Genomic DNA, 144,179 nt, shown 5'->3' on the forward strand with positions numbered 1-144,179 from the left:
CCAATCCAAATCCAATCCAAATCCAATCCAAATCCAATCCAAATCCAATCCAAATCCAGTCCAAATCTAATCCAAATCCAATCCAAATCCAATCCAAATCCAATCCAAATCCAATCCAAATCCAATCCAAATCCAATCCAAATCCAAATCCAATCCAAATCCAATCTAAATCCAATCCAAATCCAATCCAAATCCAATCCAAATCCAATCCAAATCCAATCCAAATCCAATCCAAATCCAATCCAAATCCAATCCAAATCCAATCCAAATCCAATCCAAATCCAATCCAAATCCAAATCCAATCCAAATCCAATCCAAATCCAATCCAAATCCAATCCAAATCCAATCCAAATCAAATCCAAATCCAATCCAAATCCAATCCAAATCCAATCCAAATCCAATCCAAATCCAATCCAAATCCAATCCAAATCCAATCCAAATCCAATCCAAATCCAAATCCAAATCCAATCCAAATCAAATCCAATCCAAATCCAATCCAAATCCAATACAAATCAAATCCAATCCAAATCCAATCCAAATCCAATCCAAATCCAATCCAAATCCAATCCAAATCCAATCCAAATCCAATCCGAATCCAATCCAAATCCAATCCAAATCCAATCCAAATCCAATCCAAATCCAATCCAAATCCAATCCAAATCCAATCCAAATCCAATCCAAATCCAATCCAAATCCAATCCAAATCCAATCCAAATCCAAATCCAAATCCAATCCAAATCAAATCCAATCCAAATCCAATCCAAATCCAATACAAATCAAATCCAATCCAAATCCAATCCAAATCCAATCCAAATCCAATCCAAATCCAATCCAAATCCAATCCAAATCCAATCCAAATCCAATCCAAATCCAATCCAAATCCAATCCAAATCCAATCCGAATCCAATCCAAATCCAATCCAAATCCAATCCAAATCCAATCCAAATCCAATCCAAATCCAATCCAAATCCAATCCAAATCCAAATCCAATCCAAATCAAATCCAATCCAAATCCAATCCAAATCCAATCCTAATCCAATCCTAATCCAATCCAAATCCAATCCAAATCCAATCCAAATCCAATCCAAATCCAATCCAAATCCAATCCAAATCCAATCCAAATCCAATCCAAATCCAATCCAAATCCAATCCAAATCCAATCCAAATCCAATCCAAATCCAATCCAAATCCAATCCAAATCCAATCCAAATCCAATCCAAATCCAATCCAAATCCAATCCAAATCCAATCCAAATCCAATCCAAATCCAATCCAAATCCAATCCAAATCCAATCCAAATCCAATCCAAATCCAATCCAAATCCAATCCAAATCCAATCCAAATCCAATCCAAATCCAGTCCAAATCTAATCCAAATCCAATCCAAATCCAATCCAAATCCAATCCAAATCCAATCCAAATCCAATCCAATCCAAATCCAATCCAAATCCAATCTAAATCCAATCCAAATCCAATCCAAATCCAATCCAAATTCAATCCAAATCCAATCCAAATCCAATCCAAATCCAATCCAAATCCAATCCAAATTCAATCCAAATCCAATCCAAATCCAATCCAAATCCAATCCAAATCCAATCCAAATCCAATCCAAATCCAATCCAAATCCAATCCAAATCCAATCAAAATCCAATCCAAATCCAATCCAAATCCAATCCAATTCCAATTCAAATTCAATCCAAATCCAATCCAAATCCAATCCAAATCCAATCCAAATCCAATCCAAATCCAATCCAAATTCAATCCAAATCCAATCCAAATCCAATCCAAATCCACATCCAAATCCAAACCCAATCAAAATCCAATTCAAATCCAATCCAAATCCAATGCAAATCCAAACCCAAATCTAATCAAAATCTAATCAAAATCTTAACAAAATCCAATATAAATTCAATCCGAATCCAACACAAATCCAATCCAAATCCTATCCAAATCCAATCCAAATCCAATCCAAATCCAATCCAAATCCAATCCAAATCCAATCCAAATCCAATCCAAATCCAATCCAAATCCAATCCAAATCCAATCCAAATCCAATCCAAATCCAATCCAAATCCAATCCAAATCCAATCCAAATCCAATCCAAATCCAATCCAAATCCAATCCAAATCCAATCCAAATCCAATCCAAATCCAATCCAAATCCAATTCAAATCCAATCCAAATCCAATCCAAATCCAAATCTAATCCAAATTCAATCCAAATCCAATCCAATCCAAATCCAATCCAAATCCAATCCAAATCCAATCCAAATCCAATCCAAATCCAATCCAAATCCAATCCAAATCCAATCCAAATCCAATCCAAATCCAATCCAAATCCAATCCAAATCCAATCCAAATCCAATCCAAATCCAATCCAAATCCAATCCAAATCCAATCCAAATCCAATCCAAATCCAAATCCAATCCAAATCCAATCCAAATCCAATCCAAATCAAATCCAATCCAAATCCAAATCCAAATCCAATCCAAATCCAATCCAATCCAAAGCCAATCCAAATTCAATCCAAATTCAATCCAAATCCAATCCAAATCCAATCCAAATCCAATCCAAATCCAATCCAAATCCAATCCAAATCCAATCCAAATCCAATCCAAATCCAATCCAAATCCAATCCAAATCCAATCCAAATCCAATCCAAATCCAATCCAAATCTAATCCAAATCTAATCCAAATCCAATCCAAATCCAATCCAAATCCAATCCAAATCCAATCCAAATCCAATCCAAATCCAATCCAAATCCAATCCAAATCCAATCCAAATCCAATCCAAATCCAATCCAAATCCAATCCAAATCCAATCCAAATCCAATCCAAATCCAATCCAAATCCAATCCAAATCCAATCCAAATCCAATCCAAATCCAATCCAAATCCAATCCAAATCCAATCCAAATCCAATCCAAATCCAATCCAAATCCAATCCAAATCCAATCCAAATCCAATCCAAATCCAATCCAAATCCAATCCAAATCCAATCCAAATCCAATCCAAATCCAATCCAAATCCAATCCAAATCCAATCCAAATCCAAATCCAAATCCAATCCAAATCCAAATCCAAATCCAATCCAAATCAAATCCAATCCAAATCCAATACAAATCCAATACAAATCAAATCCAATCCAAATCCAACTTAAATCCAATCCAAATCCAATCCAAATCCAATCCAAATCCAATCCAAATCCAATCCAAATCCAATCCAAATCCAATCCAAATCCAATCCGAATCCAATCCAAATCCAATCCAAATCCAATCCAAATCCAATCCAAATCCAATCCAAATCAAATCCAATCCAAATCCAAATCCAATCCAAATCCAATCCAATCCAAATCCAATCCAAATCCAATCCAAATCCAATCCAAATCCAATCCAAATCCAATCCAAATCCAATCCAAATCCAATCCAAATCCAATCCAAATCCAATCCAAATCCAATCCAAATCCAATCCAAATCCAATCCAAATCCAATCCAAATCCAATCCAAATCCAATCCAAATCCAATCCAAATCCAATCCAAATCCAATCCAAATCCAATCCAAATCCAATCCAAATCCAATCCAAATCCAATCCAAATCCAATCCAAATCCAATCCAAATCCAATCCAAATCCAATCCAAATCCAATCCAAATCCAATCCAAATCCAATCCAAATCCAATCCAAATCCAATCCAAATCCAATCCAAATCCAATCCAAATCCAATCCAAATCCAATCCAAATCCAATCCAAATCCAATCCAAATCCAATCCAAATCCAATCCAAATCCAATCCAAATCCAATCCAAATCCAATCCAAATCCAATCCAAATCCAATCCAAATCCAATCCAAATCCAATCCAAATCCAATCCAAATCCAATCCAAATCCAATCCAAATCCAATCCAAATCCAATCCAAATCCAATCCAAATCCAATCCAAATCCAATCCAAATCCAATCCAAATCCAATCCAAATCCAATCCAAATCCAATCCAAATCCAATCCAAATCCAATCCAAATCCAATCCAAATCCAGTCCAAATCTAATCCAAATCCAATCCAAATCCAATCCAAATCCAATCCAAATCCAATCCAAATCCAATCCAAATCCAATCCAATCCAAATCCAATCCAAATCCAATCTAAATCCAATCCAAATCCAATCCAAATCCAATCCAAATCCAATCCAAATCCAATCCAAATCCAATCCAAATCCAATCCAAATCCAATCCAAATCCAATCCAAATCCAATCCAAATCCAATCCAAATCCAATCCAAATCCAATCCAAATCCAATCCAAATCCAATCCAAATCCAATCCAAATCCAATCCAAATCCAATCCAAATCCAAATCCAAATCCAAATCCAATCCAAATCAAATCCAATCCAAATCCAATCCAAATCCAATCCTAATCCAATCCTAATCCAATCCAAATCCAATCCAAATCCAATCCAAATCCAATCCAAATCTAATCCAAATCCAATCCAAATCCAATCCAAATCCAATCCAAATCCAATCCAAATCCAATCCAATCCAAATCCAATCCAAATCCAATCTAAATCCAATCCAAATCCAATCCAAATCCAATCCAAATCCAATCCAAATCCAATCCAAATCCAATCCAAATCCAATCCAAATCCAATCCAAATCCAATCCAAATCCAATCCAAATCCAATCCAAATCCAATCCAAATCCAATCCAAATCCAATCCAAATCCAATCCAAATCCAATCCAAATCCAATCCAAATCCAATCCAAATCCAATCCAAATCCAATCCAAATCCAATCCAAATCCAATCCAAATCCAATCTAAATCCAATCCAAATCCAATCCAAATCCAATCCAAATTCAATCCAAATCCAATCCAAATCCAATCCAAATCCAATCCAAATTCAATCCAAATCCAATCCAAATCCAATCCAAATCCAATCCAAATCCAATCCAAATCCAATCCAAATCCAATCCAAATCCAATCCAAATCCAATCCAAATCCAATCCAAATCCAATCCAAATCCAATCCAAATCCAATCCAAATCCAATCCAAATCCAATCCAAATCCAATCCAAATCCAATCCAAATCCAATCTAAATCCAATCCAAATCCAATCCAAATCCAATCCAAATCCAATCCAAATCCAATCCAAATCCAATCCAAATCCAATCCAAATCCAATCCAAATCCAATCCAAATCCAATCCAAATCCAATCCAAATCCAATCCAAATCCAATCCAAATCCAATCCAAATCCAATCCAAATCCAATCCAAATCCAATCCAAATCCAATCCAAATCCAATCCAAATCCAATCCAAATCCAATCCAAATCAAATCCAATCCAAATCCAATCCAAATCCAATACAAATCAAATCCAATCCAAATCCAATCCAAATCCAATCCAAATCCAATCCAAATCCAATCCAAATCCAATCCAAATCCAATCCAAATCCAAATCCAAATCCAATCCAAATCAAATCCAATCCAAATCCAATCCAAATCCAATACAAATCAAATCCAATCCAAATCCAATCCAAATCCAATCCAAATCCAATCCAAATCCAATCCAAATCCAATCCAAATCCAATCCAAATCCAATCCAAATCCAATCCGAATCCAATCCAAATCCAATCCAAATCCAATCCAAATCCAATCCAAATCAAATCCAATCCAAATCCAATCCAAATCCAATACAAATCAAATCCAATCCAAATCCAATCCAAATCCAATCCAAATCCAATCCAAATCCAATCCAAATCCAATCCAAATCCAATCCAAATCCAATCCAAATCCAATCCAAATCCAATCCGAATCCAATCCAAATCCAATCCAAATCCAATCCAAATCCAATCCAAATCAAATCCAATCCAAATCCAATCCAAATCCAATCCTAATCCAATCCTAATCCAATCCAAATCCAATCCAAATCCAATCCAAATCCAATCCAAATCCAATCCAAATCCAATCCAAATCCAATCCAAATCCAATCCAAATCCAATCCAAATCCAATCCAAATCCAATCCAAATCCAATCCAAATCCAATCCAAATCCAATCCAAATCCAATCCAAATCCAATCCAAATCCAATCCAAATCCAATCCAAATCCAATCCAAATCCAATCCAAATCCAATCCAAATCCAATCCAAATCCAATCCAAATCCAATCCAAATCCAATCCAAATCCAATCCAAATCCAATCCAAATCCAATCCAAATCCAATCCAAATCCAATCCAAATCCAATCCAAATCCAGTCCAAATCCAGTCCAAATCTAATCCAAATCCAATCCAAATCCAATCCAAATCCAATCCAAATCCAATCCAAATCCAATCCAATCCAAATCCAATCCAAATCCAATCTAAATCCAATCCAAATCCAATCCAAATCCAATCCAAATTCAATCCAAATCCAATCCAAATCCAATCCAAATCCAATCCAAATCCAATCCAAATTCAATCCAAATCCAATCCAAATCCAATCCAAATCCAATCCAAATCCAATCCAAATCCAATCCAAATCCAATCAAAATCCAATCCAAATCCAATCCAAATCCAATCCAAATCCAATTCAAATTCAATCCAAATCCAATCCAAATCCAATCCAAATCCAATCCAAATCCAATCCAAATTCAATCCAAATCCAATCCAAATCCAATCCAAATCCACATCCAAATCCAAACCCAATCAAAATCCAATTCAAATCCAATCCAAATCCAATGCAAATCCAAACCCAAATCTAATCAAAATCTAATCAAAATCTTAACAAAATCCAATATAAATTCAATCCGAATCCAACACAAATCCAATCCAAATCCAATCCGAGGCGATTCACACACCCCTAAAATCCAACATGTCCGACAACAGTATGCAGCCATTCGGAATATATGGCATACCTTCTTTTCAAAGTTTAGACATCTAGTTGCAAATGTCAAAACATACACACACAACTACAAACACTCACACAACTAGACGATAACCGGCGGCGGGCAGTCGTCCCATCTGTCAGTGCCTTTCTATATTTTCGCAAAGTGGGATGGTATTGGGTATCATACCCCGTTCATTCACTCGATTCGTCCAGTCTGCAAAAATCGGCCGCGAGTTCGCAACGTTGTTGTCAATAACCCGCGGCGACATCTCTCCTCTGTGTGTAGTGTGAGATTTATATCTGTTTTTTTTTTATTCCGGAAAATTGTGGAATGTTCTTCTAGTTTAGATTCGCGAGTGTTTCTATTTCGAGTTGTCGTACTAGATTGAAACAAGCTGAAATTCTAAGAATTTCGGCATTCTTTGTTGTAATTGCATTCTTCAGGCGTAGCCTGCTTTGTGCGTGAATGTTTCCTTCGTTTTCTTCTTCGTTTGGAGTGCTATCAAGACGACCATCACCTTGCAACTCGAAGGGAGAGCGGGTGGTGAGCACTCTTCGGCGATGATTCTGGAAAAGGTTATGCAGCGCGTCGAAAAAGGAGTCGTCGTCGCCGTCGCCATCGGCCCTCAGCTCCTTAACCCTCTAATACCCAACCCCGCCTTTAGACGGGGTATAGTTTGAGCATTTTTGTAATTTGTGTTTTGCGGGAAATCAAAATTTTTATATTTTTGGCTGATATTTAGGACTGTTTTGTATATCTCAAAATGGTTTTTAGTGTATTTTAAAGCGTATTTACATTTTTTAAAAATCATTGAAAAATTGATGTTTTGGACACCTTTTAGAAGTCATTGTTTATTTTGTATTGAATCGCTACAATTAACATATTTGAAATTTTTCCCGAACCATTCTATCCTTGTTTAATAGTTTAAGGGGATCGAATACTCTCTAAAATTATTTGCCTTAAAATTACACGGAAAATAAAATTTTATATGAAAAAAATTTAAAAAAATAATATTTCAACAATAATCACAAAATTTCAAAATGTTTTCATCCCAAAAAATCCGTACCCCAAATAGGCTTCCAGGAAAAATATAAAAGTGTGGGGATGTTCAAAAATAAAAATTAGAAAAATCAAAAACTGAAATTCACGAAATCGAGAATTAAAAAGAATCATCTTCCAAAACATGTTTAAATCGATTTTAGATGACGAAAAGTGATATTTAGATCAAAATCAAAAATTTGGGTATTAGAGGGTTAAGTGGAGTGGGGCGCTTGCTTACCACCACCGTGTACACCGTGTTTGCGAGACACTTCCATTTTCATTAGCACCACCGTCGTCATACTCACACGGGGTTGAGCTGAAAGTGTGCTATATTGCTCCTCGCGCATATGTCTTGTCTATCTACCTTTATTCGCCCCCACTGCTGCAACAATAACAGGATCATACATATAAATCCATAGGCTTTCGTGTGGCATTCGTGCTGCCGACTTTTTCCGTTTTTGTTTCCCTGAATCTTAGCTGCTAGGGTAGGGTGAGCTATAGTAGAGCGTATGAAATTGAGCGTTAATTTTATCAATGAATAAAGTACTAAAGAAACATCTGTAATATCTCCAGGAATTCATTGGAGAATCGCCGAGGTATGATTCAACAATATTCTAGAAACCTTTACTTGAAATGCCTTCAGCAGTTATGCCAAAACATTATCAAACATTTTCAGAAAATCTTACAAAATTACTCACTTATTCCGCTTTTTAATTGCATTTCAGATTTCCATCTGAACTTATTCCAAGACATTGAGTTTTTTTTTTCAAAAATATATCCATGATTTTTTGTCAAGACAATTCCCAGAAACTCATCAGAAATTTCTGAAAAAAAAATACTGAGGAATTCCTACAAGAATTTCTCCAGAGATTCTTACAAAGAATCCTTCGGATATTCCTCTAAGGATTCCTACGTGGAATGCTTTAGGGATTCCTGCAGAAATTTGTCTGGTAATTTCTCTAGGGATTCTCAAAGGATTCTTCGAGAGTTCCTCCAGCAAATTTCCACATACAGGATATTCCCCGTCAAAAATTTCATTGGCGAACCCTTCAGGGGTTTTGCAGTTGTGAATCTAAAAAAAATCTTTTGGAAACATTCAGGAGCATTTAATATGAAATACATTCAGCAGTTGTTTAATGTCAAAGTATTCTGCGAAAAAAAACCTCATATGCTCTTTTCAGTCTGCATAATCACCTTTCAGAATTCTATTAGGTTTTTCTCCATGATATGGTTGAATTAGGATTCTGACAAACTCTTCATTCTGTTATTTTTGTTAAGACGATAGGGTAGAAATCTACTTCGTCATATGCGCTGATTCCCGTCATATTAGACGAGAAATAGCCAATAGTTACAGATATTTCAACTTTATCCAGAAATTTATCTGAAATTACCGGAGAAATGGACGCGGAATCCCACCAGGGCTCCGGAGGGGTTTCCAGGGAATTCAGGAAGAATTTAGAGGGCTTTCTAAGAAGTTTTATTAGTTTTCAGAGGGGTTTTAAGGCTATTCAGGGGTTCAGCTACACCCTTGAAACCCCATAAAAACATCTGGAACGCCCCTGAAACCGCGTGGAACGCCCCTGCGAACGCCGTGAAATCCCCTGAAACACCACACTTTTAGAACGCCCTGGTACCCCATTGAACCTCTCCGAACACCCCTGAAACACCTTGAAAACGCTTGGAACGTTCCTGCCACCCGTTGGAAAACCCCGGAACGAAGTTAACCCCCCTGTAACACCCCTGGATTGCCTCTGGGACCCCCTGAAATCTCCTGGAACACCCCTGAAACTTCATGGAATGCCTCTGAAACACCACGACGCAAAACTCTTTTCGAGCCACACAGGCTATTACAAGATAGCACACCAACCTAGAAGGAGGCGAGTACGTGCAATCGGTTGTGTTTTGCACACTTACTTTGCCGTGCGCTGGAGGTCTCCTGTCTCTCGCGCTCTGTCGTATGCACTCACTCTGTGCTTGTCTTTGTGCCTGGCACTGTGCTTGACTCTACGCTAGATTGGTGAAATTTGGAACCAAATGATGCATCACTTGTCAGTCCTTGACAAGGCCAACAACTTTGCCGAAAACTCAAACCCTCTAATTAATTTATTAAGTGTTTTCCCCTGCCTGAAACCCGCTGAAACCCCATGGAATTCAACTAAAACGCCCACTTTTTTAATTACTTTTCATTCGTGAGCTTTCACTCACTGCTGATTCTTCGCACAATGTGAAACATCTCTGAAACTCCCTGGAACGTTCCCCAAATCCCTCGAAAATCCCTAGAACGCTTCTGAAACCCCCTGAAACCCGGAACCTTGGAACACTCCAAAAACTCACTAGAACGCCCTTGTAATCCATTGAAAACTCCTGCAACGCTCCTGAAATCCCTTGAAACTCGTTGGAACACCCTGTGAAGTCCCCAAAACCCCACAAATCCTCTTGGAACACCTCTGGAATGCCATGAGACTCTCTTAAACCTCCCAGCACATCCCTGAAACGTCCCTAAAACCTCATAGGGCCCCTTTAAACCCTAGGAACATCCCTGAAACGCCCCTGGACCTTTGAAATCCTCTGGAACATCCATGAAACTCCCTTCAACGCTCCAAAAACCCCTTGAAACCCCTTGGAACGCTCCTGAAACCCCCTCGAACACCTCTAGGACGCCCAGGGCTCCCTAAAACCCTTGAAAAGCCCGGTACGCTCCCGAAACCTCCTGAAACTCGCTGAAACTCCATGGAACGTCCCCGAAACCCTCTGACGATTCAAAAGCCCAATGAAGCTTCCAGCAACACCCCTGAAATACTCTATTGAACGCCTCTGAAACCACTTGAACACTTCTGGAGCGCACCTGGGGTCCCTGAAACTCCCTGTTGCACCACGAAACCCTCTACCCGAGCAAAGTCTGATGGCAAATTGAAAACAAATTTTAATGTTGTGATATTGCAAATTTCGATAACTCAGGTTGTTGTCGTTTCAAAAATGAGAACAGAAAAATGTTCCTGTGGCAGCAAATTGAAAACAATTCCTGCTATCAATGATAGCAAATTGATAACTGTTTTTGTTATTAGCGCAAGAAAAATGAAAAATCGTTAAATGTAGAGTTTTTCGTTTCATATCAAATCATAAATGCAATAATATAATTGCACTCATGATATATCCCTAGAATTATTTCACATAGTTTACAAAAAGATTTTTTCAACACCATTGTCACGATTATCTTTATTATTATTACTCATTAACAGACTATACAAAGTCCCAAAGATGTCTAACTTAAAATTATAACAAAAACAGTACAATTTAAAACTATCAACCTTATTACAAACACTTATTACAAACACAAATCGACACGTATCTTACAAATCAAGTTTTATTTGAGAAAAAAGTTCTAAAATTGCGACGAAGCGCCTCTCTTGGTAATCAAATACAGCCGCTACTCTATTGAACAAACGCTGTAGTCCAGTCATGGCGTTGCTCAAACCATAATTGTTTCGACGAAAAGGAATCCTAAACATAGCATTATTGCGCAGCAGTCGAGGTTGAACATCGATTTCTAGTTGCTCCAGCAAAGCCTGACACTCAATTCTCCCTTGGAAAATATCTGCGACGGTCAGTGCTCTACATACGTCCCGGCGAATCCGCAGAGGGTCAAGGTCGATCAATCTGCAGCGATCTTCGTATCTCGGTAGACCAATTGGATCCCTCCAAGGCAACCTACGCAACGCGAAACGGAGAAAGCGCCGTTGTATTTTCTCAATGCGGTCGCTCCCATTTTGTAGTTTGGGCTCCAGACTGCAGAACAGTATTCTACCCAGGTAACCACCAAGCATTTAAATAAGCCGTACAGCAGCCCGTATTATGCATTTGAGATGCTTGCTGCCCTACATAAGCAGTTCGAATGCATAACTGCCTTGAAATAGCATAAGCTGTGCTGCTCAAAAGCTTTAGGCTGTAAATTAGCATTTCAACTGCTTGAGGTGTTTTTGTTCGGAAGCAATCAGAATGCTTCCCAACTGCTCTTTAAATGCTAAGAGCAAGGAGGATGGGAAATATGTTATGCGTTTCACAGCACATGTTGTCTCTCTTTTACAGGACCTATGCTTCTGTTTACAAATTTGTGCATCTGATTTGCTTCTTCGTTTTCCAAGGCAAACATTGCTGCAGGGTTTGATGGAGCTTGGCCATCAAACATGACTTATTATGATTTCGTCGGAAAATGTGCGCTGATGCTGAATAGGTGGATGGTTTGGCGGATCCTAGGGCGGATCATAAGATTATTCGAAAGGGGAAAAGAAATACATATGCTACAGATCGAAAAAGAAATGAAAATGCTCTACACACAATGGAATATCTTTTTGAAAACTAGTTTTGGGTGTTCGAACTGAAGCTGTTTTCCAAGCATTCTTTATATTGGGGATAAATTCAACGCACGACATCGACACAGCTGTAGCATCGTGGAGCAGTAGCAGCAGATTGAGAAGTAAATATATTTCAGTATCTTCGGATCCTAAGTTCGAACCCAAATCACTACTAAAACAAGCAAAAAGTACTACCTAGCACCAGCTGGAGTGTGGAAGGATGAAGAAGCGGAGAAGCAGGGGCTGAGAGACCGAGAAGCAGACGTAAATCTATTTTTGTTTTGTTTTGTTCGACGAGGCGTTACTGGCGTTACACTTCTTTGACATTTTGTCACGACGTTCCTGAAGGGGTAGCACTTAGACAGCCCGTTATTTTGCCAAAACCTGCTGTGGAGTAGCAATGAGGTACAGATAAAGGTGGCGCAGATAAACATTGCGAACCACTAGTTGTCTCTTTTATTCTACCGTTGATCTTATGCAACTCAATTAGTGACGTCACTAAATGAGTTGCATAAGATCAGCGGTAGAACAAAAGAGACAACTAGTGGTTCGCAATGTTTATCTGCGCCACCTATATCTGTACCTCATTGGTGGAGTAGCACTAAAGGCGTATATACGGCTAATTAGCATTGAAAGCCTTGTCGTAAAGGCAACTATAATGCTGAAGGAGTGCTATTTCAAATGCTTACTGGTTAGTTGGGTAGTGTTGATCGCACCAAAGCACAATACAGCGACTTGAGGCAATAGACATCGGTAAACTTCTTCGCAGCCAAAGCCGAGAGTTCGTGACGCTTTGTCAACAGCGTATGAAATATGTTGCGAGTATGACAGTTTTGCATCCAGCAGCACCCCCAAATCCTTGATACAATGTACTCGTTGTATAGGCGTTCCTAGCAAATTGTAGCTGTAGATTATTGTCCGCTTCTTTCTGGAGAAAGAAATAACCGAGCACTTCGCTGGATTCACCGATAGCCGATTAAGTATGCACCAGTTCGTGAAGGCATCGATCTGAGCTTGAAGGAATCTGCAGTCGGCAATTGAACAGACCCGCAGAAATAGCTTAAGATCGTCTGCGAACGATAATCTTGGTCCTCGAATAGTGTGATGAACATCGTTGAAGTATAGAAGAAAAAGAACGGGGCCAAGATGGCTGCCCTGCGGTATACCGGAAGTTGCACGAAAACTATCTGAGCGAATGTCACTTATAGTTACCACCAGTTGACGACCAGTAAGATGTGTACGGAACCACCGAAGGAGATTATCGCTAATCCCTAATCTATCAAGTTTTGCGATTGCGATGTCGTGATTCAGCTTATCGAATGCAGCAGTTAAATCAGTGTAAATTACGTCCGTTTGAGCCTGAGCATTCATGCCATTGGTGATGTATGATGTAAGACACAGCAGGTTCGTAGTTGTAGAACGTCCAGCAGTGAATCCGTGTGGATCAGCGCTCAAGTACTGTTTGCAGTGGGAATTTAAGGAGTCCATAACCACCAGCTCAAAAAGCTTCGAAACAGCGCTTAATGAAGTTATTCCTCGGTAGTTATTTACGTCACGCTTGCTACCCTTTTTGTGCACGGGAAACATTTCAGCTATAGGACAGATCGGCGAAGTACTAGATTTGTAGTAATGAGCTGAATTTTAGTATTATGCCTCTCAAGAAAAATCAGAATATGACGATTATCTGCCTCTGGCTTCTGATATAAGCGCGACAGTCACTAATCATAACAGCGTCACCAGATTTAAAAGTATATAATTCCACTATATGGGGTTTGACAGCAAGAACACTCATTCCACTGAGCTACTCTTGCCGTTCGTCACAAATACATTCAAAAACATCTGTCACTTCGCGAAACCCACGTGCTTTTGTTTTTGGCGGGAACACTTTTTCTTTTGTTTTGCCTTGCGACTGTCATGCGGCGGTATGCCTTGCGAGCGTACGACCGCCGCAGGACTCTAATAAAAGATAAGCGCGACAATATGGTGAGATGGTCAATTCTCTGTTTCTGCAATGAAATGGTGCAAAAAGCGTGGGCATTATGATTCCTTGCCTAATTTGATGCTGTTTGAGCAAAATTTTGGGCAACAGTGTTGTTGTTTTCTCCATTTCTTGCAACATAAACAACATAGTTATCCAAAGTTTTGCTCAAACAGCATCAAATTAGGCAAGGAACCCACGCTTTTTGTACCATTTTATTGCAGAAACGGAGAATTGACCTTCTCACCATACTAAAATTCTGCTCATTACCACAAATCTAGTACTACATCGAACGTGCCCCATTTGCAGGGCTGTTACAACAGTTGCGGATTTCGCGATTTTCGCGAAAATCGCGATTTTCGCGGATTTGTCGCGGATTTATGTGCCACGACGCGGATTTCGCGGATCCTTGAAATTTGGTCGCGATTTTCGCGAATTTGTCTGATTTAAGTCGCGCATTTCGCGGATGCCTATCTGTATGGTAGTTGTAATTTACTTTAAGACCATTTTTTATTTCTCTTAAATTTATTTCCATCGAAGCTTCTGTCAAACGGTATCTTTTGCAGCTTCGAAGTAGTTTCTGTTTTAATAAACTATTCAAAACTACGAAATATATTGAAAGTCGCAAATTTATGCAAATTTTTCCAACAAGTCAAAAGTTTTTTAATGGAATGCCAGCAGATATCACGAATGTTTGCGAAGAAAAGGTCATGCGATTTTGTTGAACTGATCTTATATCTTCATAAGAAAAACAATATGAAAAGAATTATGTCTCTACAGTTTCTCTAGATTCTGATGTTATTTCCCAAATTGGTTGAAATTCTCTACTGTGATATCGCAACTTTGAATTCAGTTTTTTGTCCTGTACCCACATAGACCTGTGCGCCGACTATATTTTGCTCGGCGGCGGCGTGAGGGCCATTTTTGGCGGCGGCGGCGTGAATCGGCGTGACCAAAATTTGACCATAATGTAAACATTGGCAAAGCAAAAAAGTTGTCATTACGCTTATGAATTTTTAGCCTGAGCTTTTTCATGACCATTGATGACATAAACTATCACGTTTAAATGAATACCTCTTTTGATTTCTGTTCGGGTCCGTCCCTGCCACGACATTACCTGCATCCTTAGTGTAGTGCATGTTGCATTACTTCATTTCAAATAAAGGGCAATAAAATATCGGTTTTGCTGCAGTTTTTGTTTTGTTTTCTTCGAACCTTCAGAAGCTATCACATTTGATAATAAGGTCGCATTATTTACACTGAGGAATCCCCGAATGATTTCAGGGAGGAATCTCAGAAGGTATTCCAGAAGGAGTCTTAAAGAAACTCCTGGAGGAATCCATGAAGAAAATTCTGGGCTTATCTCTACAGGAACTGCTGTATTTAACCCTGAAGGACCTTCTGCAGGAATCTCTGGTGGTTTAAAAATCTTTCTTGGAAAGGTCCCTGCAGAAACTTCTGGAGAAATCCTTGATTTTCGAGGAATTTCAGAAGGAAATCCAAAGAGAATCATCGAAAGAGTTCCCGAAGGATTCCCCAAAAGAATTCAAGCAGGAATTCCAGGAGAAATCCCCGAAGGAATTCTAGCGGGAATTTCTAAAGGAATCCGAGAAGGATTTTTAGGAGGAATGAACGAAAAATATGCAGGACGAATCTCTGAAGGAATTTCAAGAGAAATCCCTGAGAGAATTGTGGGAGGAACTGCCGAAAGAATTTCACGAGGAATCCTCGAAGATATTCTGGGAAGAATCCGCGAAGGAACACTAAGAAGAATTCCGGTAGGGATCCCCGAAGGAATTTCAGCAGGAATCTCCGAAGAAATTCGTAGAGGATTGACCAAAGGAATTCCAAGTCCAGTCCCGAAGGAATTCCAGAAGGAATCCCCGACGGAATATCAAGGGAAACTCTCGAAGGAATTTCAAGAGGAATCCTCGAAGGAATCCTCGAAGAACCCCCCAGGAGAAACCCCTGAAGAATTTCTAGAAGGAATTCCTGAAGGAACTGTGGGAGGAATCCACGAAAGAAACCAAGAACTTCTGGACCAGAAGAAATTTTTGAAGGAAATCAAGGCAGAACCAGGCAGGAGGAAACCCCCAAACATTTCTAGGAGGAATCCCCGAAGGAACTCCAGGAGCAGTCTCCGAAGAAAATCGAAGAAGAATCTCCAAAGGAATTCCAAGAGGGAATCCCAAAGGAATTTAAGAAGGAATCCCCGACGGAATATCAAGAGAAATCCCCAAAGGAATTTATGGAGGAATCCTCGACGGAATATCAAGAGAAATCCCCAAAGGAATTTTAGGAGGAATCCTCGAAGGAATTGTAGAAGGAATCCCCGAAAGAACTCTAGATACAATTTCAGGAAGAATATCCGAAAAAATTGGAAGAGGAATCATCAAAGGTAAAATCTCCGACGGAATATCAGAAGGAATCCCCGAAGAAATTTTAAAAGGAATCCCCTAAGGAATTCCAGCGGGAATCCACGAAGGAATTCCATAAGGAATCCCCAAAGGATTTTAAAAAGAATCTCCGAAAGAATTCTAGGAAGAACCTTCGAAAGAATTCCAGGAGAAATCCCTGAAGGAATACCAGGAGGAACCACCGAAGCAATTCTAAGAAGAATCTCCGAATGAATTCCAAGCGAAATCCTCAAAGGTTTTTTAAAAGGAAACCCTGAAGGAATTACAAGAAGAAACCCCATAGGAAGTCCTGGAGAAGAAATTCAAAAGGAATCTCCGAAGGAACTCTAAGAAGAATCCCCAAATTCCAGGAGGAATTTCCGAAGGAATTGTGAGAGAAATCCCCGAAGAAATTCAAGAAGGATATCCCGAAGCAATCCCAGGAGGAATCCACGACGGAATGTCAAGAATAATCCACGAAAGAATTTCAGGAGGAATCCACGAAGTAAGTCCTGGAAGAATCCCCAAAGGAATTAAAAAAAATAAATGAAATTTGAGAAGAAATCCCTAAAAGGTTTCTAAGAGGAGCCATCGAAAATATACAGGAAGAATCTTCGAAGGAATTCCATACGGAACACCTGGATAAATTTCATGAGGAATCCCCGAAGGAATTTTAAAAGGAATCCGTGAAGGCATTTAAGGAGGAATTCTCGAAGAAGTTCCTGGAGGAATCCTCGTATAAATTTCATGACAAACCCCTGAAATAATTCTAGGAGGTATCACCGCAGGAATTCCAAGAGGAAATCCCGAAAAAATCCAGCACGGATTCCAAAGGAGTTCCAGCTATAATACACAAAGCAATTCCAGCAAGAATCCCCAAAAGAATTCCTAGGAATTCGAGAAAGAATGCTCAAAGTGTTTCTAGGAGGAATCAACGAAAAATATCCAGATGAAATATCTGATGGATTCTCAGAAGACAACCTCGAAGGAATTCTAGGAGGAATCCTCGGAAGAATCCTCGGAGGAATTTCATAAGGAATTCCCTGAGGAATTCCATGAGGAATCCTCGGAGAAATTCCAGGAAAGAAATCTTCGAAGAAATTCTAAGAGGAATTACCAAAGCAATTCCAAGAGGAATCCCCGAAAGAATTCCAGGAGGAGTCCTCGATGAATTCCAGGAGGAATCCTTCAAGGAAATCCAGGGGGATCCCCATAGGAAGTCTAGGAGGAATCTCCGAAGGAATTCCAAGAGGAATCCCCGTAGGAACTCTAGGAGGAATCCCCGAAGGAATTTCAAGAGAAATCCAGGAGGAATCCCCTAAGAAATAGTAGGAAAAATCACCGAAGGAATTCCAGGAGGAAATCCATGAGGAATCCCTGAAGTAAATCCAGAAGGAATCTCCGAAGAAATTCTAATAGAAATCATCAATGAAATTCCAGGAGGAAACCCCGAAAAAAATTCAGGAGGAATTCCCGTAAGAATTTCATAAGAAATCCATGAAGGATGTCCAGGTGAAATCCCGAAGGAATTCCAGTAGAAACTCCGGAATGAAGTGTAGGAGGAATCTCCGGAAGAATATATAGAGGAATCCCCGAAGTTGTTCAAGAGAAATCCTCGAAGCAAGTTCAGGGGAACCCCCCAAGAAAGTCCAGTTGGAATCCCCGAAGATAATGCAGGATAAATCTCTGCATGAATTGCAGAGGAAATTCCCGAAGGAATTTCTTCGGTGTCTTTGGATTCTTCTATAAGATTCGCTGAGAGAACTCCTGTAGCAATCCCTGAAATGGAGGAGGAATCACTGAAGAAACACCCGCAAGAGCCCCTGAAACTCCTGGAGGAATCTCTGAAGGAGCTCCTGGGCTAATTTCTGTAAGAACTCCTGCTGGAATTTCTAAAAGCACTTCAGAATGAATCCCTGCAAGAACTCTAATTTCTGAAGACCTCCAGCAGGAATTCCTTTAAAAGGTTCTTACAAAATTCTTGATGGATCTCCAGGAGACATTTAAGAATCCTTCTGAAAGCCTCTGAAGGGACTTCTGGAAGGACACCTGAGCGAAGTTTTGTTGAAATAGTTCAGGGTGTTTCTGAAGGAATTCCCAATGAACACCTGATCGAACTCTTGTAAAGATCCTCGAAGGTTCTTCTGGAGCAATCCTTGAAAGAACTCCTGTAAGAATCTCTGAAAAATTACATGAGGTATTCCGAAGTAATTCCAAGAGGAATCCCTGAAGCAATTTTAGGAGGGATGCTAGAAGGAATTCCTGTAAGAACCCTTGATGAAACTCCCAGGGTGACCCCTGAAGGATCTTTTTAGGATCCCTACAGAACTTCAGTAGAAATACCTTGTTGGAATTCTAGAGAATTTTCTGATGGATCTCCTGGAGGAATCTCTGAGGAAATTCTTTGACTAGTTTCTGAAGAAACTCCTGTAGAAATCCTGAAAAAATCCTAAGTACACTTCGAAAGATATCTCTGTAACCAAACCGAGCAGAGGAAAAAAGCTCTTTAATTGCATATTTTGATATGGAGAACAAAAAGTGATATTTGTTTGTTTGAGATAAGAGGTAAAAGTACTGAAAATAATATCTCAATATTACTCCTGGAACATCATCATCATAGCACATTTAGCTCTTGGTAAGATCTAACCAATAGCAGTGAGCTATTTGATTGATCTTCAAATAGCATATTTTGCTATTGGTTAGATGGTTCAAGAACAAATTTTTGCTATTATTTTCAGTACTTTTACCTCTTATCTCAAACAAACCAATATCACATTTTGATCGTCAGTACTTGAACTCTGCCCGGGAAATGTCGAAATTTCTGTAAGCATAGAGAAAGCTTACTCATTCTGTGGGTCAAAATTTCCATAGAAATTCCTCTAGAAAATCCTTACTGCATTCCTACGGAAAATGCTCCTGAAATTCATCCAAGAATTCATAAAAAAATTCTTCACAAAAACCTCCAAAAATCCTTCCAAGAATTAATCCAAAATTTCTTGCGGAAATTTGTCAATAAATTCTGACGGGAATTCGAACAGAGATTCTTCTAGAAAATTCCTCCAGATATTCTTCGAAAAATCCTCCATAAACTCTTCCGGGAATTAATCCTGAAATTCCTTCGTGAATTTATCTAGGAATTCCCCCAAAAAAATCTCTGAGAATTCCACCAGAATTTGTTCTGGGAACGCCTCCAGAAACTCCTCCGGTAATTTCTCCAGAAATTGTTCCTGCAATTAATTCAGATTTTTTTCCAGAAAATCTTCAGGGAATCGAGAAAGTTCTTTAGGAATTCCTCCAAAAATTTCTACGGATATTTCTCCAAAAATTCCTTCGTAAATTTCTTCTGGAATTCCTCAAGAAATTCCTGTGGGAATAATTCCAGAAATTACTTCGGGAACTCCTCCAGAAGTTCCTCTGGAAATTTCTTCAGAAATATCTCTGTAAATTCCTTCAGACATTCCTCCAGAAATTTCTTCAGAAATATCTCTGTAAATTCCTTCAGACATTCCTCCAGAAATTTCTTTAGAACTTTTTTTTCGGATATTCCTCCTGATATTCTTTTGTGAATTCCTCCAGACGTTTCTTCGGGTATTCCTCCAAAGCTCCTTCAAGAATTTCTCCAGCAATTCTTTCGAAAAATTCGTCAGAAGTCCTTCAGGCATTCCAGAAATTTGTATGGGGATTTTAGGAATTCATATGGAGATCCATTTAGAAATTGCTTCGGAAATTAATCAAGTAATTACTCTGGAAATTCTTCAAGAAACATCTCCGTGAGGTCCTCCAGAAACTCCTCCAGGAATTCCTTTAAAAATTCCTCCGGGGATTTTTCAAAATTTCCTTTGAGGATTTCTCAGCAATTTCTCCAAGAATTCCTCGGACATTCCTCCTAGAGTTCCTGCACAAATTCCTCCGGTTACCGCCCAGAAATTATCCAGGAATTCTTCCAGAAGTTTGTCGGGAAATTGCACTGGAAATTAATCCAGAAATAGATTAGAGAATTCCTCAATAAATTCCTCTGGAAATTACTCAACAAATTACTCCGAGAAATTTTCCAAGAAATTACTCCACGGATTTCTCCAAAAATTTGGCTGATTTATATGATTAATTGTACGCATATTTATATGATTTAATTGCACGGTGTGCCAAAAACCGTTATTAACAAATAAAAATGTCCACCCAAGTGGCACCCGGCATTCGAAAGATATACTATTCTAGTATCTCCTCTGAAAATTTGAAAATCTTTCATCGAGGGAAACTAAAGTTTTTGTGATTTGAAGATTTTGAGCCATTTCTATAGGATTTTCTTATATGAGTATATATGCACGCACGGTGTGCCTGATACTTCTATTAACAAACAAAAATGTGCTCCAAACTCACACCCGACGTTCGAAAGATATACTATTCTAGTATCTCCTCCGAAAATTTGAAAATGTTTTAAGGACAAGGTATTTGGAGTACATAGCTCAAAACTTCTAGAGCACCGTTTTTTAGAACCGTTGAACGGATTTGGATGAAAATGCATCACGCTAATTGTTCAGTGGTTGTCAACAGCGTGATGCATTTTCATCCAAATCCGTTCAACGGTTCCAAAAAACGGTGCTCTAGAAATTTTGAGCAATGTACTCCAAATACCTTGTCCTTAACGAGGGAAACCAAAGTTTTCACTGTTTGAAGATTTCCCTATATTTTCATAGAATTAGCTCATATATGATATGCGGTGTTCTTCATATCTTAAACAAATAATAACACTGCTAAACAAAATTAAAAAAAAATCGTATTATGAGATGAGAAAAAAAAGAACAGGGTTTTGGAACCCTAGAAGTATCATAGTGAAAGAATTTTCGAAAAAATATTGGACTTCACAGTTAAAGACCGAAGTTTGAATTGAGAACTTGGGGTGTTCAACTGATATACGCATTAGAGTTTCTAGGGTCCCAAACCCCTATTTTTTTTTCTCATCCCAAGACGCGAACTAGTGTTAAACGGCGTCATGAGTTTCACAAATTCCAAAAGTACAATAAATATTCAAGCAACTTCTCTGAAAATTTGACAACATTTTGTTTTATCTGTATTAACGAGATTTTTAGCCCTAGGCTAGTTCATCTCGGGACCCACGCATTACTTCCCTTCCGAAGAAAGAACTCAAATTTTGTGAGTTTGTCGGGAGTGGGATTCGATCCCAGGTCTTCGGCGTGATAGTCAAGTGTTCTAACCATCACACCAGGTCCGCTCCACATTTGGCAACATTTGATTGAGAGGAATGTCAATTACCGTAGTTTAATATTTCATAGTTCTACCTGCTACTCGAATACAAATAAAAATGTGGCACGCCGTGAGCTTTGATTACATAAACTTTCTAAGTGTTTGGCACCGTTTTTTTTTTTTGTTTTTAAGCACGTTATAAATATATTGGTATCTTGTCGGTGAATTTGAAAACGTTTCATGGTGAAACGAGAGTTAAACATGTTGGTTAAACTGAATTAACAGCCCAATGTTTTGGTATTCCTAGGAAGCTTTGTCAATCGTTAGTATAATGTTTAAGATAGTGAAGCTTTTAGAGTAAACCTAAATGCTAATCGTTTTACTACCCAGCTTTTATGCGTCATGTTACTATCGTCTCTTCCGTGAATTTAGAAATTTTACATTTGAATGATCATCAGTAACAACAATTTTAAGCTTTCAATTTCAATTTCATTGGAGATATGCATACTACCGCTTTATCTATAAACACGTTAAAAACACTTACTGAGTTTTGTAATAGTATCACTTACAAAATATAAATTCATTACGAGGAACGATTAACACGAGAAATTGAAATAATATTCTATGAAGTTACCACATTTTCATTACACTTTATTAAGATATGATATGATATTTTCAAACCACTGTAATTTGCGAGCGTTTCAATGAAATGTTGTCAAATTTTTAGAAAAGTTGTTTGAATGTTGTATCTTCGGAATGGTGTTTGTGAAACTTATTAATATGTATTTGTTTATGATTTGAAGAGCCAATGAAACATCCTATGACAATATTACCATATATGAACTTATTCTATGAAAATAGAGGAAAATCTTCAAACAGTAAAAACTTTGGTTTCCCTCGATAAAACATTTTCAAATTTTCGGAGAAGATACTAGAATAGTATATCTTTCGAACGCCGGATGTGAGTTTGAAGTACATTTTTATTTGTTAATAGTGGTATCAGGCACACCGTGCGTGCATATACATATACTCATATAAGAAAATCCTATAGAAATGGCTCAAAATCTTCAAATCACAAAAACTTTAGTTTCCCTCGATGAAAGATTTTCAAATTTTCAGAGGAGATACTAGAATAGCATACCCAAGTAACCACGGTGGTGAAGCCTTATTGCATGCAAATATAAGGTGTATTTAGAGCAATCATTACTGTACATGAACACTTAAGGTTGATTCAAAGTGGAATTGGCAATTATGCGACTGAATTAAGATTATACCAGTATAATCTTAATTTGATTCTATAATTGCCCATTTCCACTTTAAATCAGCCTTAAGTTTGCATATAAAGTAATGATTGCCCTAAATACACCTTATATTTGCATGCAATAAGGCTTCAGCACCGTGGTTACTTGGGTATCTTTCGAATGCCGGGTGCCACTTGGGTGGACATTTTTATTTGTTAATAACGGTTTTTGGCACACCGTGAATTGTACACTGATTTATATGATTTAATTGTACGCAGTCCTGCAAAATACAGGGGATGGCCAAAATGTTTGGGATAGGCAACTTTTTTTCTCCCCACAAAAAATTCAACATGCTGTAACTTTTCATAGAGTGCATCAAAAAATCTCAAATTTTGACAGTTTATCAACCTATTATATGTGCATCATTGGTACAAATTTGGGCTCGATTGAATAATATTTCGCTAAGTTAGAACCGTTCGGGTAAAACACTATTTTATAGACAACTAGTTTTTGAACTGTCATATCTCGGAAACCAGTGAACCGAATTGAATGATTTTTTTAACGTTTATCAACAATATATTGATACTTAATACGACGTTATAAAATGTAATATTTTCTCACAGCGAATCAAGTTATAGGGTGCCTGTACCAACTATGGCACTACCTAAGGAAAACTATTTGTACAAAAATAACGAGAAGACCAACGAATGTCACCAATATGTTAAAAGATAGTTTTGTTTCCATACTTTACAGGAAAAATATAAAAACGGAGCCAAAACTACTTTTAGTATTTATTACAGCTTGTGCCAATGATAGGAACCATGTACCAGTTATGGCTACATTTTTTAACTTCGGTTCCTTTTCGCACTATTTGCATGCATTTCTTATGGGATTAGCCATAATTGGTACACTATGGCGAAAAAGGGTGCAAGGAAGCCGAAATTTTAAGGAAAATGATTTATTTCTACCATAATTTGAGCAAAATGTGGACTTTAAATGTGTGCAACCATCTTTTGTGAACGTGATCTGTTGTTCACATTTTTATTATTCTTGATATATATCGTTAAAGGGTGAAAATCATCTATGGCGAATGATTGGTACTGTAGCCATAATTGGTACACTTACCCTACTGGGTTGAAATTTTTACCCATATTGAGGAATATAAGTCAAATTTACAATACCACACAAAAATTATTAAATGTGTTCTTCCTTCAATCTAAATAGGCTCTAATACATCTGAATAGAGATAATTTAAGAACAGAAGTGGAAAATCTTTGGATATCAACACTAAAATTTATTGACATTGTTGGGAAAAAATTTATTTTTTTCTAGAAAAATCCAAAAAGTGTCAATCCATGATAACTTTTTTTAACGTTTAAATAGTGTCTATGTTTTAATAGTTTGTGAAGCATTAACATATTGTTAGTGTACGTTCAAAATTTCATTCAATTTGGTTAACTGGTTTCTGAGATATGACAGCTCAAAAATGAGTTGTCTGAAAAATAGTGTTTTACGCGAACAGTTCTAACTTTGCGAAAGATTAATCAATCGAGCCCAAATTTGTACCAATGATGCACATATAATGGGTTGACAAACAGTCAAAATTTGAGATTTTTTGATACACTCTATGAAAAGTTAAAGCATGTTGAATTTTTTTGTGGGAGAAAAAAAGTTGCCTATCCCAAACATTTTGGCCATCCCCTGTATCAGTGTCAGTGCCTGTTTTTCAGCCGAAAATGAATGACTGCGGCGGTCGTTTTCAGTTCGTCGATGTGAGAACTGACAGAGTCCGAGAGCTCCATTCGTGAGCAACCCAACAAGGTCAATTCCCAATCATCCACACACTACTCATTCTGACAGGCCATTCGTCTCAAGCGGTAGCTTGTGAGAGTGAGTGCCCTATACGCTACCACGGGTGAAAACACTCAAATACAGAAAATTGAATGGGAATTTAGCCCTGTGAGCTCTCGCTTTCAGCACGCTGCGTGCGAGTGCGAGTACCTATTTCATTCCGCTCCCGTGTTGCTGATCGGAAAGCAACATTGACAGGAAAAACAAAACGGAGAAAATGAAAAAAAGCAAAATATCGCTATCATAAAGGCCTGTCGAAAAATTGCAGCACTGATTGTACGATATGAGGCATTTTTTTTTTTTTTTGATTTTTAAGCTTCATTAAGACATTTTGTCAGATGGAGGTAATCACAATAAATAAATAAATAAAAATAAATAAAACTTTGACGAGAAACTTGACACATAAAAAATACCTCTAGATCGGTCAATTTTAAAGCTGTCTTCAGCAAAATTGATAGATTCACAACTTTCCCGAAGAATGTATATAGTTATTCTTGCAAAAATAGTTTGGTTTCATATTTCTTTGAAAATATGGACCACCCTTATTTTCATGCAAATTGGAAAGAGGGCCTTTGTAGAAGACCATGTTTGTCTAAAAACTCATTTGAAGGCGCTGAATGCATCTTTCCTCGTAAATTTGGTTCGTGGACCACTGTGCATCGTCAACGACAGGTCCACCTACCCTCGCGTCGACAGCGGCTAGTAACGACAGACAACCGTATGTTCTACATCGGTTCGCTTCTTTGCGATAGTACCTATCCAGTCCGTCAGTGCCAGTACAACAACCACAGAGCGCATACATTTCAATATCTTCTCATCCACTACTTCCATCCACTCTCTGCTGGGACCGTGTGTTATCCGTCGCGTTTCTTTCATCCTTCCTTCGGGTTGTGTTTGCCTATAGTTTAGTGTGCCTGATGATTCTCGTTTTACGTATTTCAGCATTAGTTTGCGGCGAAAAGTGAACTTGGAAGTGCCTGCTTGTTGGGGCTGGATAACTGTGTGGTCGGTGGTGCTACCCGTGATTGTCAGTAGGTCGAAGAACACGGACAAGGTCTGTGCGTTGTCTTTAGAATCATTTGGCCTGCACTGATCATCTCAGGTAGATCTACAGCTTCCCGATACCGTATCGAGGAAGTACTCGCCGCCGATAGGCCATGACTTCGACTGCTGCGGATCTACAAACTCATCGCGAATGGATCACGATGACGATGATGATTATGATGACTACATATTATCATCTTCATCGCGGTGCCAGCAATGTTTGTTTTCCATAATTTATTCAAATTGGCCTTGAAGTCGAACGTCAGATGCGCGGAGAACACGGACGGTAGATGTTCTTCATCCGCACGGTGGAGGTGGTTATTTGGATACTGTGAAGAACGAAACGAGACTTGAATCGTTTTGTTGTGAATCAAGTGTATAGACGAATTTTTTCGACGGGGAAATTGAAATCAAATCTAGGGAAGATTTGTTCTGTCATCCATTTAGTGCAATTTAGTAGTCATACAAGAACGAAAGTGCAACACTAGAGTGATCCAAAAAAAAAAGAAAATCAAGTAATTTGAAACTTTCTTTTTTGAAATGATTGGTTCACACTTAACATGATCCTATGAAAATTTGGGATCATTTGGTTTACGGGAAGTGCTGTTTTCTGTGATCTCAGAACTTGTGTGAAGAATTCAACCAACTGTTTAAATAAAGTGTTATCTATACATATGTGTGTCCCGGCGGCACTGTATTTCATGTGTTTCTCCCGTTAATCAAACGAAGAACTTCAGAACTAGGCGTGAAAAGTGACTATTTACAACTCGCAGATACAATCGGATTCATACAAATGTCTAAAAGGTTATCGTGTTTTTCAAATCCCAAAAAATCAGTTCATTACATCTAATTTAAGCTCGGATTACTCTAGTGCAACATGCAGCAGGCGTGTGGTCGTCGTCGGCCGCGGCAGATGTAGTAGTGGTGCATAAAATATTAATGTGTTTCTCCCTTTTTCCCTTGCACACAGCCAGCAGAGTCCCCAAATATGCTATGCTGCGGCCAGACCGATGATGATGGTGTGATTGTTATTATGATGTTGGTTTGACAGTGGAATTCCACCAACCAGAAAATAAGAGATCTAGTGCTTTTTCGGGGGTTTGTTTTCGTTTCGTCTGTGAATGTGAACACGAGAAAAAAAAAAATACGCAACTGGCTCTGGTGCGAATCGCTCCCGAATAGAAGACAAAAAAAAACAGTGCGATAGAAGAGGAGGTAACAGTCGGCTGCAGCGACGACTGTAGTAGTTGAAAGTGTTTTGTTTTTATCAGCGGTGGCCTCCCCAAATTAACCGGAAGTGAGCAACGAGAATTATGTCTTCCAAAAAGTGAGTATTTGTCATTTATATCATATGCTATCACAAACTTGGCTGTACTTCGCATGTAATTATTTTGTAAAAAGTTAATAACTTGTCACATAATTGGATTAACATGAATTAGAATTCAATGATTTCAAAAATCCTACATATTCGATAGTGTTTCAAAATATCGTATGCACCCTCACAGCTAAAGTAGCTCTCCGGAATCAGTACGATAGATCAATACAGTAGCGCTCAAAAGTTAAACGACAATCAAACATCAAATTTTTAAAAAATATGCTAACATATTTTTCTTCCAGTAAGGTCAGAAAATGAGTGCGAGACTAGAAATTGATTCTCCGCTAGTAGTTACTTACTACTACTTTCAGTCCTGGGCACCCACGTTGGTGCAGAGGGCCGAATTGAAAGATTCCCATCCTGGGCGATTGCCAGCCATCGCATCGCCTTGACCTGTGGCCAGGTCAAATTTCTGTCGACTTGCTTGATTTCGTTGTTGAGGCTGCGCCGCCATGAGCCCCTGGGTCTGCCTCTGCTGCGATGTCCTGCTGGATTCCAATCTAACGCTTGCTTGCAGATTTCGTTTCCGCCATTTCGCTCCCGAATTTCTGTCGCTATCGGCTTTTGATGACATCGACGATGGAGCTCCACGTTGGAGATCCAGTTGTGAGGCCACCATGCACGAATTATATACCGCAGGCATCTATTGATGAAGACCTGCAGCCGTTGAGTGTTCTCCACTGATACACACCAGGTTTCACTGGCGTATAGCAGCACAGATTTCACGTTCGAGTTGAAAATTCGGATTTTGGTGCGTCGCATTGGCGTAGCTAGGGGGGGTTCCAGGGGTGCCTGGCACACCCTAGAACAAATTTGGCACCCCTTAGAATTTTTCCTTGGCAGTCACCTAAAAGTTAAAGCTTCACACAATAATTCCAATATTTATGAATGACACATTTGTACAAAACTTAAGCACACCCGGAATTACTTATACCAGTTATACGTTTTGGCGTTTTGGATATTGGTAGGGACAATCAACAGACCTATCAATGCATTGCTCCAGCAATAACTCTATCCATTTATACAATGATTTCTCTTGGCTTCCTTTAAGGATTCATCCCGATATTCCTTCAATAAACTTCCCTTAGCTTTCTCCAGGCAGTCCTGATAGGGCTGTACATTAGGCCGTCCCTTATTTTGCAAAAATTGGAAATGTTAAAAGTTCGTTAGTGGAAAATGATCGTTTTAGCTAAAAAATGATCGTGTCAAAATTTGAAGCCGGTATCTCAAGGCTAAGTGGTCCCTCAAGGGGCCTAAAGTTGTTAAAAATTGTATGGGACCAAAAAACATGAAATTTTTTTTGACGAAAAAAATACGCTATTCTACTAAAACCGGTGATTTTAGGACCCTTAAGGGCCAAAAAAGTGCTTAGATTTGCGATATCTCTACTCGTTTTTGAGTAATTGAACAAAATAGGATAAGTTTCCTTCGGAATCTAAAAAAATTGTCAAAAATGCTGATTTTTCAGTGTTTTTTTGACAATATCTTAGAAACGAGTAGAGATATCGCAAATCTAAGCACATTTTTGGCCCTTGAGGGTCCTAAAATCACCGGTTTTAGTGGAATAGCGTATTTGTTTTGTCGAAAAAAAATTCATGTTTTTTTGGTCCCATACAATTTTTGACAACTTTAGGCCCCTTGAGGGACCACTTAGCCTTGAGATACGGATTTCAAATTTTGACACGATCATTTTTTAGCTAAAACGATCATTTTCCATTAACGAACTTATAACATTTCTAAATTTTGCAAAATAAGGGACGGCCTACTGTACATACTAGAAATTTCTGAAGAGATTTCTCCTAGGTTTTCTTTGGAAGTATCTATGGTACTATGATACTATGATACTTCTCGGAATTCTCCTAGGGATTCATCTAAAAATTTCTATATTGGGATTCCTTCATGAATTCCTGGTGGGATTATTCAAGACAATCTTCCTGGGATCCTTCCAGAAGTTCCTCCGGTGATTCTTCCAAGAATTCCTATCAAGATTTTATTCAGAGATTTTTTCCACAAATTCCTCGCTTATATTGGCCTTCCTCCGGGAATTGGTTTTTAGGGGAGGAATTATATCCCATATTCTGAATCTACACTACACGCCAAACTGAGCCGAAATCCAAATTTTCTTGAATTTTGTAGCCCGGTGACCTATTCAAAAATGCAATTGAAGTTTGTTTGGAGACGGTTTGTCGAATCACCCGTCGTTCCGTTTTGTACTGGGCGGAGTTGTCAAGCTGTTGCCCAGCTGTCAAAATGTGATATAAAAATTTTCTTAGAAATTGATCAAAGATGTCAAAATGAAGTTCCAAATTTCGGAAAAAACATAGTGGCTCAGAAAAAGGTGCTCTTTCGCCAATTAATTTTTTTGTTTGTTCTGTTTTGATGGTGACAAATGAGTTGATGTGTTCTTTGAGTGTCATTGTTGCCACACGCACTCCAGAATAGATTCCGCTGCCGGCAAAATTTTCCCCCCATACACATTATTTTACGTTATGCACTTCTCCGTACCGTTGAAGGTATGCAGCAATATCGTCATTCGTCACATTTTCGGAGAGGTCGTGTATCTTTACCTCTCTGCGTTGATCATCCATTGCCAGACAGACTTTGTAACGTATTCCGTCGACTTCCAATTCGTTACGATCGTTGTGTTGGTCAACTACTTGCAGAGCTGTAGGCAGATCTACACATTTGACATACACACAGTGATGTATGTGGCTCATCTGCAGTCGTTTCACTTGCCATTGTTGCAGTCCAACAGCTCGAAAAACAAAACTGTGAACTTCCTCAAAACTTGGACGTTTCACAAATTTAGAGAAGTCTACCTTGAAGGTATTCTCACGGTATGCAACTTGCACCATAACTTGCTTTAAACTGTAGCAAATTAAATTTGCTCAACGTGATAGGAGGTAATATTCCATACGCGGAGCTCAGTCCAATGACGTCTTAGCAGATAGAAAGCTTCGGCCAATATTTAAAAAATCGATACATTTTTCAAAATTTAAAACCCAATTGTGGCTAGGATTCCTCAAGTAACTCCTGCTGCGTTTCTTCCAGCAATTTCTCTTAGAACTCTTTCAAAAATTCTCACTGTGCTACCTTCAGGAATTCTATTAGGGAAGTTCTTCCAAAAATTCTTCCGAAAAATCTTCCTGGTATTTTTCTGAAAATCCCTTCGATGATTACTCCAGAGATTTCTTCAAGGAATTATCCAAGACTTCCTCCAGAGGTTCATCCAGAAATTCCATAGAGGATTTCTCAAAGAACTTCTATTGACCTTCCTCCATGATTTCCAGCTGGAATTCTTCAAGCAATATCCATTAAGACTCCTTTAGAAATACTTCTAGGGATTTCTCCTGGGGCATACAAACTTGCTGCAATACTGTCGGGAAGTCTTTCTGAGATTCCTCTAGAAGTTGCTTCTGCGATTCCATCAGAGATTGCTCCAGTATACTTCCACCGATTCTTTCAAGAAGAACTTTAGGTATTTCTCCAGGCATTTGTTAGAGGATCTTCTCTTAAGATACCCCCTGCATTCCTGATTCTAGGATATCTATAGAAATTACTTCTATGATATCTCCCGAAATTCTTCTTCCAGAAAATCATGTGTGGTACTTCAGAAATTATGGCACGGATTCTTCTGCTTTCACTTTTGTTCTTTGCTGGTATTTTTAGGCATACTTCCTGGAATTCTTGCAGAAATTCCTTCGGTTGTTCAACCAGGGATTTCTCCAAGGATTCATCCAGGAATTCCCCCAGAGATTTTATCCAGAGATTCCTCCAGAAATTCCTCATGGAATTCCTGCAGAACCTCCTTTTGGCCTTCCTCGAAGAATACCTCAAACAACTCCTCATGCGGTTCTTTCAACAATTCCTTCAGAAATTCGTACTATGATACGTACTGAAATTCTTCTAGTGATTCCTATACGAATTTATCCTAACATTATGGCTGAAATTCTTCCGGGAAAGCTTTCTGAGATACCTTCAGAAATTTCTTCTGCAATTCCTTCAGGACCTTCTCTATAGATTCTTCCAGAACATCTCTAGCGGTTCTTGCAGGAACTTCTCCAGATATTCCAAGGATTATTTTCTTTAGATTCCCCCAAGCATTCTTGGTGGGGTTTCTCTAGAAATTTTTGTATATGTAGTTTCTTCCAGCAACTCCTTCTAGATTTTCTGCTGTGATTTCTACAATGATGCATCCCAAATTCCTCTAAGAATACCTCCTGATATTTTTCCTGTGATTTCTTCAGAAGCTCTCCGGTAATTCCTACAGGAAATTTTATCCAAGACGTTTTATCCAAGGACTCTCTAATAATCTCATGGGATTTCTCCAGGAACTCCTCTTGGCCTTTCTCTAGGAGGTTGTGAAGAATTAGCCTAAGTTAAAACTCATGAATTTTTACTGTGATACTTGCAGCAATCCCTGTAGGGATTTCTCATGGCATTCTTGCTGGGATTCTTCTAGGCAGTTTTCCTCAGATACTTCCAGAAATGTCTTTGATTCTTTACAGGGATTCATCCAGGAAATCCTCTAGAGTTTTTATGCATGGATTGCTCTAGAAATTATTCATGGTATTACTACAGGACAGTGGTGGGCACGCTTTCCGTTAACCGTTAACGCATTTAGGACGAGCATTTTCCTCAATTTTCGCCAAGGTCACTTAAAATTTCACTTTCAATGTTCTCCAATCTGCAAGTGAGGTATATCTTTCTACTGAGGTGAAAAACGATTAATTTGAACTTGAAGTTTTGGAGTTATTGAGTGGCAAACGCAATTTAACGGGTAACGGATAGTTGTCATTAACCGTCAACCATTAAATTGCGCTCGTCTTTCAATAACTCGAAAACTTAAAGTTCGAATTGATTTTTTTCCACATCAATAGAAAGGTACACCTCACTTGCAGATTGGAGAACATTGATAGTGAACTTTTAAGTGACCTTTGCGGAAATAGAGGCAAATGTTCGTCCGAAATGTGTTAACGGTTAACAGCAAGCATGCCCAGCTCTGCTCCTGGAACGCCTCTTGGCCTTCGTCAATGAATTCCAGCTGAAGGAATCCCTATAGAAATCTCTAGAGAAACCCCTAAACAAATTTCGGGAATAGTTGGAATTTGAAACCTGTAGTTAAATCCTATCGGAATGTAAGGGAAGAGCTAGTAAATTGAGAGATGAAATTGTGAAAAAAAAGCGTTCTGGTGGGATTTGAACGATTTTGTACTCGCTAGACCACAGTACGGCCATTTCTTTAAGGGTATGACGAAAAAGTTTTGTTTTTTGAAAATTTCTACGGTAGTTTCATTAGAATTTAATCTACAATTTTTTTTTTTTGATTTTTTTTCTATAATTTCAATGGCTATTCCTCTGAAATTATTTCAGTAATTCTTTTTTCAGTTGTTTCACAATTTTTTCAGGCAATTTTATCGTGATTTTTTTTAATCTTCATGATTTTATTGTATTTATATTATTTGCTGGATGAGTACGACTGAAATATATTGATTCCGGAATGCTGGCTTTCTCAGTCTTGAGTAAATCAAAACGGCAAGTTTTTCTTTTCTGTATATTATTTGCTTCTGAAAGTAGCTGAATTTGAAATTCAGACATTCTCAATTGGGCTGGCTCAAAGAAAACTATAAAATTCACGAAAAACTTCCTAAAAAATCCCAAAGAAATAACCAGGAAAAAAAACCATCAAAATTACCTTAGAACTTTCAAAGTGGTTGCCAAAAGAATTCATATAAGAATTTCCAGAGGAACACGTGAAGAAAATAGTAAGGCTTTTTAAAGAAATAGGTGAAATCCAATCTCAAAATAAATTGTTAAAATACATTTTTTCACATTCACAAAAAAATTTTCGAAGAAGTTCTCAAAGAATTTTCCGAAATCATCAAAATTAATTGCCGTAGAATCATCGTGAAAGAATTTTAAAGAATCACCAAGATTTTTTTTAAATAAATTCCCGAAGGAAATCTCTAAGAAACATGCCGAATAAATTTCCAAGAAAATTACCGAAGAAGTACCCAAAATTTCCAAAGGAATTGCTAATGGAATTCCCAAATAAATTTTCCATGCGATGCAAGTAACATCGGGATTGCCTAAGGAATTCCGAAACCATCTGCTGCAGGGATTCCTTTCACAATTACTGAAGAAATGTAGAAGAAATTGTCTAAAGAATTTTCATTAAAATTGTAGAAACGATGTATAAAATAACTTCTAATGAAATTTTCAAAGAATGCGTGAAGGTGTTTAGTATCAAATTCCAAACATATTATCAAATAAATTCTTAAAGAAATTGCCGAAAGAGAACCAAAGATATTACCGAAGAAATTTGCCAAATCCAAAGGAATTACTGAGAGATTTACAAAAGAAGTCTTAAATGAAATAAATTGCAAAACAATTGCCAGGAATATTCCCTGAGTAATTACCAAAAAAATGTTTTGCCGAAAACACAAACTTCTTGAGTATTCCAAATTTACGAAGCTGAACTTTTGACTGATTACTACAACGTTGGTTTTAGGTAAGTCAAAATTCCAGCTTTATACAGCATTTCGTTCACCAGATGTACTATCAATCCAGTCGAAATCGAAATGTGGTGCGAGCATCAGAATCCCGAAGAAAAAAATCGAAGTTCGCTCGCATCAAATTTCGGTTTCCAACTAAATTGATAAAATGTTTGTGAAGCTTCAGAACGGAACCCAGGATAATGGAGTTCAAATTTTGTAGTTTTAAGAATCATACTCACAATTTCTCTGTAAAAGTATTTTCATGTCCACGTGGTAGTGTTCAGGTATCAGTATTATGGCTCAGACAGCACGTTCTCCTACTAATGGGAGATTTGTGCCTCGCGTGGATCCCGAGATGAACTAGCCTAGGGCTAGAAATCTCGTCAATACAGATAAAAAAACTATTTTATAAGGGTTGTTATCATGCAATAAAGCAAAGAGCATTTCACGATAAATACAAATAAAACGCAAATTTGGGGATGTTTCAAAGTTTCAGAGATTACACTTCTAATAATTGCTCTGAAAATGTATTCTTACAGACCTGATTGTTTTCAATCCACAAAACAATGGGATTGTCGCGATGATTGTTAAGTTCAAATTAAAAATACAAATTCCATGTATTATACGCAATCGAGTTTTCAAACTTCACATGGCGGGATAGTGTTAAATCAGTACAACGGTTCGAATTTTAAAAAAAAAAGCTTTCCTTTAAAATATAATGCGTTTCAATTTTCAGGTTATTTTTTCCCGCGGCGCAGTATATCATTATGCTGAGAAATTGAGGGTGGATCGGTTTCAAACACAACCCGAAAGCCACTGGAACTGGCACCCCCTAGGCACCCCCTAGGAAAAAATCCTAGATACGCCAATGGTGCGTCGACTAATCTGGTTGTTTTTCCATACATTTCTTAAACTCGCAAAAGCAGCCCTCGCCTTCTTGATCCGTGCACCTATGTGGATCTTGGTGCCGCCATCGACGCCATTTGGCTACCAAGATATTGGAAGCTTTCAACATTCTCCACTGATTGCCCAGCTACAGTAAAGCTGGAAGGGTTGACCGTGTTTACATCCAACGATTTGGTCTTGTTGACGTTGATGGTTAGACCTGCCGCTGAGGAGCCATTGACAAGATCATCGAGCTTGCTCTGCATATCAGAGCGCCGTTGAGCTAGGAGAGCAACGTCATCAGCCAATTCGAAGTCATTTGGGTGCTCCATGGTAATGGGCTGCCACAGCAATCCACGATTTGGTTCACGGTCAATCGCACCTACCAGGATCTCGTCGATTACGATGAGGAACAGTAGCGGTGATAGTATACAATACATCCTCGCCTCACTCCAGCAACGACCCGGATGGGATCGGACAAAACACCGATGTGCAGTACTCTGCATGAAAATGCCCTGTACTGTGCTTCAATGAGGCCGATGATTTTTTTCAGGGAGACCCTTGCGCCTGAGGCAGGGCTTCCCACATGTTTCCGTGATTGAGACGGTCGAAAGCTTTTTCGTAGTCAATGAACACCAGGTAGAGAGACTCTTGGAATTCATTGATTTGCTCCAGAATATTTCGGAGCGTGACAATATGGTCCACACGGGATCGTCCGGCACGGAATCCTGCTTGCTGCCGTCGGAGAGTTGCTTCAATCATCAATTCTTCTCCTGTATCCGGTTTAGGATCACTTTGCAGAGGACTTTGAGAACGATACACAGTAACATGATGCCCCGCCAATTATCGCATACAGTCAGGTCACCCTTTTTGGGTACCTTTACTAAGACGCCTTGCATCCAATCGGCCGGAAATGTCGCGGTTTCCCATATGTTGCAGAATAATTGATGCAGTAGTTGTGCGGATACTACGGGGTCAGCTTTGAGCATCTCAGCTGATATGCGATCGACCCCTGGGGCCCTGTTCGATTTCATGCTACTGATGGCTGTTTCTATCTCCAGCACTCCTGGAGCTTCGGTGTCGACACGGGTAATGCGTCGAACCCTTGGCGGATCATGCTGAGGTGCTGGTAGCGTAGCCGACACTTGCAAAAGCTTTCCAAAGTGCTCGAACCAGCGTTTCAACTGGTCAGCCGGGTCGGTCAGTAACTGTCCAGACATGTCTTTCACGGGCATCGTAGCATTGATCTTAGTTCCACTAAGGCGACGTGAAACATCGTAGAGGAGACGGAAGTCGCCGGTGTTTGCGGCTTTCTCGCCTTCGTCGGCAAGGGAGTCCGCCCACGCTCTTTTGTCCCGTCTACATGAGCGTTTCACTTCCTTTTCGAGAGCCGAATAGCGCTGACGGGCTACGGCTTTGGCTCCTCGTGTTTTCGCTCGCTCTATCACGGCTTTGGCGTTCCTTCGCTCCTCTATCTTCCTCCAGGTATCATCTGTGATCAACTGCTTTCTTCGGGTGCGTAGCTCACCCAAATTATTCTCGTCGGTGGCGATGAAGGCGTTCTTGATGGCGCTCCATTGATCTACGCTTCCACCTGCTGGAATATCCGTATTGTATATTGTATAAAGTTTATGTAAACGCACCTTAGAGTGCATTCGAACCATCATTAATAATCATTATTCGCTTGCGCGAGTTTACGCGCAAGCACAAGCGCAATAGCGCTGTCAAAAGTATATATGTAAATAAAACGAGCCTGGTAGCTCTCTTATGTGATCAACACTCGAACAAGATACACACGTATTATTATTTAGCTACCCGGAAGAACCCCCAGTGAATTAGAGTATTATAGTGATTATATCATAGTGATTCTTTGAGTCCGCTCGTTAGTGATTATCCCCTTTGCTGATTGGAATAACCCGGAACTCCGGATTGAATAATCCGCAGAACGGTTCTCTAGTGTCCCAAAATTACCAAATTAATGTTCAAAATTATATACAAGAAGCTTCCCCTAAAAAATCAGGCAAAATCCAATTTAACGAGGAACAGTTGACAGCTATTCCCTTGAAAAAGGCCCAATAAAAGAGCTGAAACGTCGGGCAAAGCAAAACATACCGTTTTGAATAATTCAAGACTGAGAAAGCCACATCTTCGGAAGAAACCTAAAGACAGTTTTATATACTCCTATACTGCATATACTCATCTCAGAGCATAACCCTATAGAAATGACAATTGACGTATTCCCGGAAGGATCCTTGGAAGAATTTTTGGAGGTATTCCCGTTAAAGCCTTGAAACTATCACTGAAGGAAACCCTCGAGTTGTTCCTGTGAGAATTCTTGAAGGGAATTCCTGGATAAATTCTTGACGAATTTCCTGCAGGTAGGGTATCGGGATGCTTCGTTGGCATAGTCCCCTCGTTCGGCCTATCTCAACGAAAACCGAAAAACTCAAACAAACACGCATGGAGATCGGAAAAGCTATGCGACAAACAACTGTAACATTTCGTTTCAATTTTAGCACTTTACAACATTGACATGGAATGGAAATGCCACTTTGTTTAGCTTTTGTAGACGCCATGATTCTTCGGCTTAGTGGGTAGTCTATACACATGATCATAAGTGGCATGATTCGGGGACATTTCTCATTGACTTTTCGATAACTGAACATTTGATGCAACGGTCAAACACGCTATTTTGAACTTGTATATTTGTTTTCAATGAATAATAACTATTTTACAAATTAAATGTGGGCCGAATATTGAGGACATTTTTTCCCTGTTTATTCGGCTTTTCGGGCCCGTATGAAGTTGATCACCAATATTAACTTCTTTTCCCGATCAGCCTAGATAGCTGTGTAGTGTCGGTAGCAGTTGGTTCAACTGGCTAAGAATAGCACTACGGTTCGCCTGTTCCAGTGGTAGGAGTCCACTAATCAGGTGACCCCTAATTCAAGGTGTTATGCGGCTTTACGCTTACCGTGCCTAGGAATGAATGGTTAGGGGGGTCTTATAAAAACCTAATCGCAAACGGAGCCTGTGGAGTACCAGGGCACCCTCCACAGTATTTTGCCCTTACTGCGCTAACCGGAGCAATAGTGCGGTGGACCTTGTGTTTCTCCGAGACAATCAGCTGCCCTTCTTCAATTTCATACTTGAGGCTGAATAAGGGCGGAATTATGAAGATGTTATTAATAAGTTTAAATTTTCACCTATATGGTTTCGCATTATGCGTTTTACACAGTGTATTCTGTGCATCCTCGCCTTTGGCGCACTCAAATCGATACCGATCTGGCTTTATTGTTGCTGTTCTTTTTTGTGCTGTGATTGTTAAGAGTTTAATCTTGCCTAGTTTGGCCTAGTGGCTACGGTTAGGATAGCTCAGATCAATCTTCAACACAAAAGAACAGCAACGATCAATCTTTGTAGACTTATGCAAAATGGTACAGCCCAAGTGGCGTTAGTCCAAGAACCTTACTTTCGTAAGGGAAATTTCTATCTAGGAAACCTTGTGAATCCGGTGTTTGCTACATTCAGCAAAAATGAAATGGCAAACTCACGTGTCATGCCTCGAGCATGTGTGCTTGTCAACAACGCAATCGTTGCTACACTCATCTCTGAACTAACTACTGGAGATATATGTGCTATCACAATCGATGTATCTGTTGGAAACCTCAACAGGAAATACGTTTATTGTTCGGTTTATTTACCGCATGATGAACCATCCCCTACGGATGCTTTCAAGCAAGTCATTGCATACTGCACTTCAAAAGGCCTTCCGCTAATTGTTGGTAGTGATGCTACCACCGACTAAACCGACGTGCCACTCGATTCCGAGACTTGACCGAAAACATTACACGGTAAATTCAAATTGCAGTGATCGCTAGTGTCAAATTGAAAGTGACGTTTAGCCCGTCATGACACTTATACAGCCGGCGTCGCGGCGTCTTGATCAAACGCTGTGTAAACAAAAACACGTGATGACCAGTATTGTCAGCTTCGCCTTGCCTCAGAATGGAGCATTACGGCAATTACGGGATACTTAAGAAATTTAGGAAGTCAATTAAGGATGTTATATTAAATATCCCAGCCTGAAAATAAATCCAAACATTGGTGGCTATTACCATCTGCACACTACATTCCCATCGGATTATGAAAGCGTCGCGACGATGATGCTGCTCCTGCTGCCGTTTTAGTGACGCTGACTAGGCTGACTGCTATTTCAACTTTTATTTGCAAAAAGAAAATCTCCCAGAAGTCAATACTTATATGAATTAGTCCTAATAATAAATTGTGCTTTCGGAAAATTAAGATATGAAATTGTGTTCTGATAAATTCAGCAGAGTGGCTGCAGTATGACGAAGGCATGACTACCGACGACGGCGACGCCGCGGAATACAAACAAACACTCTACGTTTAAACCAATCAAAGTATGAAATTCTGTAAGATTATTGAGTCCTTTACGCTCCTGAAAAGTTTTGTTTTGAACATAGTTCGTGAATCTATCTTTTCTTAGTTTATCATGAGAAATTTTGGTAATTATTATGAAATAAACAGCATTATCCAATGTTTGAAAAATCTGTTCATTCCAGCACACCTATGGGTGGCATTATTTAAGAGTGTTCGAAATATTTCGGCCAAAATAGTTCTGAACCAAAATCAACAGATGGCGCTAGTTTTCAACGGTTTTTATTTTAAAATTTTGGACGAGAATTTCATGAACCTTTGCACTAGCTGGCATGTCGGTTCGTCGGTGATGCTACTGCTCACCATAGAATCTGGGGCAGCTCAGACATCAATTTGAGAGGCTGCAGTTTGATGGAATACTTAATTAGTACAGACCTTGGATTACTTAACATAGGCAACCGCTCCCTGTTGGCAACCCGAGTTGGACAGCGATCGTTTGAAATCCTTAGAGATGGTTGGGTACAGGTATCAGTAGGTATCAGTAGGTCGGCTCCAGAGGCACGTTCTCCTCCATTTGGGAAATTTGTGCCATCGCCATGAACACGAGCCTATTCATCATTTACCTGACGGAGAAGGGAAGGAAAAAGGATAGGACAGGGGAAAGGACAGGTAAGGGAATAGGATCGTCATACACGCAAAAGCGTACCACAATGGGCTCACATAGCGTCCTGAAAAGGACACTGTAATAACGCATAAGCGTACCACATTGGTTTTAAACAGCGCCCTGAGAAGGGCACTGTGATAACGCATAAAGCGTAAAGAGAGCCTATAGCTCTTTACAACAGCGGGTCAAGAACAACAGAACGTCCTGAAGATTCAGGTTTCTGAAGTCAGTTTCACTTAATAAGTGTTTACCGAATACTCGGAAACGCAGTTGCACAAAAACTGGACAGTTACATATCAAATGATAGGAAGTTCCATAATCATTCACAGCTATCACATGCAAATGAATCAGCTTGCTGCATATTCGCCATGTGATAGCTGAGTCGGCAGTGGCCAGTCAATGCTTTGACCAGCATGCTGCAATTCTGCTTAGACAGATTAGTTAGATACTTCGCCACCCGTAGATATTTGGTTTGACGACATGACTCCAGCCTATTCCAATATTGTCTGTGTTGAGTGACAGCCCAGGTGTGAATCTGAAGCTTTACCCAACACTTCGATATCGGAATAGCTGGCTCAGGGCCAATGAAGTCATGTGATGCTCCAGAGCGAGCTAACTCATCAGCCAATTCATTTCCAGCGATGGAAGAATGGCCAGGTACCCATACAAGGTGAACAGCGTTTGCTGAATTCAGGTCCTCGATTTGAGTTCGACAAGCGATAACTATCTTCGACCTGGAGTTGGCCGAAGGAAGTGCTTTAAGGACAAGGTATTTGGAGTACATAGCTCAAAATTTCTAGAGCACCGTTTTTTAGAACCGTTGAACGGATTTGGATTAAAATGCATCACGCTATTGCCAACCACTAAACAATTAGCTTGATGCATTTTCATCCAAATCCGTTCAACGGTTCTAAAAAACGGTGCTCTAGAAATTTTGAGCAATGTACTCCAAATACCTTGTCCTTAATAGCAGCCTGGCTATCTGAACAGAAGTATATTACTTTGCCCATTACGTGCTGCTGAAGTGCTGAATGCACTCCTCACATAAGAGCAAAGATTTCGGCCTGAAAAACAGTGCTGTGTCTACCAAGTGAGTAAGACTGATACAGCCTTAGCTCACGAGAATAAACACCAGCACCTGCTCGAGAAGGGAGCCATCAGTGTAACATACGATGCCGTCTGAAATACTTCTTTCCAGATAACCAGATGTCCACTCTTCCCGGGAAGGGAATTTCGTGGAAAATGTCCTATATGGAAAATTACAAGCAATTGTATGATCACTTGGAGCAAGGACAATTTTGTCCCAATTCATCAAAAGTGGAAACAACGAGGTGTGTGTTGAACTGCGGTTCACAGGAGTTTCCTCTAGTAAACCGAGTACCCATAGGCGGTAAGTGCAAGAAAGTGCTTCTTGTTTGAGATGAATGTGTAGTGGGGCAACGTCAAAGAGAACTTCAAACGCTGCCGTGGGAGTTGAAAAGAACGCTCCAGACATCGCCATTAAGCACATCCTTTGGAGATGGCCTAATTTTGATTGGACCGTTCTCACTTCGCCCTTTTGCCACCACACAAGACATCCATAAGCCAATATTGGCCGAACCACAGTTGTGTAAATCCATTTGATATACTTGGGTTTTAGACCCCAAGTTGTACCAAAAGTACGCCGGCATTGCCCGAAGGCCATACAAGCTTTCTTGATTCTGAACTCAATGTGAGGTGTCTAGGAAAGCTTGGAATCAAGAATGGCTCCAACGTACTTTACCTGTTCAGTCACATCGATTTCAGAATCAAAGAGATGCAAAGGTCGAACGCCATTACGATTTCGCCTTTTCGTGAAAAGAATAATAGATGTTTTACTCGGATTAACCGAAAGGCCATATTGGCGACACCAACCCTCAACTACCTGAAGGGCGCTTCGCATCAGGTCGAAAAGGGTGCTAATGCACATACCAACTAACAATGTTAGGTAGTCGTCGGCAAAACCATAAGTAGGAAAACCGCTATAATTGAGTTGCTTCAATAGCTTATCTGCTACGAGATTCCACAAAAACGTTTACAAGACTCCACCTTGGGGGCATCAACAAACACTCAATTTCCTAATCCCTGCTAGACGCAATGTCGAGAAGAGATATCGGTTTTTGAGCATTTGGTGAATCCAATTGGAAATCATTGCAGATATACCATGACTCCGTGCGGCTTCTAATATGGCATCGAAAGGCACGTTGTCAAAGGCACCCTCGATATCTAAGAAAACGCCCGAACAAGATTGCTTTTGAGCGAATGCCTTCTCGATATCGTAAACAGCCTTGTGTAAAAGAGTCACAGTGGACTTACCAGATTGGTAGGCATGTTGGTTCACATGAAGAGGCACGTTGGCCAGATGAACATCACGGATGTGATGATCCACAATGCGTTCTAAGCATCTCAGAAGGAAAGAGGTCAAACTGATAGGTCTGAAACTCTTTGCTTCTTCATACGACGCACGACCCACTTTCGGAATAAACTTCACAGTAATATCCCGCCAGGATTTGGGAATATACCCTGTAGCAAAATTGCAAACAAGTAGTTTTTTTAAAACATGTTTGAAATAATCAAATCCCTTCTGAAGCAAAATAAGATAAATCCCATCTGCCCCAGGAGATTTGAAAGGAGCAAAGCTATTAAGAGCCCACTCAATCGATTCTATAGTTACAATGCTCCGAGCCAAAGCTAAAGAATCATAACTACAAGAAAAGACATCAGGATCATCCGAAGATGTAATATCCACACATCCAGGGAAGTGTGTGCTGAATAAGCATTCCAGAACTTCCTCATCAGAGGAAGTCAGATCGCCATTTGGCAAACGAAGTTCGTTCACCCGGAAATCCTTAGATTTCGCAAGGATTTTGTTTAACCGACTGACTTCACTCAAGCTGGAAACATTTGTACAAAGGTTTTTCCAGCCGGATCGTTCAGCAGACCGGAGAGCTTTCCTGAAGGCATTGCGAGCCGACCTGAAAGCCTCCGAACCAGCCGAACGTCGTCTGTTCCAACTCTTTCTACATTGTTTCCTGAGTTTCGCCAGATCAGAGTTCCACCAAGGGGTTCCTCTTGTGATTTTCACAGACCGTAGAGGGCATGCTTCTTCAAAAGCTTCCATGATGAAGGTCGTTGTAGTATCAACGGCATCATCTAAATCACTTGGAGTGTCAATGGATAGTGAGTATCCATGAAATTTGGCCGCAATCAAACCAGTAAAAAGATCCCAGTTTGTTGACCGAGGATTCCTGAAACGCAAAGTTTGCGAAGTAACAGTTAAATGTTCAAAAAAGATATAGCGATGGTCAGATAAAGATGCTTCATCTGACACATGCCAATTGGTCAGCTCGTGACTAATTCTACTAGAGCAAAGCGTTATGTCTAACACTTCCTCTCTAGCAGATACTATGAAGGTTGGGCGGTTGCCTATGTTAAGTAATGCAAGATCTGTACTACTTAAGTACTCCATCAAACTGGAGCCTCTCAAGTTAATGTCTGAGCTGCCCCATATGATATGGTGCCAACAATTAGCGGAAGGCCTTTTGAAGTGCAGTATGCGATGACTTGTTTGAAAGCATCCGTAGGGGATGGTTCATCATGCGGTAAATACGGCGAACAAAAGACGTATTTCCTGTTGAGGTTTCCAACAGATACATCAATTGTGATAGCACATACATCTCTGGTGGTTAGTTCAGAGATGAGTGTAGCAACTATTGCGTTGTTGACAAGCACACAGGCTCGAGGCATGACACGCGAGTTTGCCATTTCATGTTTACTGAAAGTAGCAAACACCGGATTCACAAGGTTTCCTAGATAGAAATTTCCCTTACGAAAGTAAGTTTCTTGTACCAAGGCCACCTGGGCTATACCATTTTGCATAAGTCTGCAAAGATTGATCGTTGCTGTTATTTTATGCTGAAGATTGATCTGAGCTATCCTAACCGTAGCCACTACCCAAACTAGGTAAGATTAAAACTCTTCGCAACAAAAGCACAACAAAGAACAGCAACAATAAAACCAAATCGGTATCGATTGGAAAACGCCAAAGGCGAGGATACACAGAATACACTGTGAAAATCGCATAATGCGAAACCATGTAGGTGAAAATTAAAACTAATTAACAACATCTTCATAATCCCGCCCTTATTTAGCCTCAAGTGAGACTAAAGAAGGGCAGCTGATTGTCTCGGAGAAACACAAGGTCCACTGCACCATTGCTCCGGTTAGCGCAGTAAGGGCTACATACTGCGGAGGGCGCCCTGGTACTCCACAGGATCCGTTTGCGGTTAGGTTTTTATTAGACCCCCCTAGCCATTCATTCCTAGGCACGGTAAGCATGAAGCCGCATAACACCATGAATTAGGGGTCACCTGTTGGTGGATTCTTACCACCGGAACAGGCGGTCCGTAGTGTTATTCTTAGCCAATTGAGACAATCGCTACCGACACTACACAGCTATCTAGGCTGATCGAGAAAAGAAATTACTATTGATGATCAACTTCATACGGACTCGAACAGCCGTTAAACCGAGAGGATTGTTTCCACACGTGTGTATTTAGGTTACGACTTGGAATTAATGAAAAATAATAATAACAATGATAGTACAGTAGGTTCGTTCTCTTGTATCCCTGTGACTCGAGTTGTTGATAAGATCCAGTGCTTCAGCGCACTCTGGTACTGGGAATGCCAACAAGCCGTCTCCATTCCACTCGGTCCATGGCTGTTTGTCTCCAGTTCCGCACTCTGCGTAGGGTCCGCAGTTCGTCCTCCACTTGGTCGACCCACCTAGCTCGCTGCGCACCACACATCATCAATGACTAATCCGATTCGCCTGACTTCACTCTTTAGTCGGATGAACGTTTCCGCCATCGTCTCAAATTTACGAGCAATAATATCAATATCATCAGCGAAACCAAGCAGCTGAACGGACTTCGTGAAAATCGTCCCACTCGTGTTTATCCCCGCTCTCCTTATTACACCTTCTAACGCAATGTTGAACAGCAAGCACGAAAGACCACCACCTTGCCGTAACCCTCCACGAGACTCGAAGGGTCTCGAGAGTGTCCCTGATACTCGAACTACGCACATCACTCGATCCATTGTCGCCTTGATTAATCGTATCAGTCAATTCGGGAGTCCGTATTCGTGCATAATCTGCCATAGCTGTTCTCCAGCGATTGTATCATACGCCGATTTGAAATCGATGAACAAGTGATGTGTGGGCACGTTGTATTCGCGGCATTTCTGCAACACCTGGTGGATGGCGAACATCTGGTCTGTTTTTTATTTCTACAGTCTTCAAATGGCACAAGTATATTGTACTTTTAATACGCAAATAAAAGTAGAGTACATTTCTAACTAGGCAAATTACAGAAAATATAATAAATTTCCACGAATTTTTCCCTGTAACACGGTTGTAAGAATATTCAGTTGGAAGAATATTTCTTATCGAATTATTCATCATTCCTCTCTCTACTTACCTTGCTCCGCGTTTAATTTTTTTCTAAAAATTTCCAGATTAGGTAATATTTTTAAAGGAAAAACCTTGAAAATAGATATTGACAAGTTTATAAATGTATGTTTTATCAATTGTTTTTAGTCATTAGGAGTAAGTTTCAACAACTTAAGAGCATGGTTTTATTTGAGTATCGAATAAGTATATGATGTGGAAGGAATGATACAAAAAATAGAAAATCTGAAAACAATCAAAATTTTTTTCAAGTAATGATTGTCAAACATCTTTTGGGCGCTACTGTATATCTGATGTGTATCGATTCGCCCGAAAAGGGATCGAAGTAGGTGAGCCGTTCAGCAAAGTAGCCTTCGAACGGATCGGCCTTTTTTTATCCCTTCGGTGCTGGCTGCATGGCAGTACCAGTGGTGGTTGGGAAACATGACGAAATCGCGCTATTTTTTGCACTCGCCCAACGGCCGGCCGGCCAGGAATGCTTGGAACATGTACAAAAAAAAAAACAGAAAAGACTTAAAAATAATCGATAAATTTTTGTTACGTATCACCGGTGGTAGTGTTGTTGGACGCGTTAGCTGTATGCAAACAACTAAGGCTGGCACAGTTCCGTTAGATAAAAAAAAAAACGTTTTCCTAATGCCTTGGTCCGAGACCGAAAAAGGTGAGGATTTCAACATAGTGAATGACTCGGACAATGTAGGCAAGCCTAGAAGCTTGTCTAGCTCGGATCCTGTCGTGGCTGTGCGAATGTACACACAGAAGCCAGCGAGTAATTAGATAATGAGGTGAGCATCGGTATGGACATTAGACTGGGTCAAGAAAGTCGATTTTTTGGAAAAAAAAAAGCTTTTATTCGATTCCTTGGTTGCATCCCCGTATTCCACATTGCGATTGAAATTTGTATGGAATTTAGTATGGGAAAACGTACTTTTTTTTGCATTTTTGTCAAAAGTTGTTTTTTTTTTGTCTAAAACGATCTAACTAATGACGTTGAAGTATAGCCTAAAATATGCCGAAAAACTTTGGCGAAAACCGCAAAGTGATCCGGCACTTGTGACAAATTTAATTACGTTCAGATCGTCTGATGATGCTTAACATTTAACATGTAATTTAAAAGGAATAACATCAATAACGAAATCTCAATATTTATCCAAAGTTCCAAGCGAATAACTTTGTTCACAAGCGTTGGATAACTTTGCGGTCTTCCGAAATGTTTTTCGACATATCCTAGACTATACTTTAACGTCATTAGTTACACGGTTTTAGACAAAAAAAAATCAACTTATGAGTATAATGCAAAAAAGTACGTTTTCCCATACTAAATTCCATACAAATTTCAATCGCAATGCGGAATACAGGGCTGCAACTAATCGCTCCCAAATTTTGCCCAGAAGTTTTGGACGCTAATATAGATTTAAAAAGCTTTGTTCCGGGTTGATGCGATCTAATTTTAATTTTCCCCATACAACGTTGACCCACTCTAATGGACATTGCCTCTTTGATGGTTTATGGATATACATACGTGCAATACTTAGAGCAGACCAATGAAAAATAGGTTCAAAAACTTTTTAGGTTTTTAAAAGTTGTTCAAACCTGGAATTCGTAAGCTCTTTTGGATTCAAATGACATAAAAAGAGTAATCTCTGAGTTTGAGCCAAAAATATTGAGATTTAGAGGTGGTGCAATTGCCTCAAAGTTGAATTTTCGAGTATTAAAAAGGTGTTTTCGCTTCAAGTGCCATAACTTCTTCAATTTTCTACCGATTTTCAATCTTTTTTAATGAATCTCTCACAAATTAAATTTAGAATAATCGCATAGAACTTTAATTCTTTCCAAAGTCACGCATTCAATTTAATTTAAGTCACAGATTTAATTTATTTTTTTCTTCTTTTACAAAAAAAAATAACTTTATAGTGCGATAACTTTTTAATCGTTTGACCAATTTCAATTTTTTAGCGTTCTTTTGTAGATATTTTTGTTACTTAAGAATGCTGTGAATAAACTGTGCCTTTAAAAAATCGTTTCAAAATGGATAAACATCAAAAACACGTATTTTATTAGAAAAATCTGAATTTTGGCAAAATTTTAAATGTATTCATGCTTAGTTTCGGTCTTAAAGTGAAAAATTTATTCTAAATAATTATATGGCCACCTAAAACTTTAATTAATTCGATTCCTTGTCGAGCTACAGCGCGAGACAGTCGATAGTTCCGTGCGTTCGCGATTCTCCTCGTTTTTATCAAGTTTGAAGTGGTTTTTTCGAGGTGAAAGTATTTCAAGAAAGTGCAGTGCTTATCCCAAGCCACGCTTGGAAGTTTTATTTCATTGACGTAGTCGGCGTTCACCGCATAGTGCAGTTTTCGTGCATAAAACCGACCACGTGTTCCGGCATTTTCTTCGCCCTTCGAGCGGCGCCATCAAGCGCACGCTTGGATCGAGTTGGTGAGTGCCCGGTCATCGTGTGAGTAAGCAGTCTTCGACCAACACCAACCCAGCAGCAGTGAGAGCAGAGAGAATATTATCGTTCGTTATCACCACCACCGCAGTGCGGGCCGGCCGTCGCGTCGACGTCACGCGATCATCGGTGGTATCTTTCCTCCCCGCGCGTGTCCGGCCACCGTCACCACCGGCAACCCGACGGCGCAAGCGTAGCGCAATAAAGCTAAGTACACCGTTACCCCTTGTTGTTCCCCTCCACTCCTCCGACTCAGCTGATTAGTTTTTATTAGTTTTTTTTTGCCCCTTTCCCATTTGTGTTGATATTTAGTTTTAGTGTTTGATTCGGTTTTGATCTTCGTGATCGTTGTTTTTTCTTGAGCGTGTGCCCCGTGGCGGCGGTTGCTAGCCGCAATGGGTGATGATGATGATGCCGGGGGTACGTCATATCCCCTCAATGAAGCTTTGCTGTTGGCATCGGGCGCTCCGAGTCAACAAAATGTTATCAACGTTGCCACCCCTCAATCTGGCGTTTCTGCAATGGACGCCAATAATACACCTGCAACGTCCCCCCGCCTCAAGGCCTACCCTCCCGACTTTGGCGGGCCGTTTGTTGTTTTCTTCCGACCCAAAGGCAAACGTTTGAACACCGTTCAAATCAGCAAGGATCTGACTAAGCGGTATTCTTCCGTTGTCTCCATTGACATGGTCGGTACAGCTAAACTTCGCGTTTCCGTAGGCGACCGGAAACAGGCTAATGAGATTGTGGCCTGTGAACTATTTACACTTGAGTATCACGTGTACCTTCCAAGCGCGTCGGTAGAGATTTCGGGGAAGGTCGCCGACGAATCTTTGACCTGCGAAACGATCATGCAAGGCTGTGGTCGTTTCCATAACCCTTCTCTACCTCCTGTCCAGATACTGGATTGCCGGCAACTGCATTCGGTCTCCCAGGAGGGCGAGAAGAAGGTTTACACGCCATCTGAAGAATTTTGTGTGACCTTCTCCGGATCTGCATTACCAGATCTGCTGACGATTGGCAAACTTCGGCTACCTGTGAGGCTGTATGTACCGAAGGTAATGAATTGCATCAATTGCAAGCAGCTGGGCCACACCGCCCAGTACTGCAGCAATAAACCTCGCTGTGCAACATGCGGGGAGAGACATGTGGACGGTGCGTGTAAAACGCCACCCAAGTGTGTTTATTGTGGTAGCGACCGTCCACACGATCTCAATGTTTGCCCGAAGTACATACAGCGAAAACAACATCAAAAACGATCGTTGCAGCAGCGTTCAAGGCGAAGCTACGCCGAAATGCTGAGAAAAGCTGCTCCGGTCGTTGAATCGCACAACATCTACTCGTCTTTGTCTCTTGATGATCAGGGCTCTGACTCTGAGGTCGGAGACGGGGTTCCCTTTGTTTTTAAGGGTGAAACGAGGAAACGGGTGAGGCTCCAGAGACCCACTAAAAAACCTCGGAATCTGCCTAGCAGTGACCCCCAACCCACCGTGACAAATTCTAGGAGTGTTAAGAAAGGCGCCAAACGTTCACCTCCTGGATTCAAAATCCAAGATGAACGAGACTTCCCTTCGCTCCCGGGAACATCAAAAATCCCAGATGTTCCAAATTTTTCGACTTCTCAGCCAGAGAGACAGCATTCGGAGAACCAGGAACAACCCCTTGGTGCTCCGCTGTTCACGCTTTCTGGCATCGTAGACATCATCCTTAACTTCTTTAATGCATCTGACTCAGTGAAGAGCATTGTCAAAGCACTTCTTCCTTGTGTGTCCCCTCTTTTGAAGCAGTTGGCTTCTAAAATGCCCCTCCTTGCGACAATCGTATCTTTCGATGGCTAATTTAACCACCGAGGTCGAAGATATGATTTCTGTGCTACACTGGAACTGTCGTAGTATCGTACCAAAATTAGACGTTTTTAAATTTTTACTTAGCAATTTACAATGCGATGTTTTTGCGTTATCCGAAACATGGCTGACACCCGATGTAACCTTACCTTTTTCCGATTTCAACATTATCCGTCTTGATCGGTCCGACTCGTACGGAGGGGTGCTTTTAGGGATCAAAAAGCAGCACTCATTTTACAGAGTCGATTTTCATCCGATGACAGGCATCGAAGCCGTCGCATGTGAGGTGACTATCCGGGGTAAAACCTTCAGTGTTGCCTCCATATATCTTCCACCGAGAACTGCGATATCTCGCAGGGATCTCGCCCACATCTGCTCGGTTATGCCTGAGCCACGGCTGCTCATGGGGGATTTCAACTCCCATGGTACAGGCTGGGGGGAACTGTACGATGACAGCCGTTCAACTTTGATATATGACCTCTGCGACGACTTCAACATGACAATTTTGAACACCGGAGAAGTTACGCGAGTGGCACCTCCAGCTAAAGATGGCAGTCCTAGAGACAGCCGATTAGACCTCTCAATCTGTTCGAGCTCACTATCGCTGGAGTGTACATGGAAGGTTATCCAGGATCCCCATGGTAGTGATCACCTTCCGATCGTTGTTTCTATTTCCAATGGTTCACGTCAACCTCCATCTATCGACATTTCCTACGACCTCACGAAACACATTGACTGGGGGAAGTACGCGGAAGCAATTATCGACGGTGAGCAATCGGTAGAAATTCTTCCACCGCGGGAAGAGTATCAGTTTCTATCAGAACTGATCATCAGTAGCGCGTTGCAGGCACAACGTCGGCCAGTGCCAGGTCCTTCGGTTCGCAGGAAACCCCCCAATCCGTGGTGGGATAGCGAGTGTACAGAAACCTATCGCGAGAAATCCGCTGCGTTCAAAGAGTTTCGGAAACGCGGTTCGGTCGAAAACTTTAAGCGGTACACTTCCCTTGAAGGCAAGTTTAAGAACTTGGTCAAGGCAAAGAAAAGCGGTTACTGGCGTCGGTTCGTCGAGGGCTTATCGCGCGAGACGTCAATGAGAACTCTTTGGAACGTCGGGAGAAGAATGCGTAACGCGTCGTCGGTAAACGAGGATCGAGAAAGCTCTCCTCGGTGGATTCTCAAGTTCGCAAAAAAAGTTTGTCCAGATTCCGTACCCGTGGAGCGAATAATTCGTGATGTTTCCGAGGATAGGGATGACATGGATAGGCCGTTTTCGATGGTTGAATTCTCACTTGCTCTTCTTTCATGTAACAATTCCGCTCCAGGAATGGATCGAATTAAGTTCAACTTGCTTAAAAACCTCCCCGACGTCGCTAAGAGGCGCTTGTTGAACTTGTTCAATCAGTTCCTGGACAACAACATCGTTCCGGATGATTGGAGGCAAGTGAGAGTAATAGCTGTTCAGAAACCCGGGAAACCCGCGTCAGATCATAATTCGTACCGTCCAATCGCGATGTTATCTTGCCTACGGAAGTTGTTAGAGAAGATGATTCTCTTTCGACTGGACAAATGGGTTGAATCGAATGGCATGTTGTCTGATACACAATTTGGTTTCCGCAGAGGCAAAGGTACGAACGACTGTCTTGCGTTACTTTCTTCAGAAATTCAGCTTGCCTTTGCTCAAAAGCAGCAAATGGGCTCAGTGTTTTTGGATATTAAGGGAGCTTTTGATTCAGTTTGTGTCGATGTTCTTTCCGACAAACTACACGGAAGTGGCCTTTCTCCAATTTTGAACAACTTTTTGTATAATTTGCTGTTTGAGAAGCAGATGAGTTTTGCTCATGGCGACTTGACAGTTTCACGAATTAGCTACATGGGTCTCCCCCAGGGCTCATGTCTAAGCCCCCTTCTTTACAACTTTTATGTTAGAGACATAGATGATTGTCTCATGGAAAATTGCACGTTAAGACAGCTTGCGGATGACTGTGTTGTTTCTATAACGGGATCAATAGCAGTCGATCTGCAAGGACCACTACAGGATACTTTGGACAATTTGTCTACTTGGGCTCTCAAGCTGGGTATCGAATTCTCTCCGGAGAAAACTGAGATGGTTGTCTTTTCTAAAAAACACAAACCGGCAAAGTTTCCGCTCCATCTGATGGGTAAGTCAATCACTCATAGCATGTCTTCTCAATATCTCGGCGTCTGGTTCGACTCCAAATGCACCTGGGGAAAGCACATTGTGTATCTGATACAGAAATGCCAAAAGCGAATCAACTTTATGCGAACTATTACCGGAACATGGTGGGGAGCACATCCGGAAGATCTGATCAGGCTGTACCAAACAACCATTCTGTCGGTTTTAGAATACGGTAGCTTTTGTTTTCAATCCGCGGCGAAAACACACTTGCTGAAGCTTCAACGGGTTCAGTACCGTTGTCTTCGGATCGCGTTAGGTTGCATGAACTCAACTCACACAATGAGTTTAGAGGTACTTGCTGGTGTCCAGCCTCTGACAGACCGCTTTGCGGAGTTATCGTTCCGGTTCCTCATCCGATGCGAGGTTGTGAATCCATTGGTCATAGAAAATTTCGAAAAGCTGCTCGAACAGAACCCTCAATCTCGTTTTATGACTGTGTACTACTGGTACATGACGCTGGAGGTAAGCCCATCTCCGGTTAACACCAATCGTGACAACTTCTCAAACTTCGACAGTTGCTCTGTAGATTTTGATCTGTCCATGAAGGATGAGATCACCGGAATACCAGAACCTTTTCGTTCCGTGTGTATTCCACAAATTTTTGCAAGTAAGTTCGGGCATGTTAGCGGGGACAGACAGTTCTTCACAGACGGTTCGAAAACCGATGATTCGACTGGTTTCGGTGTCTACAACGAATTTCATAGCGCCACCTACATGCTTCAAAAGCCATGTTCGGTATACATTGCTGAGCTAGCGGCTATATACTACACCTTAGAGTACATTCGCACTCTTCCACCTGAGCACTACTTCATTTTTACCGACAGTCTAAGCTCTCTGGAGGCTGTTCGGTCAATGAAACCGATGAAGCACTCAGCGTACTTCCTGAAAGGAATACGCCAAGTCTTGAGTGCTTTGTCCAAACGCTCATACACCATCACCATAGCTTGGGTCCCTTCACATTGCTCAATTCCGGGCAATGAGAAAGCGGACTCTCTGGCTAAGGTGGGCGCTAGCGAAGGCGATATTTACGAGCGTCAAATCGCCTTCGACGAATTTTTTGCATTGGCCCGTCAGGAGACCTTGATCAGCTGGCAACACAAATGGAGAGATGGAGAGATGGGTAGATGGTTGCACTCCATCATTCCACAGGTGTCGAAGAAGCCATGGTTCAAAGGGTTGGATTTAAGCCGCGATTTCATTCGTGTAATGTGTCGGCTGATGTCCAACCACTATTTGTTGAACGCACATACCTTCCGTATTGGGCTCTCAGAAAGCAATCTCTGTGTCTGTGGCGTGGCTTACCAGGATATCGAACATGTCGTGTGGGGATGCAATGAGTATCGTGAGGTCAGATCTGAGCTGCATGAAATTCTCCGGGTCCGAGGAAAACAACAGAAACCCGTTAGAGAAGTGTTGGCAGGACTTGATTTGGAATACATGAACCTGATTTACCAGTTTTTGAAACGTGTTGATGTCAGAATTTGATGTAGTACGTTCCTTGTTTTCGTTGTCCGCCTCTTGGTTTTGTTGTTCGCCCCTGTCTGTCGTCGCCCCCCCTTCCGGTTGTCCTCTTCTTGTCGTTGTCTACCGATAAAGTCCTTTCTTTTTGGTTCCGTTACAGATATGGACAATTTGTCCCATCAATGTTTTTTAGTATAAGTTAGCAAATAATTTAGTTTAAGACCCTTACATCCCTCCTTCCCAATTTTATTTTATTTTATTTTATTTTTTTTTTCTCAATCCTTAACCTCGAAACAGCCGCGAGTACTTCGGCTTCCCAAAACTAACATAGTCACGGCGTGTGTATGGGAAAAGTTTATAACAAAAAAATAGGCATCGTCAAATTTTTCGCTGTTCAAAAATAGAGGCTTTCAGCTTTCATTTGCAGGGTCCCTCAAAAAAATCCACCGAGGGATCCCGAACAACTTTTTCAGAATACTGTTTTCCCCATACAAAATGCACGGTTCCAAATTAATCCCTATTTCTACTTAACAAACATACCCAATTTTTGTATGAAAAAGTTCCCCCGATGGAATATTTCGATGTTGGGCTTGAATGAAAGCTGGTAGCGTCAACTTTCACGTAGCGTAAAAATTAGCGATGCCTATTTTTTTGTAATAAATTTGTTCTACCAGACACACCGTGTAGTATTAAGGCAGTAATAAATTGTAAAATGTAAAACCAATGTAAAAACAAAAGATTTCGGCTCAGTTATGCCCATGTGGCGCCCGAGCCTTCCAAATAAACGAATAAGTAAAAAAAAAAAAATAAAACTTTAATTTTGGGAGTGTTCTGAATCAAAAAATATTTTCATATTCTAAACGCGAAGAAAAAAAATTGTATCTGGTTTGGAGTAAAAAATTGCAAATAATCGTCAAAAACTCCAATTTTACATGAAAAAATCAAGTTTTATGGCATGTTTTGGCTTGTTTCGGTGAACTACTGTGACGAATACATAGTTTGTTTGGGGCAAAGATAGGCAACAGAAACATCTACAAAAGCACGCTAAAAGATTTGAAATTGGTCGAACGGTTAAAAAGTTATCGGACTCTAAATTTATTTATTTTTTTTAAAGAAGAAAAAATGAATTAAATCTTTAAAATCTCATACTTATTGAGTGACTTTGGAAAAATTCCATGTTCTACGCGTTGATTCTTAATTTAATTTGTGAGGAATTCATAAAAAAAATTGAAAATCGGTTGAAAATCGAAAAAGTTATGGTACTTGAAGTTTTTATTTTTTTTATTTATTAATGACACTTTACACTATAAAGTGCATTCGTGTCAAGGTACTTGAAGTGAAAACACCTTTTTATTACTCGAAAATTCAACTTTGAGGCGATTGCGCCACCTCTAAATCTCATTATTTTTGACTCAAACTCAGAGGTTTCTCTTTTTATGTCATTTGAATCCAGAAGAGCTTACGAAATCCAGGTTTCAACAACTTTCGAAAAATAAGCAGCAGCCTAATGCGTAGCCTATAATTGTCATTTCATGCTTTTTCGGTAACTGTGTGTATTCACGAGGTTCATAGAGCATTGGGTTGGACAGATGTTCAAGGTAATTTGCAATTACCTGGAAGATCGGACCTTCAGATCTACAAGCATCACCATGATGCACTGCAGTGATCAATGGATATTTTATGAACATTGTGTATGCTCACGAGGTCAGTAGAGTTAAATTGAACTCGCTACTGAAGCTAAATGTACCTTATAGGTCATTCTGCAACTCATTGGAGTATAGGCTTTCAGTTCTACACGCATAGCCAATGATCAATTTATGATTATTCTGTAACTGTTGGTATCCACATGGTTCACAGAGTTAAACTTACCACAGAATTGGATTTGGCAGATTTTGTTGGTCATCCATGAAAACGCGAGAGTACAGATCTTTAGGTTGCAGGTCGAGGATGTTATACAGGTTATACAGGTATACCTCGATTTAGTGGACATTTCAATTTTTGAAATGTCTATAAAATCGAATTTTATAATTTATATTTTTTTTTATTTTTTTTATATAAATTGTATAGCAAAATGTACCACAACATATAAAAACTGCATTATTTAAAAAAAAGGCTTTTTGGCATGTATTAGTAGTTCTCGCTAAATAATGAATCAACCACTATCTCGTTAGCTTGTTACGATCGCAATCTTTTGTACCCTGGAGTTCCTTTACGAATCGCATAAAAAAATTTCCTTTACGAATTGCTTCAGGAATTCCTCCAGGGATCTCTTCTGAAATTTCTCAACAGGTTCCTTAGGAAATTTAGAGATTCGTGACAAGCACTTGATAGAGCGTGGTTACTGGTTGTGCGGTATTTGCTGAACTATCGCTTTTGTACGAGTAGTGTACAGGGGATACTCAAAATAACTGGGACAGGTAAAATTTTCACTTTTCAAAAAATGTTCAACTCGCTGTAACTTTTCGAAAAGGGCATCAAATATTCTCAAATTTTTACTGTAAGTTCATCAACTAGTTGTGTATTAGTGGACAAAATTTGGAAATGATCAGGTCATTCTACACAAAGTTATAAAGATTCTAGAAAAAGGTACAATCATCCGATAGCCAACTTTGAGCTGTTATATCTCCGGATTCAATGAACCGAATGCAATGAAATTTTGATCATTTACGACTAATATAATGTGAACTTTGAAAAACAGTTGACTTAATTTGAAATTATTAATAAGAAAAAAAGTTATAGCAATTTCATTTATTCTATGATTTTTTAGTAAATTTATCCATTTTTCATGTGCATCCCATTACTTTTTCAATTGAATGCCGGCTATTCGGTAGCTTTCCTTTGAAACATAAATATATTCAAGTCATTTAAAGGGAATTTAAATGAAATATAATTACTATCTCGAATTTTGAAACGATGATGAAGTTTTGGATAAATTAGTGTTATTTCAGAAAAATAATCTATTCGTTATAATTTTCTTTCGTGTAAAGAATTTTAAGTGTAGTCAAAAGTTTTAGATAGCTCATTATATAAGTCATAAATGATCAAAATTTCATTGCATTCGGTACAATGAATCCGGAGATATATCAGCTCAAAGTTGGCTATCGTATAATTATACCTTTTTCTAGAACCTTTATAACTTCGTGTAGAATAGCTCGAACTTTTCCAAATTTTGACCACTAATACCTGTCCCAGTTATTTTGAGTATCCCCTGTAGGTATGTACCGCTATCTGTTCGGTTGCCTTTTGTTGCAATTCTGTGGGGTTCAATAAAAGTAAGTGAACCCTGAATTTTCTACTTTTTTACGATGGTCTCCGAAGAATGTCCGTCCATGTATTCCTCCAGAAGTGTCTGTGTCACAAAGAATTATTTTACGAAATCTGACATGAATTGTTTTACCAATTCCTCCATGATTTCTCACAAATCATGTCAGAGATTGTTTGAGAAATTCGCCCAGGGATTACTTCAGAGGGTTACGTACCAAAGGTTGAACTACAAAAGGCTGGAATAATAAAAGGTTGAAACACGAAAGGCTGAAATTACAGAAGGCTGAATGCATCAAAAGGCGGAAATAACATAAGCCTGAAACAGTAATTCGACTAGCTTTCAAACGCACCAGCCTTAAGGCTACCATCAACACTAACAACTCAGAAAAACAGATCACGCCAATTGGGAATAATTACATACATTCATTGATTTTACGATCTATTTGAAAATTTGCTTGTTGGTCGAGTACCCAGCCATGGCACTCGCATTGGTTTTGCTTGAGCTTGACGATTGACCGTCCTACCGTCCCTAGTTCATTGTTGGACAAACTAAGCCATTTTGAGGGAACATGCTTCAGTCACTATGTTCTGAATCGGAAAGTTTTACGACTGGCCATAATGTTATGGATTATTGAACGCCTACATTACTTAGACAGTATTTTTCAAAAGAACAGCATATATTTCAAAGAAGGGAAAATCTCTGATGATATTATTTTAGTAGCCGTGATGACAACCATCTCCAAAACAACATTACTCAAAAGAATAGCTCATGTTTAAAAAAGGATAAATCAACGATATAAATATTATCAGTTCCTTTTTGTGTTCGTTGATATGCACCTTAAGCATTTTTACTATAGGCTCAGTTTGGAAACTACGGCCCATGCTGAGGGCTACGCATACGATTCGCGTTCGGACCAAATACTTTTCATTATGAAAATTTTCTTGACTCCCTTTGGCATTGAGTATCTTCGTGTCTGTTGCACGATATGCCAAAAGCTGAGAAGCAGGCTCGATCTCAGTTCGGGCGTTACTCCAGGAAAAAGAAGACGTGTCATAACTTATATATGCATTTTCGAATTTTCAGCCTTTTTAATTTTCAGCCTTTTGTAATTTCAGCCTTATGTTACACTTTCTTGATTTCAGCCTTTCGAATTCAGCCTTTTGTGCATTCAGCCTTTTGAAATTCAGCCTTATGTTACAATCCCACTTCAGAAATTCCTCTGGATATTTATTCAGAATTTTTTCTAGACATTCGTTTGGATATTCTAATTGGAGATTCCTTTAGAAAATCAACCAAAAATTTGTCCCAGTTTTCGGTTAAAAATTCCCTCACGGATTCTTTTAAAAAATCTTCCATGGATTCATTCGGAAGATTTTATTCAAGGATTAGTTTAGAAACTCCCCCTGCTCTATAAATTTCACAAAGAATTATTACAGAGCATCCTCATTTTTTTTTCAAAAAATTATTCATAAATTTGAGCAGGAATTTCACCAGAATTTCTTTCAAAAACTCCTTCAGAAATTGCTTTGGACATGTATTCAGAATTTATCCAGAGACTCCCTTAATAAAACTTTCAGCGATGCCTCCAGAGTTTTTCAGGAAGTGTGTCAAAAGTTACTTCAAAAATTTGTACTGGGGTTACTTTGGAAATTCAACAAGAAATTCCCATAGCACCTTCCAATTACTCCAGAAATTTTACTAGGGATTCCTCCAGAAGTTTCACAAGGAGTTGTTGTAAGAAAGTTATGTATGAGTACCTCCAGGGATTTCTTTAGAAAATCCTTTAGAGATTTACCCTATTGTTTTGGAACTTGTCTAGATTTTTTTCTAGAAAAAATCCATCGGAAGTTCCTTTAAACATTCTCTCAAATGATCTTCCATGGATTTATTCCAAAACTTTCTCCAGGGTTTGCTTTGGAAATTGCTCAAGGGATTTTTGTTCTTTGAATTTATGGAAAAAAAATCCTGGAATATCTTTACAAATTCCTCCAGGGACTCTTTAAAAAAAATTGTAAGATCCATTTGGTAATTTTCGGCAAGGATCCCCATAGAAACCGTCCTAGGGATTCCTTCACAAATTTTTCAAGGGATTCTTTCAGAAGATCTCCCATGACTTTTATTATAAATTCGACTGGAAATTTCTTCAGAAATATCTCCCGATTTTCCTCCAGAGATTTCGCCAATGATTACTGTGAAAAAACTTCCAAAGACTTTTCCATAATTCTTTCATGGAGCCTTGCTGAAATCCATCCTAGGATGCATTTGAAAAATCTTCCACTAGTTCCTGAAAAAAATCTCCCAAGGAGATTCTTGAAGAAATTCTTTCAGGGAATCCTTTGGAAACTCCTCGTAGATTTACTTGAAAAAATCATTCAGGAAATCATTAAGAAATTCAGTCAGAATTCTTTCACAAAATCTTCTAGGGATTCCTTTAGACTTCAGAATGTCCTCCAGAAATTTCTCCAAGAAATATTTAGATAAATTTTGCACGGATAGCTTTCAAAAATGTTGTCCCTTAGAAAATACTTCAAGGATTCTTTTAAAATAAAAATCTTGCATAGATTGTTTTGGAAATTCATCTACGGATTTCTTCAGATTTTTTTTCATAGAGATTCTTCCAAAAAAAAATTCTAAGCATTCCTCTAGAAAACCTTCCATGAACTTTCTCAAAAAATACCTATTGGTTTTTTTTTAGATAATAATTCACGGATACATTAAGAATCAGAAATTCAGAAGTCCTTTGAAATTTTCTCTGTACCTTTTTATAAAAAAAATCTCTAAAAATTACTTTATAAATTCTACAAGAAATTATTAACGAAATTCTCAAGATTTCTCCACATCTATGTATTCTTAAAATATTCCTATTTTTTTCAAAAATTCCTTTAAGAATTCATTCAGAATTTTCTTCAGATTTTTTTCAAAATTCCTTCTAAAATTTCTTTAGTGATGCTTTCGGAAAAATCTTTAGAGACTTTTTCAATATTCCTAGATTTACTTCAGAAATTTTAGCAAGGATTTTTTCAAAAATTCTTCCACGGATTCTTTCAGAAGTTGTTCCAGCAGTTCCTGCAGGAATTGCTCAAGCGATTCCTTGAGAAATTCCTCCAGGAATTCATCCATGGGAATTACCAGTGAAGGGGCGCTGAAATCTGGGAACCTTGACTACCTAGCTCTGATTTTATCATGACAGCACTGGAATTAATTTATCACACATCTTGTCAGTAATCTGCCGAAGCATTACTATGGCCTTTTTATGGAATTTGCATCGAATTTTGGACTTCAATCAGCTCAGTACATGCCAAGATAGTATAAGGCATCTACCCAAAATTCTGGAATATATTACAAATCTCGGTGAGAAGGTCACACGACATCTTGGAAGAAGTTTGTTAGAAAGCTTTGAGGAAACGTCTGGAGAATGGGCATGGGCAGTTTGCATGCATCCGCCAAAAATGTTTTATTATTTTATTATGGGTGCTCCGCGTGTCAAAAGGGTGCATTATAAGTCATCATAATACAAACTGCATGTTTTAAACTGATTGAATATTAAAAAAAATACGATTTAAAAAATGTACATAAAAACGAGGTTGAATGTACATAAAATCGAGGGTCCACTAAATCGAGGTATTCGAGGTAATCCTAAGTACTGGTTGATTTCCGACCGTCTTGATAATTAATGGGACTTTTTGGCGCTATATCGGTCTTCGGGTTTCTTTAAAAACAATCGGTTAGGTCGACCGGAACGGGAATCGAACCCGCCGTCTCCGGATTGGCGATCCAAAGCCTTACCACTAGGCTAACTGGAGACCCGATAATGTACATGTCGTCCGTAAACGATCAAAAACGATCAATTCTGACTATACATGTCAATGGTTGCTCCTCCGTGATTGATCTGAACTGGTACCAGTTGCACTGAGATCCAACTGAATAAGGGGCTGGGACATTCCACTTATTCTCAAAGTGCAATTTTAGCAGCTCATGCATATTTGATCAATAACGGCGCCGGCCAAGTCCTTATAGTCAGCTGGGAAGGGAAAGGAATGTTAGAGTGTACTGGTTGTTGCTACTAGAGACCGAGAGCACTCTGCGTCCCACAACCCGCACGGACTGGGGTATTTGTTAGACGGAAAGGATGGGAGATCTGGGAGTCACCGTTGGGTCGGTGATGCGATCCATGGATAGGGTTATTTATAGTGTGATAGATTGTGTGGTGAATAAGGTGAATAAGGTCAAGCGGCACAGCACGCTTTGGTTGCATAACTTATAGGCGTTATATATACACTGTGCTGTGAGTTGAAGTTGGAAGGGAGGGAAACGACTTTTTTCAATTCGTTTCTGGTTCTAGCGATGGCTATGAACATATGAATATACATACATGAGAGAAGAGAGAGTGAGAGAAAGTGGATAGAAAGATACAAAGTAGGATGAAAAGGACGTGCCAGGGATTGAACCCATGACCTTCTGCATACCAATCAGAAGCGGTAGCCACTAGACCACCAAGCCCGTCATAATGTACATGTCGTCCGTAAAGCACACAAATTGACCGGATTTTGTGAAAATTGTACCCCGGCTGTTGAGCCCGGCTCGTCGCATTACCCCTTCCAGAGCGAAGATGAAGAGTAGGCATGAGAGTCCGTCACCTTGTCGTAGTCCCCGGCGAGATTCGAATGAGCTGGATAGTTCACCCGAAACTCTTCCGCAGTTTTGCACACCGTCCATCGTTGCTTCAATCAGTCTAGTCAGCTTCCCAGGAAAGCCGTTTTCGTCCATGATTTTCCATAGCTCTGTGCGGTCGATACTGTCGTATGCCACTTTGAAGTCGATGAACAGGTGATGCGTTGGGATCTGGTATTCACGGCATTTCTTACGGGATTTGCCGTACGGTAAAGATCTGGTCCGTTGTCGACCGGCCGTCGATGAAGCCAGCCTGATAACTTCCCACGAACTCATTCGTTTTAGGTGACAGACGACGGAAGATAATCTGGGATAGCACTTTGTAGGCAGCATTCAAAATAGTGATCGCTCTGAAGTTCTCACATTCCAAATGGTCGCCTTTCTTGTGAATGGGGCAGATTACCCCTTCCTTCCACTCCTCCGGTAGCTGGTTGGTTTCCCAGATCTGCGATACCATCCTGCTGGTGAATGGCATCCTTAACTTCCCTCAGCGTGGGAGTTGGTTCATTTCCGTCCTCCGCTGCACTGGCATTGTCGTTTCCTCCGTTGCCGTGGTCTCCCGTGCCTACGTTCTCCACGTCATTCAGGTGCTGATGGGGTGCTGCTTCCACCTTTCGATCACCTCACGTCCGTCCGTCAAGAGGCCTCTGTCTTTATCCCTGCATATTTCGGCTCGGCCGTTGCGGGATGCGTTGAGCTTCTGATAGAACTTCCGTGTTTCTTGGGAACGGCACAGCAGTTCCATTTCTTCACACTTCGCTTCTTCCAGGCGGCGCTTTTTCTCCCGAAAGAGGCGGGTCTGCTGTTTCCGCTTCTGTTTGTAACGTTCCACGTTCTGTCGGGTCCCTTGCTGCAGCATTACCGCCCGCGCTGCGTTCTTCTCCTCCAAAATCGTTCTGCACTCTTCGTCGAACCATTCGTTCCGTCGATTCCGTTCCACGTACCCGATGGTGCTCTCGGCTGTGTCGTTGATGGCTGCTTTCACTGTACTCCAGCAGTCTTCTAAAGGGGCCTCATCAAGCTCGCCCTCGTCTGGCAACGCGGTCTCGAGATTCTGCGCGTATGCTGAGGCGGCATCCGGTTGTTTTAGTCGCTCTAGGTTGTACCGTGGCGATCGTCGGTACCGTACATTGTTGATGACGGAAAGTTTTGGGCGCAGTTTTACCATCACCAGATAGTGGTCGGAGTCGATGTTGGCGCCTCGATAGGTCCTGATGTCCATAATGTCGGAGAAGTACCGTCCGTCAATCAGAACATGGTCGATTTGAGATTTCGTCTGCTGTGGTGATCTCCAGGTGTAACGATAAGGGAGGCTGTGTTGGAAAAAGGTGCTACGTATGGCCATGTTTTTGGAGGCGGCGAAATCAATGAGCCGTAGGCCGTTTTCGTTCGTCTGCTGGTGGGCGCTGAACTTTCCAATCGTCGGTCTGAATTCCTCCTCCTGGCCTACCTGAGCGTTTAAATCTCCTATGATGCTCTTGACGTCGTAGCTTGGGCAGCGATCGTACTCGCGTTCGAACTGCGCGTAAAATGCGTCCTTGTCATCTTCAGTGCTTCCGGAGTTGGGGCTGTGCACGTTTATTATGCTGAAGTTGAAGAATCGGCCCTTGATCCTCAACCCGTACATTCTTTCGTCGATCGGCCACCAACCGATCACGTGCCTCTGCATATCACCCATCACGATGAAAGCTGTTCCCAGCTCGCGCGTGTTGCCGTAGCTCTGGTAGATGGTATGATTACCTCTAAACGTTCGCACCATGGATCCTGTCCAACGCACCTCCTGCAGCGCTACGATGCCGAACCCGCGGTCCTTCAGTAGATCGGCGAGTATGCGTATTGCGGGTGCTCCCAATGAAGTTGAGAGATCGGCAGTTCCACGTACCGAGTTTCCAATCGCAAGTCCTTTTTGTTCGCTGGGGTCGTTGGCGGTGGTCTCGGTTCGTATTATTCTGTTGCTGATTTTCCGTTACAATGGGTTTTTACGGCTGGCTCGTAGGGCCTGACACCAACTCCCTACTTTCCGGAGGACCATAGTGCACAGTTGAGCTTAGAGTCCAGTTGTGAGCCGCTCCTCCTGGAGAACAGACGCTCAGGTTTGCAGAAGCAAGCCTCCCTTCCCTGGGGGTTGGTTACGCGATCTTCCCTAAGGTTGCTCGTAGTTTCCGGCCGGTACCACGAGGAGGTAGGGATAGGAGCTGTTGGGCAGAGGCTAGTGGATCACAATGGGATCTGTATTGCGCAGCATACCCAGTAGGGTGGCCCACACTTATTTGAAAAACAAAAATTTAGAAAAATTTCAAGTCTTACCTCCTCATTCGGTTGTTTTGGACTCCCAGAAGCTATGTTCAAAATTTGTGCAGTTTGTATGGGAAAACGTGGCCAAATGTATGCAGAAATCTTAAGTTTTTGATTTTTGACGCTAGATGGCGCTGTAAGCAATTAATTATAAAACCTTTTGGTATTATTGTAGGTAACTATATGCCAAACAACTTTGTCGAAGACCGCAAAGTGACCCGACGCCTGTTAAAAAAGTTATACCCTAGGTAAAGTGAGGCGAGACATTATGGTTGTTTTTCCAGTACATGTAAAGGAATAATATCAATAATGAAATCTCAATACTCCGCCCGACTTTGGCTAGGGTATAACTTTTTTAATAGCCGTCGGATCACTTTGCGGTCTTCGACAAAGTTGTTTGGTATATAGTAGCGTGGTTCAAAAAATCGTTTTTTCTCCACACCGCTTATTCGATTCGTAACCAGATTCTATGCCTTCTCCCAAAATTTTAGCTCATTTGGTTGAAAATTGAGACTGCACAAGCTCTTCAAAGTTTGTATAGGAATTACTATGGGAAAACGATGTTTTTCATTCAATCGACCATAGCATTTCCTCAAGTGCCCTAGAGGATTAGTTGACCCTTGGTACTCCTAGATTACTCTATCAGCTACAACTTTGCCGAAGACCGCATTCAAATCGGACACCTCATTAATTAGTTATAGATTTGTATCCAACTGGACAAACTTTGGCAATGATCCTCCAGCGTCCCAGCAGGCAACATTGCTGCATATGGCGCCAAAGATAGCACACAGAAATCATGGCTACTATGTTTCACTGCAAAATGCAGTGATGCCCACCGATTAGTTTCACCCAGTGTTGAAAATTTCATTTCGTAATATCTATATTCAACCGCATACAGCTCATTTTAGAAGCTGAACCTGAGAATATGGTATATGAAAAACTTGTGCGGCTAGACCAGTTCTACAAGAAAGTCACGGAAAAGCCACTCTTTTTCGAATATTTAAGGTTAATGTCACGGACTACCTTCGAAAAATACCAAATGATGTTCACCATGAATATCATTTGCATTTTTTCGAAGGTAGTCCGTGACATTTACCTTAAATATTCGAAAAAGAGCGGTTTTTCCGTGACTTTCTTGTAGAACTGGTCTAGCCGCACAAGTTTTTCATACAGCATATTCTCAGGTTCAGCTTCTAAAATGAGATGTAGGTGGTTGAGTTTAGATATGACGAAATGAATTTTTCAACACTGGTTTCACCATCATGAGTAAAGATTTCGATTCTGGATAAAAATCGGTAACTAATTAATGAGGCATGCGATTTGAATGCGGTCTTCGGCAAAGTTATAGCTGATAGAGTAACCTAGAAGTACAAAGGGTCAACTATCGCTCTAGGGTACTTGGGGAAATACTACGGTCGATTGAATGAAAAACATCGTTTTCCCATAGTAATTCCCATACAAACTTTGAAGGGCTTGTGCAGTCTCAATTTTCAACCAAATGAGCTCAAATTTTGGGAGAAGGCATAGAATCTGGTTACGAATCGAATAAGCGGTGTGGAGCAAAAACGCTAGTATATAGTCACCTACAATTATACCAAAGGGTTTGACCATTAAACGCTTACAGCGCCACCTAGCAGAAAAAAATCGAATACTTAAGATTTCTGCATACATTTGGCCACGTTTTCCCACACAAACTTCAAGCACTTTGAGCGCCCCCTTAGGCTTAATCGATTTTGCTCAAATTTTGAGCATATGTAGCTTCTGGGAGTCCAAAACAACCGATTGAGGAGGTAAGACTTGGCATTTTTCAAAATTTTTGTTTTTCATATAAGTGTGGGCCACCCTAATACCCAGCCTTTACCGTGCCGTGATTGATAACACTAATTTTCAAAATAAAACGAAAGTCGTGAACTTCTGTCAACGACCAAAATTTTTGATGCATAATTATGTGCTGATATCCAGATCGCGCTTTTAAAAGTTTTAAGTAGAACAGTTTTTGAGTTTTTCCTGAAAATCGAGCTATACAGTTTAAAAAAAAATGGAATTTACTACAATATAATTATCTTGCCAAATATACTGAAATATAAATATAAATGCGGTCAACAAATTTTCAATCTTTTTGCATAAATAGAGAGCTGAATATAATATGTTTCGATCATCTGAACATAGTGTTTGCATCAAATTAGTGTAATTCGAGATATTGGTGATTATATTGGCCAATCAATTTAAATTTGAGCGAAATTTACAAAAAATAATGAAGAAATGTATTTTTTTTCAGTAAGAAAAAATTAATCAAACAATTCTTTCTCGACGTACATTTTTTTTATTCTTCAATCGCTTAACCTAATTTACAGATTTTTTGTCCACTAGGGCACTGCGTGAGCGATTCCAATTGGCACTTACTCTTTGTACAGCGCCTAAATGTATTCTATTCTTATTCAACTATATCGAACTGGTTGCCTTTGCGCTGCTGTCACTTTTCTACCCTATCAAAGGTAGAATGATGAGCACGAGGATGTTGATGTGTGGCTCTTGTTCCATTTCCAGTCCGATTGGGGGTCCATTATGAGTTGCCGTTAGCCGATATCCAAGTTTCCGGGTCCGTTGGAGCATATGCTCTGAAAAGAGTCAGGTGCCGGGGCTGGAATCGAACCCATGACCATCCACTTATGAAGGGAACGTGTAGCCACTACGCTACGGGCCCCGGCAACTCAACTGTAATTTTTTTCCTTCACGTTTTCGAACTCAGGGCATGATTCTACACTTAAAATGATCATTAGCTTACCGAGTTCATAAATGCTGTAACTAGTGTAATCAATAAGGCAAGTTGATCTTCTTCTATTCTTTTCCTCATGAGTTCTTCGCAGATATTGAAGACCGAGAGTACTTAGTGCTCTATATTAATTTCGTTACCTTGTTCAACATAATTTTGTTTTGTGCGATTCAGGTATATGCCGCATTTTAGAATTTGATGATTTGATGATCAATTATGCTTGTAGATCTGAAGGACCTTACTTTAATGAGTTTTTGAGAGATCTTGAGGACCGATAGAGTTCAATGCTTCATACGTTTTCTGTTTTATTAGTCTCTACGGATATATGTATAGGACACATTCTACCGTGACGTTACAACGTTTTGACCACTTTTTGGCCAGATTTTTTACTATAACTCATAAATGCGTACCGTACACCTCAAACATTTTTGCATATTCGGATTTCTTGTAAAATTTCCAGTAAATATGATCTGTTGAACATTTAGTTTTCATTGGAAAAGCCTGCTTAAAATAGGAAATAGTAGCGTGACGTTACAACGTTGTAAAAAAAAAAAAAAAGGTAATAATAATTCGCTTGTAGATCAGAAGGCTTTTACTTCAAGAAGTTCTTGGGAGATCCTGAAGATTTATATATTTTTGTTCTATGAGTCTGTATGAGTATGTACTCCATTTAGAAATTTGAATTGGATGATCAAGAACGTGCCGATCGGGAAACTTTCACTTCAAGGAGTGCTTAGGTCATCAGAAATATCTGTAGTACTCATTGCTTGATTAACTTGTAAAGGTATATACCATGTTTAAAAGCCTCGGCTTATTCAATCGCGTAGATTTTAAGGCTTCAGCTCTCGAAACATTTGGAAGGTCTAAAATATTCGTAGGCCTCAATACGTAGCGCAGAACAACGTCATTCTTTAATCCATAACAATCGTTTATCATCCTCGCTCGTACGCCGCGTGTTCCAAGCATGGTCCGGCTCTCCGGCTTCACAACCCCAACTACAAATATCCACCTACTACACTCTCGATTACAGCGAACTGAAAAAACTTTCCGAGGAAAGTTTAACCCGCCAGCCGGAGGAGGTCTTCGATATCATCTGTAAACTCGGTGAGGGAAGCTATGGGTCGGTGTACAAAGCGCTCCACAAGGAAAGCGAGCAGGTTCTCGCCATCAAACAGGTCCCGGTGGACACCGACCTGCAGGAGATCATCAAGGAGATCTCCATCATGCAGCAGTGCGACTCGCCGTACGTGGTCAAGTACTACGGAAGCTACTTTAAGAACACAGATCTCTGGATCGTGATGGAGTATTGCGGGGCGGGCAGCGTTTCCGATATCATGCGGTTGCGTAAGAAGACACTGTCCGAGGACGAGATCGCCACGATCCTGATCGACACGCTGAAGGGCTTGGAGTACCTGCACCTGCGGCGGAAGATCCATCGGGACATCAAGGCGGGAAACATTCTGCTGAACTCGGAGGGTCACGCCAAGCTGGCCGACTTTGGGGTGGCCGGCCAACTGACGGATACGATGGCCAAACGCAACACTGTGATCGGGACGCCCTTCTGGATGGCTCCGGAGGTGATAGAGGAGATCGGATACGACTGCGTGGCGGACATCTGGTCGTTGGGCATCACGGCCCTGGAGATGGCCGAAGGTAAACCCCCGTACGGAGATATCCATCCGATGCGGGCCATCTTCATGATACCGACCAAACCTCCGCCATCGTTCCGGGATCCCGACATCTGGAGTCCGGAGTTTATCGACTTTGTCAGTTTGTGCCTAGTAAAGAATCCGGAGGAACGGGCAACGGCCACGGATTTGTTGACGCATGAGTTCATCGGTAAGGACTGCGAAGTTATCAATTTTTCACGATTTCATCATAAGTTTCTTCTTTTTAGGGAACGCAAAACCGTGCAGCATTCTTAGTCAGATGATTGCGGAGGCGAAGGAAATCAGGGAAAATCAAAGCTACCGACAGGCGGCGGCCATCAGTCAGGCCAACAAGCAGCTGCAGAACAACAATAACAACAATCACGTGCACGACGGAGGGGACTCCGACGAGGACGATGTCAACTCGCGGACGATGAAGGAGTTTCCGGAGGACTGCGGAACGCTAGTTCCCGGTCGGGACGATGGCGACGGTACGATGATAGCGCATACGGACTGCGGGACGCTCGTTCCGGACAGTGCAACGATGGTGGAACTGCAGTCGAATCTCGGCACGATGGTGATCAACTCCGACTCGGAGGAGTCGACGATGAAGAGTAAGAATTTTTGGACTCGGATATATCCGGGATGATCTTAAATTTTTAAGGAATGATGATGACTTTTTAACCTGCACGTTTCAAAATATCTAGGAGAACCCAGTTGTGTACTTCGTAAAGGTTCTATTCGTTTTTGGCATAACGCCGTTTTAACCCTCCAGTGATCGCGCTGTTGCTGTTGTATTTAGTACAACACGTTGAAAAAATTTCGCTTTTTGTATTCAGCATTAGCGTGGTGCTGGCGGTGGTGGCCAACCGCGCGAGTTACGGAAGGGTAAATACTGTCATGTGGCATGGCATGATGGAAGTTTTGGTACTGAAGCAACTAATCAGAACTTCTCTGTACTATACCAGCAAAAGCACTTTTCAGCTCTGAATTTATACCTATTGATTCCCCATCGGGACCTCTGATTCTTGGTGAGACCCGTTTACGTACACAGAAAGAAATTCTGAAAACTACACTTGACGTAAATATTAAAACGTTTAAATTTCCATTTCATTTCATTCGATATTACATAAAAGAATAGGAAGTAAGCAGCTGCGCTTATGCTAAAGTGCCGGTAGTGGCGCTTTCGTGATAAATGCGGTAAACGTGATAACAGTGTAAACAAGCAGAAAAGTTTGCGCTACGGAATCATAGACGGCGCTCGTGTTCCATGTGTTTTTCACATATACAGCGGCGCCGCCTGGCACCTGTCCACTCGAAACATCATGCGCAACACGGGTGGAAAATGCCAGTCAGAAAAAAAGAAGTAAACAACTTGAAATTTGTATGGTGATGTAATCAATAGTAAGAAATCAAAGGTTGTTTTTCTCAGAGATGGCGCCACCACATTAAAAGTAAAATCATTTTTCTTGTATGGACAAATCGCTGGCTTGCACTTGTTCCGCATCGCAGCGATTTGTACCCTGGGGCAAAAAGTTGCAAATTAGAAACAAAATCATTATACCTACGCGTTTCTTCCGGATTCATTACAGTAACAGAGAATTTATTACGCCACCATACAAATTGCAAGCTGTTTACTTCTTTTTTTCTGACTGGCATTTTCCACCCGTGCTGCGCATGATGTTTCCGAGTGGATAGGTGCAGGCGGCGCCGCTGTATATGCGAAAAACACGTGGAACACGAGCGCCATCTATGATTCCGTAGCGCAAACTTATCTGCTTGTTCACACTGTTATCACGTTTACCGCATTTATCAGAAAAGCGCCTCTACCGGCACTCTAGCAAAAACGCAGCTGATTACTTCCTATTCTCTGTTACTGCAATGAATCCAGAAGAAACGCGTAGGGATAATGATTTTGTTTCTAATTTGCAACTTTTTGTCCCAAGGCACAAATCGCTGCGATGCGGAACGAGTGCAAGCCAACGATTTGTCCATACAAGAAAAATGATTTTACTTTTAATGTGGTGGCGCCATCCCTGAGAAAAACAAGCTTTGATTTCTTACTACATATTACTTGTACACAAAGTTGTAAGCAAGCTCCATACCTTAGCAGACACCCTGTAATTTTATAATTCGATGGGAAATTGTGTTGAAAGCGATGCAGGTCATTTTGTTACATCGAACTCGATGTAACAATTATGAACTGTGTATAGTCCATAAGTCAAACTTTTTTAGATTGACCTGGCCGCAAAAAAGTTGTTGAATCACGTGCCCGACAGATGAATCGGATCGTTAATCGTAGCCAAAACTCTTCAGGTACAGTTTCTAACAACGTAAACTCTTCCATTAATGAACGACTGATTCATATTCATACCCATTTCCATATTGCGTATGTTTTATGTTTTTTTTTTGTGTAATTTCCCAACCGGGCCAAAGCCTACTTCTCAACTTATATTCTATTCTAGCCAGGGGCGTAGCCAGCTTTTCGATTCCTGAAAGAATCCCTGGATAATTTCTTGGTACCTGTTTGCATCCTCTTAAAATTATCTTCAAATATTATACTCTTAAAAATTCCTCCATAAATTCTTAAAGTGATTCAAAAAATCATCAGGTAATCCTGGAGAAATTCTTGGGTACATCCTTGGAAAAGATGATTGAAGGATTTCTGAAATTTCTGAAGGAACTCCTGAATGATTTTTATAAGCGAACCTGAGAGGAATTTCTAACTGGGGTCTCCAGTTAGCCTAGTGGTTAAGGCTATGGATAGCCAATCCGAAGACGGCGGGTTCGATTCCCGTTCCGGTCGGGAAAATGTTCTCGACTTCCTGTGCATAGTATATCATTGTGCTTGCCTCACAATATACAAATTCATGCAATGGCTGGCAAAGAAATCCCTTCAATTAATAACTGTCGAAGTGCTCAAAGAACACTAAGTTGAAGCGAGGCAGGCCAAGTCCCAGTGACGACGTCGAGCCATAAAGAAAAAGAAGAAGTAGAGAGAGGAATTTCTGAAAAAAATCACCTGAAGAATTCCTGGAGTAATCCCTGGAAGACTTCCAGGATAAAATCCTGGAGAAATACCTGGATGAAACCCTGGAGGAGTTCCTGTAGAATCCCTGGAGGAGTTTCTGGATGAATTGTGGGAGAAATTTCTGAAAATATCTCTTGAAGAATTTCTAGAATAAATATAAGATGAATTTCAGGAGGATTCTTTGGAAGAATTTCTGGAGAAATTCCTGGAGGAATTGTGGGAGGAATTCCTAGAAAAATTTTTGGAAGAAATCTCTTGAGGAATTCCTGTAGAAAATTTCGGAAGAAGTCCTTTAAGGAATTCTGGAGGAACTTCTGGACAAATCCCTGGCGCAATCCCTGGAAGAATTCCAGGTGGAATTCTGGGATGAGACTCAGCAGGAATTGCTGGAGCAATCCCTGAAAGAATTCTTGGAGAAATTCCTGGGGACATTCCCGGAGAAATCTCCAGAGGAGCTCGTGGAGGAATTCCTGAAGAAATTTCAGAAAAAAATCCCTTGAAAAATTCCAGGAGGAATATCCGGAGGATTTTCTGGAGGAATCCCTGGGAAAATCCCTTGAGAAATTCGTGGAGAAATCCCTGAAGCAGTTCCTGTAGGATTGGCTCGAGGAACTCCTAAAAAAAATCCTAAAAGTATTCCTGGAGAATTTCCTAGAAGATTTCCTGTAGAAATTCCTGTTGGAATTGCTAACATAATTTCTGAAGGATGTCCAGGAGCTATTCTTGGATCAATTCCCGGAGGAATTCCTGACGAAAATTCTGGGGAAATTCCTGGAAGGCTTCCCAGAAAAGTTCTTTAAAAAATTCCTGGATAAAATCCTGGAGGAATGCCTGGGGCAATTCCTAGAGGTATTTCTGTGGGCATTGCTGTAGGAATCCCTAAAGAAATTCCTGGAGGAATCTCTAGAGAAATTCTTGAAAGAATTACTAGATGAATTTCTGAAGGAATCTTTAGAGCTCTGGGAGATTTGTATTTCTTTTATTTTTCTATTTCTGAAGAAATCCCTTGAGAAATTCCAGAAGGAATTTCTAGAGGAATTTCTGGAAGGATTTTTGGAGAAATCCTCGAATGAATTCCTGAAGTAATCCATGGGACAATCCTTGGGGAAATTTGTGGAGAATCCCTAGACGAATCCCCGAAGCAATTCCTGGAGAAATCTCTGGTGGAATTTCTGGAGGAATGCCTGGAGGACTCCATGAAAAATTCCTTAAGGTATTCCAGGAGAACTTCCTGGAAGACTTCCTAAAGTAATACCAAGAGGATTTCCTGGAAGAATCAGAGAAATTTCCTGGAAGAATTGGAAATATCAGGAGGAATCTTCGAAGGATTTCCTGGAGGAATCACTGGAGAAATCTCTAGCAGAATTCTTGAAAGAATTACTGGATGAATGTCTGCAGGAATCGTAAAAGAAACTCTGGGAGAAATTTCTGAGAAAAATCCTTGAGAAATTCCTGGTGGAATTACAAGAGGAATTTCTGGAGGAATTCTTGAAGTAATCCTCGAAGAAATTCCTGAAAGAATCCTTGTGAGAATTCCTAAAGAAATTCGTGGAAACCCCCCTGAAGAAGTTCCTGGAGGAATTCTTAGCGGATTTCCTGGTGGAATTTCTGGAGGAATCCCTGCAGTAACTCCTGGAGGAAAATCTGGAGATTTTTCGAAGAAATTCATGATGGATTTCCTGGAGAAATTCCTGTATGAATTTCTGACAGAATTTATGAAGGAATTGCTAGATCAATTCCTGGTGAAATTCCTGGAGGAATCCCTGAATAAGTTCCTGGGGTAATTCATGGAGGAATTCCACGAGGAGACCCTGGAAAATTTCTAGATGAAATCCTGAAGGAATGCTTGCATGAATTCCTGGAGAAATCCCAGGAAGAAACTCTTGGAAGCACTCCTGGGGAATTCCCGGAAGAATTTCAGGAGGATTCTTTGGAAGAATTTCTGGAGAAATTCCTGGAGGAATTGTGGGAGGAATTTCTAGAAAATTTTTTGAAAGAAATCTCTTGAGGAATTCCTGTAGAAAATGTTAGAGAAATTTCGGAAGAAGTCCTTTAAGAAATTCTGGAGGAACTTCTGGACAAGTCCATGGCGCAATCCCTGGAAGAATTACAGGTGGAATTCTGGGATGAGACTCAGCAGGAAAAATACCTGGAAGAATGCCTTGTAGAGTCCATAGTGGAATTCTTTGAGGAATCCCTGAAGCAATTTCTGGAGAAATCTTTGGAGGAATTCCTGTAGGAGCCTCCTTGGAGGAATTCCTGTAAGAATTCCTAGAGAATTTCCTGGTGAAAATTTTGAAGGAATCTCTGAAGCAATTCCTGGAGAAGTCTCTAGAGAAATGCCAGAAAGAATTCCTGTAGGAATTCTTGGTGGTATCACTGGAGGATATCCTAGAAGAATGCCTGTAAGAATACCAGAAGGAATCTCTAGAGGAACTCCTGGAAAAATCTCCAGAGCAGTTCCTAGAGGAATTTATGGCGGAATTTCTAGAGGAATCTTTAGATGAATTCCTGGAGGAATTTTTAAAGAAATCCCTGCTGGAATTCCCTGGAAGAATCCCTGGAAGAATTTCTTGAGGAATTCCTAAAGAAATTTCCAGAATATCAGGAACAGTTGCTGTAGAAATCGCTGATGAAATTCTTGGAGAAATCCTAAAGAATCCTTCGAAGTGTTCGTGGAGGAATCCCTGTAGCAGTTCCTGAAGAAGTCCCTAGAGGAATTCCTGGAGGAACTCCAGAAGGAATCCCGGAAGCAATTTCTAAAGGAATTCCTAAAGGATTCCTTAAACAGTTCCTGGTGAAAGTACTGGATTAATTCCTCGAGGAGTTCCTTAAAGAATACAAGGAAGAATTCCTGAAGGAATCCTATGAAGAGTTCCTGGGAGAATCTTTGGAGGAATTTTTAAAATATGTTGTTCCTGAAAGAATCACAGAAGGAATTCTCGATTATAGCCCAGGAGAAATCCGTAGAAAAATGCCTAGAGGAATCCAAGGAGGAATTCCTGAGGAAATCATGGAGGAACTTCTCTAGGAATTCCTGCAGCAGTTCCTGATGAAACCCCAGGAGGAATCCCGGAAGCAATTCCAAGAGGCTTTCCTAATGGAATCCCTATACAGTCCCTGGAGGAAGTACTGGATTAATTCCTGGAGGAGTTCCTTAAAAAAATCCAAGGGGAACTCCTGACGGAATTCTAAAAAGAGTTTCTTGGGGAATGCTTGGAGAAATTTATGAAATAATCCCTGGAATTGTTCCTGAAAGAACCACAGAAGAAATTCTCGCGTGAATCTCTGGTAGAGGAAGCACAGATGGAGTTCTTGGAGAAACCCTGAAGGAATCCTAAGAAGAATTCGTGGAAGAACTCCTTGAGGAATCGCCGTAGCAGTTCGTGAAGGAATCCTCGGAGGAATTCCTGAAGAAACTCCAGAAAGAAATCCCGAAAGCAATACAAAAGGGAACTCTTAAACATTTCCTGGAGATGTTCCTGAAAGAATTCCAAGAGGAATTCCTGGAGCAGTTCTAGACAGGGTTCCTGGTAGAATCTTTGGAGGAATTTTTAAAATAATTCCTGCAGTTGTTCCTGAAAGAATCACAAAAGAAATTCCCGGTTGAATCCTAGTGGAATTCTTGGGGGAAAACCTGGGGGAATTTCTGAAGAAATCCCATGAGGAATTCCTTAGGAAATCCCAGATAAGCTTTCTTAGCAAATTTTTGGAAGAGTTTTTGTAGGAATTCCTAGAAAAAAAAAATCTGAAGGAATGCATGTCAGCAATAATTATTCGTCCAGAAATTGTAGGAATCTTTAGATGGACTCCCAAAAGAATGTTTCGTACAATTTTTGTTAAGGAATTCCTGGATTTATTTTTAGATAATCTCTGGTATTTTTTTTCTGAAGGGTTTCTGAAAGATATTCTTGCTGAAATGCTTCGAATTATTCCTGATTGAATTATTGGAGCAAACGCTAGTGGAATTCTTTAAGGAATGTATGGAGAAATGTCTGAAAAAAAATCTTAAGGAACACTTTCAGAAATACCTAAAATGATCTCTGGTGACATTCCTTTGGGAATCCCTGGAGAAAATCTTCGAGGAATCCTTGATAAAAGCACTGGAACAATCACTGGAGAAACTTCTGAAGATATCCCAGGAGAAATTCCCGGAGGAATGTCTGAAGAAACCCCTAGAGGAATTCTTGAAAAATCTCTGGAGCACTCCATGATGGAATCACTGAAGGCTATGGAAAAATTCCCGGAGGAATTCGTCGATGCATCCTTGCAGAAGTATCTGTAAAAATTTCTGCTGGAATCGTGGGCGGAATTCCTGAAGCATTTCTTGGAACAAACCCTGAAACAATCGCTATCGGAATCCTGCAAGATACCCATGGAAGAATTCACGAAGGATAAATTCCTGGAGAAGTCACTCGATGAATTCCTGAGAGAAGTTCCTGAAGAAATACCTGACGGAATTTCGGAAAGTGTCCTTGAAAAAAATCAGAAAGAAGTCCCAGGTATTTTGCTCTTGCATGACGTTTGTTTGAATTGAATACTAGTGAAAACTCGTGAACTAATTGGGTACTACACTTTATAGCAGCATATGGATCTACAAAGTCCTTTTTTTCCCTACTGGAACCGGTTCCGGCGTATCTGTTTTTGTATTCCATGAATAAATATCACAAAATTTACCCATTCAACCAAGCTTTTTATTTCTTAATATTCTATGATAAGATTGAAGTGGGTTCTCTTTGAGAAATACTTGGCGAAATTTCTTGTGATTTTCAAGTAAAAAAGGTTTCATAATTATGGATAAAAACCTTAATTATTAGAATAGTTTATTTCTTGGCATATTTTTTGTGGAACTCTGACTTATTCACACTCAGTTGAGCTCGGCTAATTTCCATTCTTTTGCCGAGATTTACACAGCCGAGCGCTCGGCAATCGCAATTTAACTGAGATATCAGCAAAAAGTCAAGTTTATTCATAGCAGCACCCATGGGTGCCGCTATCATCAAACATTAAACGTCAAGCGTTTAGCCGAGATTTCAGCTAATGAACTTTAACCGAGATTCGCACAGCCGATCTCGGCATTTTGTTTTAAGTGTGTTTATAATATTTAAGTTGGCTCAAAGATTAAAAAAAATCTAGCGGCCAGGGGGGACACGACCACACCCCCCCCCCCCTTCCCCTCTCTGGTTACGCCAATGATTCTAGCACATCCACAGTTTTTGATTGAGAGCTTTCTCTCCCAATTAACAATTTTACATTCGCATATTGCACGAAGATATTATTACGAAAAAATAATGAAGCACTACAAATGCATATTAAAATATAACATCTTGTAGTGGAACCTTATAAATGCGTAATAAAGTAGGACATCACATACGTTGGGCGCCATTATTACGGAAAAATAATGAATCACTACATATGCATATTAAAATATAACATATTATAGTGGAAGCTTACAAATGCGTAATAAATTAGGACATCACACTTGGACAAATACAACACAGAACACATATTTTGCCCTGTTACCCTATTGGATAACCATTTCCGATGCCAGGATGACGAGGTTTCGTTAATGTTGTTGGTCCATCAGTCAATCCTGTTATCGTATTTTCTCTGGCAGATTGCCTTTTGTTCGCAGCATTAGTTGCTTTCATAGCTTGAGTTTTGTCTAGGAATTTCTAATCCTAAGCATCTCGATTCGGGTTTCATCACTAGAGTTCTATAACTTGAAGTCTGTGCCAGGGAAAGGTTTACATCTCTAGTACTTAATCGCGGCCCGAAATGGTCTGAATTTGGCAATCGAAATAGGATTGCGGGCCTGCATTCTGCCAGAACCCTATAAATGTGCATTAATACTAGGGGAATGTTTACAAGTTAAAATACAACATTTAACACAAAAATAAAACTTGTAATAATATTCCATCAAATTTAAAGACATTTCCATTAAAAAAGCTTCTGAATCGACTGGGAATCGAACTCGTTACCCTCAGCATGGTGTTGGACCTACTTTCCGTTGCCCTGCACACTTAGTTAAGCTCGGCTAATTTTCATTATTTTGCCGAGATCCGCACAGCCGAGTGCTCGGCAACCTAAATTTAACTGATACCTATATCGGCAAAAAATCTATTTTATTCATAGCAGCACCTATGGATGCCGCTGGCATCAAACTTCAAACGTCAAATATTAAACCGAGATTCAGCAAATGAACTTCAACCGAGATTTGCACAGCCGATCTCGGCATTCTGTTTTAAGGACAGACTTATAAGAATCCCAAAATGGCCGCCACAATCGCCGTCTTTGGCACCTACTCACAACTTCGAGCGCACAAATCTCTTCGTAAACAAAACCAGCGCACCTGAGCTTCTTATTTTAGGCTTATTACAAGTACGCAAGAACATAGTAATGAAATGCACTATTGTTTGAAGCTTGCTTCTTGAGATTTGTGCGTCTGAAGTTTTGATGCACTGTTGAAGTGGGATTTCAGGACGTTTGTCCTTAAGTGTGTGGCTAAGATAGATTTTTTTAAATCCGATTCGTGAATACCATTTTTATTAGTGTTAAGCACCATTCGTGGAATAGCCTTCAGTCCAATTCCAACGTCAAGAATTTATATGAGGAGTACTCTGCGTCAACAGTGCTGTGCTTTATAATAGTTACCCGAGCAGTAGAAAATATCAACAGCATAATAAAATATGTTATTTTAGCCTAATAACTGTATCATGAAATCAGTAATTTTTATGTTATTAGCATAACATATTATGTTATAAACTTGTCTGTCATAAGCGGCAAAATAACAAATATCATAACAAAAAAATGTTCCTAGAAGAATAATTCAATAACATGTTTTGTTAGATCAATTACAACTTAATAACAGTAAATTTGTGAGCTTGTTACTGTTGTGTTATTTTTCATCACATATTTGTACATTCTCTATCACAGAATAATAACTAAACATGTTCTACAACATAATATATTTTTGAAATGTTATCTTGTGGATATATCCCAAAAACTTGAATGTAACAAAATAAGATTGCCCAACAAAACATGTTACTACAAAGATATATTTCGATAAGTTAACAATAACAAATTATGATATAAAAACAGGCTATGTGATTCTGTTGTTATCAATTTGCTATTCTCCTCTGCTCGGGTATTTATGTAACGAGTTGCAAAAAGTTGATTTTTTCAGCACGAGTAGTGCATTTATCCAACGAGGCTTGCCGAGTTGGATAAATACGTAGAGTGCTGAAAAAATCGAGTTTTGTAACGAGTTCCATACAAAATTTTATGCAATGTTTTTTTCATAATGCAACCCATTTGAGTTGCATAATGTTCATAATGCAACTCAAATGAGTTGCATTATGAAAATTATACAACTATTTTTGGTTATGCAACTCATTTTAGTTGCATAATGAACCAGTTCGGAAAAATTTGCCATTATGATACCAAAATGAGTTATAAATAAAATAGGGTGACAATGGGTATTATCGGCAGGTTTGTTCTCTTCGTCATGGGGGGTTTTTGTCAGCCAAATTGCCTGAAACTTGGCTATATAATTCAGCTTAGTTGGGAAGGATTTGAGACCAACTCTGAGTTCAATAGGTTTCAAAAAAACCCCAAAGACGAAGAGAACAAAACGGCCGAGAATAGGTAATTTCCCCTATGTATATAAATTGTGATACTGATTTGCATAAATGTATTTGTGCATAAAGAGGTTGAAAAGTCATCAAGTTCTAGCGTTTAATCCAACGAAGACCCGGGCGATCTTTAGGTTCCGGCTGTTTGTGGGTTCTAAGTACGATGTAATACACTTCAATCTCCCCACCAGGGCACGACACCAACCCGGACAAACCCAAGTATCGGCCGCTCTTCCTAGACCACTTCGACAAGAAGGAAGCCGAAGCGGCAAACTTCGTAACGAAATCGAACAATCAGCAAAGTTACGACGATGACAGTGGCTCCTCGCCGGAAGATCAGGACGCATCCCCGCAGCGACCACAACCGCAGGTGCAAACACCGACCAAGCAGCAGCAACAGCCCACGGCTCCTCCGCTGACGCAAAGCCTCGACGAGCAGCAGCTGAACGAAGAGCGGCAGCGATTTCAATCGCATCTCCAGCTGCAGCTCAACCAGATATCTGCCGTTAGCCCCAATATGCATCAGCAGCAACAACAGGTGCAGTACCAGCAGTCCCCAGTGGCTGTAACTCCCGACGGAGGAGGAGGAGGTGGAGGAGGAGGAGGAGGCGGAGGGGGAATGGAGGCCCACAATAGGATTTACAACAACAGGATCAATATGATTGATAGCGAATATGATTCGGTGAGTAAAATTAGGTTAGGATAGGGTAATTGTAGAATGTTTTCTTCTGGAACTATCCTACGCGGAAAAAAATCTTGTAGTAAATATGACTAGCAACAAATGTTCGAATTGACTATGGCCATATCTATTGAACATAACAACAACATTAGTCAAAACAACCGAGTTATTGTCAAAAATACTATGGTTTCTTCAAAAAACCTATAGTATTCTTGACTATTTTAAGTAGTTAAAAAAATAATACTTTTGATACCATACCATGTTTGCGATAAATATGACCACGCTTTTTACAAACCTCAAGAACTTTTCTTCGTCGTTGCTCTGTTTTACCATGTTTGTGGTTGAAATAAGAGCACAGACAAACAGACCTATTAGACATCGTACACAAATTACGTAACGCTATAGGGGGAGGGGGGGAGTCTAGCTTAGCGTTACGAGACATACAAAATATTTTTGGTTTTCATACAAAAAGCGTTACATGGGGGGAGGGGGGAGTCTGAAATCGCTGATTTTAGCGTTACGTAATTTGTGTACCATGCCTTACTTAGAAGCAATTTGTTTCAAAAACATCGTTTGACATCTCACTAGCACCCTCTATACTGCTCAATCCGAAGCATTTATTTGCAGGTGTCGTTTCCCTCGGTTCGAAATTGTTATTAGCAGGTGACGACTCCCCCGTGGCGTTATCCATTCATAAAACACGAATGAAGGTTCATGATTGAGTCATTTTATGTAAACATTGATCGGCATCGCGTTCATTTCTCTCCGAAATTGAGAGGTGATGTAGGCACATCAGCGCCACCATGACACATGCGAGCACAGTCCGAACCACAGTTTATTTTCAAAATGACCGTTAAATCGTGCGATGATTGCGATTTGAGTAGTATGTCTGTTTGTCTGTTGTAAGAGTGTTGTACCAACAATTTTCAGCTGACTACATTTTTCGTTGAAATTTACCATAAACATGGTATTTTTTTTCTCAGCGCAACCCGATGCTTGACAGCGCGCCATTTGTAAATAAACTCTCTTCAAAATCAGACACCTGTGCCTCATTTCAAGTTTTCATTTAGTAAAATCGTTCATTTTAAAATACTCACCAAATTTTGATTTTTTCATCCAGCAAAACTCATTGCTGGAACGTGATCAGCAAACTGTAGTTTGCCGAAAATTCAGTAATAATAGCTGAAGAGTCAGCAAAATTAGAAATTGCTGAACATCAGCAAAAAAGTTGTCAACTTGGTTGTCAAACACTTAGCATTTCCCACAGGCATTTTTTTGGCACATGCGCGCTCCTGCCCGAGGCACTGCACAAGCCGGAGGACGAAAGAAATTACCTGAAAAAGTTGCAATTTTCGTCGTGATTTACACGAAAATAGATTGCACTACTTCAATAAAGAGCCTTCATCGAATTTATTTACCTCTGATTATCAAAAATCAAGTTCAAACGAACATTATTATACATTTTTATTTCGGCTGAAAAGAAAAAAAAACAAAAAATTTCGGCCGGATTCGAGCTCGGACAAAATTGCTGAACGACCAGCATAACAAACTGTCAAAATGCATTACTGATAAATCAGCAAGACATATTTTACTGGATGGATTGCTGGTTTTACAGCATGTCAAAAACCAGCAAAATTTTGCTGGTTTCCAGCGAAATAAAAATAGTGTGTAAGTTTTTGAAATAAGTGGAGAAATTTGACGTTATTATGGATGACACGCTGACTGACCCGGAAATTATGAAAGGTAAGCCAGTAATTTGTGTTTTATACGAGTATTCAAGTGCTAAGTTCCCCCTCTTATTTTTTCTTGCAGAGGAGGACTATGATTCGGAACTTGAAAAGCTGATTTCTGAATGTTCCGTTATTTTTTGCGATTCTCATTCGTAAGCACCTCAAAGGGTCCCAGCAGCTGCACCAACAAAAATAAAATATCACAAAATTCCCTGGAAGCAACGCCTGATGACAACTTCCGTGACGACCGAGCTGCAGCACGACATTCTGAGCCGCAACGAAAAAGGAAAAATCGCCGTCAAATATTTCGGGTAGTACAACAATTTCCTACACAGATTGACAAATAAAGGAAAACGTCTAATCACTCTATTTTAAAAATTATTTAATATAAATATCACAAAATGTACTTATACTTACTATGCACTAAATCATTCCAAATGTTGTTAAACTAACTGTTTTTGTAGTAAAATGCAAGGATATCAAAATACTACAGGCATGGTAAAAATAACATAAAAGCATTTTATTGAAATATAGTAAAATCAACTGCACATGTGGTTGGCGTAATCAGACATTGTTGTCTGCTGAAAATTGTAGGTAGGTTGCGCTTAGTTTAACTCCCTGCTATGGTAATTTTTACTGCAACTTTCTTTTCCGTGTATAGATTGTTTCAGAAATTATAAGCACACCTACGCATAGCCAGAAAATAATGATTATCTTAACAAACAACTAATTTTATTTCAGACTCTAGTTTAATTTAAAAAACACTTCACTAATACTTTACTTTTGCAAAAGAAAATAAAAAATGAATAACTCTTTTAAAGAAAAACTAGAAAGGACGAGCAAATTCCTTTTAATTCTACTACTGTGCTTATCTTCGGACAGATAGGCCTATTTCGTCTGTGACTTACAGACTTCTTCAGTGTCAAGTGCTCGACTGAAGAAAACCTCGCATTCGTTGTGGTATTTATACTAGGAGTGTATGTGTAGGTACGTGTGTGGGTAAAAGTGTAGGTATAAAAATGTAGGTACAAAATTGTAGGTACATATTTGTAAAAAAGGGGGTGTATCTGCCTGTTAGAAAACAGGGTGTCAATAAAATACCTAAAGCTAGGAAAATTCCTACCGATTTGGTAGGTAGTCAATTGGTGTTTGTTGTGTTATTTTTTCTGCCGATTTGGTAGGTAGTCAATTTGTGTTTTGTGTATTGTGTAATGTTTTGTGTGTGTTAGGTAAAAATTTAAACAGCCACGTGTACCCATTGCCCTGATCCTTGTTAAGTAGTTTTTTATTGTTTTGTTTGTAAATTTCTAAACTTTCTGCAACATCAAGTTTCCATGGGTTTGTAATGTGTCGTAAGAGTTTAATATTTGAAGTATTCATAAAATGTCCTTCATTGAAAATATGTTCAGCAACTTTAGATTTAAAATGATGAATGAGTCCCTTGTCTGTGTCTTTGTGTGCTTTTGATACTTCCGTTATGTGTTCTTTGAATCGTGTGTTGAGTGTGCGTTTTGTTTGTCCTATGTATATTTTGTCACAGTGATTACATGTTACTTTGTAAACACCAGATTTTGTTAAGTTGTCCAACGGGTCTTTCGTAGATCCTAAGAGAGTTTGAAGTTGGTTAGCTTTGCTTGTGAAAACTAATTCAAAACCAAACTTTCTGAGAATTGGTCGGAGTTTTTTGGTGTCATTGTTGTAGTTCACAGTTATCCGTTTAAGACACTTAAACGGATAACTGTGAACTACAACAATGACACCAAAAAACTCCGACCAATTCTCAGAAAGTTTGGTTTTGAATTAGTTTTCACAAGCAAAGCTAACCAACTTCAAACTCTCTTAGGATCTACGAAAGACCCGTTGGACAACTTAACAAAATCTGGTGTTTACAAAGTAACATGTAATCACTGTGACAAAATATACATAGGACAAACAAAACGCACACTCAACACACGATTCAAAGAACACATAACGGAAGTATCAAAAGCACACAAAGACACAGACAAGGGACTCATTCATCATTTTAAATCTAAAGTTGCTGAACATATTTTCAATGAAGGACATTTTATGAATACTTCAAATATTAAACTCTTACGACACATTACAAACCCATGGAAACTTGATGTTGCAGAAAGTTTAGAAATTTACAAACAAAACAATAAAAAACTACTTAACAAGGATCAGGGCAATGGGTACACGTGGCTGTTTAAATTTTTACCTAACACACACAAAACATTACACAATACACAAAACACAAATTGACTACCTACCAAATCGGCAGAAAAAATAACACAACAAACACCAATTGACTACCTACCAAATCGGTAGGAATTTTCCTAGCTTTAGGTATTTTATTGACACCCTGTTTTCTAACAGGCAGATACACCCCCTTTTTTACAAATATGTACCTACAATTTTGTACCTACATTTTTATACCTACACTTTTACCCACACACGTACCTACACATACACTCCTAGTATAAATACCACAACGAATGCGAGGTTTTCTTCAGTCGAGCACTTGACACTGAAGAAGTCTGTAAGTCACAGACGAAATAGGCCTATCTGTCCGAAGATAAGCACAGTAGTAGAATTAAAAGGAATTTGCTCGTCCTTTCTAGTTTTTCTTTAAAAGAGTTATTCATTTTTTATTTTCTTTTGCAAAAGTAAAGTATTAGTGAAGTGTTTTTTAAATTAAACTAGAGTCTGAAGTAACAAGTTCTACTAAAAGCTCTAAAGTAATAGTAAACTAATTTTATATTTTTGTATTTTTATTTTAAGTATATTTTTTGATAGCTGTAACGAGTTTATACATAAAAACAATTTTTTGTATCCATATTGTTCCTTACAAAAAGTCAGCTTTTTAACTCGTTGCACAAACCACTTATATTTAAACTGAATTCATGTACTATAAACTATTTTTTCACCATGTTGGAAACCACCGATTTTCAAAATTTTTACACCAAATTGAAAGCTGGGACATTTACACACAATATATGAAAAATTAATTCAATGATGCGAGTATTGCTTTTAAAAGTTGTTAGTGTTTTGAAAAGCTTAAACTTCCAACTTTTCATTATTCGCTTTAGATGTCAAATCAGTGTTCGTAATAGCATTGGGCAAGTTTGGCTGAGACATCGATTTTTGTCAATCGATTTGAATCGGACCAGCAGAATCGATTCATCGATTTAATCGAATGCTTTGAATCGATGTTTTCACACGCAAAATGTTGCAAAATCAAAGAATGATCCGTTTGCAGCATGATTTGATTCATTTGTCTTAATAAATTTAGTCCTGAAGGAATTCCTACAGGAATACATGAAGGAATCCCTGGAGGAATTCTTGGATGAATGCCTGGAGCATATTCTGAAAGAAATCTTGAAGGAATCCCTGGATGAACTCCTGGAGGATTTTCAAGAGGAAATCTGCGAGGAATACCTGGGGAAGAAACATTATTGAGGAATTACTAGAGGAATTCTTAGAGAAATTTCTGGAGAAATTCTTGGAAGAACTCCTGGAGGACTTTTTGGAAAATTCGCTGGAGGAATCCCTGAATCAATTTCTGCAATAACCTCGGGAGGAATGCCTGGAGGACCTTATGGACAAATTCCTGGCGGAATCCTAAGTGGAACTCCTGGAGAAATCCCTAGAGGAATTCTTGAAGAAATCCCTGAATGAATCCCTGGAGAAATTTCTGAAGAAATTCCTAGAGGAATTCCCCGAGAATTATTTCTGGAGGAATTTTTGGAGGAATTTCTGGAGGATCGTCAAAGAAATTTCTGGAGGAATCTCTGGAAGAACCCTAAAAGGAATCTCTGGAGAAATTTCTAAAGAAATTCCAAGAGGAGTTCCTAGAGCAGCGATTCCTAAAGTGGGCGAAAATTGGTAATGGTGAAATTGGGGGGCGAAAATAATGATAAAGGGGGCGATTTTTTCAATGATCAAAAACCACCAATAATTGTGTAAGAAAACGGGGCGTTAATTCAATCATGAAAATGAAAATCCCTGACAAATTCGTTATGTACTCAACACTGAAATCCTGGTTGAAAACATACACAGAAATCGACTTAATTATACAGAATTTCAAAGTTGATATATGGAAACGATTCTCGTTGGTGTATCTTAAATCTTTTTGGTATTTCTAAAAAAAAAATCTGGTGATTATTCCAAAAAAAATGTAGTGAAGCGTTTTCCTTTATCGTTATAAGTAATACTTGTTTCTTCATTACACTTTCAGCGAAGAAAAATGTTAGGAAGCTTAAGAACACGTATCAGACACATTTCTGGTAGTTTAAGTGACACCATTCACAAAGGCATTTTTGGGATTCGAGAAAAAGAGATTTAGAAGACTTTTCTGGTGTGATTGTAATTGTGTGTTTGTAGATATTTCCAATAATTTTCCTAGTGGAATTGCAAACAATGCTTCTCTCTAAGAGTTTTTAAAACTGCAAAAAATAACCTTATGAATATCAGTTACATCCATTTTCAAACATCGTTAGTAACTGTTTCAAGGACGCCACTAAACCTCAAAATGTGTTTTATCAAGAACTAAGTAAAAAAGTCAATGTTGGGAAAGAAAAACCATCTCTTTCTATCATTCTTATTCAACAATCATCGACGTCAACCGAGCAATATTAATTTATAGATGGCTTTTAAATTTGGATGACCAGATTTTCTGAGGGTGAAACTCTGAGAAAAGGATATCATAAATAAGATATTTTTGTAATGGTCTTCCATTTGATTGTTATTATATTTGCTACACACTAAGATTCAGATGTTCCAGCTCAGCAATTTTTTCACTGAGTTCAGTACTTTTTCCATCTTTTTACTGAGTTTTCAACAGCAGATTTATCTCGGTACACTCGGTAATCGTATTTACCGTTCACCAGTAACGATATTTACCGTGTATCAGTAACTTTTGACAGTTTATTATCTGAGCTCGGTAACTCATTTACAGAATATCCGCAAAAGAAACAACCGAGCGTACCGAGTTAAATCTGCTGTTGAGAACTCAGTAAAAAGATGGGAAAAATACCGAGCTGATCTTAGTGTGTATATATCTTGATGCATGGGAAATTCCTTGCCTGAATCGCCCAAGTAACCATTTTTCTCTGATCACAGTAGGCAGTTGCGAAGAAATGGCAGTGACTGTAGAAAGTTTTTCCCAGGATTTGGTCAAGAAATTTCTTGAGCTATTCCTTTTGAACACGGAACTGGGCTTATATGACCAAGTGTTGACTAAAATTCACTTTTAGAACACTGTTGAGGCTGAAGACTTCGAATGTTCATAACACGATCAAGATTTTTAAATGGGTGGTTTCGATGAAGGCCAAAGAAGGATTGAAAAGGTTGGTCAATTAGTCACCACCAACGGATGACTAAACGATCAACATTTTAGCAGAGTGTGCTATTCAGTTCTTCCGATTTGTGCCTTTGAAAATTCATGATCACCTTTATGAACAATCTTTTACGAAATAGGCTGCAAATAAACTCATAATGTGTGTAAGCCCGATAGATGAATTCAGCATTCTTTGTTCAAATGCGGAAAACTAATGCATTTACAAGACAATTCAATAAAAAACCAACAAGTACTCAACTAGATACGATAAACGCTACGGTAGCATTAACCGTTATGTGTCCGACAAACTTTTTGCTTTTTTCTACACCGTGCTTTTTAAATGGGCGCTGGGTACCCGGGTACCCTGTCGGCCACGTAAGGGTTAAAAAGTGAAATAGTTTCAACCTCCGAAAAAAAATATGTTAGGGGGGCGAAAACTTTTTTCTTCAGCTCCAAGGGGGCGATACCTCGAAAAAGTTTGGGAAACACTGTCCTAGAGGAATTCCTGGAGGAAACCCTGGTAGAAATCCCGGAGGAATCCCTGAAAAAAATCCTAGAGGAATTCCTGAATAAATTCTTGAAAGAATTGCTGAAGTAATCCATGGAAGATTTTATAGAGGAATTGCCGTAGAAATTTCCGCAGGAATTCCTGGATCAATTCCTGGAAGAATTTCTGGAGGAGTTCCTGAAGAAATACCTGGGGTAATCCCTGGAGAAATTCTTGGTGGAATTCCCGGAGGAGTTCCTGGAGAAATGCCTGGATGAAGTCCTGAAGGAATGCCTGGAGGAATGCCTGGAGAAATACCTGAAATAATTCCTGGATAATTTCCGAGAGGAATTCCTGGGGGAATTTCTAAAGGAATCCCTGGAGGATTCCTGAAGTAATCCTTTAAGGAATTTATAGATGAATCTCAGAAGGAATTCATGCCAGAATCGCTGAAGAAATTCTTGGAATAATTTCTGGATAAACTCCGGGAGAAATTCCTAGAGGTTTTTATGGAGAAATTGCCGTAGGTATTGTGGAGGTATTCCTAAAGGAATTTCTGGAGGAATGCTTAGAGCAATCCCAAGAGGAATTCCTGAAGAAATGCCTGGAGAAATTCCTGGAGACATGCCTTCTAATTACAAGTTTTTCCAGTATGTTTCAGACATACCAGCTAACCTGGTAAAATGCCAGTAAAATGGGCAATATGTATCATTGTACTCTTGCTTGCGTCACATGGCGCAGTTCGGTCGTCCGAGCGTCCGACCGTGCCGAGCTCTCGACGCATACTAATTAGACACCAGCAAAACAAACTGCCTGGTGGCTAGGTATGCGGAGTGCGAGAGTAAGTCTCGGCTTCATATAAATAATTCGCTCGCACTTGTTGTTAGTGGGCACAAACAGGAGTGTGTTGTGGATTGGCATCTAAGCCGAAAAGAGAGATGAGTTTGTGAAATAGGAGTGTTCACGGTGCGGCTTCGGAGTCAGTTTGGCTTTCTATTCCGCAGAACCATTACCTGTTCTGTGGCTTAGTTGGTTAAAGCGCCGGTCTAGCGAATACGGAGTCGTGGGTTCGAATCCCACCAGAACGCGATTTTTTTACAAATTTCATCTCTCAATTTGTCAATTAGCAACATTTCGTGCCTTCTAAGTTTTTCCAGTATGCCTGTAGGAATTCCTGGAAGAATCTAGAGAAATTCCTTGAGGTATCTCTAGAGGAATTTCTGGAGGAATTCCTGTATACATTCCATGGGGTCCAAAAGTTCCAGAAGGCGATTCAAAAGCAAAAGAAAGTAACCTAACAAAATTGAAAATTCCATTTGGTTTCTTACTTTTGTCTTCGTACCACCCTCTGAAACTTTTTTTGCTCCCCGTCGGAATGGAATGAAATCCCGTCAAACTAATATTCACTATTTTTTTTAACATTCGTGTTAAAATTCACGTTATTTCGTGGTCAAAAATTCAACTAAATTGGATCACTGTATGCTGAGATACAAGGTTCCAAACTTGAGCATTTTGTATGAAAAAACAGCATTCGATTACTAAGTTTTGTCACCGAGTATATGAGCTAGAAAAAAAAAAATGCCCTTGCCAGTAGGTAATCCTGAAACCCATGAAACCCCCAGAAGGCTGTCTGAAATCCATCTGAAAATGTCCTGAAATTCTCCTAAAACTCCTTGAATCTTCAATTAAATTTCCTGAAAAACCCTCGAAACTCCCGTGAATTTCTGGAGGAAATCCATGAGGAATACCGAGACAAATTCCATGAGATTTTTTTGGAGTAATCTTTGAATAATTCCTGGATAAGTTCCTGGAGAAATCACGAAAGCAATAAAAAAAAACCTGAAGGAATCTGGAGAGGAAATAAAAAAAAATCCCTAACGGAAACTGGCAAGGAAGCTCTGAAAGAATTCCGAACAAAAAAAAATCCTGAAGGAATTCCAGCAGGAATCTTTGCAAGAATTTCAGCAGGAATGCCTTGAGAGATTCATCTAGGATTTCTCGGAAAAATCCTGGGGAAAATCCGTGGAAGAATTCTAAAAAAATCCCTGAACGAATCCTAGGAGCAATCCCTGTGAAAATTTCAAAAGGAATGCCAGAAAAAAATTCTTGAGAATTCCTTGTTAGAAGTTTGCATTAATCCAATCCTGGCACGAAGCTGTGGAGAAATTTCGTGAGGATTTCCAAAAAAAAATATAAAAATTTCGGAAACTTTCCTGAAGCAATCCCGGGTTAAAGTTTTGAAAGAATACCTGGAGTTATACCTGAAAGCTGAAAAATCCATGAAGGAATCTCTGGAAAAAATCTCAAGAGGAATACTGAGATTTTTTTCCATATCCCTCCAAGCAATCTTGGGTGAAATACTGAAGATAAATCGGGAAGAATTAAAAAAAATACCTGAAAAAATATTTGGTAGAATCCCGGGAGGAATCTCAGGTGCCTTGACAAATTTCTGGAAGATTTCTTGAAGAAATACTTCGAGAAACCCCTGAATGAATTCTAAAAAAGCCATGATGATTTAAAATTTCCGGAAAAATTCGGAACTTCGTAAAAAATCCAAAGAAAATTCTCGATACAACTCCGGGAGGAGTCCATGAAGGCTTATAAACCCTGAATGATTTCTGAGAGGAATCTTTGGAATAGGGTGGCCCATACTTATACGAAAACCAAAATGCCAAGTCTTACCTTCTGAATCAGTTGTTTTCGACTCCCAGAAGCTACGTTCAAGTACCTCACCGATTGTGTCCTATTGTTACATGCAATTTGTTTTTTTTTGTGACGACATGTTCTCGAATTCAAGAAATGTATACTGTTACTGAAATTATAAGCACAGTTTATGGATTTGTCCAAAGAAATGACACAAGCGTCAAAACGGCCATGCCTAAAGCTAACATTTCACTCCTGTATCAAGCTGTTACAGTACTGGGCAAACAAAAATATTTGCCAAACTCGAAAAACGAATAGGAACAAACAGAGCCAACTGGTCAAAGTTTATCTGTCAAAAGTGGTCAAATATTTGGCGTCTGGGCCAGGGATGGGAAATGTCATAAAAATGTCATTTCGTTATTAGCTAATTTCACTGCACTCCATCGGAAATGTTAATCGGCGACATCACTGATTATCCATAACTAATCACCGTTATGGACTGGTGATGCGTACGAACAGAAATTTACACCGAAATAGAAAAATGTCATGACATTTTTTTCATGAAATTCCGCGATATTTTCAACAATTGGTATGGGCAAAGAGTGTACGAGCACCTTAAGGAATCGTTCTGATTTTTTTTTAATTTTCAAACAAACCAAACGAAGCCCTGTGGTACTGGCAACAGCACATGATGATCTTTTAGATGTAAAGTGTGCTGCTTATGGGTGGCGTAGCCCCGGCCAAATTATAAGCAAAACCGCAAAAAACGGTATAGTGAAGAAATTGTGACAAGCAAAACAAAATCACGTCCGATCGCGGCGAGGCCCACTTCGATTTCATCGCTGAAACTCAGTAAAATTTGCTGATTCGTTCAGTAAACTCTGCTGATCACTAGCAACGTTTTGCTGAAATTCAGCAAATTCTTGCCGAACATGCAGCGTAAAGTTTTGATGGGCTCTTCAGCTCGGGAAGACTGGAGGGTGCCCATTAGGAATATCTGAGAGAAATCCGAAACCCGGGTAGTGGAAAAGATCTCAATAATAGCACATTTTGATATGGAGATCAAAAAGTGATATTGTTTTGATTGACATAAGAGATGAAAGATCTAAAAATAATACCGGCATTCGTCTCTAAATCTAACCAATAGCAGCGAGCTATTCGTTTAATCTTGATATATCAAATTTTGATATTGTTCAGATGTTTCAGGAACATTTTTTAGGTATTATTTTCAGTACTTCAATCTCTTGTTTAAATCAAACCAATATCACGTTTTGATTGTCAGCACTTCACATTATTCCCGAGAATGATCTTCCGGAGGTACTTCAGAATGGTCTGCAGGAATTCTCAGAGAAATTCCGGAAGAAGTTCTTGGAGGAATCCCTAAATGAACTTTTTGAAGAATCTCAAAATGGACTGCTTGAGAAATCCCTAAATGAACTCCTGAAGAATTTCTGGATGCATGTCAGAAGAAATCTCCCAACGAATCTAAAAAATATTTCCTAGAAAAATTCCAGAAAGAACTGCGGAAGAAGTTTTGGATGTAGTTTTTGGGAGAAACCCAAAAGAAATTCCTGGAGGAGTCTCGGTATGAATACCTTATAGAATCCCTGAAAAAACTCCTGCATGAATCTTGGAAGTAACTTCGGGAGAAATCCCAGAAGGAACTCCTTGAGGAATCACTGAAGAAACACTCGGAGGAATCCAGGAAGGAATTCCTGAAAGAATGCAATAAAAGAAAGAATAATTGATGAAACTTCTGGATAAGTTTTAAAAAGAATACATGGAGAAATCTCAGAAGAAACTCCTGGATGAATTTTACGATGCAAATTCTGGAAATGTCGCGTAAGGAATCTCTCAAGCTATTCCTGAAGGAATTCCGGAAGGAATCCCACAAAGAACCGTTGGTGGTATCTCGGAGGAAAAACCTGGAGGAATCTCAAAAAGAACCCCTGAATAGATCCTTGAAACCGCAAAAGAAGGAACCCCTGAGGAAAATCCTTCAAGAATTGCAGAAGGAACTCCGGGAGGAATCCCAGAATAAACACTCCTTCTTCACAGAAGAAGGAATTCTCAAAAAGTGAAATGTCTGTTTAATATCCCGGGAGCAACCTCCGGAAGAATCCCTGGAGGAGTGCATACAAATCTCTGAAGGAATCTCGAGGTAAAATCCCCGGAAAAATCTCGCCAGGAAGAAAAACCTCGGGAGGAATATTTGCAGAAATCCTGCCAGAAGGCCTTGGGGGCAAACTCGAAATAACTTGTTTTAGGGCAGGGGTTTTGCAGACCATTTAGCTCGCGGTGCACTTTGTTAGAAAATAATTCCTTCGCGGTGCACCTGTATTGTCAAGGATTGCAATTTAAGTGTTTGTGAAAAGTGCTATCCCATCCAACAAAGCGACTTCCTGGTGCATGCACTTGTCGCTGCAATATTTTTAAAAATTTATATGATTATGACTGGGACTTGTAGTTTTTTCGTTGGAGTTTACTACGAGCGAAACAGTTATTCAGGCTGGATTTTTTTTTTTTTGCTGGAGATATTCTTGGTCATTGTCATTGAGATTCCTGATCAATCGCTGGCGATAGATCCATCCACAGAACCAACGCGAAACACCAATTTGATTGTTTCTGTGATCTTCAAGAGAAGTTTTTTTTGTTCTTTTTATTTCGTGAATTTTAACGCCAATTTGAGCTATTCAGACATCTATTGAAGATGCAATTTAGATTCTTTACTTGCAACGCCGGTTTCTGAGATAATCGCTCTAACATTTTTGACGAGATTTTTGTTAGATTTCACTTAGGGCCTGTCCATAAACTACGTAGGGGGGAGGGAGATTCTGGCCGAAGTCTACGCTCCATACAAATTTCGAAAATTTTGTATGAACAAAAGTGTACGAGGGGGAAGGGGGTCTGAGATGGCCAAAAATTAGTCTACGTAGTTTATGGACAGCGCCTTATCATTCTTAACGAATACCTGGATTCAAATTGAAATTGATCCCCTAGCGAGAATCCTTTTGGAACACCTTACAATACTTTTGCCGTGGACCTTCCTTTTTCTCATTTTCACATTAAGTGAATTAGTAACTTGACAAATAAATTAAAGTGAAAACAAGTTTTGTTTCGCGGTACACGATCTGAAAACCCCTGTTTTAGGGAATTCCGGGAGAAATTATTGGATCAATTCACAATTCTTGGATAGTATCCCAAAAGACCATGATCCTTTGAAGCCGGATTTTTTCCAAGCGTTATTACAGAGTTTTTTTCTACGTATTTCTGTGGTTTTGGTACTCAAAAGCATAAAAAGGGTGGAATATGATGCAATAGTTCCTTATTTTCCCTTAATTTCCCCGACAGGGGAGAAAAAAAAACGGTAAATTCTTACACTATACAAAGCTACGATTTGGATTCTATCATGCCCAGTAAGTCTTCTGAAAGTTCAAAAGACAGCATCAGATCAGTCGGGATATCCTGAGTCATCCAAACTGTTCTTGAACTTAGATACTAGTCTACGGGTGTAACGGTAACTTCTTCCGTTATACAAAGCTACGATTTGTAATCTATCATGTCCAGTAAATCTTCTGAAAGTTCAAAAGAGAGTATCAGATCTATCGGGATATTCTAGATCATCAAAACTGTTCTTGAGTTTAGATCCTAAACTTCATTATATCTTAGCTGGGAGTTCTTAGTTGTAGGGATGTTTAGTAATCATGAAATATATCAAAGGTATGTACAGGGGATGGCCAAAATGTTTGGGATAGGCAACTTTTTTTTCTCTCACAAAAAAGTTCAGTATGCTATAACTTTTCATAGAGCGCATCAAAAAATCTCAAATTTTGACTGTTTGTCAACCTGTTATATGTGCATCATTGGTACAAATTTGGGCTTGATTGATTAATATTTCGCAAAGTTAGAACCGTTCGGATAAAACACCTTTTTTTAGACAACGCATTTTTGAGCTGTCATATCTCGGAAACCAGTAAACCGAATTGAATGAAATTTTGAACGTACACTAACAATATGTAAATGCTTCACAAACTATTAAAACATAGATACTTTTTAAACGTTGAAAAAAGTTATCATGGATTGACACTTTTTGGACTTTTCTCGAAAAAATGTATTTTTTTTACATTAATGTGAATAAATTTTAGTGTTGATATCCAAAGATTTTCCACTTCTGTTCTCAAATTATCTCTAATCAGATATATTAGAGCCTATTTAGATTGAAGGAAAAACACATTTAATAATTTTTGTGTGGTATTGTTAATTTTACTTATTTTCCTCTATATGGGTAAAAATTTCAACCCGATATAACTTAATTCGCCGTGAGAAAATATTACATTTACGTTATACGTCGTATTGAGTATCAATATATTGTTGATAAACGTTAAAAAATTCATTCAATTTGGTTCACTGGTTTCCGAGTTATGACAGCTCAAAAATGAGTTGTCTAAAAAATAGTGTTTTACGCGAACGGTTCTAACTTCGCGAAAAATTAATCAATCGAGCCCAAATTTGTAACAATGATGCACACATAATATATTGACAAACAGTCAAAATTTGAGATTTTTTGATGCACTCTATGAAAAGTTACAGCATGTTGAATTTTTTTGTGGGAGAAAAAAAGTTGCCTATCCCAAACATTTTGGCCATCCCCTGTATTTTGGAATTGCTCTGAGTTTCACAGAAGTTCACGGATCTGGGTGGGATTGACTAGGTACCGTAAAACGGGGTATCTTTGATAATGCGGGTAACTTTAATAGTGCGACAGGCATTGTAGAGTTTATCTTATAACTAAAGGGCGAACACGATGAAATTGCCACACAGAAAATATTGTATAACTTTTGATTGCGTTCGCCAAAATAGCTAATTTTTTTACCATGAATAGTATATTATGTGTAGCTGATACCATAAAATTTTCATTAAAATCGGTTGAGTATTGGCGGAGATATCGTTGAAACAAGGAAATTGCCACTTGAGAATCTTGTGCAAACAAACATTTTGGAAAATATCACTTTTTTGCCGTTTCAACGCTGGCGCCAAAAATACTGAACCGATTTCAATGAAAATTTGTATGTAGAAGTAGTTTATCAAAATTTCATTCAATTTGATCATACCGTTTTTTTTTTTCTTGTTGGGGACATAATGCCACTGCGACCATTAATTTGGTCTATTGTGGCGTCATCCACTTCATTTTTTTATTGCCGTACTGAAAAGAACCGACACTATCAGGAGTGACTATCCTCACAGCAAATGGCGTTTGTCCCAATCAGGTACACGCAGGCAAATAAACCTAAGATTATCATAAGGTCTAACTTATGAAATGGCCTTTAAACAATTCATAACGGCTAGAACGATTTTCATAAAGTCGGTCTATGACGCAGAATCGACTCACAGTTTGGCTTTTATACACATTTAGCAAGACGATATTCTCAAGCGTCGATGGCCGCGTGGGTTGGGCACGCGCTCAGTGATCTCGACGTTCATGGATCGATTCCAGTCTGCATCATTTTGTGATTTTTCTGCTCTTTTCATAAGTTTATCTTAAGTAATTAGGTCATAATAAGCATGTTCAATTTTCATAATGCATTCTTATGGCATCCATACTTTACAGTTATGGCTAAATTTCATAATGTATTTTGATGAATTTCGGTAGTTTACTTCGCTGAGTGTACCGCATTTCGTATGAAACTTAGTCATAGGCGCCAACTTAGGGGGGGCAAGCATGGTTTTGCCCCCCCAATATTTGACGATTTTTAAAGATTTTTCGATTTTCCCATACAAAAAATCAGAAAAACCAGACTTTGCCCCCCCAATAATTTGCGCGTCTGAACTTAGTACATGTTTGGGATGAGAAGCCCAAATTTCCTGAGGCCCCTTTCCAGAAATCTGCAGCGCTTGTGATAAAGTGCAACACACTCGCACAATAAATGCTCAGACGTTTCAGCCTCTAATTTACAAAATCGACATTTATCTTCTTGCAATTTACCAATCATTTTCAGATAGTATTTGCAAGGGCAGTGGCCAGTTATTAGTCCAGTGTAAAGTACTTAGGTCATTTTTGTTCTGGTCTATTAGCCTTAGTGTGTTAATGGCGTCTGGTGTGATGAATCGCTCAGTTTGACGAGAATCAGTTATGTTCATCCAGTTACGCTTAATTTTAAATTCTTCTAAAATCTTGAATTTCATTTTTAAGGCACTTGGAGCCAATCCAAAAAATGGCTCTGGTCCTATAAATTGAGTGGATGACCCTTGTTTTGCCAACTGATCAGCCTTTTCATTTCCTTCTATTCCGCGATGCCCAGGAACCCAATACAGATTAACCTTATTGCGACAGGACAATTGCTGCAGTAGCTTCGAGCATTCCAAGACTAGTTTCGAGGTATACACTTTGGACTTCAAAGCATTCAATGCTGCTTTGCTATCCGAACATATACAAATATTAGCATTTCTATAGCGCCTTTTGAGACATATGTCGGCACATTCCAAAATAGCATAGACTTCAGCCTGGAAGACAGTAGGCCACCTTCCCAGTGGCAATGAAACGTTGACACCAGGGCCAAAAATACCAGCCCCAACCAAATTGTCTTGTTTTGAGCCGTCAGTGTAAACAACAGTTGAACCAGATCGAAAATCTGGCTCCCCTGTTTCCCAATCCTGACGAGTCACATCAGCAACACAAAATAGATGACCAAAAAAGTTACGCTTTATCATGTAATCTTCATTGACCAAATATACTGGGTCGATTTCGAAAGTCTTTAGTATGCTCATATGCCCTCTAAGATTATAATCATTGAGATTTAAGGACCTTCTCATACTTAGACCACTTTTAGCAGCTGTTATTTGAATACAATCATGCAATGGCAGAAGATTTAGCATTGCATCCAAAGCTTTTGATGGGGTGCTATGCATTGCCCCAGTTAGTGAAGCTGTTGCAAGCCTTTGTAGCTTGTTTAATTTTGTTTGAGTTGTAACTTGTTTGGTCTTTTCCCACCAAATAATAGAAGCATAAGTAATAATGGGTTTTACAATGGCCATATAAATCCAAAGTATTATCTTCGGCTTCAAGCCCCATTTCCTCCCAAAAGTTCTTGTACCGCCCCAGAAAGCATTTCTAGCTTTTTCTAACTGTTTTTCCACATGTTTATGCCAGCAGAGTTTACTATCTAGTACAACTCCTAAAAATTTGACATCTAGAGATAAAGATAGTTTGACATCTCCTAGCTTCAGTTCCGATATAGAGATTTTTCGTCTCCTAGTGAAGGGTACAATCGTTGTTTTTGAGGGATTGATATTCAACCCTTCATTTTTGCACCAAACTAAAGTAAATCTCAATGCTTCTTGCTTTCGATTGAAAACAGTATTATCAAATTTCCCACGGACAATGACAACAATGTCATCCGCAAATCCAACAACTTCAAAACCTTGATGCTATAGTTTTGTTAGAAGGTCATCAACAATCAGGGACCAGAGGAGGGGAGATATTACTCCCCCTTGAGGACAGCCTTGTATAGCTGTTACCTTTACAACTGAATCTCCTAAATATGCTGATATTTCCCTCTTTGACAGCATTTGCTCTATCCAATCGGTTAAACTTCTCGAGAAATTACGTTTCCTCATGGCTCTTTTCATCGATGCAAAGCTAGCGTTGTCAAACGCGCCTTCGACATCTAGAAAGGTTGCCAATAATAATTCCTTACTGTCAAATGTTTTTTTTTCTATTTTAGTTACTAACGAGTGAAGAGCCGATATTGTTGATTTGCCAGTTTGATAGGCAAATTGCGCTCTATTTAATGGTTTATCTTGAAGTATATCTGATTTAATATACTCATCTATAAGTTTCTCCATCAACTTCAAAAAAATAGACGTAAGACTTATTGGCCTAAACGATTTTGGCGACGTTTTATCTTTTTTATTTGTTTTAGGTATAAAAACAACTCGGACTTGCCTCCATTTTGTCGGAATATACCTTAATAAGAAACTGGATTTAAATAAAGTTAGTAGTATTGGAATTATTGTTAACTTGCACTTTTGGAGATGCGCAGGAAAAAATCCATCCATAGCTGGACTTTTAAACGATTCAAAATTTTCTGTTAGCGGTTTCTTAAACGAAACAGACCGACCCGGTGGAACTCAACGACACGTTATAGGAACTCGAAACGGGGTAGTGTGATTTGCGGTTGGTAAGATGCGCTAAGCGAACTGGTCAGGTTGATGGTTCAGATTAGACTGATGTCTCCTTTATTAGTTTGCTCTTTCGAGCCCTTTGGCCCAACCGATCAGAGCATCGGCTATCTACCCGAAATCTACCGACTCGAAAGTCGGTTTACATCGAACGCATGGAATGCGCAGGTATATATCACAAAAGAGTCTAATGCCCATTCAATCCTAGGGCATGTGAATATATAATTAGCTAATTCGGAAGCTTCAAAGTTGGACATTTCCATTCCATTCATTGAGTTCCCAAAACAAACGTCATCTCTAGTTTGATCAGAGAGAGAAGGAAGAAATCCTGGAAAATGAGTTTTCATCATAAGTTCCAGAGTTTCTTGGGTATTTTTTGTGTAGGATCCGTCATCCTTTTTTAATGTTCCGAGACCATTGGTATGATCTTTTGAGAGAACCTTTTGAAGTCTAGCAGTTTCAGGAACACTTTCAACGCTCTCACACATGTGTCTCCAATTTTTCCGCTTTGATCTTCTTATTTCTTTATTGTAGTTAGTTAAAGCTTCTCTATAGGGAGCCCAATTCGATGTAAGTTTAGCTCGATTGAACTGTTTACGAGCATTTTTCCTAAGTTTCCCCAGCCTATCATTCCACCAAGGAACGTCTCTGCTTGTGGAGCGCACTTTTGATGGACAGCTTTCGTTGAATGCTCTCGTAAGTACAGTTGTTAGGCAGTCAGCTGCCTTTTCAAGCTCAGAACATGTAGTAATTTTGTTGAAAGATAATTCATTTTGACATTCAATCTTAGAACAATAAAGATTCCAATTAGTTTTTCGAGGATCTCTAAAAGATCTAAAAGTTTCCTTTACAATGTTTCCCGCAGCGAACTCGAATAGAATTTGTCTATGATCCGATAATGATATTTCATCAGATACTTTCCAATTTGCTATGTTACCCGAAAGTGTAGAACTACAAAGATTTAAGTCCAACACTTCTTCCCTTACAGCATTAATTAATGTAGGTGTATTACCTTTGTTACATATGTCAATGTCGTTTTGAGATACAAAATCAAAAAGAGACTCACCTCTACTGTTGATTCAAATATACTATATTAACAATATAGGTCACTTCGTGTTTTCACATACAACAACATGGAGACGCCGTTTACGAATGATTACAGCACCACCTGCTGTCAGAAAAAGTCAATAATTGAATTTGATCAATTTTTGTTTACCGTGCAAGGTGACATTTCTGAAAAAAGATATTAGGGGTGTCAAAGTTTTTTGTTCCAAAATAATCGAATAATAAATAATAATCGATTCACAATATACACAAACAAAATATTGTTATGCATTTAGTTCACCACTGGACTGCGCACTCGGTCTTTATAAGTGCGAAAACGTTAATAAAAGTGCGCGATTGCATCAAATCCTGTTGATGTCTTCAGCGCATTATTTCATTGATTTATGCTGAATAAGTGCTCTGAACACACCGAGTTGATTTGTTGCAATCGCGCACTTTAATTTACGTTGTCGCACTCATGAAAACTCGTGCGATAGTCCAGTGGTGAACTAAATGCGCTATATTTCATTTGATGACATCTACGAATACATCTGTAAAAGAATTTGAATGATCCCTCATTGTGACGTCGCCGAAATCGTTTCACTTCGAAATTTAAAATTTTCACCCTCAAAATTAACTTATATTTTGCCCTGGTGGCTGCTATTTTCCTTTGACAATGGCTTTTAATATCATTTTTCTTAATGTCCACGCTGACATACATACATCGGATTGCAAAAATCCGGAAGATCACCAACCAAATGCACGTCAAATTTCTTGTGGCAGAGTGCAAGACATTGAATCCAAGGGTGCACAAGCTAATGGACAGATGCCCGAAATTTTAACGTTTGAGCGTTCCGTGCTTACAAAAAATGAGCTCCGGGACCGGACCTGAGAATAGAACCCGTCAAATTTAATTTCGATTAATTTCGTTGTTCTTCCGAAGTGAACTGTGAGTTTATTCGAATACTGGTTGTTTTATTCCGGACTAATCGGTTTCCTTTGTTGTTGGATGTGTGAACATTGTGCTGTCAAAGATTGAACATTTACACGATCATCGCGAAATCCTTGCAAAGCTCATTATTTTTAAATATACAGTCATGGGCTTCTGAGTGAACTTCAGTTAGTAAAAATATTCTAGCAAATTCGCCTGCTGCAGGAGTGATAATCCTCCATAAATTTAGTCAGGCATTCCTTCAGATGTTCCTGCTGAATTCCTTCTGATTTCCCAACGGAAGTTCCTTCTCAGTTTTCTATTTTCTTTTGCTAACCGGAAAAATCCGTTGTTTGGTTATCCGTTGCTAACCATCGTTAATCGCGTCTAACTACACCTGCGGCTCAGTTAGCAGCGGTTAGCGACGGTTAGGAACGGGTATATGCGGATTTTCCGATTAGAAAAGGATATATCATTCCCCTTGGTTTCCTTCTAGTTTTTACTGAGATTCATTCAGGAGCTCTTTTTGAAATTCCTCCAGGAGTGCCTTCAGAGATTGATATCGAGATTGATTTAAAGTTTTGTTTTCTTCTTCGAGGAACCCCCAGGAGTTCCTACTGAAATTACTCCAGCAATTTCTTCTGATGTTCCTTCAAGAATTAATTCTAGGAATCCTCACGAATTCTCTTCTAGTATTCGTCAAGAAGTTCCTTGTAGGATTTCCTTATAGGAGTTTCTTGGAGTTTTTCTTGGATTCCTGCAGAAGCTCAGCTCCTTCAACAATTCCCTCAGGAGTTTTTTTTTACGAATACCTCCCGGAGTTCCTCCTGAAATTCCTCCAAAATTTTCCAAGAACGACCAGGAGTTGTTTCAAGGATTTATCGAAGAGTTCCTTCAAAAATTCCTCCTTCTGGGAATTTCAACCAGGAATTCTACCAGTATTCCTCCAAAAGTTCCTTCTGGAATTCACTCCGTCCTTTAAGGATTTCCACCGAGTCGGACTCTTGGACTCACCTTTCCTTGGATTCAAGGAATTTCTTTTGAAATTTCGGAGTAATTCCAAAGTGACTTTGTAAATCACCAACGCGATTTTATATGAACAATTTAATTAATATTTTTCGAGGGATCTTTCCAGGATTCCTTCAGAAGTTCCCTCTTTGAAGTATCAGAAATCCTCCAGGAATTATTTTTGTGATTCCTTCCGAGATTTCTATAAATTCGGAATGTCTTCAGAAGTACTTTTTTCCGGGATTCCCAGAAGGAATAAGTGAATAATAGTATGTAATGAGTTGGTTTTTTGTATGGTGAGATGCTAAACTCTCCGTTTCTGCATTGAAACGGTGAAAACTCATGGGTATTATGATTCTTAGCCTAGTTTGATGCTGCTTGAGCAAAACTTTGGGGAAATATGTTGTAGAAGTTGCATTAAATGAGAATACAACAACACAGTTATCCAAAGTTTTGCTCAAACAGCATCAAATCACACAAACAGTCATAAAACCCTTGCTTTTTTGTTACCATTATTGCAGTTACCATTTTATTGCAGTAATGGAGAATTTACTTTCTTATTATACAAATCATTATACCACAAATCTAGTACTTCACTGATTGCGTTTTATTCATGGATATGTAATCCCAGATAAAAAATGTTGGAGGATGGAGGAGGAACGCTGGAACGCTTTCCCTGAGCAATTCCGAAAGGACTACCTAAAATAATTCCAGAATAATTTCTAGGTGGAATCTCCCAAGAGATTCAGGAGGAATCTTGGAGAAAAAAAAATATCCAGGGTGCAATTCTTAAAGGGATCCCACAAGGAAATTCTTGTGTAATTTCCGGAGAAAATACCGTTCATCCTCGCTAACGGAAAGTTTGATTTGGGTCGTCTGTGTTTTAGTCTGTTATGAACGTTTATCGGTTCAAATTTATGCACTTCTCATCTGCAACTTCGCATGTCGCACGAGTCACAACTTCGATTTGGTGCTGCGACGATAATATACGCCAGAAATTGTTCAAGAAGAGAGAATAAAATTTGTTCTAATTTGAGTAGTTGAAAAAAAAATCGATAATCGATTATTTCAGAAGAAATGGGCATCCCCACCATGCAATGACATTTCGACAGAATAAACGTCATTCGGATAGCACATGAGTTTAGTGTGTAGTAGTACCTCTTCTGATGCTTGGTGGCGCCACATTCACTAAAAAGGTGTCGCCTAAAAATCGTAAGAGTGACCTATATTGTTAATATAGTATATTTGGTTGATTCCTGTACTACTCCAAATAGTATGGTGGGCGTTTGCGTCACATCCGATGATGAACCCCTTATTTTGACTTCTACAATGGGATACGAATGCTGCAACTTCCGGAGGAGGTACTTCCTCAACGTCACCAGGAAAATAGGCCGACACAACATAAATTATCGTTTTTCCTTTTGTGGTTGGCACCTCTAGCGAAATTGCAACAATATCCCTTCCGATGAATTCTGTAATGGGTGTGTATTGAGCATTACTGCTTATTAGAATGGCAGCTCTTGGAGTGAGCTGAGTGTCATCAAAAACTAACTTACATCCCGTTGTGTGTAATCCTAATATTTTGTGGTTTCTTGTCCATGGCTCTTGTAAAAGCGCCACGTCCAGTTTGCCCCTTGTAAACGTCTTACTTAATACTGCTGAAGCTCCCTTTGCATGATGAAGGTTTTCTTGAATAAATTTTATGCTTCTTTGAGTCATTTTGCTTACTGTTTTATTATTTAAATAGACTTACAGGCAGTTTTATCTGCCCTTGCTTCGAATTGTTGTTTGTGGGATTTTATTTGGCGGTACACCAAATGATCAGCTCCTTGTTTAGAATTGCTAAGCATTACTATATCACTCTTTTCCTTGACGATTCTTGAAGAGCCTTGACTGCCCTTATCTGTACCTTCAGGTCTGACTACTGTGCCCATTTGTACAGTTCCGGTCATCTCGACGCCCGTTGTATTCTTGCTAGTGCCGGGAACCTGCTTGGGCTGATCTACGCAGCTCCTAGGTAACTCCTCATTAATATCGTTGGCTCCTTCAGTTTGATCGCCTTCAGAGCTCTCTGTTTTGGATTCCTCTTTCTTATGTAGGCCACTCCAAATTTGTAGTCAATCGTGAACTTGCAATCTTCTAGAGACCTCATGGAAACAGCATCTACTGTGAAAACCAGTTCCACATGATACTGTTTAACCGTATATCTCTTCAGAATCCTCCAAGCATCGACTCTTAAGCCTTCGTTCTGACTTTCTACATATGTAAGGATTTCCTCGTTTGAGTCCTGTTCACTTCGTGGAAAAAATCCCACTAAAATTTCTGGTCTGGGTATGTCTTTCTCGTCAACAGTGATAAGACACGCATTCTCCCAAGGTTTTATAACGGAAATTTTTGCCTTTAACCATTCGACTGTATCTTTGTTTTTGCCAACAATGATCAAATGCCCAGGCCTGAACAAACAACTACCAAATTTAGGTTTCATACGCTCCTATCTTTGCTCATACCGTTGAAAAGTTATAGCCAAATATGTCGCACTATGTCACAATAAGCAGATGTGGTTTTTGGTATAGTGAAATTCAAACTGCTCTTACTTTGAAAGTACTCAACAAGAATGGCTGAAATTTTCACTGTAAACAGTTTAACATAACAATTTTACACTGTCAAAGTTTTATAAAAATCGGGCCAGTGTTACCAGTTCTACAGTCAAAATAGTGCACGCGGAACTAAAAATGGTCAAAAAGTACCTAAAATTTACCTTGAAGCGATTAGAGCTTTGGATATTTACTAGAAAAAGTACTGAACCGATTTCGATCAAATTTTTACCACTTAATTGATACTATGTTAAGAATATCGAGTGAAATTTTCAAACGTTTTGATGAGGTAACAATAAAGTTATAGTTATAGTAATTTTTTGAAATGGGTGCACAAATTTTCTAAAATCTCATTTTATAATATCGACAATTGTTGTTTGTTTATTACCAGGGATTTTAACCTTTTATGGGTCATTCATGCCGTGGTATCGACAATATGGGCGCCAATACTCAACCGATTTTAATGAAAATTTTATGGTATTAGCTACACATAATATAATATTCATGGTCAAAAAATTAGCTATTTTGGCGAACGCAATCAAAAGTTATACAATATTTTCTGTGTGGCAATTTCATCGTGTTCGCCCTTTATGATTCCTTCAACCAGTTAAGAAAAAGGCAAACGTGGATCAATTCTATACATAAGAAAGTTCATCTTAGTCGTATTTTCATTGAAACCTAGTTTATATTCAACTTTTTGGACAAAAATTAAAAATTGTTGATCTTTTTGTCATTTGTCAACCCTTAGAAACAATCTGCTATACGACTTCGTTTCAACAATTTTTTCAATGAATGGACTCTTATTCTCGATAGATTCATCATAGTAGACCCAGCCAGCAATTTGGTTGCTATATCGAAATTGCAACTGAAATAGTCACACATATATAGCACCAAAGAAATCGTATTCAATGCACGAAAGAGGCATATACATACTAAAGTGGAGGCCATATCGAAACATCTATCCGATTACTGCGACTCTATCCAACATGATTAACGATTTCTCGAAAAATTTCCACAATTTCGCCGATATTCTCCGTCTAAATATACGATTATGCATAATCTTATTAGATTGAGTATACCGATATACAATTCAAGATTTTCAAATTTAAAAAATCAATTGGTTCAGTGGGAATCGAACTTAGATCCTTTGATTGAGAACTGCGCGTTATCTCTGTAGGCTATATTGCCAAGTTGGAAGTAGAGGGTTCAAAGTAAATGGGATGAAACGAAAAAAAATTGCATGATACGGTGCGAGACTTGTGATGGGAGCGTTGTTGTTGTGCATTGAGTGACTCCAAAGATGGTGCCGCGCAAGAAATTCGGAATTCACATCGTTGTTGTTGACATCTGATGTATATATGAAAACCTACATATTAGGTTGATATTATTGCTACCAGGGTTGGGAATACATTTGTTTTCCTTTTCTCCATCATACACAGATGTAACAAAACCATTTACGATTTCCGAGATTAAGATTCGTCTATTAAAATTGCAGTAACAATCATATGCGACTGTAAAAATGAATATACGATTTCTACGATTTAATTCACTTCGTATGCGACGCAAGCATGACGCAAACAATCAATATACTGCCGTGAATCGCATATCAGTCCCATCTTTGCTGGATTTCCTATGCAAATGGGACAGATATGCGATTCACGGCAGTATACAACACTGTTATAGGATCATACCTTTAGGTAGCAAGCTCGATTCATATGCGATGTAAAGCGGCGATGTTCACGATTCAAAGAAATCACATATACGATGCTAGCGAACTTGAAGTTCGACATTCAGAACGTATGATTTTTTACGATTCTATCCGATTCTGTGCGATCCTACCGATAGTAACTACCACCTTTTATGATCGGAATCGACTATATGAAACGAAATCGAAATTGAAATTTCAATTGGTATAAAATGCGATTTTAAGCAATCATTGTCAACAAATATACACGTTATTATACAATTCTGATTCAATATATGTAAATATACGATTTTTTCCACACGATGATTTACGATATGTGGTTGGCTGGGATTCCAAATTTGACCTTGAATCTCTTAACGAACTGTGCTTTTACGAAATGGAAGAAATTTTGTAAATTGGGACATAAATCTCCATACATCGATAAACCCCTAAAAGTATGCAATTCCCTTGTAATTTCTTGTAGATAAATCTGTGTTGTTCAAAATTTCAAAACATTTCAAACATTCAAAAACTGCCTAACAAATGAAAACTCACCATACAATAGCATGTAATTGAGGGGCCCAGAATCAAAGGGGTGTAAGTGACCATTTTGTCGATTTTGAGCTAAGCATTTAATAAAAATTCTTCAGATTTTAAGCTTTCAGGATCTTTGAGTCGATTTTGAAACTTCATACATTTTGTATGGGATGAAAAATTTAAAAAACACTTTAAACCTCATTTACTCGAAAGTGGGTTTTTATCACTTACACCCCTTTGCTTCTAACCCCCTCAATGATGTACCATTAAACATATATTTTTACAAAGAAATGATTTTTGATAGCTAAATTCACTGTGTTTTTCACTCAGTACTCCACAAACTCATTTTTATATGATTATTTTTTTAAGATTTGATGTGGTTTTTAGGGCACTATCAAAGTCACCCCAAAATGAAAATCTGATTCTCGCATGGAAAACTAAAAGTCACCCAAAGTATTTAGGATTATCGAATCTTTCAATTGCAATTGATAACTGATACCCCAGTACTTGTTTTACGGTAACGTATTTTTTATAGCACAAATAATGACTTCAACGGATGCAAATCTAAAAAAATGAGATTCATAAAGTTTGAATTACCTTAAATGTTTCAAAGGTACAGACCAATGCCTACTAGTCTTTGTAGAATATTGGAAAATATGGTTCATTATGTATCATTATTCAGTGTAGCAGGCTAGCATTGCAAGTGTAGATATAAAGTTGTGTACTCCATGAAAGATTGGATGACCTAAATTATCACAAAACTATCATGAAGTGACACTTGAAAGTTAAGAGGTTCATGGATATTCATGGCTGTGTAGCGCTACTATCTGAAACGAAATCGTCTCATTTACAGTGGTTGTTTTCATCAACTAAGTTCCATAACAAAAAAGGATAGCCCATAATATCCCAAAAATGTATAACAACCCTTACTGTTCCTCAAACTACTTTGGTAAATACAGTGGATTATGTAACACTACTTAACGTAGTGGCAAAAGCTATTAAGTACCACAAGTGTAGACCTGAAGCTATGGTCTCTGAAGTAGTTTAGTTTAGATCTGTAAAAACCCCAAAACTATCTTGGAATGACTCATGAAATGCCAGGGGTATCACAGATTAGAGTTGGATGTGTAATGTTACAGTTCATTGTGAGAATAACTACTGTTACTGCCAAGAGCTTAACTTCAGGCCAGTTTGAACGACCCTTAATGTCCCAAAGGTTCATAATAATATATAGTAGACTTTAGGTTGGTCCAGTATCCGCGGTTGATTATGCAACGTTACTCAGTATAGCAGATATTGCTGCTGTTACGAATGTAGATATGAAGATCTGAACTCCAAGGTATTTTGGCAGACTGTTATAAAAATAAAAGAAAATTTATTATTACAAAGTATCAACATATCACGACAATTTTTTTTTATAGAATGAGGAAATTTGTTGGTTGGCAACACCGTAGAAAAACCTCATTCTGCACTACCTGACCTTGCCTCCGCGGTACGCTCGTAACGGTTTACTTCGTAGAGGGGGGGGCGTCCTTTCGCACTCTCACTATCAAACGTCAGCCATCACATACAGCTGTTCTCTAGGGGACCAACTCGACTAACTGTTGGTCGGCCCGCCATTTCCTCTGGAGGTGAAGCACAATTGTGGATACCGTGGTCGACACGGCGCGTTCCACTCGTCCATCTCCGTACACATCCTCTCTATTATGTTACTACCGCATACCTCCCACATGCTCGACCTCTGCTCCGCGAAACGTGGACATTCGAAGAGCACATGTTCCGCCGTTTCCGCGCTGTTTGCACACTCCGGGCATGAGGGTGACACTGCATGCCCGAACCTGTGCAAGTACCACCTAAAGCACCCATGGCCCGACAGGAATTGTGTCAGGTGAAAGTTCACTTCGCCATGGGGCCTACACGTCCACCGGGACACGCTCGGTATGAGCCTGTGTGTCCACCTGTGTTGAAGAGTCCCAGACTCTCTGCCATTTCACCATGGACGAAGTTCTGGCGTTTCGTCGCGCACCTCTAGTACCTCTTTCATCCTAGCACTCAACATCCTCGGCCAACACCAGTGCTATCGGCATCATGCCCGCTAGCACGCATACCGCGTCTTTCGAGACGGTCCGGTATGCACTGGCCACCCTAAGGCACATTAGCCTATGTGTACTCTCTAGTCTATCAACATTCCTCTTCACTTTGACCGCGTTCGACCATGCGGCGGCGCCATACCGTAGTATGGACACGGCTACTGACGCGAGCAGCTTTCGCTTACTCGAGACAACTGCTGAACTGTTTGACATCATCCTAGATAGTGCCGGAACCGCCACGTTCGCCCTCTTACAAGCATACTCGACATGACTACTGAAGATCAACTTGTCGTCGATCATGACTCCAAGAAGCTTCAGTGAGCGACAAGACTCGATCGAGCACCCGCCCGTGGTGACCACTGCCTGTTGTGCAGACTCGCGGTTGTTCACCACCACCACCTCCGTCTTGTGGTGTGCGAGTGTCAGTTGCCTCGACCTCATCCAGCCTTCCACTATGTCAATCGCATGCGCTGCCGTCAATCCCACCTTTTCGACCGACCGTATACCACCAGGGTAATGTCGCCAGCAAAGCCAACCAATTTTACTCTCGGTGGTAGTGCTAGCCTCAATACGCCGTCATATGCCGCGTTCCACAGTACCGGGCCCATAATGGATCCTTGCGGTACCCCCGCGGTGACATTGTACTGTTTTGGCCTTCCTCGGTGTCGTAAATCAGCACCCTGTTCTCAAAGTAGCTTCCCAGAATACGCCTTCGGCTAGCCGGGACACCTAAGCGAGTTATGGCGCTCTCTATGGCGGCCCAGCTTACACTAGTGAAGGCGTTTCTAACGTCTAGCGTGACGATCGCGCAGTACCGTATGCCTTTTTTCTTTTTCTGCAGCGCAACTTCGGCCAATCCAGTCACTGACCTAATGGCATCCACTGTCGATCTACCTTTGCGAAACCCAGACTGGCTGTCTGATAGCCCCGCGTTGTCCGTCCTCTCGGTATAGACCAATAACCTAGACAGAATGATCCGCTCTAGGAGTTTCCCAGCCGTGTCTGTCGCCTGGTGGTTTCCCGTGCTTGGGCAATAGAATCAATTTTTGCCTTTTCCACCTATCCGGAGACTCGCCTCTATCCAGGCATCTCTGCATAGCCAATCTGACCATGTCAGGGCTAGTTTCGATGGCTGCTTTGATAGCCACCGTCGGAATGCCATCCGGGCCCGGGGCCTTGTTCAGCTTAAGTGATTTCGCAATTGCGGCTAACTCGTCATTCGTCACTGGGGGAACCTCACTCGGACCGGGATGGTCTTGCAGTGTGGGTGCCCATGGTCTTACCTCGTGGTGCGGCATCTCCCCAGAGGGTTGTGTTGGCCGTCTGACAGAGATCATTGAAGCACGCCCGCTTACGCGCCTTGATCTCTTTGTTCAGTGCCAGCTTTGCCGCCCTGTATGCCACCTCTCGCTCCGCTCTCTACTCATCGGTCCGGGCTCTTTGCATCCTTCTACTTGCCCTGTGGCAAGATGCGCGGAGCTCCGCGATTTCTTGACACCACCAGTATACCGGTCTTCGTCCATTCCTGGGTATGGATCGTCTCGGCATTGCTGCATCACACGCTCGTCTCAGGGTACCAAATAGACCGTCGCTAGACAGGTAGTCGGTGTTCTGCTCCATGAGCAGTCGCTCCGCAAATGCCGGCTTATCGAAACTCGAGGTTAGCCATCCTCGGTCAGTGTCGGTTATCCTCGACTGCTGCCGTCTACCGCCATGTTCGATATTGTATCGAATCGCCAGGTGATCACTATGCGTGTACCCGTTATCAACTCTCCAGTCTGAGCTAGGGTTAAGACCCGGGCTCCAGAAGGTCACATCAATGATGGACTCCGCACCGTTCCTGCTATATGTGCTTGCACTGCCGACATTCGCAACCTTCACGTTTAATCCCGCCATAGCTTCGAGTAGAGCCCAACCTCTCTCGTTCGTAGAGCAACTGCCCCACTCGACCGCCCACGCATTAAAGTCCCCACCGATGACCAAGGGACTCAGTGCACTTGCCAGTGAGTCTAGCATGGACGAGAACTGGCCTATCTGCCACCTGGGTGGGGCATAGCAACTGCAGTAGTAGACCCCGTCGATCTTCGCAATCGCGAAGCCCTCACACGTCGTGGAGATTATCTCCTGGACCGGGTACCGACCGGTCGTACAGATCCCCGCTTTCTTGGCCTTATCCGCAACCCAGTTCCCGTTACTGGGGGGATGCGGTATGGGTCCGAAAGAAGCGCGATGTCTGTACTCGACTCCGAGGCGGATTGCCACAACAGCTGCTGCGCGGCTTCACAGTGATTCAGGTTCAACTGTGTGACTTGCGTCATTTTCGGCCGTTCTGTCCACTTATGCTTGGGCACTTAAGCCCACCCGCCACGTGGCCTTTGTTCGCCGTGCAAATCAGACACTTTGGTGTCGATTTGCACTCCCTGGCGAAGTGGCATTCTACTCCGCATCTTCTGCAGAGTTTGCTCCTATCGGGACCTTTGCATGCCCACGACTTGTGGCCTCGCCCGAAGCACACTTCCGGCGGCTCACAGATACTAAGCGGACACTCCGACCAGCCGACTTCTACCATGCCCTTTGCAGCCGCTTTCTTCGCTTCCCCGACTGGAAGCTTGATCGTTGCATGCGATCTGCGTACCTGCTGGGCCCCGCATGATGTGGATCGATGCGCTTGGCGCGTCCACATTACACTGCTGTTTAAGGACAACAGAGAGCTCCTCCGCGGTGGTGATCTCATCCAAGTTCTTGCACTGGACAGCCCAAGTATTGAGCTTCTCGAGAATTTTTAGCATTTCGACAAGTTTCTCTTCGACCTCTAGGTTGCGCGCCAGGGTATAATGTATGTTGGGCACTTTGCGACGATTAACTCAAATCCGCACACCAGCGCACAATTTGCGCGCCGATTGCCTATGCGCCAAGTTTTTCACTAGCCAAATCACTATTAATCAGAGGTTTAATGAAGTAAAAGCGTGGTTACCGTCAATAATATCTTTGTTGTACATTATTTCCAGACATAAAGACGTTCAATGTTTTAGACAAAAAATGGAACCGAACCCTAAGAGAGATAGAGCTCTTGGCGCGAACCATTTTGACACTTGTTTATTTACATTTTGTATGGCGCACAGCCCGGCGCATGAGCTGTCGGCGCACCAGTTGTTGGCCGGTATGCGGATTTCAGAAAAGATTCGCAATAACACAGAAAACATCTTCGGAAAACAAAATTCAAAAAGATGTTCTAGTATAGTATTATTAACGAAACTATAAACATCTTCAGTTGAAATTATGTTTTAGCTATGTATATCAAAAACAAACTAATGAGAAGCTCATCAGTAGTACCGCATGTTTAAATTATGTATTTTTGACGTTGGTAAAACAAGTTTGTCACTTCATCGTCTTCCTCAAAATACAGATGCTGTGAGTACATCCAGCAGCACAAAGTCAACACTAACATGTTGAAGAATGTTCAAAACATGTTATTTTCAAGTACGAAATTCAATAACTGTGCATGCAGCGTTCCTCCAAAGTACTTTATTTTGTTAATGTTGATCCGGTGGCTCGGGTACACCTCAAAATGTTCACCAAAAATCGGCTCCTATATGGCACTTGTATGTCTTGTATTTACCTGCAGCAATCTTTTAAACCACATAAAGAAAAAAATGTTTTGGACCTTGCGAAAGAACTCTTTATTTTCTGCCACTTCACCACTAATTTGTTATTGTTATATTGATGTTCAAACCAGGTATTCGAAAACAAAACAAAAAACGCATTTGTAAAAGGATGTTGAAATCAAGTTAGTGTGATGTTTTTTAAGGTACTTTCAAAAGCATATAATTATGTTCTAGAATCATGTTATTAAGATGCACAAAATATGTATTTCAACATATGTTTGAAACTTTAGTTCCTAAGACTTAAATAATTACAGTGCTGGTCGAAATTGCACTTACATTATAATATTTTTTTTATCTGTATTAACGAGATTTTTAGCCCTAGGCTAGTTCATCTCGGGACCCACGCTTTACTTCCCTTCCCAAGGAAGAACTCACATTTTGCGAGTTTGTCGGGAGTGGGATTCGATCCCAGGTCCTCAGCGTGATAGTCAAGTGTTCTAACCATCACACAAGATCCGCTCCACATTTTAATATTTATTCATTGAATTGTATAAAAATCAGAAATTACAGTCACTAATAGTGAAATCAATATATTTTAGACTGAACATCAACCATTTTGACACATTCATTTGATCATGCCGTACAGTGTCCTACAATAGTTTCTTTGTGCTGTGTTCTAAGTGCGTAGGTTTTCATACATGAAAATAAAGAATATTAAATGAAAAACAAATTATTTTTTTCTTAGAAATTGATTTTTTACATTGATCGTATTTTAATTATCATATTATTCAATTAAAAAAAAGTTCATATTATATGAACGATACTGTATTAGGCACCTACCATGTTGGATTCTGGAGAACTTGATAGGAAATTTCACAAAAAATGAACTATCTTCTATACTTATTTTCAACCAGAGAAGAAGCGAATGAATGAATGAAGAGTAATTGTGATCATTTCACCAAAAATTTAGAATGGCACATGAGTTTCAGCCATACTACAGAACAACAACAAACCTGAAAATAAATATTTACATTGCATTCAAAATCATTTAAGTCATCACTTGTTTGTGAAAATGGATTTCCATTTTACGCAGGATTTCTGCTAGCTTGGCTTGAACGAATAAGTATTTTCAATGTTTAAGAAAACATCTTACATGTTCTACTAAGGTATTGAAAAATACCTAGGTATAACATCAACAATGTTTTATAAGCCGCCATTTTTTGCGCTTTTTCGGTGATATAAGTGTACAAATTTAAGTTATGCATACAAGCAACCTAACCAAGGCATTTGTTTTAAATATGTATTATATACACTAATGTAACAAGTTGTGTTACTTGGGAGTCGCCTCCGGCGTCAGAGCCCTCACCTGTACCTTTTCGCCTAACACGTCTTGTGCTAGTGCCGTATAAGAGAAGCCCTTGTTGACGGCATCCTTCTTGAGCACTAGCATCATCTCTCCTGTCCTAGTGCGCCGGATGCTTTTAACATCCGCGCCTAGTTCCGAGAGACGATTCTCACTCCGCATAGCCCGCAGCACATCTGCGTAGCTGTTACCCTCTGTTTTGAGGACCAGTGCGTTGCCTTTCGTGCGCTTACCCGCCGGCTTCGCTTTGGTTTTACTGAAAACCTTCTCCTTCGCCCTTCGCTTCTTCTTACCAACCGTAATCCAAGGGTTCTCCTTCCCTTGGACCGGCTGGTCACCGCTACCGCTCTTAACAGCCTCGTCTCGGGGTTTCGGTTCTTTGCCCCGAGCTCGTTTCGCGACCGTCTTGGGGTTGCTCGCGCTACGTGGGCGTTTACCACTCACCGGCCGCTCTTCGTCGACTGATCTCGGCCGTTTGGTTTGGGCCGAGATTTTCCCTCTTTCTGCAGCCCCACCTGGCTGCACCTTATTCGCGGTCTCTGTAGAGGGGCGGTCCGTTTGCGTGGACCTCTCTTCTCCCGTGGACCCGCGCCAGTCACCTTGCCTCGCTCAACCAAGAGATCTTCTTGACCTTCTTGGCCTGGGCCACCGAATCGCGGAGTCTCAGCAGACCTTTTTTAAGGTCTTTGCTGATGTTGTTCCGCCCGCTCGTGTATCCGATCAGCTCGTCGAGCTGTTCAGCGACCACCAGCAGCTTCGGAAGCCCATTTCTATTGCGGGTCAGCGAACGCGTGAGTTCCGCTCCACTCATCTGCGTGTCCTCGATCGCTGACCCGACCCTCGGTGTACCGTACTCTGACACTTGAGGGGATTCCACCCTCGCCGCTTACGTTGATGCTCTGACCAGTCCACTTCTCGCGAACGGGTTGATCACCTCACCAGTGTCGCAAAGCATCAGCGTACAAGTCACAAAAAAGCTGATAAACACCAAACTTGTATCACTTTGTCTCTGCGGTTTCTGATTCGCACTCTCTACAATCGCAAACACCAGAAAAGACAGAATCCCATCCACGTCACCCGGTCACCCTCGTTTTGCTACAATCATCCTGACTTGGATATGGCTCATGTGAGTGTCATGACTCTCTCCGTCACCTCAAGCAGATGCACGCGCAACGGCATGATAAACTATGCATGTGGATTAGCACAAGCACCGTACTACGTCACAAATCCTATTTGTTTTGCATAGCTCAGTTTAAACGCACACATTGAGCGCACCACGCAGTTCGCCCTGTCCACGGCAAACGCTCTCAGTTCGCCCGAAATGCATCGTTGCTCAGAGAGATTGATTCTCTCGCAACCCACCTGAAGCATACTCAGCAACTGCTATCGCTGCAAAGCTGCGAAGGGTGGAACCCACAACATGTTTGTCATTCCAGGCCTGACATGCTAGCTGGTTCGTATCACCTTGGGAAGGGTGATTCCAGAAAGCGGTTCAAGTGTTTGTCTCGTGATGGTTGATTCGCAAGACTGCACCTCACCCTCCGTATTATCGATCTCCCTGATTAAAAATGAATTCATCTCTGTTGTAAGGGTCCCCCTGTGAGCCGCTGTCCTCACTGCCACTGAAGTAGTCGCCCAAGGATCCCGGTGGTTATCTATGCAAGCAGGGAGGCCACCCACGGGTAGGCACAGGCCCTTATGGGACCTGAGCTCAGAGCCAGGATCAGCGCTAATCAGGATACTTCAACTGAATCTACCTCCACCCAGTAGTTTCCTAAGCTGGGTACAGATCGGGAACGTACTCTAAGGCCTTGCCAAGGTTTTGTGGGACGGAAGGCACCTACTAAGAGGATAGAATGCCGTCGCCACCAGCACACCTCTACTCCGCGGTCATCTGAGAGTGTACCATCTCATTGACCAGTTTCATCGTGCGCGCCAGTATACCGTAATCAGGACCTTACTGTAACTCACGACATATAGAACCTTACAAATGTACAAATACGAGGCATTGCCAATTGACACAGCACAACACAAAACATAAATGTGTCCTGTTATCCAGTTGGGTAACATCTTCCGATCACAGGATGACAAGGTTTCATAATTGTTCTAGGCCATCAGTCATCCTGGAATTGGGTTTTGTATGGCAATTCGCCTTTTAGTTGGCAGTCATTGCTGCTGCTTTCATAGCTTGATTTTCATCTAGGAAAACTAATCCTAATCGGGCATCCCGATTCGGGTTTCATTACTAGAGCTCTATAATTTGAAGTCCGTGTCAGGGAAAGGTTTACATCTCTAGTACTTGACCGCTGACCGAAATGGCCTGAAAGTTGGCAATCAAAATGGGATTGAATTGCATGGGCCTCTTTTCTGCCAGAGCCCAATAAATGTGCATTTAAATTAGGGGAATATTCACAAGTTAGAATAAAACATACAACACAAAGAACGCACGAATTTTAATCTATAACTCATTAAACAATTATTATGACTTATTAATGTAACAAGTATTTATACCCGTAACAAGACATGAAATATCACTATAGTGTCCCTAAATGACATTTGAGATTTCACGAGCTTCACGGATCCCAGTAGATTATGCAATGCTATTATTTATGGCGAAAACCCATAAAATTATTCTTCTACATTTAAAGGACTTTACAACAGGACAGTTTGGAACACCTAGAACATCCCAGAATATATAACACCTTTTCATATCATTGACGAAGGTTAAATGAATACATATGAACGTAACCCATAATCAAATTCAGCTTTTAGAACAACTGGTATGCCAATTATTTCGTTTCTCCAAACTTCATGGTGTTCAGGATGTTCTAGGTTATCAGTCATGTCTCAAATACAAATACCGTCTACCCCCGTTGGTTTGAACGACACCTCATGCAAACCAACGGGGTTCGTTTTTTAATTTGATCTTCTAGTAACCCTGTGGACATCGAAAAACACACTGATGGTAACCGTTTTTGATGTTTTGTTTTGATTCTGCGTTCCGTTTCACCCCGTTCCATGAGCAGAATGACGTTTGAACCATTTTTAGTTTGAACGATGTGCAGATTACAGGGGGTCAAATTTAAAAGTGTTCAGATTAGATGAGGTCAAACCAACGGGGGTGGACGGTATTACAATTTTTTCGGGATGCTAACATAAGGACAAACGTCTTGACATCCCGCTTCAACAGTGCATCAGAACTTCAGACGCACAAATCTCAAGAAGCATACTTCAAACAACGGAGCGTTTTATTATTCTGTTCTTGCTCACTTGTAATAAGCTTAAAATGAGAATCTCAAGTGTGCTGATTTTGTTTACGAAGAGATTTGTGCCCTCGAAATCGTGAGTAGGTGCCAAAGTCAGCCATTGTGGCGGCCATTTTGAGATTCTAACAAGTCTGTCCATAAGGCTGCATTTCAAAAGGCTGAATGCACAAAAGGGTGAATACGAAAGGCTGAAATTAAGAAACTGTAACATAAGGCTGAAATTACAAAAGGCTGAAAATTGAAAAGGCTGAAAATACGAAAATTCATATATAAGTTACAGTATTTTTTTTCCTTTTTTGCCTTAAGCCGAAAGAGAGATGGTTCTTGAAAAAGTGAATGTTCATGGTGAGGGCTCGGGTTCAGTTTGGCTTTCTATTCCGCAGAATTATCACCTGTTCTGTGGCTTAGTTGGTTAAAGCACCGGTCTAGCGAATACGGGGTCGTGGGTTCAAATCCCACCAGAACGCGATTTTTTTCAAAAATTCATCCCTCAATTTGTCAATTAGCAACATTCTGTGTCTTCTAACTACAAGTTTTTCTGTATATGCTATTCGTTTGAGAAATTCTGTCTTAGTAATGTAGGCGTTCAATAATGCATAGGATTATGACCAGTCGTAAAACTTTCTGATACAGAACAAAGTAACTAAAGCATGTTCCCCCAAAATGGGTTAGTTTGGCCAACCATGAACTAGGGGACGGTAGGACGGTCAAACGTCAAGCTCAAGCAAAACTAATGCGAGTGCCACGGCTGGGTAATCGACCAACAAGCAAATGTTCAAGGAGACCGTAAAATTAGTGTATGTAGGGTGACAAAGGGTATTATCGGCAGGTCCGTTCTCTTCGTTATGAGGGGTTTTTATGGACCAAATTGCCTGAAATTTGGGCATGTAACTCAGCTTGGTTGGGAAGGATTGGATGCCAAATCTGAGTTCAACAGGTTTCAAAAAACCCCCCATGACGAAGAGAACAAAACTGCCGATAATACGTAAGTTCCCCTATCTAATTGTTTCCAATTAGAGTGATATGTCTGTTTGTTTGTGTTGTTTGTGTTAAGGTTAGTCTTTGGGCTGGTACATTTGAAAACAAGCCTTTTGTACGTAACCCCATTTTTCTTCAATGAAGGATTCAATTTGTAACAATTTACCGAAGACAGTATTCTGTTTTATGGGGTTACGTACAAAAGGCTGAATTATGAAAGGCTGAAATAACATAAGGCTGAATCACAAAAGGCTGAAATTACAAAAGGCTGAATGCATCAAAAGGCTGAAATTACAAAAGGCTGAATGCATAAAAAGGCTGAAATAACACAAGGCTGCAATAGTTATTCGACTCAGACAAACAGGCGTATCACTCTGATTGGGAATAATGACATATATACACTGATTAAACGGTCTTTATGAAGATTTGCTATGTGATCGATTACCCAGCCGTGGCACTCGCATTGGTTTTTCTTGAGCTTGATGTTTGGCTGTCCTACCTTCCCCTATTTCATGGTTGGCCATACTAAGCCATATGCTTCACTTACTATGTTCTGAATCGGAAATTATGACTGGTCATAATGCTATGCATTATTGAACCCCTAAATTACTAAGACAATATGCTTCAAAAGAATAGCATACATTTCAAAGAAGGGAAAATCTTGTATGAGATTGTTAGTATCGACAACAATCTCCGAAACAACATGACTAGAAAGAATAGCTCATGTTTAAAGAAGGAAAAATTAACGATAGGTATAAATATTATCAGTTCCTTTCTGTGTTTGTTGGTATGCATCATAAGCCTCTTCACTAAGCTCAGTTTCCAAGCTAAGGCATGTGCTGAGGGTTACGTGTTCGGGCCAAGAACGTTTCATTATGAAATGTTTCTTGACTCCCTTCCTTTGGCATTGAGCATCTTTGTGCCCCTTACACGATATGCCAAAGCTGAGAAGCAGGCTTTATCTCAGTTGGGGCGTAACTCCAAGAAAATGAGGAAGTGCTATAGCTTGTATATGCATTTTCGTAATTTCAGCATTTTCAATTTTCAGCCTTTTGTTATTTCAGCCATATGTTACAGTTTCTCAATTTCAGCCTTTCGTATTCAGCCTTTTGTGCATTCTGCCTTCAGAAATTCAGCCTTATGTTACCATCCCGTTTTATGAAATGTGTGAATTTATACAGCCATTTCTATGTTGGGGTCATATATGACCCCTCCGGCTCCAAAGGGTTAAAAAATTTAGTAAAAATCTGTGGGAAATTTTTGCCATACATAATGTTTACTGCAACATTTGCGCCACCTAGTGAGACCATTCTAAGGTAAAGTCATCTAAAACGCATCCTGAGAAAAGAATCCAATTCTGTTTCTATTTTTTTTTGAAACTGTAACCAATTTGATCAAACTTAAATATTTCATTTTCGTATGTTGGATTTGAGTGTTGTCCAATGTAAAAGACGTATATCAACAAATCTAATTGTTTCTCTCCCATTAATTAATTTCCCATTCGCCCGTAGTTGAAATTCCTCAACTACGAACAGCTCGAGCAGCGGCTGGCCAGCATCGACAAGGAGATGGAGAAGGAACTAGCCGAAACGAACAAGCGCTACCACGCCAAGCGGAAGCCCATCATCGACGCCATCGAGGCCAAACAGCAGAAGCGACAGCAAAAGCACGAGGAATTTTGAGTTTTCTTTTGGCTACGACCTACGACGAACGCTAGAAATGAAACGAGGAGTGCTACCCAAGAATCCCAGATTTGTAGAAAAGGAAACTATAGAACTATAGTAATCAATCGCAAAGACGTCGTTTTTAGGAACCTACTGATGTCGGTTTAGTTGAAAATTGTTTAATTTATAAGAAGAAAAACAGAACTTTAGTGAGCTTTCACCGAATCAAACCATATTGATTGTATCGTTTTCATACTGAGTTTTTCTCCGCTTGGAAAAGAAACCTTTTAGCCCTAGATGCATTTAAGGAAATTTTAGTTTTTTTTTTCTATTAGGAAGCTGTTTTTATTTATACGTAGAAGTTCCGCGACCGACACGGAAGGAAGAATATCCTGACTGCCTACAAGCCTGAAATGCCGAGCGGAATCATTTTAGCAAAAGAAAGAAAAAAAACTAATTAAGTGCTATTTTAAAAATGGTGAAGCCAAGTATGGATCTTTCGAATTTATGAACTAATATCTATTAAATTTGTATTACTTCGAACAAGAACAGCCAGAAAACTAGAGAGAGAAAAAAACAAAACAGATGTAGCACAGACAAACAGACGTAACACTTGCGAAATTTCCATCGACCACGCTTTTAACGATCATTTTAAATTTTCATAGTCGTGGCTTTCACAACCAGAGGCGCGCACATCGTTTTTCTATGCGTTTGGCGTTTCACACTAGCGCCTTCTGTTGACGATATGGCACAACACAGTGATTCGTGCAACTTTTCCACCAGGTGATGGTAGTGTGAACTGGGCGATGGATTTTCATGAAAATCGTTCAAGGTGTTACGTCTGTTTGTCTGTGGATGTAGTAAGTTATTCATTTTCCTACAACGCCACAGGATTTATACTTTTCGGAACACGCCTTTTTCGTTTCAATGATTGTTGGGAACTTTATGCGGATTTGTTGTTTCATCTTCCGTCCTCATCGCAAGAACATACATTTACCCATCTATGCCTGAATCTATAGTAAGTGAAACTATGAAAATGATCATCCTGTCGATGCCAAAATTATCCTTCCCTAAAGTATTCTTTTACACCCTTGCACTTTGTCGATTTGTTTGTTTGGTCTTCGCATATGGTGGTTAAAATTGTGTCGATTATAGTATCAAATTAACAAGATGTGTACCCTCGCGTTCATTACAATAATTTCAGTGTTGGCTCCCATTTGGTGTTGTAAGGGTCGGTATTTCACCATATCTGCTAGAGCAGGAGCAAAATGTCATGTCTAACACTTCTTCTCTAGCAGAGATAATGAAGGTAGGGCGGTTGCCTATGTTAAGTCATCCAAGTTCTGTACTATTTAAGTAATCCATAAAACTGGAACCTCTCAAAGTAAATATCTTAGGTACCCCAGATGATATGGAGAGCATCACTGCCAACAATGAGCGGAAAATCTTTGCAGTGCAGTATGCGACCGGGATGATTGCAGCATTCGTACCGGGATAATTTGTCATGCAGTAAATAAACCGAACAATAGGCCTATTTTCTGTTGAGCTTTCCAACAGATACCTCATGACCTCATGAGGTATCAAATGACACATTCGACCGTAAACCCTCAAATATTTTTACATATTCGGATTCCTTGTTAAATTTTCAATTAACAGTTAGTTTTCATTGGAAAAGTATGTTAAAAACGGGAATGAGTAGCGTGACGTTACAACGTTGTAACGTCACGCTACTTATTTCCATTTTTAACATACTTTTCCAATGAAAACTAACTGTTTAACAGATTAAACTTATTGGAAATTTTACAAGGAATCCGAATATGCAAAAATATTTGAGGGTTTACGGTTGAATCTACGAGTTATAGTGAAAAATCTGACAGAAAAGGCGTCAAAACGTTGTAACGTTACGGCAGAATGTGTCTCATACTAGGTCTCATAGGGGAACCAACGTATTTTGGACACAGCGTTACGCCAATATATTTTGGACACTTCCATTTGTTTTTGCCGTAAGTTTCCAAAAAATATTGGCGCGTTGCTGTGTCCAAAATATGTTGATTCCCCTACATCTTCGGTAGTAAGCTCAGAGACGAGTGTAGCAACGATTGCGTTGTCGACTAGCACACATGCTCGAGGCATGACATGCGAGTTTACCAGTTAATTTTTACTGAAAGTGTCAGACACCGGTGGCTACCTAGATTGAAATTCCTCTTACTAAAGCAAAGCTCTTGGACTAAAACCACTTGGTCTGCAACGATTTGCATAATTCTGTTAAGATTGATCGTTGCTGTTTTTTCATGCAGAAGATTAATCTGAGCTGTCCTAACCGTCGTAGCCACTACCCTAACTAGGCAAGATCAGACTTTTTGCAATCGCAGCCCAAAAAAGAGCAGCGGCGATAAATCAAATTCGGAATCGACTGCAGAACGCCAGAGGCAAGAGAAATTTAAGAAGATTGGCTGAATATCTCTGGGAAACACAAGAACAGTTGCGCCATTGCTCCAGTTAGCGCTGTAAGGAGAAATTTGTAATTGCAAGCCCGTTACCCTACTTGGAAACTAGATAGACCAGATAGACAGAATACACTGGAACCTATTTTTATGCCATAAGCTGGGGGTGCATTAATTAAAATTGTGCATGCATTAATAAGGGCATACAAAGAGGAAATTTTGTGCATAAATTAAGTCAGGGCTTTAAGGCGGGAACTTACTTCGCGGGAACAGGTCTTGCTCCTGGGCATTCCAGAAAGTTCCCAGAGAGCCCAAACAAGGGAGTTCCAAGGGGCTTCCGAGGCTTTTCAGAGGATTGTTTCAAAGGATTTAAGGGCGTTCCGACGGGTTTCATTGGCGTTTCAATGGGATTTCAGGGGCGTTTAATAGTAGTACGGAGGTTTCAGCCCAACTAATATTTTCAGCGCTATAAGCTTCAGTCATTTGCTTTCTGTCGTGTAAACAATCGAATTGAAGCAGTCAACACTGAATAAAAGAGAAGCTAGTCAAATCTAAACCATAAGCTATTACACGGCTGCAAAACAAGCACCATACAACTATCAAACTCGGTTTTCTGAAATCAATCATTTGTTACTGGGACTGCCTTTACTGCACTCTATTCCAACTCCGGGAGAATTCCCGGAAGATGTGAAAACTTGAACAAATCGATTAGGAGTCACCACTAACAGCACAGCTGCTACTATTCAGTACAATTCGTAATACTGACAAATCACCAAACCAGCAGCGCTTTGATGGCTGTTATGCAATATCATTACAACTGGAAGCTGTAATAAAGAAACTGTTGGTATACCAACACGGCTGGTCGGATGAAACATCATTGTCAAAACAAACTTTAAACGGAATATATAGCTACTACACAAATACTTTACAGCTATCCATCTCTTTGCTGTGAAATTATTTGGGTTGCTTTTATTGCACTTTAATCCAACTCCGAAAGATTTGCCGGAAGCTGTGCAAATCGAATAAGAGTCCCAACCAATAAAACAGCTGCTTTTATACAGTACGTTTTGTAATGTTGCCAAATACACAAAACAGAAGCGCTTCGTAGCTGTTCAAAGAACACTCTTTCAGCTAGAAGCTGTGACGAAGAACCTGTTGGCGCAACCACACAGCTTGTTCAATGTAAACATGATTGCGTTTGACGTTTCACAAGCTTTTGCAGCAAGATGAAGTTGGGTAAGGTTTCATGTGACACAATTATAAAGCCTTGTCTGGAGTAAATCAAAACGGGCTATTTTCTATACTATTTATATATAACAGTGTAGCAGCGAGGACATCATCGGGACCAGTGGATACGGAGATCGGGAGTTCGATTCCAAGTAGCGGCAAGTACTTTAATTATTGAATTTTAAAAGCGATAATTCCAGTTCCACATGTATTGTGTCACGGTACAGGTCGGACTCGATTCTGGTCGATCAGGTTCTGGCGCTTCCCAACATAATATCTCGGAAAAGGAATGCAGTAAGAAGCTGAAATTTTGGCTGATCACTAATCAAAGTTGGTTTGACAATATATCAAAATTTCAGCTTTATAGGGCATTCCGTTCCCCAGATATATGTTTGAGAAGCATCAGGACTCGACTCCGGATAATCGGAGTCCGACCTGTATCCATAACCTAATTATATTTAATCCAATAATTTGGGGATGTCGTATAAATATTATTAAACAACTGTGAAAAGGCTGAAAAAGCGCCTTCTCAAGATGTTATTCAGTTAGTGGTTACACAGGAGCCGAGAAAAGAGCCATGACTTGGTGGCATAGAAGCTGCTCGCACAGCATATACATGTGGATTAAGTTCGCCAGATTCATTGGTATAGGGCTTGCATAGAAGCTTCCGTCCATATGTACAACATAGTAACTCAGCATCAAGCCGTATTGAGGACGCTTTGTTGACGTTTAGATCCACAATAAATGTTAGTTGGGAGGGACGGTTTAAGGAATCTTAAGGGCGATTCCAGGGGGTCTCAGGAGTCTTTAATGATCGCTACAAGGGATTTTAGGAACGTTTCAAGGCATTTCAGAGTTTCAGGGGTTTCAAAGAACGTTGTAAGTGCGACCCGAGTGGTTTCAGGGGCATCTGAAAGCATATCAGGGACACTGCAAGCCATTTTCAGGGGTGTTTCTGAAGCAGCCTTTAAAGGCGGTCCAAGGGGCTTTGAAGGCATTTCAAATTGATTATCTGGATTTAAAGGGCACTGCAATTGGTTTATGGTGGCTTCAGGGGCATTTCAAAGCATTTCAAAGCCGCTTCAAGCCCCTGAAACGCCCTTGAGACCTTCAGGTACCCCCTGAATCCCCCTAGGAACCCCTTAAACGCCTCTGAGACCTCCCAAAACATCTCTGAGTACTCCCTGGTACGCCCCTGAGACCCATGAGGCGCTCCAGACTCCCTGGAATCCCCTGAAATCCATTAAGACCCCCTAAAACGCCCCTGAGACCTTCAGGTAACCTCTTAGACCTCCTGAAACGTTCTTTCGACCACCAAATTCCCCCTGAAACCCCCTGGGTTCTTCTGAAAAGCCCCTGAGACTTCCTGGAATGCCCCTGAGACCCCATGCAGTGCCTCAGAATCCATTGACACCTCCAGGTACTCCGCCAAAACGCCCCGAGATTCCTTTGGAACGCACAGTGGTTCCGCCATAGGTCATTAATCCAAAAATTTGACCACGGTATCATTGTGGTTACATAAAGTTTCCCAAGCAACACACATGTTATATAAGAGTAACGGCAGTGCCGATTTTGGTTGTATAGAAGTTAATTTGACGGCATTCTACCATTGTGTTAGAATAACGTCAAATTAACTTCTATACAACTACACTGCCGTAACTTTTATATGGCATGCGTGTTACTTGGGTTAATGCTTTAATAATTTGAATCAATCATTACATTTATCAAATGTATGCCGAAACTTTACGTAGAGCTCATGATAGTAGATGTTCTTGAATAGACATTTTAATTTAATTTTCTAATTTCAGTCCTATGTATTCATTACTCTAATAAAATGTCTCAATCATTCGACACATTCGACACGTATTTGGTTGATTGTGTTCGATTCTTACATAGTTTGAATCCATGTTAATCATAAATTTAGATGCCATTCTTTGTCACTTTATTTGAATAAGGGTAACTGAATTAGATGCTTTTTCCTCAAAGTATAAAAAACGGTAAATTTTCAATGAGCCGGAACAAATGTTTCTCCTTCCGACCCCTTCGGACGTTCTTCCCTATAATCTTAAACAATTATTTACTGGCGGATTCAGCTGCGACCGTTTACGATCAGATTGGTGCTAGTCAAAAGTTTTTGATAGCTCATTATATAAGTCATAAATGGTCCAAATTTCAATGCATTCGGTTCATTGAATCCGGAGATATAACAGCTTGAAGTTGGCCATCAAATAATTATACCTTTTTCTAGACTCTTTATAACTTCGTGAAGAATATCCCGATCATTTTCAAATTTTGATCACTACTGATACACAGCTAATTGATCAACTTACAGTGATAATTTGAGAATATTTGATGCACTTTTCGAAAAGTTACAGCTACTTGAACATTTTTGAAGGTGAAAATTTTACCGGCTCTACCCCATTTGGCATAATGCCATTTGGCATAACGCCGTTTGGCATAATGCCATTTGGCATAATGGTCATTTGGCATAATGGCTATTTGGCATAATGCCGTTTGGCATAACACAAAGAACAGCCTTCTTGGTAAGAATGTGCATAATATTCGTTATGCCAAATGGCCATTATGCCAAATGGCCGTTATGCCAAATGGCTTTTATTCCAAATGGCATTATGTCAAACGGCGTTATGCCAAATGGCATTATGCTAAATGGGGTAGAGCCGAAATCGAGTTTGCTCAAATGAACGAAAGGCTTCCTAAGGCCTCCTGAAACATCCCTGAGACCCCATAAAACGCCTCTGAGACTACTGGAACCCTCCTGAGATCCCCTGGAACCCCCTGAAATGCCCTAAGGCCCCCTGAAACGTCCATGAAACCCCATTAGACGCCCCTGAGATACCTCTGAGACCCCCTTTAGCGCTCCTAAGAACTCATGATGCCCCTTGAAGTGTCCCTGAGATCTCCTGGTGCCCCCTGAAAACACGTAAAACCACCTCAGACACTCTGAAGTGCTCCTCAAACCCCCCGAAGCGCCCGAGAGATCCCTGGAACTCCCTTGAGATCCTCTGAAACGCCCTTTGAGCTCCTAGGCCGCCCCTGAGACCTTTGAAGTGCTCTAGAGACTCCCTGGAATCCCCTGAAAGCCTCTGAGACCCCCTGAAACTTCATGCGACCCCCTAAATCGCCCCCGAGCCCTCCCTGGAGCCCCTGAGACGCCCTTGAGACCTCCTGGCACCCTTTAAAATCACCTGGAACCCCCTTGAAACTCCCCTTATCTTTTTATTTTTATTTTTTTATAGAATGAGAAAATCTGCTGATCAGATACCCAAGAGGCGGTTATGTAGTTTTCGACCCACTAAGCCCGTTAGGAATGACTTCGAGAAGGGAGGGGGGCCTACATGAGTACACTCTAATAGTAAGCGTTCCACCAGCTACCGCCTTAAGTTGTTCACTCTCCTCTGGAGGCTCGGGTCCTGGCTAGTACTTTGACTACCCCTGGGACTCAAGCTCCTGGATGGGGAGGATGGACAACTCAACTAGCTGTTGTTCGGTTCGCCATTTTCTCTGTAGTTCAAGTACGATTCGAGAAACCGTGAAAGTAACGGAAGGCATATCAGCCTGTGGGTACTCTGGGCGTCGCTTCACGTTTCGGTTGGTAGCGCATCCGGCATAGACTAACCGGGACTCCGCCGTTTGTGGTTAGAGCCCTAATAGCGTCCACCGTCGATCAACCCTTCCGGAAGGCGAACTGGTTATCGGAGAGGCCAGAGTCATCGGGTTTCTCGGTATAGACCATCAGCCTCGATAGAATGATCCGTTCCAACAGATTCCCGGCGGTGTCCAGAAGGCAGATAGGTCTGTATGCCGAAGGGTCGCCAGGTGGCTTCCCGTGTTTGGGCAGTATTTAGAACCAATCTTTGCCTTTTCCACCTCTCCGGATGTTCGCCTCTGCCTAGGCACATCTGCGTAGCCATTCTGAAACACCTCAGGGCTAGCCTCGATGGCTACCGTCGGGATACCGTCCAGACCCGGAGCCTTGTTCAACATAAGTGACTTCGCTATTGCGATGGGCTTGTCGTTCGTCACTGGGGCGACTTCGCTTTGGCCGGTTTGGCTATCGGGGACGGCGGCCCATGGTCTTGTATCGTGTCGTGGGAACAACGTTTCCAGATGGCGGTAGTGTATCATTGCGCAGTGTGTCACCGGGGAGATATATGTAAAAGATTAACTTCGGCCATCCTTTTCCTTCTAACCATCTTTGTTCCATAGCGTTTGTTTTGTCTAGGAATTTCTTATCCTATGGGCGGCATTCCAATACGGGCTTCAATACAAGTCCGTCCACATTTTGATGTCCGTGTTAGAGACGGATTACGATTCATGGAAAATTCCTTAAACAATTCACAAACGTAACACAGCATCACCCACAGTGGCTTATTTCAAACGAAAAAACGCACGCATTTCAGAAACGCGTTTTCAGTTTATGGAAAATAGTGTATCTTATGTAAAATATGCCGGGGAATCCAATGGTGCCAACCCCTTTCCCGAAAAATGTCAGGAAGTATCCCATTTTGCCATTTTTCCCCTATAAATTAGACATATTTCGATATATTAGACCATATAAAAACATGCAACATATATGCTACATTACGTAAAACAGTCCAAGGAATCGAATGCCGTCATCCCTTTTCTTGTCAGTGGCCCAATTCACCCCTATTCCCCTAGAAGCTCGTCTTTTTCGAAATATTCATTCAAAATAATGCACAACTTCTAAAAAGACATTCAAAATGATGGTATTTTATGTAGAAATGTCCAAGGAATCGAATGCCGGTATCCTCTTTATTGGCAAACATCGGTAAGTGGCCCAATTCACCCCTATAAGTTCATCTTTTCCAAAATATCGATGCAAAACAATGTACAACTTTGATAAAGACATTTAAAAATGATGCTACCTTATGTAAAAATGTCCAAGGAATTGAATGCCGGTATTCCCTTTATTGCCAGACATCTTTGAGTGGCCCAATTCACCCCTACTCCCCTTAACCCTTTGGAGCCGGAGGGGTCATATATGACCCCGGCGATGAAACCGAGCATAACAAACGTGTTCGACACCAGCGAGGTTGCGTCGACAGCGGCGAAAAAAATCGGCTCCAAAAGGTTAAAGTAGAATTACTTGAAAATATTTATGTATTACAATGCACAACTTCGATAAAGGCATTCAAAAATAATGGAACCTTATGATAAAAAAGTGCAAGGAATAAAATGCCGATATACCCTTTATTTCCCAACAACGATTAGTGGCCTAATTCGCCCCTATTCCCCTATAAGTTGATTTCTTTACAAATATTGATTAAAAAGAGGTGGAATCTTGATTATTGCAATAAAAACTGATGACACCTTATGTAGAAAAGACCAAGTAATTGAATGCCAGAATTCCCTTTATTGGCAAACATCGGTAAGTGGCCCAATTCACCCCTATAAGTTCATCTTTTTCAAAATGTCGATGCAAAACAATCCACAGCTTTGATAAAGACATTCAAAAATGATGCTACCTTACACAGAAAAAAAAAATCATGTAAAATTCAGCGAGAAATCATGCACATAAAGGGAATGCTAGAGTTAGTGCATATTTACATGACATATCATGTAAAACTACGTTACAATCGTGTAAATTTCCGCTAATAGTCACGTAACCGGATGGAGTCCATTATGGTTTACGCGATGGTTGGCGGAAATTTACACGATGGTAATGTAATTTTACATTATATCTCATGTAAAAGTGCAATAACTCTAGCATTCCTTTTATGTGCATGATTTCTCGCTGGATTTTAATTACATATTTTTCTGTGTATGTAAAAATGTCCAAAGAATCAAATGCCGGTATCCCCTTTATTGTGGAACATCGATAAATGGCCCAATTCACCCCTACTCCCCTAAAAGTAGAATTACTTGAAAATATTTATGTATTACAATGCACAACTTCGATAAAGGCATTCAACAATGATGGAACCTTATGATAAAAAAGTGCAAGGAATAAAATGCCGGTATTCCCTTTTTTTGTATCTTTTTTCAACCGATATTTGTAAAGAGATTAACTTATAGGGGAATAGTGGCGAATTGAGCGACTTATCGATGTTGGACAATAAAGAGGATGCGGCATTTTATTGCTTAGACTATTTTTTTCATAAGGTAGCATAATTTTTGAATATCTTTATCGAAGTTGTGCATTGCGATAGATCGACATTTTCAAGTAATTCTACTTATATGGGAATAAGGGTGAATTGGTTCACTTATAGATGTTTTGCAATAAAGGAGATAGCGGCATTCGATTCCTTGGACGTTTTCACATAATGTACCATCATTTTTGGACGTATTTAACGAAGTTGTGCATTATTTTGAAACAATATTATGAAAAAGATCATCTTGTAGGGGAATAGGGGCGAATTGGGCCACTTATCGATGTTGGATAATGTTATGCGTCTCAAGAAAAATCAGAATATGGCGATTATATGCCACTGGTTTCTGATATAATCGCGACAGTCGCTAATCATAACAGCGTCACCAGATTTAAAAGTATTTAATTCCATTATATAGGGTTTGACAGCAAGCACACTCACTCCAGTGAGCCACTCTTACCGTTTATCACAAATACATTTATAAACATCTGTCACTTCGCGAAACCCACGTGCTTTTGTTTTTGGCGGGAGCATATTTTCTTTTGCTTTGCCTTGCGACTGTCACTGCGGCGGTATGCCTTGCGAGCGTACGACCGCCGCCAGACTCTAATAAAAGATAAGCGCGACAATATAGGGTATACCGGCATTTTATTCCTTGCACTATTTTTTTATAAGGTATCATCATTTTTGAATGTCTTTATCGAAGTTGTGCATTGTAATAGATATTTTCAAGCAATTCTACTTATAGGGAAATAGGGGTGAATTGGGCCACTTATCGATGTTTGACAAGAAAGGGGATAACAGCATTCGATTCCTTGGACTTTTTTTTACGTAAAGTAGCATATTTGTTGCATGTTTTTATCTTGGGCATGCTTCTATATGGCCTAATATATCGAAATATGTCTAATTTATAGGGGAAAAAGGGCAAAATGGGATACTTCCTGGCATTATTCGGGAAATAACGTGAGTTTCGCGGCTTTCCACACCGAATTTGTCCATCGTGCGGAATTGATGCGGAATTGGTTGTTGTAGTTTTCGCATTGAAATTAACTGGGATTTTTAAAAGAATTCCTCCAAAGATTCATAAAAAAATCCAAGAAATCGACTAGGGTCACTTCCAGGGTGCATCCCTAAAATTTCTCCAATGATCTCTTCTGATGTTTTTTTTTTCTAATGATCCCTGTAAATGAATTCTTAGCATCTCTTTTATGAGTTTTCCAAAATTCCTCTATAAAATTCCAATAAGATTACTTTCGATTTTTTGCTATAAAACAAATCAATGAAAGCTTTGAAAGGAATTACAGCAGAAAGTTTTCGAATTCTGTACAGGTTTGTTATATAATTCGTTGGCGGAATGTTTGAGGCCTCCCTCAAACAAATTCGGTTAAAACTCCTCAAAATTTTGCTTTGAAGAATTTCTTCAAAGATTTCCGTAACAAGTATCTATAGATGATTCTTTATTGCATTCTTCTAAATTCTAAATTAGTTTTCTTGTTTTCAAAATGGTGTACCGTCTACCTCCGTGTGTTGGTTTGACCGCTTCTTATCACAAAAGAGAACAAAAAATAAGGTTACCACCAGTATGTATTTTGATGCTCATAGGGTTACTAGAAGTTCAAATTATAAACGAACCCCGCTGCTCTGCATGAGGTGGCGATCAAACCAATGGGGGTAGGTGGTATCAAAAAACAAACAAAACAGGTTCCCGGAATCCTTTTACACATGTTTTATTAGGGTTCCGGGTCATTTGACCGAATGCCGTTTGACCGAACGCCATTTGGCCGAAAGGGTCATATCAACATTCTGATTTATCGACCGTATTCTATTTATAACTTAATCATCAGCTCTAAGAGCTTTTTGGTTTTATGTGCATTTGGTGTTAAAAATCGTTTTGACTGATTGCAATTTTTGACATCCATCCAATTGGGTTGTTTAGGGGTATCCGGATTATTTTATAATCGGATTCTCCGCCCAAAAATTAGTCGAAATCCAAAATTTCATAATTTTTGGAGTCCAGGAACTATTTTTAAAATGCATTTAAAGTTTGTATGGGGATTTTTTTTTGTTCGGGTCGAACTGTCACTTTATCGATTGAACTGTCATTCTATACACGAAAATTAAAACTGTTTTGTTAATTTAATCATCAAAACAAAGGTATTGGAATCCAATAAAATCACGTATTACTCAGAAAAATGAGCTCTTTCGATTATAGGGTGTCACAGAAAGTATGGGCATAACTTTGCAGCTCTGCCATTTGGAAATAGTTGAATAAACAAACTTTATTTTCACACATATCCTGCCTTAATATATCAACATCAAATGCCAATCATCAAAATTTGCATTTCACACTTCGTTTGAATGCGGTAAAACATTCCCTGAAAGACCTTTTACTGCTTCTGCACAAATTGCTATATTTTTCAATCACATCGCTCAACAAATTGTTTTCTACGCATGAAATTTAGCTCGATAAAAATTTCAAAAAATATATCCATGTGTTTCTACATGCATATCTATTATACAACCCTTAGTTTGAATTGAAAACATATATTTTTGAACCTGAAAAATGAATTGAAACACCAAAATAGATATTTTTGAAAACCCGTTTTTTCAATAGTTGAAAACAAGCTTCTGAATATATATACAACATGCAGAAAATTACATTTTAATTTCACTATAAGTAAAATAGATGCTCCAGCTATATGAAGTGTAGATTGAAATATTTTTATTCTCGTCAAAACATGTTCTAAAACTCGAATGTTGTGGGCATGTCTTATCCAGAAATAGAAAAGGCAAATTTTTCAGTTTTCTCAAAATTTTGAAATACCCTGTACGTATGGGTAAACATATTTTTGTAAAAAATGTCAATGAACCATCTGAGGAAACATGTTTTCGAATGTATCATGTGAAAAGAATTCGAAAAAAATGTTTCGAATATGAATATTTGGCAGAACCGTAAAAAAGTAGTTTGTGCAGAAGTTTCAAAAGATGTTTTTTTCATTTAAATCATTCTGCATACAAAAACCCTTTTTAATGTATAAACTCGTTACAGGTATCAATAAAAATACTCTGAATAAAAATACAAAAATATAAAAATTGTTGTTTGTTAAGAAAATTATTGTATTTTCGTTATACAAAGTTGTGCCCATACTTTCTGGGACACCCTAAGGAGTGTATCGTAAAGTAGTTGAAAATGTTCACAATAGCCTCAAAAATAGTTTAATACAACTTTTAAGTAATTTTATTTTTGGAGATACTGTATAAATCCTTGAAAAAAGAAATGGCTTTTACGATTTCCTAAAAATGTTCATTTAACTGGGTTTTTAACCTAGATTATTGAACACATGTTTTTAAAATTTTGCACACTCTCTAAAAAATTGAAATTGCGAAAAAAGTTCGATAATGTTCGAAAATTGTTAACTTTTTTGTGCAAATATATTAATCTCCAGAATGCTTATGATATAGGAAAATTATTTTTTTCAAGAAAAATCTCCACTGCATTTTAGCGCAATTCTTAAAAATGAAAAAAAAGGCCATTTTTGAGGAACCTCTTTTTTCTATGCTCCTCCAAATCATGTTTACGCAAATAAAAAATACATAAAATGAAAAAATCGCATTTTTTAATTAGGATATGTTTTTTTAATTTATAGACGAGTAAGTTAGAGCAAAAATTGGAATGTTATAACCTTTTAAGATATTAAAAGCAGAACTTCAAAGTTTGACCACAAAATATACGTTTTTTGGAGTGGACCATTTTGTAGATATTGGAGATTTTTCTATCGAAAATATGAATTTTGAAAGTCGGTGTTGAATGATATGTATATTATATGTACATAACTGTTAACAAGCATCAATATTTTCCAGATTTTTTATCGTACAAATTTTATTCGCTACAGATTATTGAAATGCTGAAAAATCCGCACGAAATTGCATTTTGTGCAAAATTTTATTTTGTGAGGTGTATTCATTTACCCATATTTTGAATAATACTAAACATTTTCCAAATTTTTTCAAGCTGTTCTAAACTTAACTATATTGTGAAGATTTCATAGAAGAACCGAAATAAAAAGACCAACCCAGCTTCGAGATAGGACATCTTGAACATTTTCAACTACTTTCCGATACACTCCTTATAGGATATAGAAAATAGCAATATTTTATTCACTAAACAACCCAATTGGATATCACCCTTTGCTCAGCCCAGCATTTTAGGTCCATTTTTATTGTATAGTTTGATATATCGCAGAAAGGTTCTGGGCCAACAAATTGTAGATTGGAACCACTTTTAGCAAGCTCGTCTGCCATTTCATTCCCTTCAATGCCACAGTGACCTAGAACCCAGAATAAGTTTACTGAATTCCCTTGGCACAGCCTGCGCAGTGAAAGAATGCATTCCCAGACAAGCTTTGAAGTACATTTGTAAGCGCACAATGCTTTTAGTGCAGCTTGACTATCTGAGAAAATACAAATATTTGCATATCTGTATTTTCTCTCAAGGCAGATATTTGCGCATTTCAAAATAGCAAGAATCTCCGCTTGAAACACCGTAGGATAGTGTCCCATCGCCACTGAAATTTGTATTCCAGGGCCGTAGATTCCTGCTCCCGTTTTTATTCCAACTTTTGAGCCATCTGTATAGAATTTGATTGATCCTTGACGAACAGTGGGAGCTCCGACTTCCCAATCTGCACGAGTTGTTTCGTGCAACTTGTAGGGAACATCATGGTTCTCCACAGGTTTCTTCCAGTCTTTAATCACTTTCATTACTGGCCTATTTTGGAAGTATTGTGAAATGCTCAGGTGACCTACAAGATCACCTGGCATAAACTTTTCAACTCGTTCAAGTCTCAGCAATTGGCTTCTTTAGCGGTGTTGAGATAATTCCATATTCGGAATCTGCATGCCAAACTGAGCCGAAATCCAAATTTTCATGAATTTTGGTGCCCGGGAACCTATTTAAAAATCAATTTGAAGTTTGTATGGGAGCGATTTGTCGGATCACCCCTCGTCGCATTTTGTACTGGGCGGAGCTGTCAAGCAGTTGCTCAGCTGTCAAAAGGTGATTTCGAAAAATCTCTTTGAAATTGGTTTTAGGCACCAAAATAAAGTTCTAAAAATCTGAAAAAAAAACATAGTGGCTCAGAAAAAGATGCTCTTTCGTATGAAATCGAAAAAAACAATTCATTTTTCTAAATTTAAAAACCCAATTCCTTTTCTGCTTCTAATTGCACGTACCTACTCGTGCAAAGGTAGCATGGAGTGATCGAGTGATGGAGTGCTTCGCTTCGCTCCTGTAATAGCAATAGACGCAAGACGTTGAATTTTTGCATGCTTTGGTAGCCTCTTTTGTTTTTGGCCACCAGACAAACGAAGCATACGTCACTTTAGGGCGGATTATGGCAGTATAAATCCACATTATCATTTTTGGTTTCAAGCCCCACTTCCTGCCAATAGTTTTGGAGCATAACCAGAACGCACTTGTTGCCTTACCGATCACGGACTCAATTTGAGCATTCCAGTTCAGTTTAGCATCCAGTATCAAACCTAAGTATTTGACTCGATCACTAGGATGAATTTGTATCCCTCCAAGCCGAAAACCTTTTAGGTTGATCTTCCTTCTCCTAGTGAAAGGGACAATTACGACTTTTGACACATAGTATACATAAAACCCAGGGATTCGAACCTAGGACCATAGACTTAACAGTTGCTAGGACGGCTAGAACCTAGAACAGGAGCTCGTCGTTGTTACCAGTGAGGCCATCGCAGCACTTAAAGTGAGGGGTGATATAAGCTGAAATGGTTCTTCATATTGGTAGCTCCTCTATAAATAGACTCGCTGATCCAACATACCGGAGAGGGAAGGTATGACGTCACCATACCCACTTATGACGTCACCATGCACGTTGCTACAGCCCATTTAGTCCCTCAGCTTCAATGTCGTGTGCGCTTGTTGTGCACTAGAGCCAGCGTTCACTATTCTCAATTTAGTTGAAAATCGGAGTTTTCGACTAGCGAAGTTGGGTTTTTCTCTAAATCCATGCGTCGGACCTAACTTCGGAAGTGGTGCGCTGTAAACCTGGTCCGCTATACAGCGCACCACTTCCGAAGTTAAGTCCGACGCACTGATTTGGAGAAAAATCCAACTTCGCTAGTCGAAAACTCCGGGATTCAACTGCACGGACAATACTTCGGAGTTGGAACCCACATCGTTGTACCTACGCGAATGGACGTCACACGAAACTGTTATACAGTTGATAGCAATTATATCTTAGTGTTATTAACTAACCCAAGTAACACAACTTGTTTTATAATAATTTAAAATTTACGATTCATACCTAATCGACTGTTTTTTCGTGGATTATTGACTTTATATCGTACACTTATATCATCAAAACAGCGCAAAAAATGGCGGCTTATAAAACATCTTACAAGTTTACGAGATGAACCAGCCGAAGGCTGAAAATCTCGATAATAAAGAAAAATAATAATAATAATAATAATCTTACAAGTTATATAAGATGTATCACAATACACCAATTATACTCCCACGGCACGTTCTAACCTACTCTATAATATTGATGGGTTAAAACCAAGTTATTTGATGATTGTTAAACTTGCAGAATACGCTTATAACACAATCACATTCTTAGGTTGGAATCAAGTTAATTTCAAGATATTCAACCTGCAAAAAACGTTAATATTGCGTTTCATTTTAACTTTTGTAATTAGGTTTTTTAAATGTTTTATAACTTGAAAAATCCACTTATACTACCTGTTAGTGAGCCTGACGGTGTAAAGTGAAAAATTTGACAGAAAAAAAACAACAACATTTTTTTTTCTTTCGGATTAATACAGTTATATTCTGAATCATAAAAAGGCTTTCCAAGTGATCGAGTCATGGATGGAGTCGACATCTTATTATTTTAAATTTGGACAACAAACTAAGTAATGGGTTATTCCTAGTGGCGTTAGTATTGTGTTATGTGCGCTGCAAGATTTATGGAGAAACCTATAATTTTACTCATTCATAATTCATGCGCCATTAGGTTGAATTCAAAAATGTAGCCTAAATCAGATATTTGATGCCGTTTTCATGATTTTTTTCATAATGCACGCAAAAAATAAAATATGTCAGATGATTGATGAAGCTTACAGTGATGTTTAAAATACTTTGAATAATGTTCAATCTCCATAATTATAATTAAATCTATGGTTTTTTACTGACTAAATATGGTTCATGGAAAGTCGTGCATTGTGAAACAAAAAGCAGTTTTCTATAAGATGATTAATGAATGTAAATTATAAGAATGTTATTTAATTTGTGACATACTATTGATTTATTTAGTCGGTACTGTAATTTATCTAATTTTTCTAATGAGGTAAAGCATTTCAACATTTTTTTTATTTCGATTAAAAAGTTAGTTGAAATTGCTTCGAAATTATGTCTTGCGAGCAGCTCTACAACAGTTTGTGCAAGTAATGTTTTGAGACGTTAATAATACGCCTTGATAACATCTTTTCTACATACTTCCATATTAGCGTATTTTGCGATCATAATTACAACGTCAAAATAACTACATTACAACAGGTTTCTTGGCCTGGTTTTATCTGTCATAACGTCAACATTCTATCAACAGTAAATAAAAACAAATCGCTCTGCTGATGGTCCGGAATTTCATTGGTATAGATTATAGATTCCGCGGGATTGCAAAATCAAAGTGAACGGCTATAATCGACTATCCCATGTCCGGTACAATTGCTGATCCGTGAATCCGTTCGCGTGTTGGAAGAATTAATCCACAGACAAACAGACGTAACACTTGCGAAATTTCCATCGACCACGCTTTTAACGATCATTTTAAAATTTCATAGTCGTGGCTTTCACAACCAGAGGCGCGCACATCGTTTTTCTATGCGTTTGACATTTCACACTAGCGCCTTCTGTTGACGATATGGCACAACACAGTGATTCGTGCCACTTTTCCACCAGGTGATGGTAGTGTGAACTGGGCGATGGATTTTCATGAAAATCGTTCAAGGTGTTACGTCTGTTTGTCTGTGATTAATCTGTCGTTCGGCAACGCAAAAAATTACAGACAACGAATCACACGAGATTGGTGCTTTGGAAGTCTCGGTGGTTGACGTGCGTAGATTCGTCGAATGATTCCTGGTTGATTGGGATTGCTAATGGAGCGTAGCACTGGTGTAAGTCGACCGATCGGACGTTTCCAGATTTGTGAATGTTGAGTTCGTCATCGGAATAGGATGTTTTACATGAGAATGGCGCGTGAGAACGGGATATGATGGGAAGGTGAACCGGGTGAAATCGCAGCCGCTGCTTTTGCGGGGGCCTTCGGTTATTCTTGGAAACTTTGCCAGATATCAGACTGTTGACCGCGTTAAAACTGAACTCAAATCATGCTGTAGGCATATTTATTCTCACATTATTACGGTGGCCTTCCTGAATGTAACATACAGCTGCAGTTCGATCATCGCATCATCAAACCACAAAGTCTTATGAAGTGGTGCATAAACATTGGCTGATGTCAAAAGTGAAGGCTGATTGATGGCTAATGCTCTAAAAGTGTGAAATAATTGTATTATCAACATATTTCTTTACAATACAAATCTATTGATACTTGTTTGCTTTTTGTCATTGGCCAACATTTAAAAATCTTTAAAATAACACAAGATGTTTTCTGATGCACTTAGAATGCAATTATATAGCTTATTTTGATACATTGATTTCTGAAGATGTTTTCTGTGTTACTTGGGAAGTTGAACAGATAGCTAATGACTTTTAAATAGTGAAAAGTGTGGAACCAAGCACTAGTTGCGTCAGCGTTTATTTAAATGTTTAAAGCGTTTTTTTGGCTTGTTTTATTTCATTATTATTTAATGATATTCCTTCTGCAAAGTTGATCAATAGTATTATGGCGCTTAAGTGGTGAATGTTTCGGTAGGAATATCCACCGCAAATTCTTGCAGGAATATCCCCTTGAAAAAAGCATTTCCATAATGAGTCATTGGTGTAATTGTCCATAAAATTTGTAAAGAAACCTGTCGATAAATATTGAAGTAATTTGTTTTCGAGCACAGAGCGTTCAGGAAATCCAAAGGGATATCAAAACACTTAGTTTCGCGGTTGAACTAAACATTTTATTTACTCTAACAAAACAACTACACTTCATTTGGTAGTACATAACTATTTCGTTCGGCAGATATGCATACACAGATTATCTATGCGGAAAAAAGCTGTAGTTTATTGTAGTGATATGCACAACAGAGACTAAGTGACCACATACTTAGAAATTTCGAAGAAATTGGAATTGGATTGAAAAGTTTAACTTTAAAACTAGAACTTAATTAATTACTGAGATCCTTCAGAATTTGTGATGGATTTTCCCTGATGGAGAATCCTTTAAGGAATTTGTGATAGGTTGAAGTAATTTGCTAAGAATGTCTTAAAGAATCTCCCTTTTGGATTCTCTATAGAAATTCTCAAGGGAGGAAATGTATGTTGGATTTTAAACTTAAGCTAAACCTTACGGGAAATCCCTATAACGAATGATCTGTATACTGTACAATTGAATTCATATTAGTAGTTTAAGTTTAGAGCTCCGACCGATCAAAGGCGACGTGATCTGATCGGTGAAATATAATTGGTGAATTGGAATGTGTTTTCGTGTTCTATGATCAGAGATGATGCTTCATAGGAGTGGTTTACTTGGGATCCCAACATGTATATGAAATAATCTTTCAACAAAGCCTTGAGGCATAGTTCTTTGAAGAATTGTAAGAGGAGGTCATGGAAAAAATCATGGAGGAATTGTTTAAGAATTCCTTAGAAGATTACCCGGAAGAATACGTGGAGGAATTTCTTATGGATTTTTTGCAGAAATTCCTGGAGGAATCGTTTGAAAATTGTTGGAAAAAATCTCTAGAGGAATTCCTTGGAGGAATTATCTTAGGAATCTTCAGAGTAATTTTTTGTAGGAATCATCGGAAGCCTTTCTTAAGATATCCTTGGAGAAGTTGCTGAAGAACTCTCCAACCACAATTTATAGACGAACTCTAGGGGAAATCTCTTTAAGAACTTTTGGAGAAATATTTGAATATTTGACTGGAGGATCGTCAGTAAGAATTCACGTAGGAATCGTTGAGAAAACTTTCGGAGAGCTCTCTAGTGAGCTCCCTAGAAGACCTACAAGAGAAATACTTTTAATATCTCTAGAAATATTCCCTGAAAGTACACCGTGGTCATCCATAATAAACAGACAACCTGTAAGACATGAACAAAATCATGTAAACAAATGTAAACACCGCGGTTCAATTACATATAACATTTTCCACTTTAGAGTGAAGGACAACTTCGCTGATGAGTGATGATCCGAACTTCCTAGGACAGCATAATAATGAGATTTAACATATCAAATAGCTCGTAGTATTGAAATTGTGTATAAAATGTTACACCATTTGAGAATTTCAAGAATCATGAACAACTTTGCTGAACATACGTGTGCAGGTGATCTGGATCATGATAAGAAACATTTAAAATTACCCAATATAATCACGTAATGGTGGAGTTGCTTACCTCATTTTCCACCTTCCAAAGTCATAAGCTTCACAGACACACAGACGTAACACCTTGAACGATTTTCATGGAAAACCATCGCCCAGTTCACACTACCTTCATCTGGTGGAAAAGTTGCACGAATCACTGTGTTGTGCAATGTCGTCAACAGAAGGCGCTAGTGTGAAACGTCAAACGCATAGAAAAACGATGCGCGCGCCTCTGGTTGTGAAAGTCACAACTATGAAAATTTGAAATTATCGTTAAAAGCGTGGTCGATGAAAATTTCGCAAGTGTTACGTCTGTTTGTCTGTGTAAGCTTTCTGTACAAATTTGATGAAGACATGAGCTTTTTTGGTAGTTCATATAATAAAGGATATCAACAATTGGGTTGTTTAGTGAATAAAACATTGCTATTTTCTCTGTAGCCCAATCGAAAGAGCTCATTTTTCTGAGTATAACGTGATTTTATTGGATTCCAATACCTTTATTTTGATGGTTAAATTAACAAAATAGTTTTAATTTTCGTGGATAGAATGACAGTTGATTGGTAAAATGACAGTTCGACCCGAACAAAAAAAATTCCCCATACAAACTTTAAATGCATTTTAAAAATAGTTCCCGGATTCCAAAAATTATGAAATTTTGGATTTCGACTAATTTTTGGGCGGAGAATCCGAATCTGAAATAATCCGGATACCCCTAAAGAACCCAATTGTGTATTTTCTAAACACAATGGCGCCATACAGCGGTTAATTTACGCACTAAACACTACCAAAAAATATTGATTAGTTACACATTGCAATTTAAAAAATATTACTGAGTTTGTTATAATGTTGATGTAATGATGATCAAATCACATATTCATTTATTGTAACTAACTTTGTTAGAAGCTTGAAATAATACAAACTAGTTTTCGTACCGATTCCAACAAATACATATATCTAAATATAACAAACCTTGATATAGATATCAACCGTGGATATAATTATGTTATGTTTTTGTTATGCCTTTCTGATCGGGATGAGTGCACTGCGCCACCAACACAAACATAGCACGCCATATAAATATGAACGTGAGGCGCCGATCAAAAATGCATGCATTCAAAGCTTCGTGTTTCATCGTGTAAATATTTCAGGAAGACGAGACTATCGCTACTGTTGAATGTTGTCTGTTACTGTTTGGAACAAGGGTTCGGTTGGTTTGAGTTGCTTTGGCGTGATTGTCTATGTTTTCATGGTCGGTGTTTGACGCTTTCAATTGAGGATCAGCGTAAGTGTCCTGAAATTGCAAAACACTGCTAGGCATCACTCGAACATATCTCAAAGTGATCTTCTAAGAATTTCTCCACAGTACCTACACAATGTTATGCCATTTTTTTTGTGAATTATTCCGGAGATTTTGTTTTACTGTCTTCAAATAATTCTCCAGAGATATTTAAGATTTTTTTAGTATTCATCAAAAGTTTTGTTAAGGAGTTCCTTAGTCTAGAGGTTTGCGTATAATTTCTCCAGGAATCCAGTTGCGTTTCTCCTTATTTCTTTTATTCGTCCGACGGATTCTGTCACTTATTCCTTCTAGAACGCCCTGTGTATTTAGAAATTCTTAAAAATATTTTTGAAAAAAATCTTAAAAAAAACTTCTGGCGGTAAATTTTTTTTTTTAAATTCACTTGCAGATATCAAGATGAGCTGCGTTGATTTGCGAATCAAAATTTCACATAACACCCAGCACTTGATTAGTACATTACAGCTGAAAGTGCCTCTCGATTTTTGCTTGCGTTAATTTGGCGTGGGTTACTATTATTTCTTCTTGTAAAAACTCGAGAATCGCTGATGCAATCCCTTAAGGAGTTTAATAAAATCTCCTGAGAGGTTTTGAAAAAATCTTCTAAAGAATTTCATAAGTAATTCTGAAAGAAATCTTTTTAAGTATTGTTGAAGTAAATGATTCTTCAAATGCTTTTAGGATAGACAAACATAAGTAAAACTCTATCCATTCTCATCGTACCCTGATTCACGACAGCGTAAGTTTTGGTTGTATAGAAGTTACTATGACTTACTTCTAACACAATGGCTTCTATACAACCAAAACTTTCGCTGCTGTAACTCTTCTGTGACATGTGTGTTGTTTCGGGATATGTTACGTCTGTTTTGTGCTCTCAGCTTTTCTCACACTGGAACAGCACCTAGCCTCTCCAAGAAAAAGGGATCGTTTTTTACGTTATTTTTTGAGTACTCGACTATCAAAGATCTCTGAATCGAATCACATCTTTCATGATCTGACACAGCAATCGCCCTAACTCTACTCATATGCATCATGCACCCATCTAGAATATTCTAAACAAACAAAAATCAATAATAGTATAAATCTAATTAGAATAACAAGAAAGTATCACATTACAAAACAGGCAAACAACAAATCAGGCAAAGTAAATAAGAAAAAGAAGGACCTCATAGCAAATCCAGGATTAAGAGAAACAAAGAATTGTAAAATATAGAAATTAGAAATCCAACAAAGTAACTTCGTATATATAAAGGACAAAACAGTCAAAGAAACACATACGATACAGTAGAAAATAAAACTATCAAACAGAAGGAATGAAGAACGGAAGACAACAAACTACGAGTAAAACCAATTGAAACCCATTTGTTGAAACCCTAACATGCCTATGCATTTTGTAGTGGAAAGTGCTGGAAGGAAACATTCGAGGGTGCCCGCCAGTTACAAGTTTTAAAGCAAATCAGGTACTGAAGTCTAAAACCAGGTGGCCATGCGTCAAATATATCATTAATTTTTCATTGAATTTGAAGTGGGACGTTTCGGATTTTACATGGAATTCTTCGAACAACTTCCCCCTCAAATCAGTACTGCACATGTTTCGTTTTCAGTCGTTATTATTTGATTTTTTTTTTCAGCTTTCCTCTACTCGAATGGACGAACAATAAAACATCATTTTCACCGGAATCACTTTTGAAGTGACAAATACAAAGTACAACCCGCACAGGTCAAATGACCGGCGATACGATCAATTCGCGCGATTTGTGCGAATTTGAACCCACTGGAACTAACAATAAACTAATACAGTTGTTGAAAAATCTCAAAATAACAAAACTAATTTGAACGAAATCGCTCCTTCTGCGTCTGCGGTGATCGTCTCGAATCCACTTCGAGACTTTTGTGTAACCTATTGTAACTCCCCCTCGAATAACTGCAAATTGTGCTCGGTTTCTCCGAAACTTGGAATGGTGGTAGGCAGCTAGGTAGGTACCCCTAATATGAAAAATTCTCTATCGTCACAACCCTACTGGATTCGCTTCGTTGTAGTCGCCTTGAATCTAGATCTAGATTCCCATCTTGCTGTTGCCGGTTTTGACGTCGAACAGCTTCCGCACAAAGTACACCTGGACCGAGGTGGTCAGGACGATGACCACGATCTGCAGCAGGGACCACTTTTGCACGTAGGAGTTGTTGTCGACGATCAGGGCGTAGTCGCGGGCTTCCTGGTTGCGCGAGTACGCCTGGTGCTGGAACATGGCATTCAGATTGCGCTCCACGGTGGATATCGTGTTCTGGAAAAAGAAGGTCGCATCGAGGGCAAATTAGTTGTACATACATACTTCGTTAATGATAAGAGAAGGGTGAGAAAACCAAAACATAAGCGATAAGATGGTTGATCAGTTGTTGTTTTGTTATCTGTTTCTTTTTCTTTTGATGCGTGTTTTAGCCACAGTACTGAACGAACGATTTTGACAATCGATGTCCAAATGGGAAATCTGAGCATTATTTGGCAAATTTAAGTATCAATTTCTCGATTTTTCCTTAGGCCAACCAAGACAAGTCAAAATTACAACGTTTGATTGCTCTCAGTGGCGTAGCAAGGGGGGGCGGGGGGTGCGGTCCGCACCGGGCCCCCGAATTCAGGGGGCCTCCAAATCAGGGCAGGTCTAGTGTTATAAACCATCCCTGATTTAGAGGCCCTCTGAATTCGGGGGCCCAGTTTAATAAGTATAAGTTCAACACTTGCCGATCTGCTGATAGTTACACACTAAGATCAGCTCGGTATTTTCCCCATCTTTTTACTGAGTTCTCAACAGCAGATTTAACTCAATGAGAGTATATTACAGGTGAGGAAGAAGAAGAGATTGCTATGTATTAGTAAGCAAAGAAAAATGTAAACACAAATAGTGACGTCACTATTTAACACGCGTTCTTATGGGAGCTCGCTTTGCTTGTAGTAGTGACATGTTTTGCACCAGACACGGATCTCACGCACACGAAGTATCTTCTTCCCCACCTTTAATAGACTCTCATTGGATTTAACTCGGTACGCTCGGTTATTTATTTTGCGGATATTCTGTAAATGAGTTACCGAGCTCAGCTCACAAACTGTCAAAAGTTACTGAAGCACGGTAAATATCGTTACTGGTGAACGGTAAGAACGATTACCGAGTGTACCGAAATAAATCTGCTGTTGAAAACTCAGTAAAAAGATGGAAAAAATACTGAACTCAGTGAAAAAATTACTGAGCTGGAACATCTGAATCTTAGTGTGTATGCAGGGGCCTCTTCGTGATGATCAAGAGATTTTGGAATGGGGAACACAGATGGCTATTTTGAAGTTCTATTATTAGCAATTAAAAATGTATACACTTTATTCATGTAGTTTTGTTTATATTAGTTTGATGACTACTCTTTGCACCTGCAGGAGCCCCAAAATACAAAAAAAAAATGTGTTCGAAATCAAAATTGAATTTTACGATATTCAGTACCGATATGGAAGTAAAATTCATGAGCATTATGAAAACATCCATGATATCCTAACCACAGAACCAAACATAGCTCTTGATTTAGCTTAAGATAGCAGCTGAAATTCAGGGGCCCCATTCATCAAAATTAAGAAATGAACGCATTCAACGTCCTTGAAGGCTTTCTGTGGGAAATCCTTCGGGCAAGAATATCTTTTTTCGATTTGTCAGGCAGTTACTTCAAAGACTTCTACAAAAATTCCTCTAAGATTTACTTCAGAACATTTTTTAGGGATTGCTTAAAAAAAAATTCTAAGCATTGGTTTACGAATACTTGCAATGATTCCTTCAGGAACTCCTCCTAACATTTCTTCAGGAATTTCTTCAAAAAATTATCGAAAAATCCTTCAGGAATCCCTTTGAGATTTTTTTTTGTAAGAATTTCTTCAACCAGTCGTTCAGAAATACCTCTTCGGAAACGATCATAAATCCATTGAAGGATTATGTCATAATGCCCTTCAAGAAATCTTTTAGATGGACCATAAGAAATCTGTCCAAGTATGATTTTAGAGATTTCTTCAAGAAGGAATCTTGCAGGAGTTCCTCACTGAAAATATCTTTTATGATTTTTTGAGACCATGATTGGAGCCATACCCAGTGCCGGATTTAGACTTCGGGGGGCCCGGGGCAAACCCTATCAAATGGGCCCCCA

The 144,179-nt window shown here is 39.6% G+C and overlaps 2 protein-coding genes and 1 long non-coding RNA gene across 8 annotated transcripts in view; 2 read left to right on the forward strand and 1 right to left on the reverse strand.

Moving 5' to 3' along the window:
- Positions 1 to 6,985: 6,985 nt before the first annotated feature.
- LOC109418980 (serine/threonine-protein kinase 3) lies at positions 6,986 to 118,931 on the forward strand. Of its 6 annotated transcripts, none has more exons than XM_029877701.2 (6): positions 6,986 to 7,124; positions 26,914 to 27,270; positions 67,245 to 68,053; positions 68,112 to 68,477; positions 78,720 to 79,210; positions 118,195 to 118,931. In XM_029877701.2, the coding sequence occupies exons 2-6, from the start codon at positions 27,257 to 27,259 to the stop codon at positions 118,363 to 118,365; spliced, it is 1,851 nt and encodes a 616-aa protein (XP_029733561.1). In that variant the 5' UTR covers positions 6,986 to 7,124; positions 26,914 to 27,256; the 3' UTR covers positions 118,366 to 118,931. The 6 variants fall into 6 exon arrangements, with proteins under 6 accessions (XP_029733561.1, XP_029733567.1, XP_029733563.1 ...); XM_029877707.2 differs by having other exon boundaries at positions 6,994 to 7,115; XM_029877703.2 differs by lacking the exon at positions 6,986 to 7,124 and adding an exon at positions 25,793 to 25,930.
- LOC134288603 (uncharacterized) lies at positions 79,221 to 81,306 on the forward strand. Its single transcript, XR_009998054.1, has 2 exons — positions 79,221 to 80,950; positions 81,020 to 81,306. It is a non-coding gene; the product is annotated as an uncharacterized LOC134288603 (long non-coding RNA).
- A 22,665-nt stretch (positions 118,932 to 141,596) lies between the features above and the next one.
- Positions 141,597 to 144,179, reverse strand: part of LOC109397934 (transmembrane emp24 domain-containing protein 5) — a 548,078-nt gene continuing 545,495 nt past the window's right edge. Inside the window, exon 3 of the mRNA XM_019670278.3 lies at positions 141,597 to 142,291. Within this exon, the coding sequence (XP_019525823.2) occupies positions 142,064 to 142,291 (228 nt within the window). The 3' untranslated portion in view covers positions 141,597 to 142,063. The remainder of the gene's footprint in view (positions 142,292 to 144,179) is intronic.

Source organism: Aedes albopictus, chromosome 2, assembly GCF_035046485.1.
Source record: "Aedes albopictus strain Foshan chromosome 2, AalbF5, whole genome shotgun sequence".
In the NCBI taxonomy this organism is placed as follows: Eukaryota; Metazoa; Arthropoda; class Insecta; order Diptera; family Culicidae; genus Aedes; species Aedes albopictus.

What these genes read in the sequence shown, in the direction of transcription:
- LOC109418980 (XM_029877701.2), top strand. An exon ending in GGAGGAGTCGACGATGAAGA is followed by an intron (nt 68,478 to 78,719) that starts GTAAGAATTTTT and finishes TCTCCCCACCAG; the next exon opens with GGCACGACACCAACCCGGAC. An exon ending in TTGATAGCGAATATGATTCG is followed by an intron (nt 79,211 to 118,194) that starts GTGAGTAAAATT and finishes ATTCGCCCGTAG; the next exon opens with TTGAAATTCCTCAACTACGA.